This window comes from Ochotona curzoniae, unplaced genomic scaffold, assembly GCF_017591425.1.
Source record: "Ochotona curzoniae isolate NIBS_2020 unplaced genomic scaffold, NIBS_Ocur_1.0 contig_2469, whole genome shotgun sequence".
Lineage (NCBI taxonomy): Eukaryota > Metazoa > Chordata > Mammalia > Lagomorpha > Ochotonidae > Ochotona > Ochotona curzoniae.
In genome coordinates this window covers 1,713,397-1,854,824 of record NW_024465471.1, presented here as the reverse complement: position 1 = coordinate 1,854,824, position 141,428 = coordinate 1,713,397, and the positions used below count along the sequence as shown (strand labels likewise).

Below are 141,428 nucleotides of genomic sequence, written 5' to 3'. Positions count from 1 at the left end.
CCTAACCCTAACCTCCAACCCTAACCCTAACCCTAACCCTAACCCTAACACCCGAACCCTAACCCTAACCCTAACCTAACCCTAACCCTAACCCTAACCAAACCCTAACCCTAACCCTAACCCTAACCCTAACCTAACCCTAACCCTAACCATAACCCTAACCTAACCCGTACTACCCTAACCCTAACCCTTACCCTAACCCTAACCTAACCCTAACCCTAACCCTACCCTAACCCTAACCATAACCCTAACCCTAACCCTAACCCTAACCCTAACCCTAACCCTAACCTAACCCTAACCCTAACCCTACCCTAACCCTAACCCTAACCTACCCTTCCCTAACCCTAACCTAACCCTATCCCTAACCCTAACCCTAAACCTAACCTAACCTAACCCTAACCCAAACCCTAACCCTACCATAACCCTAACCCTAACCCTAAACCTAACCCTTACCCTAACCCTAACCTACCCTATACCCTAAACCCTAACCCGAACCCTACCTACCCTAACTAACCCTAACTCCTAACCATACCCTAACCCTAACCCTAACCCTAACCCTAACCCTAACCCTAACCCTAACCCTAACCCTAACCCTAACCTAACCCTAACCCTAACCCTAACCCTAACCCTAACCCTAACCCTAACCCTAACCTAACCCTAACCCTTACCACTAACCCTAACCCTACCCTAACCTTAACCTAACCCTATCCCTAACCCTAACCTACCCTAACCTAACCCTAACCCTAACCCTAACCCTAACCCCTAACCCTAACACTATACCCTAACCTAACCTACCCTAACCCTAACCCTAACCCTAACCATAACCCTAACCCTAACCCTAACCCTAACCCTAACCCTAACCCTAACCCTAAACCTATCCCTAACCCTAACCCTAACCCTAACCCTAACCCTAACCTACCCTAACCCTAACCCTACCCTAACCCTAACCCTAACCCTATCCCTAACCCTAACCCTAACCCTAACCCTAACCCTAACCCTAACCGTAACCCTAACCTAACCACTAACCCTACCCTAACCCTACCTAACCCTATACCCTAACCTAACCCTAACCCTACCCTAACCCTAACCCTAACCCTAACCCTAACCCTAACCCTATAACCCTAACCTAACCCTAACCCTAACCCTAACCTAACCCTAACCCTAACCCTAACCTAACCCTAACCTAACCCTAACCCTAACCCTAACCCTAACCCTAACCCTAACCCTAACCCTAACCCTAACCCTAACCCTAACCCTAACCCTAACCCTAACCCTAACCCTAACCCTAACCCTAACCCTACCCTAACCCTAACCCTAACCCTAACCCTAACCCTAACCTAACCCTAACCCTAACCCTAACCCTAACCCTAACCCTAACCCTAACCCTAACCCTAACCTAACCCTAACCCTAACCTAACCTACCCTAACCCTAACCCTAACCCTAACCCTAACCTAACCCTAACCCTAACCTAACCCTAACCCTAACCCTAACCTAACCCTAACCCTAACCCTAACCCTAACCCTACCCTAACCCTACCCTAACCCTAACCCTAACCCTAACCCTAACCCTAACCTAACCCTAACCCTAACCCTAACCCTAACCCTAACCCTAACCCTAACCCTAACCTAACCCTAACCCTAACCCTAACCTAACCCTAACCCTAACCCTAACCTACCCTAACCCTAACCCCTAACCCTAACCCTAACCCTAACCCTACCCCTAACCCTAACCCCTAACCTAACCCTAACCCTAACCCTAACCCTAACCCTAACCCTAACCCTAACCTAACCCTAACCTAACCCTAACCCTAACCCTAACCCTAACCTAACCCTAACCCTAACCCTAACCCTAACCCTAACCCTAACCCTAACCCTAACCCTAACCTAACCTAACCCTAACCTAACCCTAACCCTAACCTAACCCTAACCCTAACCCTAACCCTAACCCTAACCCTAACCCTAACCCTAACCCTAACCCTAACCTAACCCTAACCCTAACCCTAACCCTAACCCTAACCCTAACCCTAACCCTAACCTAACCTAACCCTACCTAACCCTAACCCTAACCCTAACCCTAACCCTAACCCTAACCCTAACCTAACCCTAACCTAACTTACCTAACCTAACCCTAACCCTAACCCTAACCCTAACCCTAACCCTAACCCTAACCCTAACCCTAACCCTAACCTAACCTAACCCTAACCCTAACCCTAACCCTAACCCTAACCCTAACCCTAACCTAACCCTAACCCTAACCCTAACCCTAACCCTAACCCTAACCCTAACCCTAACCTAACCCTAACCCTAACCTAACCCTAACCCTAACCCTAACCCTAACCTAACCCTAACCCTAACCCTAACCCTAACCCTAACCCTAACCCTAACCCTAACCCTAACCCTAACCTAACCCTAACCCTAACCCTAACCCTAACCCTAACCCTAACCCTAACCCTAACCTAACCCTAACCCCTAACCCTAACCCTAACCCTAACCCTAACCCTAACCCTAACCCTAACCCTAACCCTAACCCTAACCATAACCCTAACCCTAACCCTAACCCTAACCCTAACCCTAACCCTAACCTAACCCTAACCCTAACCCTAACCCTAACCCTAACCCTAACCCTAACCCTAACCTAACCCTAACCCTAACCCTAACCCTAACCTAACCCTAACCCTAACAACCTAACCCTAACCCTAACCCTAACCCTACCCTAACCCTAACCCTAACCCTAACCTAACCCTAACCCTAACCCTAACCCTAACCCTAACCTAACCCTAACCCTAACCCTAACCCTAACCCTAACCCTAACCCTAACCTACCCTAACCCTAACCCTAACCCTAACCCTAACCCTAACCCTAACCCTAACCCTAACCCTAACACTAACCCTAACCCTAACCCTAACCCTATACCCTAACCTAACCCTAACCTAACCCTAACCTAACCCTAACCCTAACCCTAACCCTAACCTAACCCTAACCCTAACCCTAACCCTAACCCTAACCCTAACCCTAACCCTAACCCTAACCCTAACCCTAACCCTAACCCTAACCCTAACCCTAACCCTAACCCTAACCCTAACCCTAACCCTAACCCTAACCCTAACCCTAACCCTAACCCTAACCCTAACCCTAACCCTAACCCTAACCCTAACCCTAACCCTAACCCTAACCCTAACCTAACCCTAACCCTAACCCTAACCCTAACCCTAACCCTAACCCCTAACCCTAACCCTAACCCTAACCCTAACCCTAACCCTAACCCTAACCTAACCCTAACCCTAACCCTAACCCTAACCCTAACCCTAACCCTAACCCTAACCCTAACCCTAACCCTAACCCTAACCCTAACCCTAACCCTAAACCCTAACCCTAACCCTAACCCTAACCCTAACCCTAACCCTAACCCTAACCCTAACCCTAACCCTAACCCTAACCCTAACCCTAACCCTAACCCTAACCCTAACCCTAACCCTAACCCTAACCCTAACCCTAACCCTAACCCTAACCCTAACCCTAACCCTAACCCTAACCCTAACCCTAACCCTAACCCTAACCCTAACCCTAACCCTAACCCTAACCCTAACCCTAACCCTAACCCTAACCCTAACCCTAACCCTAACCCTAACCCTAACCCTAACCCTAACCCTAACCCTAACCCTAACCCTAACCCTAACCTAACCCTAACCCTAACCCTAACCCTAACCCTAACCCTAACCCTAACCCTAACCCTAACCCTAACCCTAACCCTAACCCTAACCCTAACCCTAACCCTAACCCTAACCCTAACCCTAACCCTAACCCTAACCCTAACCCTAACCCTAACCCTAACCCTAACCCTAACCCTAACCCTAACCCTAACCTAACCCTAACCCTAACCCTAACCCTAACCTAACCCTAACCCTAACCCTAACCCTAACCCTAACCCTAACCCTAACCCTAACCTAACCCTAACCCTAACCCTAACCCTAACCCTAACCCTAACCCTAACCCTAACCCTAACCCTAACCCTAACCCTAACCCTAACCCTAACCCTAACCCTAACCCTAACCCTAACCCTAACCCTAACCCTAACCCTAACCCTAACCCTAACCCTAACCCTAACCCTAACCCTAACCCTAACCCTAACCCTAACCCTAACCCTAACCCTAACCCTAACCCTAACCCTAACCCTAACCCTAACCCTAACCTAACCCTAACCCTAACCCTAACCCTAACCCTAACCCTAACCCTAACCCTAACCCTAACCCTAACCCTAACCCTAACCTAACCCTAACCCTAACCCTAACCCTAACCCTAACCCTAACCCTAACCCTAACCCTAACCCTAACCCTAACCCTAACCCTAACCTAACCCTAACCCTAACCCTAACCCTAACCCTAACCCTAACCCTAACCCTAACCCTAACCCTAACCCTAACCCTAACCCTAACCCTAACCCTAACCCTAACCCTAACCTAACCCTAACCCTAACCCTAACCCTAACCCTAACCCTAACCCTAACCCTAACCCTAACCCTAACCCTAACCCTAACCCTAACCCTAACCCTAACCCTAACCCTAACCCTAACCCTAACCCTAACCCTAACCCTAACCCTAACCCTAACCCTAACCCTAACCCTAACCCTAACCCTAACCCTAACCCTAACCCTAACCTAACCCTAACCCTAACCCTAACCCTAACCCTAACCCTAACCCTAACCCTAACCCTAACCCTAACCCTAACCCTAACCCTAACCCTAACCCTAACCCTAACCCTAACCCTAACCCTAACCCTAACCCTAACCCTAACCCTAACCCTAACCCTAACCCTAACCCTAACCCTAACCCTAACCCTAACCCTAACCCTAACCCTAACCCTAACCCTAACCCTAACCCTAACCCTAACCCTAACCCTAACCCTAACCCTAACCCTAACCCTAACCCTAACCCTAACCCTAACCCTAACCCTAACCCTAACCCTAACCCTAACCCTAACCCTAACCCTAACCCTAACCCTAACCCTAACCCTAACCCTAACCCTAACCCTAACCCTAACCCTAACCCTAACCCTAACCCTAACCCTAACCCTAACCCTAACCCTAACCCTAACCCTAACCCTAACCCTAACCCTAACCCTAACCCTAACCCTAACCCTAACCCTAACCCTAACCCTAACCCTAACCCTAACCTAACCCTAACCCTAACCCTAACCCTAACCCTAACCCTAACCCTAACCCTAACCCTAACCCTAACCCTAACCCTAACCCTAACCCTAACCCTAACCCTAACCCTAACCCTAACCCTAACCCTAACCCTAACCCTAACCCTAACCCTAACCCTAACCCTAACCCTAACCCTAACCCTAACCCTAACCCTAACCCTAACCCTAACCCTAACCCTAACCCTAACCCTAACCCTAACCCTAACCCTAACCCTAACCCTAACCCTAACCCTAACCCTAACCCTAACCCTAACCTAACCCTAACCCTAACCTAAAACCCTAACCCTAACCCTAACCCTAACCCTAACCCTAACCCCTAACCCTAACCCTAACCCTACCCTAACCCCTAACCCCTAACCCTAACCCTACCCTAACCCTAACCCTAACCTAACCCTAACCCTAACCCTAACCCTAACCTACCCCTAACCCTCCCTAACCCCTAACCCTACCCTAACCCTAACCTAACCTAACCCTAACCCAACCCTAACCTAACCCTAACCCTAACCCTAACCCTAACCCTAACCCTAACCCCTAACCTAACCCTAACCCCTAACCCTAACCATAACCCTAACCCTACCCTAACCCTACCCTAACCTAGACCCTAACCTACGCCTAACCCTCACCTAACCCTACCCTAACCCTGACCCTAAACCTAACCCTAACCTCCTAACCCTAACCCTAAACCCTAACCCTAACCCTAACCTAAACTGGCCCTAAAGCCTCAAACTGGCTCTAAGGCTCATTCTAGCCCTAAGCCTCAAACTGCCCTCAGCCTCAAAACTGCCCTACTCTTCTGGCCCTCAGCCTCAACTGGCCCTAAGCCTCAAAACTGGCCCTCAGCCTCAAATGGCCTTAAGCCTCATAACTGGCCCTCAGCCTCAAACTGGCCTCAGCCTCAAACTGGCCCTCAGCCTCAATGGCCCTAAACCTAAACATGGCCCTCAGCCTCAAAACTGGCCTAAGCTCAAATGGCCCTAACGCTCAAACTGGCCCTAAGGCTCAATATGGCCCTCAGCCACTATTCTGGCCCTCAGCCTCATTCTGGCCCTAAGCCTCAAACTGGCCCTAAGCCGAAAACTAGCCTCAGCCTCAACTGGCCTCAAGCCTAAAACTGGCCCTTCCTAAAAGCCCTACACCTAACTGGCCCTCAGCCTCATTCTGGCCCTCAGCCTCATTCTGGCCTCAGCCTCAATCTGGCCCTCAGCCTAAAACTGGCCCTCAGCCTCAAACTGGCCCTAACCTAAAAATGGCCCTCAGACTCAAAACTGGCCCTCAGCCTCAAATGGCCCTCAGCCTCAAACTGGCCTAAGCCTCAAACTGGCCCTCAGCCTCAAACTGGCCCTAGCCTTCAAATGGCCCTCTAGCCTCAAACTGGCCCTCAGCCTCAAACTGGCCCTCAGCCTCAAACTGGCCAGCCTCAAATGGCCCTCAGCCTCAATCTGCCTCAGCCTCACTGGCCCTCAGCCTCAAACTGGCCTAACGCCTCAAAACTGGCCCTCAGCCTAAAACAAACTGGCCTAAGCTCAAATACTGGCACTCAGCCTCACCAACTGGCCCTCAGCCTCAAACTGGCCCTAAGCCTAAACTGGCCCTCAGCCTCAAACTGGCCCTAACCTAAACTGGCCTAACCTCAAACTGGCCCTCAGCCTCAAAACTGGCACTAAGCCTCATTCTGGCCCTAAGCCTCAATTCTGGCCCTCAGCTCAACTGGCCCTCAGCCTCAAACTGGCCCTCAGCCTCAAACTGGCCCTCAGCCTCATTCTGGCCCTCAAGCCTCATTCTGGCCTCAGCCTCAAACTGGCCCTCAGCCTCAAACTGGCCCTCAGCCTCAAACTGGCCCTCAGCCTCAAACTGGCCCTCAGCCTCATTCTGGCCCTCACCCTAAAAACTGGCCATCAGCCTCAAACTGGCCCTCAGCCTCAAACTGGCCCTCAGCCTCAAACTGGCCCTCAGCCTAAAAACTGGCCCTCAGCCTCATTCTGGCCCTCAGCCTCATTCTGGCCTCAGCTAAAATCTGGCCCTCAGCCTCAAACTGGCCTGAACCTAAACTGGCCCTCAGCCTCAAAACTGGCCATAGCCTCAAAATGGCCCTAGCCTCAAAACTGGCCCAGCCTCAAACTGGCCCTAACCTAATAATGGCCCTCAGACTAAAACTGGCCCTAAGCCTCAAACTGGCCCTAACCTCTAAATGGCCTCAGCCTCAAACTGGCCCTCAGCCTCATCTGGCCATCAAGCCTTCATTCTGGCCCTCAGCCATCTTGGTCCTCACCCTAGCTCAAACTGGGGCATCAGCTAAACTGGCCCAAAGCCTCAAACTGGCCCTCAGCTCAAACTGCTATCAGCCTCAACTGGCCTCAGCCTAAAAACTCGGCCTCAGCCTCATTCGGCCCTCAGCCTTCAAACTGGCCCTCAGCCTCAAATGGCCCTCAGCCTTAAACTGGCCCTCAGCCTCATTTGGCCTCAGCCTCAAACTGGCCCTCAGCTCATATGGCCCTAAGCCTCAAAGTGGCCTAGCCCTCAAACTGGCCCTCAGCCTCAAAACTGGTCCCTAAGCCTACAAACTGGCCCTAAGCCTCATTTGGCCCTCAGCCTCAAATGGCCCTAAAGCCTAAAACTGGCCCTCAGCCTCAAACTGGCCCTAGCCTAAAACTGGCCCTAAGCCTAATTCTGGCCCTCAGCCTCAATATGGCCCTCACGCTCATTCTGGCCTCTAGCCTCAAAATCGGCCTAAGCCTAAAAATGGCCCTAGGACTAAAACTGGCCCTAAACCTAAACTGGCCTTCCTTTAAGCCTCAAACTGGCCTCCATGCCTCTCATTCTGTCCTCAGCCTGAACGGGGCCCTCAGCCTCAACGTGGCCATCATGCCTTCAAACTGGCCCTAAGCTTAAAAAAGCCTAAGCCTCAATCGCCCTAAGGGACACATTCGGGCTCTAAGCGAAGAGTCAAATGGCCGCTCAGCCTGACAAACGGGCCCTCTAGCCCATTTCAACTGGCTCCTAACGCTAAAACTTGCAACCTCAGCCTACAAAACTGGCCCTAGCCCTCAAACTGGTCCTAACGCCATCAAAACTGGCCCTCAGCGCTTAAAACGGGCCCTCAGCCTCAAACAGGCCCCTAAGCCGCATTCTGGCCCTCAGGCCTCAAACTGGCCCTCAGTCTCAATACTGGACCCTCAGGCTGCAAACTGGCCCTAAGACCTCAAACTGGGCCCTCAGCCTCAAAGTGGGCCTCAGGATCATAAATGGGCTCAGCCTCAAACTGGGCCTCTAGCCTCAAACCTGGCCCTCAGCCTCAAACTGGCCCCTATTCCTAAAAAGGCCCTAAGCATTCAAACAGTCCTAAGCTCAAAACTGGCCGAAGGCCTAAAAACTTTACCTAAGCCTCTTAAGCCCTAAGCCTCAAAATGACCCTTTGCATCATTCTAGCCCTAATCCTCAACATGGCCCTAAGCCCCATACTGGCCCTCATGCCTCTTTATGGTCCTCAGCCTCAAATGGAACTCAGCTCAAATGGCCCTCAGCATCACTGGCCCTCTGCAATCAAACTGGCCCTCAACATCCAAACTGGGCCTCAGCCTCAAAATCTGGCCTATCTAACAAAGGCACTCAGCTCAATACCTGGCCATTAACCTTAAAACTGGGGCCTATACGAAAATTGGCCTTAAGCCTATTACAAACCTATACCCTTTAAACCTAACGCCTAAACCCCTATCCTAATTCCCTAACCCTCCCTAACCATAACCCCACTATACCCTAACATGACCCTGGACCCTGGACCCCATTCCATAACACCCTAAACCCTAACCGCTGATCATAACCCCTAACAACTAACCGCTAAAAGCTAACCCTTAACCCTAACCCCTAACCCTGACCCTAATCGTGACCCCAGCTAACACTGAACCCTAACCCTAACCCTGACACCTAACCATGAAACACTGACCCCGTCCCCCAACGCCGACCCCCGACACTAACAATATCCTTAAACCCCTAACCCTAACCCCTAAGTCTAAACCGAACCCATAACCCCAAATCTCTCCTCCCCCCCGCTCAACCCTAACCCTTACGCTAACCTAACCCCTAACACTAAGACCTAACCCCTAACCTAAGACCTAACCTTAACCCTAAACCCCTAAACCCTTACCCTAAGCCCTTAACCCCTAACTCTAACCTTAAACCCTAACTCTAACCCCTAACTCCTAACCCTATACCCTACCCTAAACCCGAGCCCCTACCATACCTACCAACCCTAACCCTACCCCTAATCCTTTCCTAACCCCTATCCCTCTTACCCTCTTTTCACTTACCCTCTTACCCCTAACGAACCTCTAAACACCTACCCTAGCACCGTAAGCCCTAACACCCTAACGGTAAGCACTAATCATAAGCCTCTAATTACAAATAACAAATATTTATCCAATAAAACTCACAGGTAAATCCTACCAACTTAAAGACAAATAACCACCTTCACATTCCAGATCCACTTTCCTTCTCTCCTGCTTGGATCTTCAGCCATTTGCACCACGGAGTGACAAGGTGGGGACTTCATTCCGGAGGTTCCTTGAGGCACCATGGACTTCTACTGTGTGGCTATGCCACTGGGCGTACAAGCCCAATCACACACAAAACCCGGGAAACCACTTTCACCCCTTGTGCCCACACCCAGCCTGGTGCCACCCCTTAGTACAGTGGAAAGTGGCCTACAGCAATGGCATCATTATGGGAGGGGTTTGCACAAACACCAGCCTGCCTCATATCGTTTTTGCTACTGGAATTTTCTCATGGTCTTTAAAATCAGCATCACTGAGTCAGCGCCATGAACACAGTTATCACAATCTTGCCACAGCATGGGGTCAGGAAGAGGAACTGCATGAAGGTTTTAACCATCAGACCTGAGTGACATCACAAGGACGCTTGTTAACGATACTGGAGAAATGTGGACTAAGTGGACTACTTGCGGCTATGTCAGATTTGTGCACCGCTCATGGATATCAGGACACACTGCTAGATGATAAGAAACCATACATTGAAGCATCTCCTCAGGCCACCCGAGAGCTGCTCCAATTACTAATGAATGCACCGCCTGACATATCTGGGGTGCTCTGCGAGGAAAGGGGGTGGTGGTATGGTTTCACTTATCCTATTCTGCCCATGTTCACTCGGAGTCGCTAGTGTGTAACTCCAGCGCCTGTGGGCCTGTGCAGATGCTGATGTGGAACTCCAGTTCCTTGAAGGCTTGTGGAGAACTGTGGACGTGAGAATCCAGCTACCAGAGATGCACATGGGGTCGCTGACATGGGTCTCTGCTCCTTGGGTTTTTGGTGCTTTGACTTAGTACCTTGCGCGTTATACACACACTGAAACTTGTATTACAGGGAGGTCGGGGTTGATGAAGGCCAAGTGACCTGTCCACTCCCGGGCATGATCGGTAAAGGGACCCATCGGCCTGACCCTCACTTTTTTTCAATGATTTACATGTCTGGATACACTTTCTGGATACCCCATACTGATGCTGGATTGGCTTGGGCTGAGATCTCTGCTGCTCAGAAAGCCTGAGCCCAGCAGGGGTAGTTTGGGAGCATATGTGCGGCCCTCAGTGGGACAATAGCAATCACCTGCAGGTCCGATCAGCTGGCTCTCCTGCCCAAAACAATGCCAGAAGCGCATGCCTCCATAATTTCCTCTCAAGGTCACTCTTTTGTATAGGTTGCTTAAGAGTCCCATGGTGGAAGCTCTATGCATGCCCTACGGGTATGGATTGGCTGACAAAGCAGTCTAGAGCAAGGCACAGCATACAGCAAGCTCCCTACAGGAGGCCCGGCAGCTTTCTGTCTCTTTCTTCCTACCTCCTCCCTCCTGCCTCTCTGTTTTCATCCCCCAGCGTCCATTTGCTTTGATGCACAGAGGAAAGACAGGGAGAGAAGCAAACATTCTTGCATCTGCGGCCTCACTTCCCGAATGCAACCACCAGGCTGCTGTGGTGGGCCAGGGACAAGCACGGGATCCAGCAGCTGCCTCCAGAATCTCCCACAGGGCACAAGGGCCACAGTGCACAGGGGCACAAGCGGCACAGCCCTGCACCATCCTCTGCTACTCTCCAGGTTGATCGCGCAGGGAGCTGAGACACACAGGATAATAGCCAGGATTGAAACAGCACACCATAACAGCCGTCTGGCCTGGACAGGCGGAGGCTTGACCTACTGGGTCAACACCCTGGCGCATTCCACTACACCTGAACTCAACCCGTTGCTGGTTTTCTTCAGGCAGGGGCATCCTTCACTAGGACCGGAGACAGGTTCCTGCCCTCCCTGTTTTGCCACAACATTATGCCGTTGCGTGCTGTGAGAGCGGACCCTGTTAAGAGGAGGATTCCAGGCATGTTTGCTACTCTAACTGTCCGGTGAGAAGGGTCCTCTGTGCTGAACAGACGTCAGTGTTGGGGTAGTGTCCTGTGGCAGGTGGCTCATCGCGGCGGCCGATGGTTGCCAGCACGACTTGCAGGGAGAAAGTAGTCTTGAGTCACAGGATGATCCCATGGAGGGGGTGAAGCACTCCTGGTGATACAAGAGGGCAGCCACGCATCTGGGGGAGGCTGTGGGGCCAATTTCATGCCTCAAAAGGCGACATGACAGGGATGGCCTGAGCCTCAAGTGCTGCTAGGGGTAGAATGGGCTGCTTTGCGCACCTCTCCTGTGCTGGGAGCACAGGCCCTGGAAAGCCCTCTGTTGTTGCAGGCCTTGGTGGCTCCCCAGCCAACGTCATCCATGCTGGTTCCAGACTGCTTGTTCCAGGGTGCCCACTCAGAGCAGCTAGGGCTGGGACCTTCTTATTCAGATGGCTGGTGTCCTCTGGTGCCTAATTACCCATCCAACTGCTCCTGGCTTATGAGCCCCTTGCCCAGGCACCACCCACCTATGCAAGGAAGGCCGAGTGGAGTCGCCTTATAAAACTCCACCCCACACCATTGTAAAATTAATGTAGCCCTCTCCGCTGCCCACGGGAAGCTGGCTCTGTTACGGCCGGCTGCTCCCGGAACGTGAGACCCGACAAGGGTCTGAGAGATTGAGCCACCAAGTGGAGACAGTTGATGGGGGATGTCTCTCTGAGGCCTACCTTTTTCCCTTCTCTCTTGACCTTTCAGCTGCTATTGTTTTCTCTTTACCCTACACCCTCATTAGTGGCATATTGGCTAACAGCTGAGACAGTGCTTCTTGCCCCAAGCCCACTCACTGTAGTGCTGGGATTAAGTGTGCTAGTCAACTCTTAGCCACAAACACTGCTCCACTTGCTAAAGAACGCACGGCCTGCATCTACACGGTGCCTCTGCGAGGAAGGCGTGGGGGTGGTAAGGATCTGGTTACGCCTCATCTGCCAAAGTTCAACGCTAGTCAGCTAGCTGTGTTACTCCGGCTCCCAGAGGCATGTGGGGACGCTGACGTGGGACTTATATCCCAGCAGGTCCTGTGGGACGATGGACGTGGGACCCTATCCCAGGATTCTTCGGTGGCCGTGACGTAGTACCTTGCTGTTTAAGGCACCCTGCACTTCTATCTCAGAGACCCAGGCTGTTTCAAGGGCCCAAGTGCCCTACCTCCCCTACCGGCCTTGGTACGTGGGTCGTTTGGCCTTGGGAACCCTGATTTCTACCATTCGTGTCGGAAACACTGTCTGGACACCCACCTGATGCTGGAATGCGCTTGGGCTGAGCTCTCTGCAGATCAGAAAGCCTGAAGCCCAGCAGGGGTAGAAAGGGCAGCTATGTGTCGCCTCCAGTGGACAATAGGCACTCACTGCAGGCACACTCAGCTAGGGATCTCCTGCCATAACAAGGCATAGAAGCGGCAGACACTTAAACATTCCCTCTCAGGACTCTCTTTGATAGGTGGCTTAAGAGTCCCATGGTGGAAGCTCTATTGCTCTGCCCTCGGGGGTTCTGGCTTTGGCTGACAATAGCGTCTAGAGCCAAGGGCACAGCATACAGCAAGCTCCCTACCAGGTGGGCCCGGCAGATTTCTGTCTCTTTCTTCCTACCTCCTCCCTCCTGCCTCCCTCTGTCCTATTTGCTTTGAAGCACAGCAGGAACAGACAGGGGAGACAGCAAAAATTCTTGCATCTGCTGCATCACACTTCCCCGAATGCCACCTTCCCCGTGGGGCCTGCTGTGGCTGGGCCGGACAAGCAGGGAACCAGCTGCTTCCATCCAGATCCCACACAGGGGCACAAGGCCCAGTGCCTCAGGGGCACAGCGCACCAGCCCCTGCACCATCTTGCTACTCTCCCAGGTGATCGGCAGGAGATGACCACAGGATAACCAGCCAGGATTGAATTAACAGCACCAATACAAGCCCATCTGCCTGGGCAGGCTGAGGCTTGACCCACTGGACAACACCTGCCGCCATTCAGCACCCACCTGAACTCCACCCGTTGCTGGTTTCTTCAGAGCTCCTTCACTAGGAACGGAAAAGGTTCTGCCTCCCTGGTTTGCACAAACATATGCGTTGCGTGCTGTGAGAGCGGCCCGGTACAGATGAGGAATCCAGGCATGTTGCTACTCTACCTGTCCTGGGTGAGAAGGACCTCTGTGCAGATACAGTTGTCAGCTGTTGGGTGTCCTGTGGCAAGGTGGCACATCAGCGGCGGCCGATGGTGCACAGCCGACTTGCAGGATGAAAGAGTTTGAGTCCAGGTATGATCCCTGGAGGAGTGATGGCACTCCCTGGTGTACAAGAGGGCAGCTGCAATATGGGAGGAGGCTGTGGCCAATTATTCCTGCACTCATAAGCGCATGACGGGGTGCCTGAGCCTCATGTGCTAGCTAGGGGTAGAAGGGCAGCTTTGCGCAACCCTCTCCTGTGCAGGGTGCACACAGCCCTGTAATAAGCCCTCTGTGTGCAGGCCTTGGTGGCTCCCCAGCCACCGTCATCCCTGCGGTTCCAGTTCTGCATGTTCCAGGGTGCTCTCAGAGCAGCTAGGGCCTGGGACCTCTTATCCGGTTGGCTGGTGACTCTGGTGCATACTTACCCATCCTCCTGCTCCTGGCTTATGAGCCCCCTGCCAGCACACCCACTAGGCAGAGGAAGGCCGGTGGGTCGGCTTCTTAAACTCCACCCACAACATGTAAAAATAAATGAAGACCCTCTCCGCAGCCCCACAGGGAAGCTGCTCTGTTTCGGCACGGCTGCTCCAGGGGAAACGTGAGACACGAAAAGGGTCTGAAGAGCGGGTATTGAGGCTCCAAGCGGAGTCCAGTGTGTTGGTGGAAGTCATCTCTGAGGCCTAAATTTCTTCCCTTCTCTCTGACATTGCAGCTGCTTTCGTGTTACTCTTTACACAACACCTCATTCGAGTGAAGATTGGATCAGCTGAGACCAGGGGATTCTGCCCAACCCACTCTCTGTAGTGCATGGGCCTTTAACAGATGCTAGTCAACTCTTAGCCCACATCACTGCTCCTTTGCTAATGAACGCACGGGCCTGCATATCACGGTGCTCTGCGAGGAAGGGTGGTGGTGTATTAATATGGTTTCTGGTACCCTCATCTGCCAAGTTCATTCGCTAGTCGGCTGATGTGTAACTCCCGGCTCCCCAGAGGGGCCTGGGGAAGCTGAGTGGACTCTATCTCCCAGAGGGCCTGTGGGGACGCTGACGTGGGACACTTTTCCAGGGATTTCTCGGTGCCGTGACGTAGTACCTTGCTGTTAAAGGCACCTGACACTTCCTATCACGATGACACAGGTTGTTACAAAGGGCCCAAGTGCCCTCCTCCCTACAGGGCCTTGGTATGTGGGTCGTTTGGCCTTGGACCCTGATCTTCCTACCATTCGTGTTCTGGGAACAACTGTCGGGCCCCCACTGATGCTAGGATGCCTTGAGTTGGGATGTTGCCAGCCTCATGATAGCCTGGCCCAGCAGATGTAGAAAGGGCGGCTTGTTGCACCTCCTGTGGACACCAGCACTCACTGACTGGATGCTCATCTAGGCTTCCTGCCCAAATAAGAGAATCAGGGCAGCCACACAGGCTTTCTATCACAGACACTCTTTAGATCGGTTGCACAGGTGTCCCATGGTGGAAGCTCTATGATGCCATAGGGGGTCTGCATTGGCCTGTCTAAAGCACAGCATGCAGCAAGCTCCCTACCCGAGGCCCGGCAGCTTCTCTGTCTCTTTCTTCCTACCTCCCTCCCTCTGCCTCCCTCTGTCCTATATTTGCTTGAAGCTCAGAGGAATCAGAGGAACGGAAAAGACAGCAAAATCTTTCTTGCATCTGTTGGATAACTTCCCCGAATGCCAACACAGGGGCCAGGCTGTGGATGGGCTGGACAAGCCCGCGGAACCAGCAGCTTTCCTACAGATCTCCCACAGGGCACAAGGGCCACAGTCCACAGGGCGAACAGCTGCACCAGCCCCTGAACCATCCTCTGCTACTCGCCAGGTTGATCGGCACGGGAGCTGGACCTCAGGATAAACAGCCAGGATTGAAACAGCACCCATCTAGCCCATCTGCCTGGAGGCTGAGGCTTGACCAATGGGAAAAAACCTGCTCCTTTCAATCTCACCTGACTCCACCCGTGCTGGTTTCTTCAGCAGTCCTACAATAGGACCGGAGAGGTTCCTGCCTCCTGTGTGCCATAACATATGCCGTTGAGTGCTGTGAGAGCGGCCGGTACAGATGAGGAATCCAGGCATGTTTCTACTCTACCGGTCGGGTGAGGAAGGAACCTATGTGGAGTACAGACGGTCAGAGGTTGGGGTTCCTGTGCAGTGGACTCTTCAGCGGCGGCCGATGCGTGCTCAGCTGAGCTGCAAGAGAAAGTGTCTTGAGTCCAGGATGATCCCTGGAGGAAGGGTGTTGCACTCCCTGGTGTATGAGAGGGCAGCAGCATCTGGGAGGAGGATGTGGGGCCCCAAATTCTGCTCAAAAGCGCATGCAGGGATGCCTGAGCCCTCATGTGCTTGCTAGGGGCTAGAAAGGGCTGCTTTGCGCACTCTCATGTGCAGGGAGCACAAGGCCCTGAAAGCCCTTGTTGTGCAGGCCTTGGTGGACTCCCCAGCCACGTCATCCCTGTGGTTCATGTCTGCATGTTCCAGGGTGCTCTCTGAGCAGCTAGGGCCTGCGGACCTCTTATTCCAGATGGCTGGTGACCTTGGTGCCTACTGATACCATCACATGCTCCTGGCGTTGAGCCCCATGCCCAGGCACCACCAACTAGGCAGAGGTAGGCGAGTGAGTCGCCTTCTTATACTCCACCCCACACATGTATAAAATTACTTGAAGCCCTCTCCGCAGGCCCAACCTTAGGGAAGCGGCCGCTGTTTCCCGCCGGCTGCTCCAGGAACATGGGACTCGACATGGGTCTGAGAGATTGAGGCACTACTCGGAGGCCAGTGATGGTGGAAGTCTCTCTGAGGCCTTCCTTTCTGCCCTTCTCTCTTGAATTTCAGCTGCTTCTTGTTTTCTCTTTTACCATACTCCTCTTTAGTGCAGATTTCGGCTACAGTGAGATCTGGTTGCTTTCTAGCCCTAAGCCCTCTTCAATGTAGTGCTGGGCTTAACGAGTGAATAGTCAATCCTTAGCCCACAAACACTGCTCCACTGGCCCTTAAAGAACGCACGGCTTGGCATCTCACATGCCCTCATCCCTACCGGGCCTTGGTATGTGGTCGTTTGGCCTTGCACCCTGTTCTTCCTAGGATCTTGTTTGGGAGCACAGTCGGGAACCCCACCTGACGCTGGGATGGCTAGGGGCCGGGCTGTTCCCCAGCGCTCATGAAGGCCGAAGCCCCTCAGGGATACAAAAGGGCAGCCTATTGCGCGCCTCGTCTGTGGCCAATTGCACTCACTGCAGGACGCTCTTCCTCCCCCCCCCTCCCCCCCCCCCCCTCCCCTCCCCCCCCCCCCCCCCCCCCCCCCCCCCCCCCCCCCTCCCCCCCATTCCCATGGCAGATCAAGGGAAGAGCAGACACAGCCCAGAGAGGCACATTTCTCTCAAGGACCTCTTTACAGAGGTTGCTACAGGAGTTCCATGACAGAAGCCTACACACGCCTCGGGGTTTGCATTCGCACAGAAAAAAGCAGTCTAGAGCCACAGCACAGCACAGCACACAGCACAGCACACAGCACAGCCACATAGCATGCTCCCTTCCCAGGATCCCGGCAGCTTTCTGTCTCTTCCTGCCTGCCTGCCTGCCTGCCTGCTAGCCTCCCTCTGTCCTGTTTGCTTGAAACACAGAGCAACAGAGAGGGAAAGCAAAAAGCATTCTTTCTTTGCAATCTGCTGGCTCACTTCCACCAGGACCACCACCAGAGCCAGCAGTGGCTGGGCCAGGACAAGCCTGGGAATCAGGAGCTTCTCCTCCCAGATTCTCCCACAGTAGCACAGTGGGCACAAGCCCCTGCACCCATCCTACTGCTGTTCTCCCAGGAGTACCAGCAGGGAGCTGGACCACAGGGGAAGCAGCCAGGCTTTAAAATAGCACCCATACAGACCATCCGCCTGGCAGGCTGAGGCTTGACCCACTGGGACAACACCCCACACCACCCCACAGCACCCGACTCCACCCCTTGATGGTTTCTTCAGCAGCTCCTTCAACACACTGGTGAGGGTGCCTGTCCCCTGGCTTGCACAACTTATGCCGTTGCGTGCTGTGAGAGCAGCCGGTACAAATGAGGGATCCAGGCATGTTGCTACTCTACCTGTCCTGGTCAGAAGGAACTCTGTGGAGAACACACATCAGCCGTTGGGTGTCTTGTGGCAGGTGGCACATCAGCGGTGGCCGATTGTCCACGGCTGGCCTGCAGGAGAAAGAGTCTTGAGTCCGGGGTGGCCCTGGTGGAGGGTGAAGCGTTCCCTGGTGAACGAGAGGGCAGCAGCATCTGGCTGGAGGCCGTGGGGCCAAATTCCTGCCTCAAATGCACACGACAGGGATGCCTAAGCCCTCGAGTGTTTCCTAGGAGCCCCTGACAAAGGGAAAGGGGTCCTCATGAGCCCATGCCCGGAGATGGCATGGGAGGCCACGCTGGACACCCATGCCACCGAGGTTGTGGCAAGAGGAGGCTTGTGGGCCCTCATGGACACACACACACACATATACATACACACACAGGCCCTGTAGGAGAGAAAGACAGTGGGCAGGCAGGCAGGAGGGCAGGGACAGACTCCAGCACCTGGGAAAGGGGGTCATGAGCACTGACACACGAAGAGCAAGCAAGCAAGCAGGCCATTGTGGGGAGGCCACAGCCATCCACGTGGGCTTGAGCTGTCGAGCGACCAGGTAGGAAAGTGTCTTGTGAAAAGGGATGAGGAGCCACCAGAGAGAGCGCCTGAGAAGGCCTGGAGCCTGAAGACACCCACAGGAAGGGCAGGGCTTCTGCCAAAAAGCAGGAGGATAACAGACCTGTTGCCAGAGACCAGCACTAAGCAAGTGAGCAGGAAAGCAGTGTCTATCAGGACAACTTGGATCTAGCACTGAGCGGGCAGGGGTAGGCAGGACAGCTGTGGAGGGCCTCCAGGAGGGGCTGGGGTGCACGGCCAAGGCACGGGCAAGCGGGGAAGGGGTAACGAGTGTGTGAGTGCGTGAGTAGAGGGCAGGGATACGGGGAGCACCTCCCCAAAGAGCCTCTCCAAAAGAAGGGTTCAGGGCAGAGTGCAGGAAGGGCTGCGGGGAAACAGTCCAGGGGTCCAGGCCTGTGCTGCCGGGAGCACAGGCCCTGAAAGCGCTCCCTTGTCCAGGCCCAAGTGGTTCCCCGGCCACCGTCATACCTGCTCATGACTTCTGCCACCTGCAGTACAAGTTCCCAAGTGTGCCCCAAAAGCCTGGCCATTGGGCCCGGTGCGGTGGCGCAGTGGTTAAGGTCCTCGTCTTGCACGCCCGGGATCCCATATGGGCGCCGGTACTACTCCCAGCAGCCCCGCTTCCCATCCAGCTCCCTGCCTGTGGCCCAGGAAAGCAGTCGAGGATGGTCCAAGGCTCTGGGACCCTGCACCCGCGTGGGAGACGCGGAAGAGGCTCCTGGCTTCGGATTGGCTCAGCTCCAGCCGTGGCGGCCGCCTGGGGAGTGAATCATCGGACAGAAGATCTTCCTCTCTGTCTCTCCTCCTCTCTGTATATCCGCCTTTCCAATAAAAATAAAGCCTGACCATCTCCTTGCACTGCAACACGAACACAGCACTGCATGCCTGCTCGGTTGAGCTCGGCTGGGCTCAGCTGTGCTCGATTGTGCTCGGCGGAGGGGGGTGGAGGGGGAAAGGTGCTGGGAATATAGACGCCTCAGAATGCACCTCGAGAGACAAGGGGATGGTGTCTATTGTCCCAGAGCACCCGTTCGAAGGCTACCTAGTGGAACATCTTTTCTCAAAATGCCTCATCACTCCAGCGGCAAGAGTATTTAAGTGGCATGACGTGGGACTACAACTTCCAGAGAGCCTATGGGCACGCAGACTGACGTGGGACTCGAACTCCCACAGTGCCCTGAGCGTGCTGACGTAGGACCCCAGCTCCCACAATGCCCTGAGCATGCTGACGTGGGACTGCAACTCCCAGAGGGCCCATGGGCACGCAGACTGACGTGGGACTGCAACTCCCAGAGGGCCCATGGGCACGCAGACTGACGTGGGACTGCAACTCCCAGAGTTCTTTGGGTGTCCTGACGGAGTATCTTGCTGGTGAAGGCACCCTGACACTTTTACCACAGAGGCCCGGGCTCATGCTAGGCACCAAGCGTCCTACACCCCCTCCTGGGCCTTGATATGTGGGCCGTTCGGCCTTGGACCCTGGTCTTTTAACGACACGTGTCCGGGAGCACTGTCCGGGACCCCCACCTGACGCTGGGGCAGCTCAGGGCTGGGCTGTCTAGCACTCAGAAGGCCAGAGTCCACCCAGGATACAAAGGGCAGCTTTGCGCGCCCTCTCGTGGCCAATAGCACTCACTGCAGGACGCTCCTCCAGGCCTCTCCTGCCAGATCAAGGGAAGCCGACCCAGCCCAGAGAGGCATTCTCTCTCAAGACCCTCTTTTCAGAGGTTGCACAGGAGTTCCATGACAGAGGCCTTACGCACGCCCTCGGGGTCTGCATTTGCATGGAAAAAAGCAGTCTAGAGCCACAGCACAGCACAGCACAGCAAAGCACAGCACAGCAAAGCACAGGACACAGCACACTCCCTCCCAGGAGCCCAGCAGCTGTCTGTCTCTTCCTGCCTGCCTACTTGCCAGCCTCCCTCTGTCCTATTTGCTTTGAAGCACAGAGCAACAAGACAGGGAGAGGCAGCAATCTTTCTTTTTTTGACTATCTTTGCATAGTTAGTTTGGGTAAATAGGGTCAAGGGTTACAGGAAAGTGGGTAAGACTATTATTTCCATATTGTTTCCTTCATGTATCTGAGGTAAAGGGGAATATTGAGGGAGAACCATCCTCTGCTACTCTCCCAGGTTGATCGGCAGGGAGCTGGACCGCAAGGGAAGCAGCCAGGATTTGAAACAGCACCCATACAGCCCATCTGCCTGGCAGGCTGAGGCTTGACCCACTGGGACAACACCCTGCGCCACTCACACCACCCGACTCTAGCCCCTGCAGGTTTCTTCAGCAGCTCCTTCACCAAGACCGGAGAAGGTTCCTGCCTCCCTGGTTTGCACAACTTATGCCGTTGCGTGCTGTGAGAGCGGCCGTTACAATGAGGGATCCAGGCATGTTGCTACTCTACCTGTCCTGGTGAGAAGGACCTCTGTGGATAACAGGCGTCAGTTGTTGGGGTGTCTTGTGGCAGGTGGCACATCAGCGGCGGCCCATGGTGCTCAGCCGACTTGCAGGAGAAAGAGTCTTGAGTCCAGGATGATCCCTGGAGGAGGGTGAAGCACTCCCTGGTGAATGAGAGGGCAACAGCATCTGGCTGGAAGCTGTGGGGCCAAATCCTGCCTCAAAAGCACATGACAGGGATGCCTGAGCCCTCAAGTGCTAGCTAGGGGTAGAAAGGGCAGCTTTGCGCACCCTCTCCTGTGCAGGGAGCACAGGCCATTAAAGCCCTCTGTTGTGCAGGCCTTGGTGGCTCCCCAGCCACCGTCATACCTGCTGGGCAGCAGGACTGCATGTTCCAGGGTGCTCTCAGAGCAGCTAGGGCCTGGGACCTCCTATTCCAGATGGCTGGTGACCTCTGGTGCCTACTTACCCATCCACCTGCTCCTGGCTTATGAGCCCCATGCCCAGACACCACCCACCTAGGGAGAGGAGGGCCGAGTGGAGTCGGCCTTCTTAAACTCCACCCCACACATGTAAAAATGCATGAAGCCCTCTCTGCAGCCCACCGGGAAGCTGCTCTGTTACGGCCGGCTGCTCCAGGAACATGGGACACGACAAGGGTCTGAGAGATTGAGGCACCAACTGGAGACCAGTGATGGTGGAAGTCTCTCTGAGGCCTCCCTTTCTTGCCTTCTCTCTTGACCTTTCAGCTGCTTCTTGTTTACTCTTTACCCTACACCCTCATTAGCGCAGATTGGCTACAGCTGAGACCAGGTGCTTCTAGCCCCAAGCCCACTCACTGTAGTGCTGGGATTAACAAGTGCTAGTCAACTCCTTAGCCCACAACACTGCTCTACTTGCTAAAGAACGCACGGGCCTGCATCTCACGGCGCCCTCATCCCCTACCTGGCCTTGGTATGTGGGTCGTTTGTTCTTGGACCCCTGATCTTCCTAGGATTCTTGTCCGGGAGCACTGCCCGGGAACCCCACCTGACGCTGGGATGGCTAGGGGCCGGGCTGTCTAGCGCTCAGAAGGCCTAAGCCCATCCGGGATACAAAGGGCAGCTTTGCCCCCCCTTTAGTGGCCAATAGCACTCACTCCAGGACGCTCCTACTGCCAGATCAAGGGAAGCAGACCCAGCCCAGAGAGGCACTTTCTCTCAAGACTCTCTTTACAAAGGTTGCACAGGAGTTCCATGACAGAAGCCCTACACATGCCCTCGGGGTTTGCATTCGCATGGAAAAAAGCAGTCTAGAGCCACAGCACAGCACAGCAAAGCACAGCACATAGCATGCTCCCTCCCAGGATCCCGGCAGCTTCTTGTCTCTTCCTGCCTGCCTGCCTGCCTAATCTCCCTCTGTCCTGTTTGCTTTGAAACACAGAGGAACAGAGAGGGAGAGGCAGCAATCTTTCTTGCATCTGCTGGCTCACTTCCCCAGGGACCACCACCAGAGCCAGCAGTGGCTGGGCCAGGACAAGCCTGGGAATCAGGAGCTTCCTCCAGATCTCCCACAGGAACACAGGGCCACAGGGCACGAGGGCACAAACCCCTGCACCATCCTCTGCTGCTCTCCCAGGAGTACCGGCAGGGAGCTGGACTGCAGCGGAAGCAGCCATGACCTGAAGCTTCAGCCATATAGGGCAATCACTTTGCAGGCCACCGCTTGACACACTAAACACTAACCCTAACCCAAAGTCTCCCACTCACATTTTTCAGATGTTCCCATCATAGTCTCCATCTTTGCATAAGGCTCCAGAGACCAACTAACAGTTTACTGTGGTTGCGATTTTTCAGGAATTTTTGTTCCTTGACCTTGGTAGCTTTAGCAGTTCTTAATTTTGTTGCTACCTCAAAGAGCAGTGCATAAATTAAAGCACAAATACCACCAGTGACCACTTAATAGTAGATCGGCATCAGGCTGCTGCTTATTATATGGGCTCTTCTGGCTGTGGGCCCGCTGTCCAACTCCTGCCAGCACTTCCCAGCCTCACTGCTTACAGGTGTGACGGGGCCTGGAGGCTGCATGTGGGGCAACTGGCCAGATGGAGGTGATGGCACAAGAAAGGAATAATGACCTCTTCTATTGTCCTTGTTCCACATGCCAGCAGAGCCAGGCACACCAATGACTCAACACAGGCCTCATGGCAGCTGGGTCTCCTGAGGAGTCACAGGCCCATTCACACAGCTCCAGCCCTGGCCATGACCTTGTGGAAAGCCTGGTCCCTTCCACAGAATTCCCAAGAGACTGAGTCCCAGCTGCCCCACTCTGTGCCACATTACAAGAGCAAGCCTGACTGTCCCATCTCTTCTCCATCCCTCAGAGAGCAGGAGGCCTCTGTTCTGGTCACCAGCCCTGACCATGGCTATGACCTTTATGCTCCTCAAGGAGTTAGGCCCTCCATGTGATGTGGTTGGGATGCCTGCCTCCCACGAAAGGAGGCCAATCCCACTACTGCTTCCAATCCTGCAGCCTGGGTGGGGACAGGGAGGAATCAGACTGGAGTCACAGTGGCAAAGCTAGAACTATCTAGTTCTAGGTCCATTTAGAATCACAATGCCCACCATCTACTCACACAGGTTGCCTCCCCTTGCTGCCCCAGTGAAGAGAAAATTTGGTCCCTCAGCTGCTGAATTGTACCCCTGTCCCTCAGGCCTCAGGAGACTCTTCCCATATGGCTTCTGTCCCCTTCCTGCTCAACTTACACCCTCCTGCTTTTTCCTTGCAAGTCACTGCCTTCCTGTCCCGCCTTCCCTGAGTCCCCTCAATCCTTGCATGGTCCCAATCCCCTGCCACCAATAGGAGTAAGGATCTAAAAGCAAACAGATGCCAAGGCTGGCCTAGCTGAGGAAGCAGGGGACCCGGTGGAAAGACAGGAATTCGATGGTAGCAGTAACCCAAACATGTGGGTATCTGCTTCATGGCTGCTCCCAGTGGCCCTGGAGGGGTGTAGTACTGCATATCCCATTTTTCAGATCAACACAACAAGGCACCCAGGTGAGATATAACCTGCTCCAGATCACACAGTTCCTAAGTGGCTGAGCCAGGACTCCAGCCCAGGTCCTTCCCAGTGCCTCTCTTTGGAGGGAGCATGGTATCTGTGAGATAGGAGAGATATAAGGCAGCACCTCCTTTGCACTGGCTATTCCCTGTTCTAAAAGGTTCCTTCTTCCATCCCTCTTTCACCACCACCAAGTCCCACTTAAGCTTCAGGATGAGGATAAATCACGTTCTGCACCCAATGACTGTGCTCAGTGGTCCCCATGCTTGCTGCTTTGTCTGTGTGCCCTTGAGCTTGGCCATGGCTTCTTGTGATTTTTTACAACTCTTCTGTATTTAGATTGTATCTGAAAGGCAGAGGCACACAGACTGTGCAAGACAGAATGGGATCTTTCACCTGTTGGTTCACTCCTTGAATGCCTGCAACAGCTGGGCTCAGCCAGGCTGAAGCCAAGAGCCAGATCTCTCGCCTGGCTGGCAGGAACCCAAGGACTTGAGCCCTCAATGCTGCCTCCAGGGTCTGCAGATCCAAGCCCAGGCCCCTCTGATACGGGATGCAAGTGTGCTATGCCAGAACCTGGACCCTGGGACACAATTCCACTGGTCCTGGGTTCTTAAATGCATCACACAAGCATGGACTATTCCAGATAAACTGAGAAAAACTTGATGCTTCCAGGGATGCTACCGAGTGGACAGATAATCCACAGGGAAAACATCTGCAAATCACGGCACACAAAGGCCACCCCATAGAAACAACACTTACAAATCAACAACAAAAGGCTCTGTGACAAAAAAGGCAGAGGATTGGGGTAGGTCTTTCTCCAGCACAAATGACCAATCAGCTCATAGAGATCCTGGACATCCTGGGAATGGGATCTGTTTACCCCCTAGTCTCAGGTAAAATCAGGATTGGGGACTTGAATTCCTGCTGGTCTGGTCTTATCTGTCATGGGGCTGGGTTGGGTTTTGGGTCTGTGAGGCTCAACACCCTTTTGTGAAGGGAAGCAACATATGCTTGACTGGGATCAAGGGCTCAGTGGGAACATAGGCATGGGTGGGCACCAGAAGTGGTTCCCTTCCTCTTTCCTCCTTCCTACACTAAGAGGGAGAAGCAGACACAAGAACCAATCCTCCTCCCCAGTGAAATAGGAGCAAGCCCCAGAGCAAAGACAGACACAAAAGGAGACTCCTACAGCAGGGCTGGTGTGGTCTCAGCTGCTTGTAACCAGCTCCCCACAGGCACTCCACCACCACCATTTACCTGCCCTGCTTATGGCAGGAAAGCCCCAGCTGGGGCCACAGAGCCACCCCCAACTTCCCCCATATACCTGTACCACTCCAAAGCATACCAGTTCCTATGGCTGTTGAGGGGTCCAGCCTTGTGGGAAATGTGGTGGGCAGGGGCATGGGGGGGGGACTGGTGCACTTGCAACAGGGAAACGAACACATCATGCCAGCTTGGGGACCTGGGGCTGTGCCAACATCCTCCTCCTGCAGACCTGGGAACAGCCAGGTCATGCAGGGTCCCATGGAATTGTGATGGCTTCTGGGAGGGGCACCCCTAGGCTCCTGCTGTTCCATCCCTTGCCCTGGGCCCGGATGACCTTCTCCAACGTCAGGAAAGCTTCTCCAACTTCCTGACCCTCGGCCCTTGGTCTCTCAGCTGTGACTCCTCATTCCCACAGCCATGTGCCCACAACTGCCTGCACCTTCCTCACAAGCCAGCTTGGAAGCTTCTGAGTCAGGCGAGGCTCTGAATCCCAGCCTGATCCACACACAGCTCCCCTCAAAGACGGGCACATGTGCATGTGAGCCCAGGGCTAGCTGATACACATTCCCAAGGTCCACAGTCCACACCGCAGGCTTCAGGAAGGAACCCTCGGCCAACAACCACAAAAGGAGCAACGGGCAGAGGAAGAGATGCCCGCCCTAGTGCTGCTCATCAAAGAGATGCTGGAAACAACCCCAACATCCATCAGCCGACTGAGACACCAGTCAGCACACCACCGCCAAACGCTGGCCAAGGACAAACAAGGCAGCTGTAAATCTGCACCTCAGCACACGTATCAGGACATAGAGTTTCAGTAAACAACACAGGGAGTTCAAAACAAACTTTAATATGGTTGAACACAATAGTTGTTAAGCAAACAATGAATTACAATCTGAAAACACACCCCATTCAACCTTGCAGAAAACCCCAGTACTCAGAAAAGTCTCCACAACCACAAGGCAGTCAGCATGATCACCCGCCAGGCCTTCCTCACAAAGCTACCTGACATGAGGGCACCTGGCCTGAAGCAGGAAAGGCGAGAGCAGCTGCAGTGGACTGTCCTTCTTTGCAGAAACCCAGGGAGCTCCAGTCCAGCCTATCCATGCCTCAGTGGACAGATCCACCTCCAGCTGCTGAGCCGCCAACTTTTCCCAGATGCATTCCCCAACACAAGGAGCTGCTGACCAAACTGTTCACACATGGCTGCAAGCTAAGCAGCTCTTGGCATCCAACAGGACCCTCTGCATTCTATCCAGAATACTGCAACTGGTTGTGTTGGACACATGTCATTGTCCTAGGGACTGGCCTGGCTCCAGAGGGACAGTTCAGCTGAGACTGCCCCCTGAGAACTCCAGGAGCATCTTGGCTCCCCAGAAACCATCTCACCAAGCTTGGCCACTAAAGCACTGCACCTGCGGGGGGAAACAAAACATGGACTTACACACAGAAGCTGCCTTCCCATCTGGAAAACTGGCACCTATAGACCCACACATGAACTCAGGAGGGAATGCTGCCCCACAGCATGCCACATCCCAGCTCCTAGCCCACCAACAGCCTGTTCCTCTCTGCCCACTTTAAATCCCCAAAAACAGCACTGGCTGAGTGCGTGTGACCTGGGGATCACATATCCCAAAGCTTGTAGGAAGGCCTCACCTGGCTGGGGGGCAGGTGCTGGCTAAGCTCCACAGCAGACCCAGAGTCAAGGAAGGTGGGTGAGGCTGGCAGCAGATCTGGAGGGCTAGAAGAGGGGGTGTGAGGCAAGGCCCTGTTTTGAAGCAACAGGTGGGGAAAGGCCCTATCAGGAGCCACTCTAAGGGCTTGACATACATCACACATGATGCTCTTTCCAGGACCCTCATGGCTGTACAGCTAACAGAACAGGACACATCCAGCAAAGTCACTCACTAGTCACAGAGGGTACCTGTGAGGGGTCAGAACAGGCTCCAGCAGAAGCTGGGAGCAAAGAGTTGGGGGACAGCAGTGCCTGGGGTGTGTGAAGGAGATGGGAGGAACAATAGGGAATTCACAGGCAGTCATTTGGGACGAGGGCCACACAACATGTGCTTGCAGTGGAATCTGAGCAGGCAACCGGCAGTCACTCAGCACAACAGTGACATCCCAGCACTTCAGCTGACCAGGAAATGAACTGGCACTCCTAAACATGTGCACCACAAGTCCACCATGGGATCCACCACCACACTCCCTGAGAAACCACAGCAAACACACAGATGGCACAGCACAGGCCTGTTCACAGTAGCCTGTGACTGCCCCAAACCAGGATGTAGCTCTCAGCACAGCTGTGGCTTCCTGGTGGACAGAGGTAACCCAGGGAAGCCACAGACATCAGTGTGACACACACCAATCACAGCTCAGCAAGGGACTCGCAATCCTCTATACAGGAAGAAGTAAGGAGTCAGAGGAACGAAGAAGTGTCACAACGGCCATGTGGACAGACTGCTGGTGGCAGCCTCTGCCACATCTCTGCTCCCATCCACCTCTGAGGTACGGATTTTCTCACAACCTGAGTGCTGTAGTGAGTACAGCCACATACACACTCGGGGCTCCTGTAATTCTGCTCTCACTGGTCAGATTACAATACTTGTACTCTGAAGACATGGTCCTGGAGCTGCCATTCTGTGGCACCACAGGCAGTGCTGCTCCCTCCTCCACTGGAGGACTGCACACCCAGTCACAAGCCTGCTGACCCTGGCAGCCTTGTTCTCCATTTCCACCTGTCCACAGCACTGATGCCACCAGCAAAGTCTCACAGGGTACTTAAGAGACTCCCCGAAGTCCCTGTAGAACTCATTCAGAGACCCAGTGTGATAGCTAGTGGCTAAATCCTTGCATTGCATGCCTGGGATTCCATATGGGTGCTTGTTCATGTCCCAGCTGCCCCACTTCCTTTCCAGCTCCTTGCTGTGTCCTGGGAAAGCAGTAAAGGATGGCCCAAAGCCTTGGGACCCTGCACCCACACGGGAGACTCAGAAGAAGCTCCTGACTCTTGATCAGCTCAGCTCTGGCCACTGTGGCCACTTGAGGAGTGAACCAGTGGACAGAGATGTTTCTGTCTCTCCTTTTCTCTGTGAACCAGTGGACAGAAATATTTCTGTCTCTCCTTTTCTCTGTATGTCTGCCATTCCAATAAATTTAAAAAAAAAATTTTTTAAATAAACCTACGACTGGGAGAATAAAATCAGATCTTGATCCTACTTAGAAACTGACAGCCTTTGCTTGGGAAAAAACGACAGCAAAGGTTTCTGCGGCACACAGAAGTCTCAGTAGAAGAATTTCCGAAGTCCCCAGCTGCTGATGCCCATCGACACGCCAGGCATCAACTCAGCCTGTGACTGGGGCACTTACCTATGGGGGAGAAAGAAGTCAGGAGCTGGCATGAGGGGCTGCGTCACCAGGAAACCACCGACCTGGACTGCCCCTCCACTGCCTGAGCCAGGGCCCTGCTCCAGGTACACACTCGGCAGACTGCCACTGGATGGGTCAGTAAATCCTGCAGAGAAACCAAGTTCAGCCCACAGAGGACACAAAGACAGCTGAGTGGAGAAAGTGACACAGTCCAGCACAGCTAGCTGGGGTGGCAACATAAAAACTCAGGAAAAAAACATTGCAACCACAACTGGTAATTGCCTTATTAGTCCTTAGGAGACAAACACAAAGGTTTGTTTGTCATGTAAGATCTTACACCACCCTCCCCAGTACTGCTCAGCCACTTGTCCCTCCATATAAGCATCAGTTAGCATCCCTGCTGCTCCACTTCTGATCCAGCATCCTGAACATGCAACTGAAAAAGCTGCAGATGATGGCCCAAATCTTGGACCCCTGCACCCACGTGAGAGTCCTGGGTGAAGCTCCAGGCTCCTGGCTTTGGCTCCACTGCAGTCACTGGTGAGTGAGCCCGCTAAAGGAAGATCCACCTCTCTCCCAGCCCCTCTTTGGAACTCAGACATTCAAATAAATAAGACTATATAAAACAAACAAAAAAAATAGTTATGATGGATTGGTCAGTTCTGGGTGATCCTTTCTGACCCGGGTCTAGCAGCATGCGAACAGCCCTCATCTCAGAACCTGCAGGGAGGCTCATTTGCCCTCCTTCCTGTCTACCTGGTAGCTACCTGCCCAGACCAAGGAGGCCTTCCAGACCAGCTGGGGAAAGTCTGGATATCAGGGCTCAGACATAGTGGAAACATGGGTTCCATCTTCTTCAAGACAAAAGTGGAAAGTCTTGGCACATTGGCCAGGACTGGTGTGTCACATGGCAACTGGTGTCTGAGAGAGAGCTGGGACATAGAGCAGAGCAGACTGTTACTGAAAAGGCCCAGGTCTGCAGATACCATTCTTATTAAATTAAAAAAAAAAAATCTTGAAAAGAACTAAACCTGCAACTGGAGGGTGGGAGCAGGCATGTTGGAGTAGCAATAAAGTTAAGTCCAATCCAACTGCCTGTAAAGGCCTGCAGAAAGCAGAGCATGGTGTGAGTGGCTGGAACACTGTAGCCATGTGGGAGACCCAGATGAAGCTCCTGCTTTTGGCCTGTCCCAGCCTTGGCCATTTTAGTCACTTGGGGAGTGAGCCAGTGAACGGAAAACCTCCCTCTGCCTCTCCCTATCTCTCTGTAACTCTCACTTTAAAACAAATAAATGAGCCAGTTTATATCATAGTGGGTAAAGCCTCTGCCTGTGATGCCAGCAACCCATATGGGCACCAGTTCAAGTCCCAGCTACTCCAGTTCTGATTCAGCTCCTCATAAAGTCCCTGGGAAAACAGGAGAGGATGGTCCACAAGCTTGGGTCCCTGTAGCCCCAAAGGAGACCTGAAAGAAGCCCCTGGCTCCTGGTTCCTGTTGCAGACATTTGGACAGTGAACCAGCAGTCCTGGAGCTGCTCAGAGCTCTGGGAACCATGGTTCCAACCAGGCCTGCAGACACTTCACCTAAAAATGACAGGGCAAAAGGAGGCTCCCAGCAACGAGTTTCCAAACAGAAGGTATGAAACACAGTATCCCTGTTACAAAGGGAGACAATTTTTTTAAAAAATATTTATTTATTTATTGGAAAGTCAGATATACAGAGAGGAGGAGATACAGAGAGGAAAATCTTCCATCTGATGATTCACTCCCCAAATGAGCGCAACGGCCTATGCTATGCCAATCTGAAGCCAGGATTCAGGAACTTCTTCCAGGTATCCCACACGGGTGCAGGGTCCCAAGGCTTTGGGCCGTCCTCGACTGCTTTCCCAGGCCACAAGCAGGAAGCTGGATGGGAAGTGGAGCAGCCGGGATTAGAACCGGTGCCCATATGGGATCCTGGTGCGTTCAAGGCAAGGACTTTAGCCACTAGGCCACGCTGCCAGGTCCGACAATGTTTTTTTAAAATAAAGCACAACTGTAAGAAACAAAAGCAAGTCTGGTGCTGCAGCACAGTAGCTCAGAAGGCAGCCTGTAGCACCTGCTGGTGTCCCACACTGGAACGCCAGCTTCCATTCTGGCTGCTTCTCATTCAGCTTCCTGCTAATGTGCCTGGAAGGTAGGGAACATGGCCCAAGCCAGGCTGCCTGCCACTCCTGTGGGAGGCCAGGATGGAATTGCCAGCCCCTGGCCGTGGTGTGGCCCAGAGCTCGTGTTGTGACCATTTGGGAATGAACTGACAAGTGGAAGCCATCTTTCTGTTTCTCTCACTCTGCCAATCTACCTTCCCAACAAATAGACACTGCAGAGAGGTACCCATGCATTGAGCAGTAAGAAAGGGGGGTGAATGCACTGTGATTCACAAGGTAGGGACTCCAACTCCATTACATTTGATGAGTACAAACCATGTCTAAATATTCTTAAATGTCACTGACAGCTAAGTGGTAGTAAGAGACACTAGTACGCTAACAGAGGGGTCTATGCAGCTCAGGCCTCCTCCAGCAGTCGGTGCCCCAGCTGAGTCAAGCACCACAGAGGGGAATGAAGGGTGGAAACTCTCCTGCTTCTCAGGCTTGGGCACACATTCTTTACAAGAGAGGATGAGTGATCCAGGATGCCTGTGGGGCAGTCTCTGCTATGGTGGCACTGAGTCTGGGTCTAATTAAAGACCAGGAGTCCCAGCAGAAGAGCCTGGCTCTCCCCACCAACAAACAGGATCTAAGTAGGTCAGTACCGGGTGCAGACACGGTCTGCTCCAAGTAGACTCACCTGTAAGGTTAGGATCGCTGAGGGCAGCAACAGACACAGCCAGAGCATCATCTAAAGGGTGCATCACAAAGTCCTGCCTGTGACTGGGGACCAGTGCAGGAAATATCCTTGGAGGATGCTAGCGCAAGGGACATCAACCATGATTCAGAGGCCACCAGAGAGGGCTCCACAACACTACTGTTGGCAGGCAGAGTGCAGAGACCAGAGCCAGGGCAGATGGTGAGGACGGAGGCGGGATCATGGCCATGCTCTTCCTGGTGCATCTCACCACCCTGCAGGAACCTGGAAAACATAGCAAAGACTGTCCCTCAGTCGACAGTGGGGGCTACACAATGTAGGCTCGTCTAGGTTCAACCACAAAGGCTGCAGGGCCCAGCACAGCACTAACACACTGCTCCTATTCTTTTTTTTTTTTTTTAAGAAGAAGGGTTTTCTTTATTTTTATTATTTTTTTTATTGGAAAGGCAGATATACAGAGAGGAGAGACAGAGAGGAAGATCTTCCGTCCAATGATTCACTCCCCAAGTGAGCGCAACGGCCGATACTATGCCGATCCGAAGCCAGGAGCCTCTTCTGGGTCTCCCACGCGGGTGCAGGGTCCCAAAGCTTTGGGCCGTCCTCGACTGCTTTCCCGGGCCACAGGCAGGGAGCTGGAAGGGAAGCGAGGCTGCCGGGATAGAACCGGCGCCCATATGGGATCCGGGCGTGCAAGGCGAGGACCCTAACCACTGCACCACCGCGCCAGGCCCCTATTCTAAACCTATGACTGCCACTACAAGGACTGTATTCCTAAGAAAAAAATCTAGAAATACAAAAGATGTTTATGTAAAAGATTTATTAATTTGAAAGGCAGAGTTATAGAAAGAGAAAGAAGACACATAGAGACAAATCTTCCATCCACTGGTTTATTTCCCAAATGGCTCGGCTGAGCTGGTCTGAAGCCAGGAATTCCATCTGGGTCTCCCACATGGGTGCAAAGACCCAGGGAGTTGGTCCATCCTCTGCTGCTTTCCCAGGCTATCAGCAGGAAGCAACTAAAATTTAAACCAGCAACCACACAGAATGGCGGCACTGCAGGGGCAGCTTTACGCACCACACTGCAACGCCAGACCCAGGGCTAGACTACACCAGACCTGGCTTCCAGAGATACTTCATGAAGACCAACCACAAAAGCATTCATAGTTTATTTACAATGAGCTTCAATGCAGTGTTGGCAACTTAACATGATTAGCAAAAGCCCAATAGTCCAGAAAATAAATGCCAGTTGATTTTAAAGGCATACAAGGCAGAAGTTGGTAACGAAGCATTGCATTTCAAGGAACGCTCACTGCATCCCCTCCCTTGACTTCAGTAACACACCATTTTACAGCTGGAATCGAGGTCATACGAACCTACCAGAGGCCCAGGTACAAATGTCCTCAGGAGGGACCACATGCAACACAAGCGTGTGACCTAACGATCAGACCTGACATGAACCTCAGGCCCACAGCTGACAAACACTGAGCTCTCTGTACTTTCCTCATCTTTATGAGGCAGCAAATATGGGCTGGTTGGAAAAGCAGCAAAAATCAAATTCTAAAACTCTTTCATGACCTGTTCCTCCTTTTCTCTATCTGCCTACTGTGAGAAGGACTAACTAAACAAGCCAAGAAAAAACACTACACGCTTAAAAATCCTTCACTTAGCAGCAGCATGGCCTCCCCCTAGGTGACTTCTGGACACCTCACCACTAGGAAACCACACCCCCAGCTGCCCTCAGGACTCAGCCTCAGCCTTGGTCTGAGCTTGGATTCTTGGTTCACTTACACTCTTTCGAAGCTGGTGTTGAAGTGTGTTGGGTTAAGCTGTGGCCTGCAACTCTGACATCCCATACTGGACCCAGCAGTCTCAGCTGCTCCACTTCCAAGTTACCTCCCCAGCAATATACCGGGGAAGCAGTGAAAGATGCCCTGGGTGCCTGGACCCCTGCCACCCAAGTGCAAGACCCGGAAAGAGCTGGTTCCTGGCTTTGGCCTCGCCTGGCTCCAACTGTTGAAGCCATTTGGGAAATGAACCATAAAATAGAAAAAAAAATCTCTTGTTCTCCTTTCAAATATATTGTTTTAAAAAGTGCACTTGGTTTTCCTGTAATAAAGCCATATACTTCTTCTCCAAAGTTCAAAAATGCCTGCTACAGGTGCTCAGCTTCTTCCTTCCCACATTACTTCTGCGAGGTCTTCCTGGCAGTACACAAAGCAGAGTGCTCAGACAGCATTCTGCAAAGGAGAAAGGTGCTGACTGCACGGAATGCACAACAGACAGACTACAGCAGACTCACAAACCACAAAAGCTGGGGTCGTCTGCAGGCGAAGTCAATCTCCCCCCTTTTCCCAAACACACATGAAGGTGGGCCTCACTCCATGTCAGGTTCCAGAGTCACAGCTGCTCTGTCTCTGACGTGGCTTCCCCTTCCTCCAATCAATCAGCAGTCACTGACCTGGTACCTGTGCGGTGGCCCCAGCACACTCATGCCCACTCCCCATCCTCACCTTCAGCTGAGAAGGCGAACGAACAGGTGAGATGGCCCCATAGCACGTGAGGACAACAGTACCTGGGAGCCAGGGGCCTTGAGATCGTCTCAGCTCCAGGAAGGTCTGTGACCAGGGCCAGGGCCTCCCAAGGTCTTTGGAGGGCGTCTGGAGACTGCGGAGGTACGCCGTCCCTGGGCCAGGCTGGAAAAAACAGAGGGAAGGAGAGGCTTCGTGACTCTATCTCGGCCTCCCTTCCAGCAAGTAGAGCAGGGTGTGGCCACTGGGTCATCAATCTTTGCTGTGAGCTATCCCAGACCCACATCTACTCCCTGATCCCCACACCGATGCCCATCTATCTCCACATGGCAATCTGGGCACACGGGTGGGGGCCGGGCACCTACAACCTCACCTACACCATTCCTCGGCACAGTCTGACTCTCTCTACCTTCAGGATTAGCTGGCCACCAGGTGAGGTCTTGACTGTGCTGAACATTGGTGAGGTCTGCACCTATAGCCACAGTGCCCCTGTTCCAGTGTCCCGTAACAGTTAATGCAACGAGGGGGCTTGTCAGAAAGCAAACCTCCAGATACCATGATGCTAGGGCCTTGGAGACACCCACCGGACCAATGACACCAGCGGTCCAGACGTCTCTCCTTTGTACTGGGGTCTTCGGCCACCACCCGCTGGGCTGGCTGCACATGCTGGAGCAGGGACCGCTGGCACCGCCGGTAATTAGCAAACCAGTTGTAGACCTGCTCTGCAGTCAAGCTTGTCTCCAAAGCCAAACTCTCCTGTCCGAAAACAGCACAATTAGCTTTGTTAACTCCTGGTCCGTGCCCACACTTCCACAGAAACCAAGCTGACCTCTCCAAAGGCAGCAGAATCGGCACCAGCTGCACTGGTGGCTGACCAGGGCCTCTCCTAGCCACCTGCTTGGAGAAGACACAACACCTCCCAGGCCCAGGCTCAGTTCGGGAGTCAGGCCAGGCCAAGCGTCGTAGGGAGCCGAGCCTCAGCAGGCCTTGTAGAGCAGGCCCGCAGTGTCCTGAACCTTGCAGAGCAGGCCCACAGTGTCCTGAACCTCGGGAGGGGCCCGCTGTGTGCAGTCACCGCCCCCAGCACCATGCACCCCACACATGGGGCGACCCTGAGCAAAAGCCCCAGCAGAGAGGGGGGACCCAGCCCAGTAAGCAGCAGACAGGAGAGGCCACCAGGAGGAGCCATGCGACCGCGGGACGGATGTGCTGAGGGAGCAGGAACCAGGCACTGTGGGCCAATGCCCCTACCCTCAACCCACACCCAGTACCAGCCATCTCAGCCTCCATGCCTACAGCCACACTGAGAACCTAAGAAGGCGACTGGGACTGCCCTCTGTAGACTAGGCACAGGGCACGCCCTCCCAAAAGAGGATAAAGAACAGGCGTGGGGGCAAAGGCCCAGGGACGGGCAGCTGAGGCAGAGGTAAGGCTTCCACCTGTTCTTACCCGCTGAGCCTTGCTGGGGTTAATGCTCACGGCCAAGGCAAAGTCTTGAAGCCTCCTGCGGACCTCTCTGGGGAAGTTCCGACTCTTGAGGCCATCCGGGCAGAGGCCTGCGGGTGGGGGATTCCTGGAGGAGATGAGAACAGCACAGTGAGGGGGCCCAGCGGTCCCCTGCCCTGTGACAGCAACATTTCTGAGGCAAGGCTGTCCCACAAGTGAAAATCAGCGTCTAACCCACACACCTGCAGGCCATGGCGGGGAGCTCAGCCCCAAGACCCCCAAAGAGGGCTCCAGGATCTGGGTTCCCACCCCTATGTTTTCACATTTCCATGTGGCTTTTCCCTGTCCTCCCTGTCTGCCCATGGGACTTATGAGGCAAAGTCCTTGGCCTTCCCACCCATCTCTCAGTGCAGCCCCACCCCCATACCCTTGCGCCCTTCTCTGCCCAGCACTTCCTCCCTAGATTTCACTGAGTTATCATCACTGACTTGCCACCATGGCGCCTGCCAGCCCACTGCACCCCTCAAACACATGGGGACCCCGGCAATGAGGCTGCAGCTGATGTTCTGTGTATTGGCTCCACTTCCCTGCCTCCCTAAGGACTTTCCAGATTCCATTCCAATTCAAGTGTTTCTTGCACCAGAGGCATCGGGGCTGGTAAACATTCTAGCGGCTCTCACCTCCCCCAGCCCTCCGGCTGCTGCCTCAGTCAGGGCTCTCCCAGTAAAACTTCTCTAGCTTCACCCAGGGTCACTGAGCCAGCTCCTCCCCTCACCACGGGCAGCAGAGGGTCACTGCTGTTCTCCTTTATCACCCTGGACTTCCCTCTCTGCATGCCACACCCCGCACTTCCCCTCACCCCCTGGCCACTCCTCAGCTGACCACTGCAGGGGGTATGAGGAGCAGCTAGGCTGCTCAGGCCACTGGACAACATCCCCAGCACTACTCCTGAGATTGAAGCCTCCTGGAGCTAGGCAGGGGACATGTCCAAGTTGGTCACAGTTTTTCGCCACCACTGAATATATCTTCATTTCTACTGAGGACAAATATCACTTCAGTTGAAGATTTCAGCTGCAAAGCCTATGTGGACGTACATAATGCAGTGGGCACCTTACACATCCCAAATGCAGCTCATCTCCCTGGAACCACTCACCCCACCCCTGCCTGTGTGCCTTAACAAGAACCACCACACTCCTGGTTCCAACCCAGGGCCAAAAGCCCTGGAATCTCTTCCCTTTTCACTGCATACAACTGTTCTTGGGCCATGATTTGGGTCCTGGACAATGCCTGAGCCGCAAAGAGACACCACCCTTCCTGACAGCCCTCAGGGTCAGCCAGCACCATCAGAATACAGCCCTGGGCTCTCCTTGTGGTTCATCAGTCACTCTCCCCGCAGGTGAAAATTCAGCCACCACCTGTCCCTATGGTTACAGGCGAAGGTCACTGCTGCATTTTCCAAAGGCTGTGAACACCCCTTCAGCCAGCGGACATCCCCTAAACCAGAGGTCTTAAGCCAGACCTCTGAGGTTGCCACTCCCTCTGCCTTAAACACTGGTGCTCACAAGACCACCACCATCCCTCAGGTAGGGTCTCCTTCCAAGGCTGGGACAGACCTGCACTACCAACACTGAAGAAGCCCCTCCCCACAGCCCAGCCCCCTCAGACCACGGTCTCTGCAGAGACCTGCCTGCTAGCGATGATCGATCCGCTAGCACTTCGTGGTCTCATGTCAGTGCCACCTGCAGGAAAGCAAAGCCTAGGGTGCCCCAGCATCCAGACCCAGGGAGTGCTCCCCAAACAGCTTGAGTGACAGGATGCCACCCCTACACTGGTCACCAAGTGGCTGCCTCTGCTGGGCTTCCACTGGCAGGCTGTCAGCCTCTGTGTGGTGGGTCACACAGCCCTAGCGGTCCCAGGCTCACTGACTGCTGGACTCTGAAGGACTTGCCTCACATTGGCCTCCCTGCAAGCAAGCCTCTGTAGTACAATCCATCTCTTCTTCCAGGAGCCACAGGGAGGGGTGGGGTAGCACTCAGAACAAGACCTGTGAGCCTTGCTTGGCAACAGAAAATAACGTAAGGGCATGGCCAACCCCTCAGGAGCCCCTGACACACAGAGCTAAAGCCCAGCAGTACCTCTTCCTGCAGCGGAACTTCTGCACCGGGGTCAGCGCAGCCACACCCAGCTTCCTCCTGGCCAGGTCGTAGTGAATGTCGTTCCAGAGCTGCACCAGCTCACGGCTGCCTCCTGGCACCCGACAACCCTGTCAAGGAGAGTCCACTAAAGCCACATGTTGGTAGGAAGAACCAGGTGTGGATGGACCCACGGTTAGCAGTGCTGAGGGCTACAGTGGGAAAGGAATAAACAGGCACAAGCTAGAAGCTGGAACAAGTGACATCAAGCGGCCAGGGAGGCATCAACTGCACAGAGCAAGGTCTTGGCCTCCTGCAGAGGGAATGACATACTGAGAGGGATTCCAGGTGCCACCAGACTGGGGACCAGGGTGATGACGGGTGTACCTGGCCATCTGATCACTGTCAGCGCTTCAAAGCCAGAAAGAAATCAGGTTTCACTCCACCTGCTGTGTTTATGAGCTGGCACCACTTGATGCACATCCAGTACTCAGATCCCCAAGCTGCTTGTAACTCACTCAAGTGAGAATTACCGGAACTAATCTTTGTATAAAACACCTCTCCCAGGCAGCCCTAAGGGGTTGGTCTGTGAGATGTGGGCCAGCAACTCATTGCTAGCTCCCGGCATATGGATAATGCTTGAATGGTGCACCCTGCCCCTCCTTCCAATGGCCACTGAGCCCACATGTACCTCCAGAAGCCGGCAGGCCGCCTGTTGCTGCTCCTGCTGGGCCAGGACACGGGCACACACCAGGGCCACATCTGCATTGTCCAGGAGGTGCGGGCACAGCTGGCTGTCCAGAATGGCAGAAACCAAAGGCTGCATCTGAGTGAGGTCATCTTGGATGTCATGGCATAGGCTGCCCGCGAGGGGCACCAGCTCCGCCGGGGGTGGGTGGGTGTTCCCGTGCTCCCTCAGCAACATCAAGAAGCTCTGCATCATGCCACTCTGCCAACAAAGACCAAGATCAGACCATGTGCACACAGCAGGCCACACTGCAACCTCCATGCCAGATCAGCTGTGGTGCCCAACTGGGAATGGCCAAGGACCACACGCCTGCAAAATTTCCTTCTACCCTCCACCAGAAAAAGTCTGAATCCTGAGAGGGTGACCCCACGGGAGAGTGGCCAGCACTAGTCCACCTCTTTGTCAACACTATTACTGATGTCATTGGAATGAGGTGGGGAGAGAACTCCTGCTAGTCTACTCCCCAAATATCCACAAGAGGCTATGCAAAGCCAGGTGAAAATTAGTATGGACCTCCCACGTGGACAACACAAACCGACCACCTGCACCTGAGCTATCACCCGCTGCTTCCCTGCCTCCCAGGGTGCAGTTGGGGGCCAGGCTTGAACCCAGATACCTCACAACGATAGGTGGGATCCCCAGCAGACTTAACTGTTACTCCAGAGCCTGCCCCCAGTCACCTGACTTCCCTGAGCCTCCCTTTTCCGCACGAGATAAACTTGATTCTGTTTCCTCGGGGAGGCCCCCAAGGCGTTCCGGGGCACTTGCCCACTGCCGCTGCTGCTCACGGAAAACGCTCAGCTTCCACAGGTTCAGCCCGGAAAGGGCGGCCATGAGCAACGGGGTCTGTACCCAGAGCCTACCAAAAACACTCCCGGGCTAAAGCCTAGGCCTCCACTTCGCCTGGTGCCCTGTGCCACCGCCAGGTCTCACTACAGTGCCAGCTCTCTCCTCACGGGGTCCTGACCCCTCACCGCCTCCTCACTGGGTCCCGACCCCGAGTCCCAGCAGCTCCTCACATATCCTCAACCCGTGTCCCAGCACCTCCTCACCCGGTCAGCCCCCACAGGGTCCCGACGCCCCCTCACCCGGTCACAACCCCGGTCCCGACGCCCCCTCACCTGGTCCGAGCCCCCACAGGGTCCCGACGCCCCCTCACCCGGTCCAACCCGGTCCCGACGCCCCCTCAGGGTCCCGACGCCCCCTCACCCGGTCCGACGCCCCTCAGGTCCCGACGCCCCCACAGGGTCCCGACGCCCCCTCACCCGGTCAGCCCCCTCAGGGTCCCGACGCCCCCTCACCCGGTCAGCCCCCTCAGGGTCCCGACGCCCCCTCACCCGGTCAGCCCCCTCAGGGTCCCGATGCCCCTCAGTCCCGACGCCCCCTCAGGGTCCCGACGCCCCCTCAGGGTCCCGACGCCCCCTCAGGTTCCCGACGCCCCCTCACTCGGTCAGCCTCCTCAGGGTCCCGACGCCCCCTCAGGGTCCCGACGCCCCCTCAGGTTCCCGACGCCCCCTCACCGGTCAGCCTCCTCAGGGTCCCGACGCCCCTCAGGGTCCCGACGCCCCCTCACGGGGTCACCTTCTCACAGGTCTTCACTCCTGGCGCCAGCGTCCCAAGCCCTGGACCCGCGTCCTCCGAGAAACCGGGGCTCCGGGAGACCAGGGCGGTGGAGGTGGGGGAGCTCCGGAAGACAGACGGCAAGGAAGGACGCGCGCACCGGGCGGGGCCTCCACCGGGCTCACCGACCTGCCCTACCGCGCCCGCTGCTCTCCTGCTCTCGCTGCTCTCGGCCGGGTGCAGCCCCGGGTGGAGGCCCAGGCTCACACCCCGTGCTGGGCGTCCAGGGCTCCCGCCCGCCACGCCGACTCACCTGCAATACCGTCCACTTCCCGCTTCCGCTGCGCGGACGTGCCGCACGAGCTCCTCACTCCCGCGGGACCGGAGGCACGGTCGCCCGCTGGCCCAGGACTGGAGTGGTCGCTACCATGTATCCACCCGCGGCCAATCACGAGGGGGAGACTGGCGGGGCGGGGGCGCTCAGGGGCAGCCGGAAGGAGTGGAGCTGCCTGGGGTGGGAGCCCTCTGCCCGGGGCGGGCGGGAAGAGGCGCGCTCGCCCCACGCGCTCGCCCCACGCGCTCGCCCCTCTCCCGGTTTCCCGGCGCTGGGCGCTGCTCCCCGAGACCCGCTCCCCGTCCCCAGCCTCCCCGGAGAAGGCGCTATTGGAATCCACACGCGCACGGTTCTGAATGCCCCAAAAAGGGCTCTGCTTGTGGGCAGGGAGGGGTTCCGACCCTAGGGCCTGAGCCCTAGTGACCACCGCACCGAGGAAGACATTAGGCACCTGTCGTCAACACCGGCCCCCACGATCTGGCCTCGCCCCTGCGTGCGGGGACACATGACTCTTGTGCTGCAGACCGACCACGTAGGTTTCCAAGGTGGGCCAGGTCAGACTTGAATACAATTTTATTTTATTTTTATTGGAAAGGCAGATATACAGAGAAGAGGAGAGACAGAGATGAAGATCTTCCGTCCAATGATTCACTCCCCAAGCGGCCGCAATGGCTGGAGCTGAGCCAATCCAAAGCCAGGAGCCAGGAGCTTTTTCCGGGTATCCCATGTGGGTGCAGGGTCCCAAAGATTTAGGGTGTCCTCGATTGCTTTCCCAGGCCACAAGCGGGGAGGTGGATGAGAAGCGGGACTGCCAGGATTAGAACCAGCACCCATATAGGATCCTGGCATGTTCAAGGTGAGGACTTTGGCCCCTAGGCCATCGTGCCGGGCCCTATGTGTATAAACTTTTAAAACATATGACTTATTTATGGAAATTTTTATAGGGTGGCTGAATTCAGAGTTCTGTATTTTCTGCTTTGTGTGTGTGAAACAGCTGCCTGTATGTGCCCTTGCATATGCCACACCTCTGAGCTTTCTGTTCAATGTACATTTCCTGATACGCATAGAGTGACTCCCACTAGTTTCTCTCCCAAATTTCTTTTTAAAGATTTATTTATTTTTATTGCAAAATCAAATACACAGGAAGAAAGACAGGAAGATTCCCCCATCCAATGATTCACTCCCCAAGTGACTGCAATGGTCGAAGCTGAGCTGATCTGAAGCCAGGAGCCAGGAGCCTCTCTGAGGTCTCCCACATGGGTGCAGGATACGATCTCAAGGGCTTGGGCCGTCCTCAACTGCTTTCACAGGCCATAAGCAGGGAGCTGGATGGGAAGTGTGAGTTGTGGGGATACGAACCAGTGCCCATATGGGAATTCCAGGCATGCAAGGCAAGGACTTCAGCCACTAGGCTACCGTGCTGGGCCCCCTCTCCCATATTGTTTTGTGGGCATCTCTTCTCCTGTGACTTCAGGGATTTTTAAGATTTGTTTTTATTGGGAAGACAGATATACAGAAATAAGGAGATACAGAAAGAAAGATCTTCTGTCCTCTGGTTCACTCCCCTGGCGGCCACAACTGCCAGAGCTGAGCCGATCTGAAGCCAGGATCCAGGAGCTTCTTCCAGGTCTACTACATGGGCGCAAGGTCCCAAGGCTTTGGACCGTCCTCTACTGCTTTCCCAGGCCACAAGCAGGGAGCTGTATGGGAAATGGAGCCTATATGGGATTCTGATGCCTGCAAGCCGAAGACGTTAGCCACTAGGCTATTGAGCCCCCCATGCATTCTTTGTTGTACAGTAAGGTTTGACTTTGCATTAAAAGTCAGACACTGGTCATACCCAAATGGTTTTTTCCTGTATGAGTTTTCTGTACAGCAAGCTATAATTTCAAACAAAAAACTTTCCCACAATCTCTACATTCATAAGGCTTTCTCACTGAATGAGTTACCCGGTGTTATTTCCAACCAAAAGGTCTCCCACACTCACTGTACTCACACGTACAATGAGCTGTGAATTGAAGCTGAAGACTTTTCCATCACTGCATTTGTGGAGTCCTCATATCTGTAACAAGAAAGACCTGTTCTTGAAGGTTTTGTGCCACATGACACACACACACATAAGGTTTGTCCCTGACTTTTGTGATGGACAGTAGGCTGTGACTTCATCTGAAGGCTCTTTCATGCTGACTGCATCTGTAGGGTTTTTTTTCAGGGTACTCTTCATAAACTACAATGAGCTGTTACCTGAACATGACGGCACATTCACCACAGTCACAGGGTTTCTCTCCTGTATGGATTCTTTGATGGACCAGAGGTTTGACCTTGTATTAGGGCCAACACTCGGTGCACTCACATGCTTTCTCTCCTGTAGTTCTTTGATGTGTGATAAGCTGTGATTTTAAACCAAAGTTTCTACACATTGATTACACTCAAAGTCTTTAGCCCAGATGAGTTCTCTGATGTGAAATAAGCTGGTCATGACTACTGAGAACTTTCCCACATTCACAGAGATTCTCTTGTGTGTGAGTTCGCTGATGTACCAGCAAGTTCACTTGCTGCTGAAGGCTTTTTTGCAGTAACTGCATGCAAAGGGTTTTTCTTTGCTTTATGCTTGTGGGATACAAGTTTTGAGTTCTTCCTGACAATAAGAAAATGGACCCTCCAGCTGGCACATCCACCCATGAAGGAACCCCTTCACTCCCACAGCCACAGCCACAGGGCTGCTCTGTTCCACTCACCCCTCACTGCAATTGTCAGGCAGCTCTTCCTGCGGCAGAGCAGGATCAGTCCCATGCACTCCTGTCACTTGGGGAATGGCTTGTGTCAGCTCCTCCACCGATCCATGGAGATGCCACTTGTGCGTCACAGATCTGCAGCCTGGAGGCTCCAACCTCATGACTGATTCTGTGGCCCCATGCAGACCTGGGTGAGCAGTAGATGGTCCTGCACAACCTGCCCATCCCTGCTAAACTGTGGCAGCCATGATGGATACACAGAAAATGCGTCAGCATGAGCCAAGGGCAAGGGAATTGCCATCAGAGAGGACTCACCTTCACTGGACTCGGTGCTGAGAGGCCTGGGGTAGCAGGGATCCATCTGCTTCTTCCTTGTATTCCCTCATCCCTAAATCCTAAATTCAGTGTCATGTCCATGATTTTCTTAGTACACGGGTTACCCAGTGTGGTGGAAGGCAGCTACAGCAGATGGCTGAAGTTCCTGAATTCTTGCACTCACATGGGAGACATACAGGAAACTCCTGGCTTGGGACTGCCCTATCTCCAATCATTGTGGTTGTTTTGGGAGGGAACCCTCTGCTTCTGCCTTTCAAGTAAAAATATTTAAGAAAAAGATTCATGGGCCCAATGTGATAGCCTAGTGGCTGAAGTCCTTCCCTTATGTACGATGGGATCCCATATCAGTGCTGGTTCATTTCACAGCTGCTCCACTTCCCATCTGGCTCCCTGCTTGTGGCCTGGGAAAGCAGTTGAGGACAACCCAAAGCCTTGGGACCCTGCACCTGTGTGGAAGACCCAGAAGAAACTCCTGGCTCTTGGCTTCAGACGAATTTTGGCTGTGATGGCCACTTGGGGAGTGAACCAGTGGATGGAAGATCTGTCTCTCATTCTCTGTAAATATGACTTTCCAAGAAAAATAAGCAAATCTTAAAAAAAAAATTGCAGTTCCCTCCTGATGCTGACCACTTCTCCTTTTATTTAATGATCAGGCAAAGGTATTTCTTGCATGTGAACCATTTTTGAAAATCTTCTGCACTTTGAAAAAATGGTTTTCTTCATAAAGATTCTTACATTTTGGATACAAGCCCTTGTTAGATATTTAAATTGTCACTATATACTTGAACAATTCTGAGCAACAATCTTCTTCCCACAAGGCATTTTTATTGACACTTACCATACTTTCTTTGTGACACCAAACACCATCCTTTTTACTATGTGCTCAAACTTATGCTATCAAATGTACTTTCAATGTCTGCACAATATTGTTACATGGATGTGCCATCGACTGCTACATTTTGGGGGACTCTTACATGCAGTGGTTCTGTAATAATTTACATCTATCTCTGTTCACATTACAGGCTAGGTAGTTAGGGTTTCAACAACATTAATAGCTCATATACATATAGCACCTTCCCTGTACCAGGCACTTTCCAAATGCTTCATACAAATTATTTCACTTAATCCACACAATAACCCTCTGAGGTAGATACTGGATATCTTCTTGTTACACAGGCCTTGAAAATGAGCCACAAGTTAAAAATCCGAGATACCATGTCAAGAGGATACTCTTACAACAAGTTACTGCTTACAATGAAAATTGTATGTGAGTGGGTGTGTAAGCACAGAGATGGAGGAGGAATTGTAGCTCCTAGTGACTGCGTACTAGCAATGCCTTACTAAATGGCAACTTATTATAAAGCTGTCATTCTGTGCATCAGGTGCTAATCTAAGCTCTTGTCATTCAGTGCCACCACAGCACAGGAAGTAAGTACATCATTGTTTCTACTTCATGGAAAGTTTTGGCTAAGTACAAATCAAGCAGCATGCCCAAGATCACTCTGCTACATGGTGCAGAGGCAGGATTTAACCCTGAGAAGTGTAGCTCAGGTCTCTACTCTCAGCCCAGTATTTCCTCTATAGACAGCCTTGAGAAAAAGGATGCCTTTGGACAGAGCTGCTACCTCCTGAGCACCATAGTTCAACATTTCCAGGCACCAAATTCCACTCAAGTTGAGCCTTGATCTATCCACATGCCCAATACTCCTCTAGGTGTCAAGAATCAATTACTGTTAAATTCCTAGAGCCTTGGGTGCCAGGTCTCAAAAGACTAATTCTGTGGCCCAAGTTTGCCAGCAGGTGGTTCTCGAGATTCCTTAATAGTATAGACAATATCAGATCACCTTCTGAGTATTTGAAAACATCTTAAAATAATTACTACAGCAGCACTAGAATGTAAAACTCATAATTCCTCTAACAACTCTCAATTCATTTTTTTATACTTTCAATCTTTGCTCCCATGCAAACATATCTGAAAGCTGGGAAGAGATACATTCCACATATTGGTGCAATCCCTAAATGCCCCTAAAAGCCAGGCACTTACCTAGGTCTCCCATGTGAGTGGCAGGTACCCAGCTAAGAGAGCCATCACCCCTCACTGCTCAGACTATGTACCAATAGGAAGCTGGAATTAGTAGAAGAGCCAGGATTCAAACCCAGATCCTCTGATATGGGACATAGCAGTCCAACAAGTGTAAAATGTTATGCCAAATGTCCATACACAAATGTTTAAACATGGAATTTTTAACAAGTGTAAATGTAAATGTTTTTATATTATAGGCATTTCCAGTGCTTCTCATCAAGATGTGGTTGATACAAGACACGTAAACCAAGCACCAAGTGCCCCAGAAGAAAGGCACAATGCCATAATAATTCACTGGACGGCTACTTCTCTCGATGCAGTAATGGCTACCAATTTATTAATTCTCAGCAAAGTGTTCCCTTCAGTGACACATTTACTCATTGTATTGAAGCTGGGTTACATTTGTTCAACATCCACTTTATGATTCCTTCTCAGGTTTAGCACTTAAAAGTTTAGTTAAGAACATTCCCATCCCAATTACTTTAGCAGATATTCATGAAAATAGAAAATCTGAAGTGTTTCTGAAATGTTTGTGCAGCTCCCCACCCCAAGACAAATTCTCCAATGTGCACTACAGTAATAACAAGCATTTCCACACACATCGTGTTTCTACAGCTTCTCTCCAGAACATCTGTAACACAAAAACATCATTCCTCGGGAGTTTTCTTTATTTGTGGTATTAAGGTCTTCATTAGTGGTTTGTCTGATGTTTAGTAAGGTGAGGGCTCTTAACGAGCACTGCCCCACACTGATTGCACTTTAAGAACTGCTCTCCAGTATGAGATATTTCATGTACTATAAATGGAGAATTCTCGCTGAAGATAATGCCACACTGACTACATTTATAGGTCTCTTCTCCAACATGAATTCTCTGATGCTTAATGAGGTCATTCTTCCGGATGAAGGCTTTCCTACACTGATGACATTCATACGGTTTTTCTCCAGTATGAATTCTCTGATGCACAATAAGGGCAGAACTCTGGCTGAAGGATTTCCCACAATCATGACATTCATAAGGTTTCTCTCCAGTGTGGGTTCTCTGATGTGAGAAAAGGTGAGAGCTTCGACTAAAACATTTCCCACAGTCTTTACACTCAAAAGGTTTTAGTCCAGTGTGAATTCTATTATGCACAACAAGGTGAGACCTCTGGCTGTAAGACTTTCCACATTCATTACACTCATAGGGCCTCACTCTCACATGAATTCTCTGGTGAAGAATGAGATGTGTGCTCTGTCTGAAAGATTTCCCACATTCTTTACATTCATAGGGTTTCTGTCCAGTATGAATGAGCTGGTGCCTGGTCAGATTAGAGCGCCAGCTGAAGAACTTTCCACATTCTTTACATTCATATGGTTTTTCTCTGTGTATGACCTTTGATATCACAAGAGATGAATCATGACTAAGAGAATTATCCTGATCAAGACACTTGCAGGCATTGTCTTCTGTGTATTGGATAAGGTGAAAGTTTTGACTGAAGTTTTGATCACATTTATTACTGTTACCTGCACAGCTTTCCTGATAACCATTACAAAGTAAATCATGGTGTAAACTTTTAGGATGTGAATCATGTCTATGGAAATATTCCCTCAGTACGAGCTGAGCAGGAAGGAGACAGTTTCCTCCATATTCACCACTTCCAGAGACTCTCTCCTGAGTAAGTAATTTCTTCTGGGTGAATACCACCTGCCTCAAAGGTCTCTCTTGGTTTTGCTGATACCTGTCCACTTGGTCTTCAGTTGTGCAGACCTCTTCTAATGACAAATACCACAGATCATTCCTTGCTGTTTCTTTCATTTTCATTCCTTTCTGTTCATCTTTAGAAATGCTCTTACTGGAAACTAATTTCTACTCCAGTAGCACAATCTAAAAACAAAAGATAAACTTTATATAAGTAAATATTAAAGTGAAAATGGAAAAATGGAGACTAAGACACACATAGGCTTATTTTCAAATACGGCTTTATAACCTCAAAAGTGAAGGACAAAAGGAAAGACAGATGCGGAAACACAAATGCAGCGAGTTGGGAAGCACACAAAGGAACAAAAGTTCAGAGAAGCCACAGGACTGAGTGTGACAGATGGGATGATGAAGATGGTGGGGGCACCAGTAAGGAGAGTTCCAAAGAAAGGATGGCATTCTCACCTTCTCACCCAAACATTAAGACACAACATCAAAAATTTCTGGATTCAGCAGGATTTCAGATTTTTGATTAGGAATGCCTGACAAGCATTTTGTTATAGTAGTCCTATGAAACTACTGACTTGTTAAATAGGTCCTGTGATTTCTTCATATAATCCCACCTTAGTCCTAATTTTTTTTTTTCAAAAGACACCTTTAGTCAGTGCCATGATAACATTATTACATTTAACCATCAATAGCATGATACAGAAAACATAAAACTACATTAAAGGTTTTGTTGACATGCTTTCACCAAAATAGAAACTAAAATAAGTTGTTATATATTAATCACAAATTCAGAACTTAAGATTTCTTTGCTATACATATGAGTATTATACCACCACTGGATTTAACTGAGTTCATAAATCTGTTACAACCTGTATCTTCCCTGCCACTTCTATTATTTTCTGGCAGCCATTAAAAACTGCGACTGACACAGCTACTGCTTGAACTACCATAACCATCTTGATTTCATGGTTTGGCAAAATACTGGTTGCTATTTTCAAAGTGTCAGGATTTCTGCTTCCAAAGCTTCCTCCTTTTATGGATACAAAATCTGATGTCCGCCTGTTCTAATGGCCAGATTTACTGTAACTTTCACCATCATGGTGACTGTCTCTACTTTCACCACATCCATTACTCCCATGGCTACTGCCAAAGCCACAAGCACAGAGGCTCCTTCTACATCAGTTATCATTGTCACCAAGCTCACTTCCAGAATCACTTCAACCTTCAACCTGCACCATCCTCTGCTACTCTCCCAGGTTGATCGGCAGGGAGCTGGACCGCAGGGGAAGCAGCCAGGATTTGAAACAGCACCCATACAGCCCATCTGCCTGGCAGGCTGAGGCTTGACCCACTGGGACAACACCCTGCGCCACTACGCACCACCCGACTCTAGCCCCTGACGGTTCCTTCAGCAGCTCCTTCACTAAGACCAGAGAAGGTTCCTGCCTGCCTGCCTGGTTTGCACAACATATGCCATTGCGTGCTGTGAGAGCGGCCGGTACAGATGAGGAATCCAGGCATGTTGCTACTCTACCTGTCCTGGTGAGAAGGACCTCTGTGCAGAACAGACGTCAGCTGTTGGGGTGTCCTGTGGCAGGTGGCACATCAGTGGCGGCCGATGGTGCACAGCTGACCTGCAGGAGAAAGAGTCTTGAGTCCAGGATGATCCCTGGAGGAGGGTGAAGCACTCCCTGGTGAACGAGAGGGCAGCAGCATCTGGCTGGAGGCTGTGGGGCCAAATTCCTGCCTCAAAAGCACATGACAGGGATGCCTGAGCCCTCAAATGCTAGCTAGGGGTAGAAAGGGCAGCTTTGCGCACCCTCTCCTGTGCAGGGAGCACAGGCCCTGAAAGCCCTCTGTTGTGCAGGCCTTGGTGGCTCCCCAGCCACCGTCATACCTGCTGGGCAGCAGGACTGCATGTTCCAGGGTGCTCTCAGAGCAGCTAGGACCTGGGACCTCCTATTCCAGATGGCTGGTGACCTCTGGTGCCTACTTACCCATCCACCTGCTCCTGGCTTATGAGCCCCATGCCCAGGCACCACCCACCTAGGCAGAGGAAGGCCGAGTGGAGTCGGCCTTCTGAAACTCCACCCCACATGTAAAAATACATGAAGCCCTCTCTGCAGCCCATCCACCGGGAAGCTGCTCTGTTATGGCCGGCTGCTCCAGGAACATGGGACACAACAAGGGTCTGAGATTGAGGCACCAACTGGAGACCAGTGATGGTGGAAGTCTCTCTGAGGCCTCCCTTTCTCCCCTAACCCTACCCCTACCCCTAACCCTAACCCCTAACCCTAATCCCTAACCCTACCCCTAACCCTAACTGTAACCTTAACCCCAACCCCAACCCCTAACCCTAACCCCTATCCCTAACCCCAACCCTAACCACGAACCCCTAACCGTAACCCCAACCCCGAACCCCTAACCCTAACCCCAATCCCTGAACCCCAAACCCTAACCCGTACCTCTAACCCGAACCCGAACCTGAACCCGAACCTGAACCCCAACCTCAGTCTATGTTATAAATCTTTACTGAAAGGATCCAGACAACATTTCTTAATATGTTTCCAACATAAACAAAATGTTTTTGTTGTATATACTGTGGTAAAAATGTCAAAAGAATTTGTAGAACAAGAAACTCACTGTATTACTCTTAAGTTTTATTAATGTTTTTGTGCATAATTTACAATAAGACATGTGCTTTAAAAAGCATTATTATACATAAATAAACCAAGGAACAGTTAAGTAGCTGACCCTTAAAACATGCACATCAACATCAAATTTGTTCAGGTGTGTATAAGAAAGGGAAACAAACTGTTTTTCCTTTGATTAGACAAATTTGGAAATTATTACTTAGGAATGCCAAATGTTTTTCTTGACAAATATACTTTACAAAAGGAAAATGCTGATAAAGAGTTACAAGGCATTAGTGTTGATAAAGATGGGACACAATATTTGCAGTATGTAAGATCCAGAAGAAAAGTAGTTTGTAGTGGATGTAAAGCAATATATGAAATAAATGATTAAGAAAGCATGAATTTAAAGGTCAAAAGAACAGGAACCACAAGCAAGATTATGGGACACATTCAAAGTACATGACTAGGCTAAACAGGCGACTAAGTTACATACATTTACTGGTTCTTTCATTGGGAAGAGTAACTTGTAATGTAACTTCCACTTAATGGCACTTATTGATAAAATATGTTTTCCTTTCAGTTACACACCAAATACCAGGTAACAGATGCTAGAGAAGCTAAACAGCATGATCAAGGTCAAATTTTCTCACAATGCAGAATGGATATTAAACTGTCTATTGTTTATATACATCATACTGTTTCTTTCAGATTTCCCAAAATAACTCCAAAAGTTAGGCAGATTAAAAACAATATTAAGCAATGAAGGATGCTCAAACTATGCAACAGGAATCAAACACTAACTCTGGAGCTGATTGCTGACTATATTTAGTTAGGGCTTTTTCAGAATGAACAAATTTTTCCACACTATCCCTCTTTTACTGCTCAAATGCTAGCATATCAACTGTGGTTCCTTTCTTTTTCTTTGGTGAATCAGAGAAATTTTCTTCTGCACTCTAACATCCCTTTAATTAACATTACAGTTACCCTAAATATCAGCAGTTTATACACACACACACATATGTATGTTTATATATGTACACACATAGCACAACTGTCAACAATGCTTAAACAATAATTCTCTCACATCAATTGCAATAGAGAAGTAGAGAATATCAAGCTATCTACTGTATTGTGAGTGATCAGCACACTGAACTTTATTCCTGAAAGTGAATACAGAATCTAGAAGGACAAGGAGAATTCTCTGTGCCTCTAAAGGGCTAATAAAATAGTACTTATCTGACCGAAATAAAAATATGTAATTTTATCTGTCTGGGCTCCTAGAAATAAGCAGCACCAATAATTTGATTATGAATTCTCAAATAACATCTATTCCCCATTTATATTGTTTTGAAGCACCTAAAATTCTCCAACATCACAATACAGCTATTAGCAATACTATCTGTGTCTTAACTGTTTCTGAGTACACATATGATGTTCCTCCACAACTCTATTAGCTCTAAGACTGGTGGTTTCCGTCTTGGTGACAGTTTTGTGCGATTACAAACAGAAATGTTTCTTTAAGTAGATGGCACTAGTTCACAAAAGCAATGCACAAAAAAGCCCTTTTTAAGGCTACTGCTGCAATGAATGATTTAATCTGAAGTTCACTGGAATAAATCAGCTGTTAGAACAAATACAGATCTGGAGGCATTGAACAAGATTTTTTTTAAGTGAAAAGAGTGAAGAGACTGGCAGACACCATCTGTCAGCAGTGAAAGGTTTGAGTCACATGGATTGCTTTTAACTTCTTGTCCTCACACATCCTTGGTTGGTGGTAACTTATTCTTTCTTATTTCTTCCCACAGTGTGGCCATGTAAATCCACCACAGATCATTGACACAATGATGTAGATGAACACCTGGTAGAGGAAAAAGGTAAGTTTATTTTCTTTTATGTATCACCTACTGCTAAATTTTATATATATATATTTACATATATACATATGATTACATATATATGCTTACATATAAATATATGCTGTATTAAGAAGCATTGCTGATTCCACTAGAGTAGCACTTTTTTTTTAAAGATTTATTTTTATTGCAAAGTCAGATATACAGAGAGAAGGAGAGACAGAGAAGATCTTCCATCCATTGATTCACTCCCAATGTGAGCACAATGGCCGGGGCTGCACGGATCTGAAGCCAGGAGCTCTTCTGGATCTCCCACATGGGTGCAAGATCCCAAGGCTTTGGGCCGTCCTCCACTGCTTTTCCAGGTCACAAGCAGGGAGCTGGATGGGAAGTGGAGCTTCCGGGATTAGAACCGGCATCCAAATGGGATCCTGGCATGCTCAAGGCAAGGACTTTAGCCACTAGGCCACCACACTGAGCCCTAGAGTAGCATTTTAAAAAAAGATTTATTATTATTTGAAAGGCAGATTTGCAGAGAGAAGGAGAGACAAAGAGTTCCATCTGTTGGTACACTCCCCAAGTGGCTGCAATGGCCGGAGCTGAGCTGATCTTAAGCCAGGAACTTCTTCAAGGTCTCTCACACATGTGCAGGGTCCCAAGGCTTTGGGTCATCCTTTTTGGGACTGCTTTCCCAGGCTAAAACCAGGAAGCTGGATGGGAAGTGGAACAGTGCCCTTATGGGATTCTGGTGCTTGGAAGGGGAGGATTAAGCAGATGAGCCATTGCACCAGGTCCTAGATTAGTACTTCTGTACTAACTCATCACACTATTGTTTTCAAAGGAATAAATAAAATCAAAAATTTCCTTTCTGATATAACTTGTGCCTACTTCAATTCCACCATGGGACAAAAAGCAGTGGAGTTCTCAATTCTCACCACTAGCTAGGTAGATTCAGGGCTAAAAGCAGCTCTTACTAATGCATTGGTAACCATCATAATTTTTGAAACCTGATTCCATAGTTAACTATATTTTTGGATTTTAAAAATATATTTTGGTTTTCACTAGGATGAGAATACACAAAAATTATATAAACTATGAGCAACAATGTTGTTACAAACTTAAGATGGCATAAAAATTATGATTATCAAATCAAGATGATGTCAAGTTGAAAAATGCTTCTATTACAGATGTGTTATATTTTTAATTCTAGTATTACAATTTAATTTTTTCTTTTAAAGATATTATTTATTTGAAAGGCAAAAATACAGAAAGAGGGAGAGACAAAGAGCTCTTTGATTTGCTCGTTTACTCCCCAAAGAGCCAAACTGGTCAGGGCTGAGGCAGGCCAAAATAAGCAACTTCACCCTAAGCACTTGGGCCATCTTCTGCTTTTCCAGGTGGATTAACAGGAAGCAGGATCATAAATGAAGCAGCCTGGACTTGAGTTGGAACCCTATGAGATGCCAACATTGCAGGTAGCAACTTAACCCATTATGCCATAAGGCCAATCCTATGGGGCATAGTAAGAATTTTAAGACATTTTTAAAAAAAATTTAAGACATTTTTAAAAAACACTAGGCAGTTGCTCATGATGTTGAAATTATATTTAAACATTAAGTTTACTACATTAAATTAGTCTTTTATTTTGCTTTAAATAACAACTTTGAGATATCAAAGTGATCTATTTACTTATTCATATGCTTGGAAAATGCATTCATGAGTTACATGTCCCCAACCCTCCTAAATTAGGAAGTATTTTGTCTTCCTCATAAATATTGCAGGGGAATGGGTAGGGTGTTACAGAAAATCCTGATTGTTGATAAATAGGCTAAAGCACTCATGTCATATCACACAGAGACACTCACACATACCTATATTCTCCAAACGAAAGTTTGCCAATGATAGAAAGCTGACTTTGTTATAGCCTTAAAACGGGATACTTGCTAAGCGTAAGTATCACATGTTTGATGACAACAACTTTTTATGAAGGTCAATACCACATTTAGAGCAGTACTCTGCATGTGATAGGTAATCTGTACATATATTTCAAGTTTAACTACAGTTCAGCTGTTAATCTAAATTCCCAAACCAAAGAATAAGAAGTTAGACTAAGCAGTCTAGACTTTGTCACCTGATGATCCTGAGCAAGAAAGCACTCACATTCATGGCAGCTATTTTCATTACAAAATTTATGCAGCTATGATTGCTTGTTTTTTGTTAGATAGGTTCAGCTGTTGAAAGTGGGCAAGCCTCACCCAGAGGTTGCAGAGAAGTGGTTCAGACCTTGAAGGTAATTTTGGGCTTCTGCAAGTGACTGGTGAACAGAGAGAGAAGCAGCTTTACCTAGCCATGAACTACACCAGGATAAAGCACTCCACCACTTTTAGCAATAGTTCTAAGACTTTCAGTTTACAACCTCATTATACTCTTTAAAATTAATGAGGTCTCCAAAGAACTCTTGCCTAGGTGAATGATAAACATCAGTATTTGCCATTTTTGAAATTAAAACTTGGGGCTAGCATTGTGGCAGAGCAGGTAAAGTCGTGGCCTGTAATCCCAGCATCCTATATATGTGCTTGTTTGAGTCCTGGTTGCTCCACTTTCAATTAACTCCCTGTTAATGGTCTGGAAAAAGCAATGGAAGATGACCCAAATGTTTGGGCCCATGCCACACACTTCAGAGACCTGCTGCTTGTTTCAGCTTGGCCCACTGCAAGCCATTGTGGCCATTCAATGGAAGATCTATTTGTCTCTCTCTTTCTCTGAAAATCTTTCACATTAACAAATAAAAATAATTAAGACGCGATGGTGTGGCCTAGTGGCTAAAGTCCTCACCTTGAACGCGCAGGGATCCCATGTGGGTACCGGTTCTAATCCCGGCAGCTCCACTTCCCATTCAGCTCCCTGCCTGTGGCCTGGAAAAGCAGTGGAGGATGGCCCAATGCTTTGGGATCCTGCAGCTGTTGCACCCACTTGGGGAGTGAATCATCGGATGGAAGATCTTCCTCTCTATCTCTCCTCCTCTCTGTATATCTGATTTTGTAATAAAAATAAGTAAATCTTTAAAAACCAAATGAATAAATAAAAATAATTAAAACTTAGACATAGATGTAGTAGATATTTTGAACAGTGGTTAAGTTAGCCCTGCATCTGAGTCTCAGTTCTGCTTCTGACTCAGTTCCCCACTAATGGGTACTCCGTGGGGGGGGGCAGCAGCTAATGGAAGAATAATTGGGTCCCTGACACCAACACAGCAGATATGGAATGAATTCCAGGATCTTGGCTTTGGCCTCGTTCAGCTTTGGCTCCTATAGGTTCTGGAGAGTGAACCAGAGGATGAAAGGTCTCTCCCTCCCCATCTATGTGTGAATGCACCTTTTCAAAACAGAGAAAACACATTTAATTAAAACGTTTTACAAATTAAATGGATTTTATTAAAAATATCTTTCTATGAGGTGACGTTTGTATATTTTATTATATATAAAAATTCTCAGCAGAAGAAAGGTTTAAGTGGACATAATATATACAAATATTTTAATTATTGCACTTACTGCTTCAAAATACATAAAGACAAGGAAGGTGGGAGGGAGGGAGAGAGAAAGAGATTTTCAGTTGGTTAGTTCACTCCCCAAATGGCTGCAACAGGAAGGGCTGGCTAGGCCAAAGCCAGGAGCCAGGAGCCAAGAATTCTATCTGGTGGAATTCACATGGGTGGCAGAAACCCAAGCACCTGAGCCAGCATCTGCTGCCTCCCAGTATGCAGATTAGCTGGCAGCTGGATGAGAACTGGACTGGCTGGGATGTGATCCAGTGCCCATAAGGGATTCTGGCATTGTAGGTGATGACTCAACATTCTATAGTACACGCTGACCATGAGATAATAGTTCATGGTAACTTCAAGTGGAAGTGCTTGGTCACAGGTTTCACCAGCAAGATATACATAGCTCATTTAAGACTCTTAATTACTGAGAAAGAATCTAAGTCTGTAACTTCTTAGAAACGAAAAACAGAAGCACACACTAGAACACAAAAACTTACAATTGATACAACAATGATGATGACAGTAAGCTTGAGATTCTTCATACACATGGCTCGAGCAAGGTTTCTGCTGGTAGTTTTGAAGGTGACAGACTGGAAAAAAGTATGAGTTATTTAATCTCTGACAGTGATTGCATGAATAATTTATAGTAACACCTTGAAAATAAACTCTGCTTAAGTAGCAATACTTCTTACTCCTTTCCCTCATCTTTATAAGTAGAAACTAGCCATTCATAATCATTAGCTCATCAAAACAGAGTCCTACCCAAAGGAAACACTTTCCTTTTTGTTTTGTTTTGTTTTCTCCACTATAGCAAAGTGCATGATATTGAGCACTTAAGGTGGTACTTTTCATTAGCGGAAAACATTTTCCTCTTTACAGTTCCATTAAGAAAGGCTCCTTTTACACCAGTTGGCTGCAAGCACATTCACCTGTTTTTCTCATTATAATACTATGATTTTGAGACATAAAAATCTATTTTTTTTCTGCAGGAAGATAACATTTACTTGTGTGACTGCCCAAACTTAAAACTGCATTCCTCAGTCTGGAAACTGCTCAAAGACCTATCAACAAATAGATTATGTGAGAGTAACATGATAAAATGCAATGTACCAATGACAATAATCTAAATGAGATCAATCCCACAGACACAATTTTGAGTAAAAGACCTTTGACATAAAAGAAATGCCACATTTATCTATGCAGGGGATTTGGGACTGTGCTCACCTGCAGAGGGTTATAGTAAATAGAAAAGGGCAGAAAAGGATTTCTGGGATGTTAGTTGTGCTCTAGTCCTTAACATAGGCGTTGGTTCCACAGCTATGTTCACTTTGTGAAAATACAAGCCATACTCTTAATGGTCAACAGAATTTTCTCCATATACGTTACATACATTTCTCTATATAACATATATATATATGCATGTGTGTGTGTGTGTATCCTTTAATGCTACATTCAACTCCACCCATCTTTTCCACACCAACCCTTGGATTTCACTTTAGTACATAAGATATTCAACGCAGGCAGGAACCCAACGTCCAAGTGCCTAGACTCTAAATAACAAAATTAATTACATCTAGCCCTAAACGCATGCACTGAATAAAACATGTATATTAACTAGGACATATGACAAACAGGAGCTAAATGAGAATAGAAAGCTAAGAAATAGAAGTAAACAGCCCTTAATGGAGAGAATAGTAATAACATTTCTAACAAGCACCTTCAGACACAAGACATCATGGCACTGAGTTAAAGTCACAGGTGATGGCACATGAAAAAAAGCTAAATTTAGATAATGAGACAATATGTTAATAAAATGAGGCCTAATTAAAAATTATAGAATGCAGTACATAAATTACTAGACAGTTGTGAGAATAAAAATTTTCCTCAGAATACGTAACAAAATATGGTTAAGATGTGAATTAATGTAAGTGTAAATGTAAAATAAATGTATGATGTAAAATGTAAGATAAATGGAAAAACTATCAGGCAAATCTGAGACACACTTATATAATCAATGATACTTAAATATGTGCTTGATATTGATTTAAGCAGCTATTAACAGTTACAGAGGGAGTGAATATAGCAAAAACAGAAGAAGCAATAACCAAGGGACCAAAAGGAGAACACATCCCAAAACAAAAAATGACTTGAATATTTACATTGATCCATCCCATACATGGCAATCATAACAAAAAATGGCACATATTTCTCATCTCTCAGTAACATTCCAAAATTTCAAATTTTTATTTGTTCCTGTTATACTTAATTTTCTTTCTACTTCGAGGTATAACTGAAAATGAAAACTATACACTCAAGGTATACAAAGTGATGTTTTGATATATGTATACATTGTGAAATGATTATCATTAAATAACATATCCATCACCACACAGTTACTTTTCATTTGTGTGGTGAATTCTCAGAACATATTTTAATTACTGAATAATTATTATTAACTACAGTCATTGTGCTATATGCTATACATTAGGTCTGCAGAACTTTAAGTGTAAGTGTGTATACTTTGATCAATATCGCTTCTTTACCCAAATTTCCTGACCCTTGGCAACAACTTATTTTTTTTTACTTTTTGCTTCTATACTTGCACATTTACATTTTAAAAAAAGATTTATTTACTTTTATTGCAAAGTCAGATATATAGAGAGGAAGAGAGGCAAAGAGGAAGATCTGTTTGATGATTCATTCCCCAAGTGACCGCAACGGCAGGAGCTGAGCAGATCCGAACTCAGGAGCCAGGAACCTCCTCCAGGTCTCCCACATGGGTGCAGGGTCCCAAGGCTTTGGGCAATCTTCCACTGCTTTCCCAGGCCACAAGCAGGGAGCTGGATGGGAAGTGAAACAGCTGGGACACAAAATAGTGGCCAAATGGGATCCTGGCGTGTTCAAGGCGAGAACTTTAGCCACTAAGCCACCGTGCCAGGCCCTACATTTACATTTTAAGCTTCCATATATAAAGGAGTTACTGTAGTATTTGTCTGTGTCTGGCATTTTCCACTATTTCTACATACTCACTAGCACTTATTATCTTTTGTCTTTTGAAAATATCCATCCTAACATGTAAGAGGTAATAAATACCCCATTGTAAGAGAAGCTGAGTTTGCAAATGTATTTAATGAAATAATCAAGGAAAATTTCCCTAATATGGAGAAAGAATTGGGAAACAAGATCCAGGAGGGACACAGAACTCCCAACAGGCTTGATCAAAAGTGATCTTCACCACCACACATGATCATCAAGCTCTCTTCAATTGAACTGAAGGAAAAGATCCTTAAATATGCATGTTAAAAAAGAATCAATTAGCATATAAAGGAATACCAATTAAACTCACAGGAGACCTCTCACAGGAAACTACAGGCAAGAAGAGAATGGAGTGACATATTCCAGATTCTAAAAGAAAAAAATTGTCGGCCTAAGATAACATATCCAACAAAGCTTTCTTTTGTCTTTGAAAATGAAATAAAATTCTTCCACAGTAAAGAAAAGTTAAAATATACCTCTTTCAAACCTGCCCTACAAACGATACTTCAAGATGTTCTCTTGACAGAGAAGAGGAATAGCACCCCCAAACCAAAGGCAAATGGGAAGAACATCCCAGTAAAATGACAACAAAAGACTAAACCAATGAACAACCCATTCCTAAAATGACAGGACCAAATTACCATCCACACATATTAACCCTGACTGTAAATGACTTAAGCTCATCAATCAAATGGCATAGATTGGTAGATTGGATTAAAAACAAAACTCATCTATTTGTTGCTTACAGGAGACATATCTTACTAATAAAGATCAGTGGAAATTACATCCCATGAATTCTGATTGATTTTTTTGTTAGTTTCATCTCTTCAAATCTTTCTTCTGATTAAATTATTCATTGATTCATAGATCACACAGTAGCATCATTTTCTTCAATAAGGTTCTTGATTTTCTTCTTCATTTCTTCAGCGACACATTGGTTATTAAGTTGCATGTTATTTAACTTCATAGCGTTGTTAGTTTCTTTTTTTTTTCTTCTTATTGATTTTGTTTTGTGGCTTTTTATATGGGGGGACGTGTGGTGACTGTGTAGCAGATTATCATGTCTAGCAGCATGTTGTTTTTCTTCATGGCATTGTGGATTTCTATTTTTCTTCCTGTTATTGATGTTGTATTGTGGCTTTTTGTTTAAGGGGACGTATAGCAGCTGTGTAATGGAGACTATCATATCCAGATGTGAGGATACAATACAGTGTGCATCTCTGCTTCTGGACAAAGATGGACTCCCAATGAAACTGTTTACTATAACTTGACAACAGAATGCTGGACTTTGTCCATTGTCCATGCCCGCAATGATGGACATATGACTGTGTATGAAGATCTGTGCTATAGTAATGATATGGGGGAACTCAGTGAGGGACGAGGGAATTGGGGAGGGGATAGGGGAAATCCCAGGGCCAATGGGACTGGATCATAAAATGATAATAATAAAAAAAAAGTAAAAATTTAAAAAAAGAATTCTATGAAATCACAGTAATCAACAGAGTGGTATTAGTATAAAGGTGGACAAATAAATGGAATACAACACAAAATCCAGAAATGAAGTTCCACAGCAGAGAATGTATAAATAAACTGTAATAAGTAGATTCATACAGGGAAACAATAGAAAGCAATAAAAAATAAATTATTTCAATAATCAATGAAATGGGTAAAGCTTATAGACACACAACAGTAAGTGAAAGAGGACAGACACAAAGAAGTACATATGAATCTGTTTCTAGAAAAATTAATAGGGAAACTATTACCTATGGTGATAAAAGTTAGAAACATGATTACATCTATAAACTCAAGGTGCCATGTCTTCTGGAACGTAGGAGATATTTTGTGTTTTGATCTGGGTGGTGACTATATGGGTATTCATTATATCAATAATAACAGCTGTAGATCTAAAAGTAGTATATTTGAAACATCCTACTGTATGCATGTTATTCTGCCATTAAGTATCATTAGTACGTTTTGTACTTTTGTTATCACAGGGCATACAGTCACACAATTAAGATTTTATTTTGAAAAGTACAGACTAGTATAAATGGGATAATCTTCAGGAATACTTACAGACTGGCAGTATCAAAGAAACTGATCTGCAGATCTAAGATCGGATACTTCTTTGTCCTGTTCTCTCTAGTAAAGAATGCATCACAAAGTGAGATCTAAACTCAGGTGTTTTGACTTCCTGTATGATACCACCCTTCTTCCAATTATCCTATGCTTTGATGAAAAAATTATTTACAAACTGATATAAAATTCAACAGTAGTCTGTAGTCTTTTTAACACCTGCTGTTGAAGGCCGCTGTTCCTGCCAGTACAAGAGGTGGACTAAGTCAGCCTTGGCCAAGGACTTACCAATGTGCATGAGATCTGCCACTGCAAGTAGACCCAACAGAAGAGCTTGGGGAAATCCTTCGTCAGGATGCAGTTCGTGCCGGTTAGCGCAAGAACCAAGGCAAGGAGCAGCCCAGGCCAGGACAGGTTACAATACCCGCTGTCATGTGCGTGGGTCGTGCCTGGGGGCAGGCCAAGCTGGGCTAGTTCCAAAGCACCCACTGGCATATGTGAGAACCAAGATGTGGTACAGAGAGGCCAGATCAGTCGCAGCACCAGCCAGTTCACATTAAGGCTGGAAATGGGGGCAGGCTGGGCTGGTTTGGGCAGCAGCACCCACAAACACAAGCTGGAACAGGGGCCAACTAGGCTGGGTCAGGATATAGCACCTGCCGGAAAATGCTGAGGTGAGACAAGCCAAGTGAGACTAGGCCGCAGCACCCACCAGCACATGCAAGCCTGGGAGGGGAGCAGTGGGAATTCCCCTATTGGTCCACTGCTCCTGTTGGTGAACATGAAAGCTGAAACCAGGCCGGGCAGGGTTACAGAACCTGTTGGTTTGCATGTGAACTTGGTTAGGGGGTGAGCCAGGTTGGACTAACTGATTGTATTTACTGGTGTAGGTATGAGCCAGTGTAAGGGCAGGTGGGTGTGGGCTTTGCATCAGCAACAGCTGCCAAGTGCTGGAACTGGGGACAAGTCCTATGTAGCTAGACTGCAGAACCACCCAGAGAGTGCAAGATCTGGAGCAGGGAGTGGGTTCAGAAAGGAAACAGTGGGCACTCTCTGATGGGCTGCAACTCCCCAATGGTGAGCATGAGAACCAGGGCTGGGGGTGGGCATGGCTAGATAGGTGCTGGCACCCACTGGCATGAGTGTGGGCTGGAGGATGAAACTGGTTGGGTTGAGTTAGGCTTCAATGCCCAGGGATGTTTATGAGATCTCAATGGGATGCAAGACAGACTGGACCAGTCCACTGCACATGCTGGCAGGCACAGGAACCAGAGCTGGGGGCTGGTACACTGAGGGTTATTGGTGGTTGTTCTGACTGGGCTGCAGCTCCCCAGGCTGTATGTGAAGGCTGAGTGTGTGGTGAGCAGGGTTGGGCTAGGCTGCAGCACCCACTGGTTTGCATAGCGGAAGCAGAGGAAGGAGGGCAGAACATACTGGTCAACTATCCCAGCGAAGCTGGACAGCAAATTTCTGGGTGAATGGAGACTCTGAGGTAGACTACTTCAGCCAACGAACTTTGGAAGCATTTCCTCATGCTTGGATCTGCGAGAATAATAGCATTTTAGAACTATCAAAATCACTTGAGCAGAACCCTCAGAACACGCTTCGTATCAGGGACCACAGGATGACATCTGGTGGCTGTTCCCCACCCCTGGGTATTGAGGCGGTTAGGCTGCTGGGTGAGGCTTCTCCCCTTCTCTCCCCACTCCCCCAGATACAGGAAGAGAAAATGTGTAAACAATAGTCTCACCCACTCTCCCATAATCCTCGACCCTTCCCACCACCCTAATCCTCAACCCTTCCCACTCTAATCAACTATGTAAACATCATCAAAAATACAATTAAAAAAAGAAAGTGAACTTATAGATATCTCTATTTCTCTCCCAAACCCTCCCACCCCTTGCTCCTGCCTTTCAGATAAATGAAATAAGTTTTGGGAAAAAAACCCTGCTGTTAATAAATGCACCTATAAAACTAAAACTAACAATAGATACTTAAATACTTCTTAGTAGATGCCAGATTCTGTGTTAGGTACTCTGTATGCATTATCTTACTTAATTCTTAAAATGCTATGAAGTAAGTACATCTCCATTTTGATGATGAAAACTGAAGCACAGAGAGATCAGTTTAATAAGCAACTTGTTTAAGGTCCCAGAACTAATAAATGGTAGCAGTGAGGTTCAAATCTAGGTAACATGGTTTTATTTTTTTTTATATTTATTTTTTTTTTAAAGATTTATTTTTATTATTTTGTTATTGGAAAGGCGGATATACAGAGAGGAGAGACAGAGAGGAAGATCTTCCATCCGATGATTCACTCCCCAAGTGAGCGCAACGGGTCGATACTATGCCGATCCGAAGCCAGGAGCCTCTTCCGGGTCTCCCACGCGGGTGCAGGTTCCCAAAGCTTTGGGCTGTCCTCAACTGCTTTCCCAGGCCACAGGCAGGGAGCTGGAAGGGAAGCGGGGCTGCCGGGATTAGAACCGGCGCCCATATGGGATCCTGGGCGTGCAAGGCGAGGACCTTTAACCACTTGCGCCACCGCGCCGGGCCCGGTAACATGGTTTTAGAGGTCACAACTTAGCCATTATAATTTTGCTGCATCTGTGAACATGATTGATAACTGAACTATTTCAAGGTGTAAATTTCTACTCTATATTTTTCGGTTTTATTTATTTATTTTTTACTTTATTATTATTATTATTATCATTTTATGATACAGTTCCATAGGCCCTGGGATTTTCCTTCTCCACTCCCCAAGTCCTCACTGCCACCCCCTGAGTTCCCCTGTATTATTACTAGTATAGTTGTTCATAAATAGTCATATGTCCATCATTGCGGGCATGGACAATGGCAGAGTCCAGCATCCTATTGTCAAGTTATAGTAAGCAGTTTCATTGGGAGTTCATCTTTGTCTGGAAGTAGAGATGCATACTGCATTGTATCCTCACATCTGGATATAATAGTCTCCATCACACAGTTACTATACATCCCCTTAAATGAAAAACCACAAAACAAAATCAACAACAGGAAGCAAAAAAAAAAAAGAAGAAATTAAATGAATGACTTATGTTTCACTGAAGAAATGAAAAAGAAAAGCAAGAATTTTATTCAAGAAAATGATGCTGCTACATGATCTATGGGTCAGTGAAGAGTTCAGTGAGAATGAGTTTTGAGATATAGTTTCCATTGATTTTGGGATATTTATTTTACCGGAATGTTCTTCAAATATCTTCCAATATTCTTCCAAATATCTTCCAAGTCTGAGATTCTTTCTTCTGCCTCCTTCATTCTATTTTGGAGACTCTCCGCTGTACTTTGTTTGCTCCACTATATTCTTCATTTCTGATAGATCAGCTTTCATTTGATTCATTTCCTGTGTGACATATTCCTTAAATTCCTTGAACCCCTGTAGTACGTGCTTCTCGTTGTTGATAAGAAGCTTTACAACAGGTGTTTTGAATTCTGTGTCCCCCATTTTCTTGATGTCTTCCTCAGTGAACTCTGAGGTTGGCAAAGGCTTTTGCTCCTTTGCAGAAGAATCTTCAGTAATATCCATTGTGCCTTTGTCTCTTCTTTTGCTCTTGGTCATTGTACTTCTGGTTAGCAGTCTTTTCCTTTGGTCTGGTTTCCAAGCTCTGTCACCCACAGGTCTACACTTTGATTTTACTTATTGCAGTTGGTACATGGCTCTTTGCTTGCAGTCACTTGTGCCACTTCCTTCAGCAAGTTCCAGGTCTGGGTTCTTATGTTAGATTTCCACCATGGTCTCCATAGGCCCAGCTCCTGACTCACCACTCTCCACCTCCTGTAATCCCATGCTGAGGCTGCACTGTTGTCTGTGCAACCTTTCTCCCACTTCTGGTTTGAGCAGGTCCTAGGATTAGAGAGACACCAGGTGTCCTATATAGCTAGGTTGTTGGTGTTGCTGATCTTGCAGCAACCTGTTGGCCGTTAGGTCTGAGGGCCTAATGGATGTATTTTGGCTCGTGCAATGCCAAAGTTGGTACTATTTTCCTGTGGGACCAGTGCAATGCCCTGAGCTCAGTGAGTTCTAGCCGAGCTCAGTGCATGTGCAGCTCACTGTTGTCCCTGCAGTCTTAAAGCCTTTGCTGCACTGTACAAAATGGTGCCTGATATGCCACTTGTGCAGTTTTGGATCTGCTGGCCGTCAGGTCTGAGTGCTACCTATACCTGTCTTGGGTGCAACCTGTAGGATGCCACGTTGTTGCAGTTCATTGAGCCAGAAATGAGTTCACTCCCAGCTCAGTGCATGCTCAGTCCTGTACCATAACCTTTTCCTCTCTACATAAAATGGCACCCAATTCAGCTTTAGGGGACAGACTGGGTTGTGAAATTCACCCTGTTCTTGCACTGCCCATCTGGGACCTGCCTCTAAGCCCCTGCTCCTGGTCAAATCTAACAGACCAGCAGGACAAGCAGTTCTTTGTCTGGGTTCACCTCCTGAGCTCCCGGTGAACATCCCTTCCCACCTTGTTGCTGGTGGAGTTCAGGTTGCTAGTGTAGTTTAGATCACCACTTGCTGAATGCTGCTTGGGTATCAGTCACTGCAACACCACACTGCTTTCCTGTGTCTGTCAGTCTCCAGGTACCTCTCTACCATTGTTCTGTCCTCTCCTATTTCCTGGAATGTGCCCTCTCTTGCTTCACACTGGGTAATGTTTCTTCATTTATTTTAACGTGTCCTTACCCTATTCTGCCATCTTGATTCTCTCCTATTCTACATTTAAGTTTGGAATTATAATCATCCAAATTGTAGTTGATCTCTTCCTTTCTTTCGTCCATCTTTCCTTCTTCAAAACCTTCCTATATATATCACATGGGAAAATGTAGATATATGTAACTACCATAATTGGCTCACAAAGTTACAACGTCTCCTTGAAAGCTTATGGGTCTTTACAATCCCTGTCTCCTGTGTGATGCAAGGAAATTTCAAGCTACTACTGTAAATTAAATTAATTGTTCAGTTTCCAAGGCTCACCCTGAGTCCAAACTGGTTTGTACATTCGCTTCATGCATTATAATTTTTTACAGGTAAGACTGGTATATTCAGCTGAGATAATAAATTATGTAGGAATCAGTAAAAGCTTTAGAAAATTATCCCTGTATAGTATGTTTTTCAAGCCAAAGCCTCGTTAATGTTTTCTTCCCTGTTGCCCTAATTATCACAATGTAACATAATCACAAACTGGTGACAAGAAAGGAAAAAAAGAAAACCTCACAGTTGTGAATTTCACTATTATGTCAATCATCATTTTTAGTTTCTTTGCTTCATATTCTGAACAAAAAAAGATCACATTCCATACTTACTGAGTCCACAAGATTTTCTGTTTTGTCTATTAATAATTCCAATCTTTCTCCTCGTTGAGCTACCAGATCTATGTTGGAAAAACAGAAAAGATAATGTTTTATATTACAAACTTGCTTGCTTTTATCTTTGTGTTAATTAAAATCTTAAAAAAATTTTTCATATTTATTTGCGGGAAGTCATGTTGTTGGGCCAGATGGCATGGGTGTGTGATGAGCACTATTCCTCAGTTAGCTAGGCTACGAGGAGTTTCTGGCTGCATGGCAAGGTCTGGCAGAATGTCTCTGGTCACCTCATTGCTGCCTCACCCCATTGTATCGACACTTGATCACCTATCTGATGTTTCACAGAATTCTCCTGAGGGTGGTGGTGTTGTTTTTCTGCAAATGTGAAATAATTCCTGTAACTGGTATTAACACCTCAAACTGATCAATCATGTTATGATGAAAACATATTTAGGGGTGTAAGGCAATGACACACAGCTAAAATCATACAATAGTACAATTGAGCCCACAATGTCTCCAAACATCCTGTTATGTGCCCACCTTTGTCCTGAAGCTTGTGTTAATACAAGTAAAGTTTTCCTTAAGAAATGGCTTGATAATATCTTGGAACAGATGGCAATCATGGAGGTACAAAGAGTTTGTTTACCATGCACCTTGAACTGTTACAACACATGACATGATGCATTTTGGTTTCTCACCATGGAAAGCAGAAAGTATATGGGGCATCTTCTAAGGGAACCAAAATATTGTGAACTCTCCCCAAAAATGGCTTAAAACTTCTACCTTATATTGGCACTTATATTTAGGGAAACAAAATAGTTTATAAAGATAAAAAGAAGTTTCTTGTAAAGGCCCTCTGTTTGTAGAATGGCTGAGTTGCCCTGATCCCTTTCACTGCCCTTTAACAAAAGATCAAAAAACAATTGAATCAACACTAGGTGAAGGTGGCGGTAATTAATGCATGATTGATTATAAGATTTACTAAAGAATCTATGATATATACTTTTATAAATTCCTTTCATTTATGAGCTTCTCTTTTAATTCTGCACTCTTGATATTTTAAATAATAGTAGTTAGCTTATGTTTTAGTGAAAAGTGATTTTGGATGTAAGTAAACCACTTGTCACTACGTAACTGCATGTGCTACAAACCGTGGAGTTCCTGGCTTCAGCTAGGTCACAGCAGGTTTGAATGAGTAATAGCTTGCTGAAAATACTTTCTCTGAAGTAAAATAACAATAATGTTTTTTAGGATTGATTTTGTAATCATTCTTTTATAATGAAGTAAAAATGAAACAATTGGATGTTGTGCAAAAGCTTGTGATGATTTGTGTCTAAATAAAGAAGGCAACTTTTCTGAGTTGTCCATTATGAGCATCATGCTGTAATGGTCCACGTCCCATCTCTCCCCTTCTTATCTTCTCACTGATCCACGCATCCTTTGCAAGCTCTCGAGTCAGCCAGAATGGGTCTCTGGCAGTTACTACTCCTGGCAATTCATATTTATGACAGAAAAACTTACACTTGTAAAAATAAAAGGTTCTGCATTTAGCCTTATTAACTGAAGTAGACAGTAGCATTCTTCATGTAAAGAGACAGACACTAAATTTAGTTTTTGCAAATTACACAGTCTGCATTGCAAGTACTTAATTCTATCAGAGTGAATGTTTGAATGTATGGGCAATGATTACATTCCAAGAAATCTTTATGTAGAAAAACAGGCAGCAAAAATGTTAGAATAACCAAAATAATCCAAGTAGTGGGTCCAATGTGGTAGCCTAGTGGCTAAAGTCCTTGCCTTGCATGTGCCAAGATCCCATATGGGTACTGGTTCATATCCCGGCAGCTCCACTTCCCATCCAGCTCCCTGCTTGTGGAGTGGGAAAGCAGTGGAGAACGGCTCAAAACCTTGGGACACTGCACCCATGTGGGAGATATGAGGAAGCTCCTGGCTCCTGGCTTTGGACTGGCTCAGCTCTAGCTATTGTAGCCACTTGGGAGTGAATCATCAGATGGAAGATCATCCTCTCTGTCTCTCCTCCTCTCTATATATTTGACTTTACAATAAAAATTAATAAATGTTAAAAAAAAATTCAAAGTGGCAGGATACAAAGTCAATGTACAAAATCAGTTGTTATTATATATTGGTAGTGAATTGTTTGAAAGATCTGGAAAGCAACCTCACTTTCCATAGCTACAAAAGGAATGTAACAATAAATTAAGTGAGGTGGAAGATCTCTGTAATGAAAACTGCAAAAGCTTTCTTAAAAGAAACTGAAGGGACAAAAGGAAAGACACTTCATGTTCATGGAACATATGAAGACATAGGGAGTGGATGTCATCTACAAACCATAATGACTTGACTATGCTGGTGCCCTGCGGAAAAAAATAAACTTTGTTGCTCAAACAACCCAGTCAATGACATTTTGTCATGGCTACCTAAGACAAATTATTTTACATTAATAGTCTAACTTCTGATCTCATGAAATAGGAAAAAAGAGGAAACTAAATCCAAAGCTGGATTAATGTGGAAAAATTAGAGGACAGAAAAAAAAAACAGGAAAAAAAATCAAAGAAAGCAGGAGTTAGCTATTTGAAAAATAACAAAATTAACAAATCTTTTTGCAGAGTAATAAAAAAAATGAGAAGACTCAAATGACTAAAATCAGAAATAAAAGAAGGGTCATCACTACCCACTTCACAGAAATCAAAAGGATCCTTAGGGAATACTAAGAACAAGAGTGTGTCAACATCTTATATAACTTACATGAAACAGACAAATTCCTAGAAAGATAACAAACTACCAGAACAAATTCTAGGAAAAAAATAAACATATAATAAATAAATAAACTGAATTGATAATTTAAAAATTTTGCACCAAGAAAAGTCCAGGCATAGTTGGTGAATTATAGCAAATATTTCAAGAAAATTTAACCAATTTTCACAAACTCTTCGATAAATCAGAGATGGAAATAAGTTTCAACTCATTTTCTGAGGCTGGTACTGCCACAGTATCAAAATAAAAGGCATATAATGCAAGAAAATATAGATTATCATCTCTTTTGAACAGATATTAATGAAGTCTCAGTAAAATACTATTAGCATGTATCTGGCAAGATACAGAAACGATTCTATAAAATAGAGTGAGGACAGGTTTAAACATAGAAGGATTAGCTGAGGTAAAGCAGATAGGGCACAATCCCAAGAAATAGGAGAGTACATGCTGGTGGCAGAGGGACACCTGGACACCTGTGGATGTGGGGAAGCAGCAGAGACAGCAGAGCAGTGCTGCAGTGAACAGATACTCCAGTGGTGATTGGTGACAGGAGCTCCACTGGTGGCCAGGTGGGAAGTGGAGTTCACTAACTCAGGAGGTGAACTAAGCCATAGAATCACGAGTCCCGCTGACTTGTTCAATTCTAACATGGGCAGAAACAGAGTGACAGAGCCCATGCGATTGGGTGTATGAATATAGTGAATTTCATGTTCCAGACCCCACCAGTGCAGCATTGGGCACCAATCTGTAAAGTAGAACAGAGGCTCTGGAGGAGGGACAACAGTGAGCTGCTTGTGCACTAAGCCAGGAGAGAGCTGACATCTGGCTCAATGCATTGCAGTGGTCCTATCAGGAAAACCATACTGACAACATTATATAAACCAACAAATCTGAAGACTCAGAAGAAATGGATAGATTTTTGGACACATACAATCTACCAAAACTGAATCACGATTGAATAATGTAAATGGGCCTATAACTGAACCTGAAATTGAATCAGTAATTAAATCACTCCCAACCAAGAAAAGCCCTGGACTGGATGGCTTCACTGCTGAATTCAACAAAATGTTTCACTAAGAATTTGCCTCAATCCACCACAAGCTATTAAAAAAATAGAAAGCAAGGCAATCCCTCCAAACTCTTTGTACAAAGCGAACATTACCTTAATACCAAAGCCAGAGACACAACAGAAAAAGAGAACTGTAGACTGATATCCCTGATGAACATAGAAGCAAAAATCTTTAATAAAATATTATACAACAGAAACCAACAATATATTAGACAGATCGTTCCCCCAGACCAGGTGTGATTTGTTGCTGGCATGCAGGATGGCTTCTCATACGCAAATCCATAAATGTGATATACCACATCAACAAAGTGAAAAATAAAAATCGGGCCTGGCACGATAACCTAGTGGCTAAAGTCCTCGCTTTGCATGCCCGGGATCCCATATGGGCACCAGTTCTAATCCCGGTGGCCCTGCTTCTCATCCAGCTCCCTGCTTGTGGCCTGGGAAAGCAGTGGAGGACGGCCCAAGGCCTTAGGACACTGCACCCACGTGGGAGACCTGGAAGAGGCCCCTGGCTCCTGGCTTCAAATTGGCTCAGTTTCAGCCACTGTGGCCACTTGGGGAGTGAATCATTAGAAGGAACATCTTCCCCTCTGTCTCTCCTCCTCTCTGTATATCTGCCTTTCCAATAAAAATAACTAAATCTTTAAATAAACCACATGATCATCTGATTAAGTGCACAGGAGGCATTTGATAAAATCCAACTCCATTTAAGCAAGATAAGCGTAAAAAGAGCAACCTGCAACACAATCAAAGCAATATACAAAAAAAAAAACAAAACAAAACAAAACAAAAAAAAAAAAACAACCCTCAATGCAAACATCACACTAAATAGGGAAAGACTGGAAGCTTTTCATGGTGAGCCGTGTCCAGGCCTGCTGGGTTCCAGAGGCTGCTTCCTTTGGGGTGAGTAGACCGAGGGGGGGAGGCCTCTGGGACTGGGCAGGTCCGGCACCCACCCGCCACCCTCATTGGGCGGTGAAGGGGATTTGGGAGGGGCGCAACCTTGGGCCTGGGAATTTAAACCTCCAGCAGCCTCCCAGCAGCTGGTGGGTCTCAGGACAGGGCGTCTCATGCCTGGATCCCAGACGGCCGCCATGGGCACATGGTGAGCCGTTCCCGGGCGGCCAGTGCGCCATTGGTGCCAGGCTCCGCCTGCTGGCCGCCTGGCTGGGGAGCTCTGGGTATTTGGTTCTTTGAGTCGCTGCTTAATTAGCTCCAGGTTGAACCCATTGTGATTCTCGGACCTGAAACAGGCAGTAACTCTTCCTTTGTAAAACTTGTAATCACTAATAATGCTGGGCACCAAATACCAGTCCATGCAGAAGCCTGGGCTTGGGGCTTGTCCTGCAAAAGTAGCTCCAACGGCTGGCTAATGTGTCAACTGGTAATGGAACAGAGTAGATCTGGTACGAATGAGCAAACCTTAGCCCACAAGTAAAACTAGAAACCAGTAGGGAGCAAAGGTCATTCCAAGCTAGGCTCTTGTACCTACTGGTCTGCGGGAGCCAGGGACACTAAGCCACAGTGTCTAAGGCAGAGGTCGGGACAGGTGAGGAGCTGTGCCAAGCTGAATCAGAGCAACCACTGGCATGCGAGTGATCTATGGCTGGGAACAGACCCGGTTGGGGTGCAAAGGGGACAACCCTAGCTGGGCTGATGTTCCCACAAAGAGGCGCGTGGCCTGGAAGAGGGGCTGCGTTCTGATCTGGAAACAGTTGTAGTCTCCCTTGGCACAAGTGTGGACTGGGATTGGATGCACCAAACCGGGCCGGACCCCGACTCCCCCTGGTGTTCTGGAGGACCAGGACAGATGTGTGATAGACTAGGCAAGGTCTCAAACCCCTACTGAGCCATGTGTGAGCCATACGTAGGTATGGACAAACCATGGCTGGGCTGGAACATCCAACAGCAAGAACCAGATTGGGTGGAAGGCCAGTCAGGAAAAGCCACAGTTCCTGCTATGACAGGAGGTGGACTGAGTAGGGTTGGCTCATGGACCCACTGGTAAGCGTGTAACCTGGCATTGGGAGAGGTTCTGATGGAGGAGCCTGGGCAACTCCTCTGGCAGGACACAGACCAGGCAGGTAAGCGCAAGAAACATGATAGGAAACAGCCCAGAAAAGGCCATGGAAAGCTACACACTGGCATACACTTGGCAGACGTGGGGGCAAGACCAGGCTGAATCTGTCCACGTCATCCACTGGCAAATCCAGGCACCAGTGTGGGTCGACCCAGGGTCAGTCGCAACAAAGACTAGTGCACAATATGGAATGCCGAGGTGAGGTTGCCTGTACTGGAAGGGACCGCAGCACCCAACCAGCCTGAGAACAAGAAAGGAAGTGGGCAGAGCCAGCAGGGGAATAAGGGAGGGTTCCTTTGCAGGATAGCTACTTCCGCAGGAGAGCATGGGCTGGGATGGGGGCAGACCAGACTAGGCAGAGCTACCACACCTGTGCACCTCATGTGGACTAGATCAGGGAAAAGCCGGGCTGGGCTGATTATTCCTACTGGTGCAAACAAAATTAAAGTGGGCGAGGGTTGTTTGGGCAGCATCAACTGGAATCTGGGAGTGGGAGAGGCCTGGGAGGGTAATAGTGGGCTCATCCCTCTTGGGTTACCACTTCCACGGGAGGACATAAAACTAAACAGCGGCTGGGGTGGAATGGGGTGTGGGACAGACCGGATTACTGCTACACTTACTGGCAAACCAGGGTAGGGGCGGTCCTGGTGGGGGTTATTGTGGGTCACTCCAACTAGGCTGCAGCTCCCACTGGTTTAGGTGAGGGCCAAGTATGTGCGGGGCAGAACCAGGCTGGACTGCAGCACCCATTGGTTCCAGTGGAAGTCGGGAGTGAAAACAGAACCAACCCAGCAATTACAACCACCAGCTGATTGGGGCGATGGACGGTGCCAGGCCCTGTACTTGTTAGCACATACAAGAAGTTTCTTTGGAGATCTTCCTAATCTAAATGCTGGACTCAGAACCCTAACGAAGAAAAGAGAGAAGACAGAATGAGTCAACCAACCATCTCAGCTATGATGGACTATGTCAATCAGGGGATTTTTCAAAGACCTCATAGTGCTTGGAGTGGCAAGATTGACAGTAATTCATAACTGTTGCAATATCAAAACGACTTGAGCAAGAACCTCAGAGCATGCCCTACACCCGGGACTTGGGGAGGGTGGGAAATTGGGTGGGCCTTCTCCCTTAATACCCGCCTTTTAAACATGAAGGTAACAATATGGAAAACATACTAGTATTATCCACTTTCCTGTAGCCCTTGAACCTTCTTACTCTAACTAAGTATGTAAAGAATGTCAAAATAAATTTTATTAATAAAAAAAAGAAAAAAAAAGAAATACCATTTTAAATGGTCTCAGCAAAAGCAGTTGGTTCTATAACATGTTGAAATATTGTAGTTCTGTTTTTTTGAAGCACTCAAATATGAATAAACTTACTATGGGCTTAAAAAAAAAACAAAAAACCCTCAATGCAAACATCACACTAAATAGGGAAAGACTGGAAGCTTTTCCACTGATCTGGAACTAGACAAGGATGCCCACTTTCATCACTGCTATTTGATACAGTATTGGAAGTCCCAGATAGAACTATTAGTAAAAAAAAAAAAAAAAGAAAGAAAAAGAAATTAAAGGAATTCAATTCAGAAATGAGCAAATAAAATTATCCCTACATGCAGACTATATACTATATGTGAAGAACCAAGAGACTCGATCAGGGGCTATTGGAACTCATAAAGGAGTTTGGTAGGGTAGCAAATACAAAATTAATGAACATAAATAGATGGCCCTAGTATTCACAAATAACTCCATATCTGTGAAAGAACTCATAAATAGCCTTTAAAATAGCAGAGACAAATCTTAAATACCTTGCAATTAACCTAATCAAAGATGTGGAAGACCTCTATGATGAAAATTACAAACCATTAAAAATTAGAATAATACATTTAAACAGAGCACTTACCATATTCCTGGATCAGCAGGATCAAAATCATCAAAATACTTATATTACCGAAGTAATATACAGATTCGAATATAATCCCAATGAAAATCTCAACAACATTCTTCTTAGAAATAGAAAAGATGATAGGAAAATTCTTCTAGAAACACAAGAGATCACGGACAGCCAAAGCTATCCTGAAGAATAAAAAAGAAGCTACAGGAATCACATTTCCAGACCTCAACATACACTAGGCATTGGTTGTCAAAACAGTCTAGTACCAATACAAAAACAGAAGATCAGTGGAACAGAACAGAAACCCCAGAAAGGAGACCACACATGTATAGCCAACTAATCTTTGACAAGAAAACTGACAACAATCCAGGGGAAAAGCCTGGTCTCTTCAGCAAGTACCATTGGCACAACTGGATAGCAGCCTGAAGAGATAAGAATCAAAACTCTCTCCTCTCATCTTATATAAAAATCAACTCTAAATGGATCCAAGGACCTAAATCTATACCCAGAAACCATCAAACCATTAGAGGAAGACAGAGTAAGCACTCTAAAAGATTTAGGCATTGGTAAAAACTTCTTAGAAAAGTCACGAAAAGCACAAGCAGCCAAAGCCAAAATAAACAAATGGCATAGAATCAAGATGGTAGCATAGGGTGCAGATAGTTCAGGAAGATGGAGAATCACTAGACAGGGTACAGCACAGGGAGCAGATTATAGGAAAAGATAGAGGGTCAGGCAGTCAACGGAGGGCAGTGAGTGGGGAACATGGAGACCCCCTGAACACAGGGAAGAGGTGGCAACAGCAGAGTGGTTTACAGGAAACAGAAAACCCACCAGCCACGGGTGAACAGCAACCCAGACTCCATCAACAACCAGGGATCTAGCGGTGGCCACAAATTGGCAATTGCAGCAGCCAGGTGGGAGTATGGGTTCGCATGGGGAGCTCAGAAGACGAAGGTAGACTAGGACCAGTCAATCTTGCCAAATACTTCGGCCCAGCAACAAACGGAAATGGAGCAGCAGACTCCGCCAGGCAGACTATTAAGGGTTGGAGCTCATGGCACAGGGATAGAAGGCTAGAGTGGGCGTATTTCCGGCTAGTCATGCTGGGCTGATCCCACGGGGAAGACAGCGCCAGCTTTGTGTCCTGCAGGATCTGTGTGGTCCCCAGGTCCAAAGGCCAACAGCCCTGGCTCTCCGGCAGTGCCTCTCTAGGTGCCATCTTGTGTGTCTAGACAAGATCAGTGCCACCAACAAACCAGTTATCTGGGACAGTTGGCATTTTCCTAATCCAGGACATTGAATTAACGTAAAAATTGGCTTGTAGACCTATAACTAATATATCTTAGAAATCTGAACTAAGGAGAAGAATCTGCCAGACAGGATTGCAACGTAAAAAGTTAAAAGCAGAGACAGAGGCACAATGGTAAAGACTCCCTGGTAAAGGAGCAAAAGCCTCTACCACCCTCAGAGTTAACTGAGATCTGAGGTCATTGAGAAAATGGGGGATGCAGAATTCAGAAAACTCATTCTAAAGCTTCTGACCAACAATAACATAATACAGGAGTTCAAAGAATTTAAGGAATATGTCACACAGGAAATGAATCAAATGAAAGCTGACATTTCAGAAGTTAAGAATACAGTGAAGCAAGTTAAAAGTATAGTGGACAGTCTCAAAAATAGAATGAAGGAAGCAGAAGAAAGAATCTCAGAATTGGAAGATATTTCCTGTCACCAGGGGTAAACAAACAAAAAGCTGGAAGCAGAGCTAGGCCAAGCTAAAAATTTGTATCCAATAATTAAAAGATACGATTAAAAGACCCAACATAAGAATTATGGGAGTTCTAGAAGGTGCAGAAAAGAAACTGGAATTAAAGGTTTATTCAATGAAATAATAAATGAGGGCATGGTGTGGTGGCCTAGTGGCTAAAGGCCTCATCTTAAACATGCCAGGATCCCATATGGGCGCCGGTTCTAATCCCGGCAACCCCACTACCCAGCCAGCTCCCTGCTTATGGCCTGGGAAAGCAGTCAAGGATAGCCTCAGTCTTTGGGACCCTGCACCCACGTGGAAGACCTGGAAGAAGTTCCTGACTTCTGATTGGGTCAGCTCTGGCCATTGCAGTCACTTGGGGAATGAATCATCAGATGGAAGATCTTCCTCTATCTCTCCTCCTCTCTGTATATATGATTTTGCAATAAAAATAAATAAATCTAAAAAAAAAAAAGAAAAAGAAAAAATGAGCGAAAACTGTCCTAACCCGGAGAAAGAACTGGAAAACAATATATAGAAGGGTCACAGAACTCCCAACAGAGTTAATCAAAAGCGAACTTCACCACGACACATGATAATCAAACTCTTTTTAGTTAAACATAAGGAAAAAAAAATCTTTAAATGAGCACGTGAGAAAAATACAAATGACCTATAGAGGAATCCCAATCAAATTCATGCCTGACCTCTCAGAGGAAACACTACAGGCCAGGAGAGACTGGAGTGACATATTCCAGACTCTAAAAGGGAAAATTTCTCAGCCTAGAATAACGAATCCTGCAAAGCTCTCTTTTGCCTTTGAAAATGAAATAAAATTCTTCCACAATAAAGAAAAACTCCAGGAATTCACCTCCTCTAAATCTGCCCTACAAATAATACTAAAAAATGTTCTCATGAAATAGAAAAGGAATACCAACTATCAAAACCAAAGGCAAATGTGGAGAACATCCCATTAAAAGGCTAACAGAAGACTCAATCAAAGAATAATCCCATTGCTAAAATGACAGGACCAAACTACCACCTATCCACATTAACATTGAATGGAAATGGCTTAAACTCATCAGTCAAATGCCATAGATTAGAGGACTGGATCAAAAAACAAAACCCATTTATCTGCTGCTTATGGGAGAGATATTTCACAAAGATCAGACAAAACTGCAACTAGAGACCATTATGATCAGTGAAATAAGCCAATTCCAAAAAGACAAATATCATATATTCTCTCTGACCTAAGCCAACCTTCATGCAAAATACAAGATCAATAGATACATACGCAAACATGTATATACATATATTTATCTAGAGGAACTGTATAATGTAGGCAAGTACACTATGAAGATACAATGTAATATGCATCTCTACTGAAAAGAAGATGGACTCCCAATGAAACTGTTAAATACATCTTGACAATAGGATGCTGGACATTCTACCACCGTGTATACCTACAATGACATGACACACTTAAATACAAGAATGACGGACTTTTGACTAGTGTTGAAGGGAAATACTATTGTAATAATACAGGAGAAAATAGTATGGGGGGAGGCAGAATGGGGTGTGTGGAAGGAGAAATCTCTGGGGCATAAGAAATCATATTATGAAAAATAAAAACTAAATGAAAAACAAAAAGGATTACACACCATGATGTGATGGGATTTATTTCAAAACCAAGAATGGTTTACTTTCCAAAAATTACTTCACATTAATAAAGAACAAAAATCAGATGATCATTTCAAAACATAGCAAAATCAAGTATCTTTTAATGGTAAATATATTCAGTAATCAGAAAATACAAGGGGATTTTCTCAGCCTGATATAGAACATCTAAGAAAAATCCATACCTGCTCTTTCATTTTATTTTATTGTGAAAGAATCCTCAAGATCTTTCTGAGAGTCTCTCATTCAAAAACCAGACATTCTAAAGAGGCCAGTTATATTTTAATAATCTACAGAAACATTAGCTGTCTGGGTATTTCTCGTGAAATCTGAACAAATTACCCTAAATTGCCAAACTATCCTAAGGTCCTAGAACATTGTCTTGTTAAAGGTAAACAAATTCAGAGTGAAGAACAATCACCAATATTAAGAAACCATTCATATGGAATTAGGTAGGTAATCACATCTCTCATAATAATTAACTTCCAATACTAAGTAAGTGTTGTTTCAGACTACTCTATTCTCTAGTATAATTTGAACCCAAGAGAGTAGTCTTTTGCCATTTTTTGCCCACATGTTTGAAACTATGCCACTGAAACTTACCTATGTTTCTGACCATGATTCCTTTCAGTTCATCCACTTGGGCTTGAGTCTCCATCACTTTGTCTAGACCCTTATTTTCAGAGTGGTGCTTCTATAAGAAAATAAATTTAAACTTATAGCACCTAGATATTATTTATAATATGAAAATAAGAACAAGAGGAATGAAAATTTACTCTGAAAACTCTACAAAATTTTATCTCTACTGATAAAATACAATGCCGCAGGAGCTGGAATTCTAGTATGGTGGGTTAAGTCATTGTCTGTGATGCTAGCACTCCATGTGGGTGCTAGTTCATGTTCCAACCTCTCCATTTCCAAACCAGCTCTCTGTTAACGTACCTGGAAAAGCAGTGGAAGATGGCCCAGGTCTTTGGGTCCTTGTACCTATGTGAGGAACCCGGATGGCTCTTGGCTCCTGTCTTTGGCCTGGTCCAGTCCTAGCTATTGTGACCATTTGGGAATCTAACCAGCAGATGAGATATTCTCTCTCTCCCTCTCCTTCCCCTCACCCCCCACCTTTTTTTTTTCCTTTTTGAAACTTTTTCAAATAAATAAATAAATCTTGTGCGGTAGCCTAGTGGTTAAAGTCCTCGCTTTGCATGTGCCAGGATCCTATATGGGCACCAGTTCTAATCCTTGAGGCCCTACTTTCCATCCAGCTCCCTGCCTGGGGTCCAGGAAAGCAGTCAAGGATTGCTCAGGCCCTTGGTAACCTGTACTCATACGGGAGACCTGGAAGAGGCTCCTGGCTCCTGGCTTCAGACTGACATAACTCTGGCTGTTGTGGCCACTTGAGGAGTGAACCAATGGATGGAAGATCTTCCTCTCTGTCTTTCCTCCTCTCTGTATATCTGACTTTCCAATAAAAATAAATGAATTTTTAAAAACATAGTCACTTCACTGGAAAAATTGATTACACATAAGGGAGAATATGGACAGCTATTTTCATGGATTTCTTACAGAACCTAGGACCCTAATACCTATTTTGAAATTATTATATATAGCTAACAACTATGGAGTCATACTATTCCAGCTGCTTAATACACAATATTCCAGTCACTTCAGTGTGCTACATGTTTCAAATAGCTGATATTATTTAATCTACTTGAAAGTTTTGTGATAAAAATGCTATTACTATTTCTATTTGCAGATGAAATTTGTCCAGAGTCACACACAGTTCTGGAACTAACAATAAATAAAATTGAATATTTTGCTGCCAAGTAACTGTGAATACTTTTAATTATATATTGGTATCCTTTTTCATTGGTGAAATTTTGTACATTTTCACATTACATGACATTTTCTAGTAAGGATTATGAAGTGAAATATTTGCATAAAGTTTAAACGGAACTAATTTGAAGGAACTTCATCTCAGACAAATGCATACACACATATATACACGTATATTTAGAAGTATAATACTCAGAAAAATGCTAGATTCCCTAGAAAGGCTAAAATTAAAAAAAAAAAACAAACAGTGGTGCTAAGACCATAAAATGATAAATCACTTTGGAAAAAGTGATTTTTAAAAAATTACATATCATGTACCATATGACTCAGCAAATCCACTCCCAAGTATTTACCAAAGAGAAATAAAAACACATCCACACAGACTTGTATGTGGATGTTCATAGCAGCTTTACGCATGATTTTTGAATGCTGGAAGTAACCTACATATCTAGCAACAGGGAAATGGATAAACAAATCGTGGTACAGAAATGCAGTATTACTAAGCAAAGAGGGAAGCAAGATTATTGATTTATACAGCACAGATGAGTTTCAAAAGCTTTACACTGAGAAAAGCAAGACACAGCAAAGTGTATACCATATGATTTCATTTGCAGGCAATTTTAGAAAAGACAAATTAATTGATAGTGACAGAAAATAAGAGCACTGGTATCCTGGGGCAGAGTATTGGAGAGAAAACTGGGAAAGAAGGTGAGAAAAATTTTAGAGTAATGAAAATGATTTTGGTCTTCACTAAACTGTTACTTTAAAGAGATATAGAAGACTTCTAAAAGTTAGTGGAACACAGAATTTAAAGCTGCCTATATTGGTACCCCCAACTTTTTAAAATCTACACTCCCTTTCTGTTAACTTTTTTTTTGAGTACTAGATTGATTATATTTATTTGTTTTTTTACATATATTTTTTATTACATTTCATTTTATAACAACGTTTCATAGGTGCTGATGTTCCCCCTTCCCCTCCTCTTGCCCTCCCCCCATGGTGGATTGCTCCACCTTATTGCAGTATTACAGTTCAAATCTAGTCTTGTTTCTTTCAATGCAAGCATGTGCCTTGCATAGTGTCCAGTATTTTGTTTCCCAGCTGAATTCAACAGTTTCTTAAGGAGACTAACTCTGGTCTGGAGACATAGCTGGCAGATTATCGTTCCGACCAATTAAATGCCATAACACAACATCAACAACCATTTCCAACATTATGGGATTAATTAACAATGTAATACTACATTTCACAGGTACCCTTTTACAAACTGACAGCATTCCAACTTAAATTAAGGCAAACGTGGTATCTGACCTTTTGGGAACCGAAACCCTAACCCTAACTTGGAAGCAACTGAAATGCCCATCAACAGAAGACTGGATAAAAAAGCTATGGTTTATTTACTCCATGGAATACTACTCAGCTATTAAAAAAAACGAAATGCAGTTCTTTGTAGCCAAATGGGCCCAACTGGAAACCATCATGCGAAGGGAAATGAGTCAATCCCTTTCTGTTAACTTTTTGAAGATTTTTAGTATTTAGGTGAAATTTCATTAGGTTAACAATTTGAGAGTCACACAGATGAACAGACTTTCAAATGATTTCGTCTCAGTTGTTCAAAAATGGAATTTGCCTCACAGAAAGGTAGAGTTAGGTTAAAATGTCATTTGAAATGTGGAGTGGACTTAATCCTTAGAAGAGTAGTTTAATTAGATGACCTCCAATATTGTTCCCTGTCCTGAGACACTTTGGCCACTATTAAAATACTGATTATTAGTTATCCACTCTAAAATACCCAAATACCCAAATACCCCATCCTTTTTTATCAGGGCAGTTTTGTCATGTTGGCTTATAGTAAAACAAGCCAAAAAGCATATTGTAGGCCAGGGCTTTCTATATGTGTGGTGATCTAAGGCAATAGAGAAGAAGGTATGATTCACAACACTTCATCCCAAGAAAAATCTTACCAGTTGTGCAGCCAAGACACTTGAGAACTCGCTATTCATGGCATATGGAAGGGCTGTCTGGGCTCTTGAACCATAAGTGGTTTGAAATCTTTTCTTTACCTCATTCAGAAAATTAAAGGCTCTGGAACGTTCAAAATCCTAGAAAGAGATCAAGGTTGAGCTCACATTTAAAAAATATGATATGGGTGGCTAACAATAATAATAAAAACTGCTAATGTTTACCGAGCACTGACTTTATCAGGAAGAACCAGCATTGTTTCCATTTTACAGAGAAAGAAATAAAGATCCTGAAAAGGTAAATAACTTATCAAAGATCAAGCAAGTAGCAAATTAAAGAGATGACTGTTAAATCCAGATATGTCTGGCTACTGCCAAAGAATAGTGTGTTATCAGCTTCCTGAGATCAAGAATTGGGTCTTACTTCTTCCACATTTTTTCATAGATCTATGAAAAGTTTCAGACACAAAAATGACCAATAAATAATAGTCTTTCACACAAAAATAATATTGGCTTAAACTTTGATAGTTTGATAACATCAATCACAAAGGCACATTTGAAAAGATCAAGTGATATATTCTTGTCTAGTCCTAGACAGTCAAAAACTATGTATGTATGTTTATGTGTGTAAGTGCCTGTGTTTCAAATTACAGCTCAAGAAACATGAGGTTCAATTCTCCATCTCAGGCTTCACAACCTTCATCTAATCCAAGTTCTTTCATATCAGTCACTTTGTAACCTAGTTGGATCTCCTTTTCTAATTTTATAAAGTATTCTGAAATCAAAGATAAAAATCATTGTGATGATCAATATAAGTGACCATCATTTCTGTCTACATTCAGGATGCTTGGTCTAATGCAAAAGTTCTTAAATGGGATCAATGGTAGAAAGTCAAGAGGTACTCAAATAGAAAATAAATTACATTGCTTTTTACCAATCTTTACTTTAAATCTCAACTGCAAATACAGGTAACCAGAGTAGTATTAAACAATATCTGTAATGCTATAACTAATATATTTTTTCTATGCTATCAGTTATATATACCTTGAAATATAATTTATGCTCAGAATTATTAGTAACTAGATCCATGACTAGATATTGCTAATTCAAAAGGAAGCATCAATTAAAATTTTTAAATATTATGCATATATTTTAATGTTACTGCTTATGCTCAGAATCATGTGCATTTTATTTTATACTTTATTTTATTTTCTTTCAGACACACACAGGTTTATTAGACAGCCTAATACAGGCGCTGAGGCTTGCCCATGGTGCTCTTTAAGTACAAGGCCTGCACATTCTGCCAGTTCTTCTTGAGCAATGACACCAGGAAGTTGACAGCTAGGTGGATGTTGCACACAAGCTCATCGTCGGTCATCTTCACATGGCCAACAGCCACAGCCAGACACAGTACCTTCTTCATCTGGAACTTGATGGTGGACTTGACCTCGTTGGCTTTGGCCACCATGTTCTCATTGTGTGTCAGCAAGGAGGGGAACTTGCCTGCCTTGTTGAGGCCCGGGCCCAGGATCCAAGGGATCTGTTTGATCAGGGACTCCTAGGCCAGGAAGGCGTCGTACTTCTTGGCTAGCTTCTTGACGAGTTTATTGTTTTTGTTGAGTTTCTTGAGCGCTTCGATGTCCATGTGGGGGATGTCCACAGCCTTGGGCTCATCGCAGTGCTGCTGGTCGCCCAGGACGCACACCGAGAACTTGGGGCGAGGGGTGGACCTGAGCCTGACGGTGCCCGAGAAACGCTTGTCCTTCTGGGGATTGTAGTTCCTGAGGCTGATCTGCAGCTCCACCGTTTCCAGGAACTTGCGGCGCTCGTGCTGGTTCTCGTGCAGGACCTCCCGCACCACCTTATACAGGGTGTCTCGAGAAACTTTGCTGCTCATGGCTGCTCGCGCTGCTGCAACCAGAAGAGCTACTTTATACTTTATTTTAAATATACTGAATTCATGGGTGACAAAGAGGTTTATGACACAATGAACTAAAAACCTTCATCTATGACCTCAAGCAATTCCATGCCTCTTGTCAGGGAGCAATTTATAAAAAACAGAGTAGGAGTTGGGAATCTTTTTTCTGTCAACGGCCATTTGGATATTTATAACATTATTTATGGGCCATTAGCCTGTTAAAGTTCACTTTGAAAACGAGGGGGCAGAAGATATGTTCTGGTAAAGTTTATTCATTCATACAATAAGAGACTCAAAAAGGCAGCTACTCTTCTTTGTGCATGAATAAACAGGCATGAAGCTTCATGCAATCAAGTAAGAGAAGCCTGTCCAGATGAAACCAACACTGAGTACAGCAGAGGAAAGGATCTTGATAACGTCATTAGGTTAACATTTGGGTCCACAGCCTACAAACATTAAGAAAATAAACAAAACCTACTTACCTGATATAAAGTATAGGTTTACATAATTGATTATAAGGTACTATGATTTTGTCTATCCAAAGCTTATATACATCTAAGATTCATAATGTATTTCTTGGAGGAATGAAGTCATCTATTAGTTCAAGTTAAATGAGTTTTGGGAGGCTGCGACACCAAACAATCATAATTATGAACATCAGTTCTCACTATACAAGGATAAATACAGAAATGGCTACAAGTTACTATTCTACCAAAACCAATCAGGTGTCATGTTTTCCTGTCATGTGTTAAACTATATGACAAATGCAAAAAACTGCTAAAAGAAAGTTTCCATTATCCTTACTTACCATAGGCACAGATGATTAAAAACTGTATTACCAGTGTACATAAAAAGCAATGTCTCCAAGTTACTTACATCATCAGTGATACAAAGATACACAATCCTGTCTTGGCAGATATAATGAAACAAGTAACTGCAGAATAAAAGATATAAGGCTTATTGTAGTTATAAACAGCATCTATTTCATCTCTACCTTCTATCTGTTATATAAGTTTAGTATTGTCAATGTCACCAACTTATTTAGAAGTAAGCCTATTCTTCCTTTCCTCATCCCCTCCCTCCACACATGTTTCCCTCAAGTCAAACTAAGAGGAGTAAATAAGAAATTCAAAGAAAATTTCTACTCTGGCTACACAGTACAATGGTATGTACATGATATTATAATGATAACTATTATAATGATAGCTACAAAAGCATTAACTGGGCTCTTAAGGCCTGAATAAAAGATGACATCTTAGGAACAATACATATCTAAGATTAACTCCCAATGGGTGCATGTAGTCTTCCTTGCTTTTTCATAAAATCTCAAAGCAAATACATTTTCTACCAAAATCTCAACATTAACATTTGTTTCTACATCTACACTGAGCCAGTTATTGTGTTGGATGCTGAGAATATTTGAAATTAAAAACTATCAAGTCCCTGCCTCCATGGAGATTATAGTGGAGGGAATTATATTGCAGCCTGGCAAACAGGATGATGAGGAAATTAAAAGGAGTACATGGTACTCTGGGGACAAAGAGGAAGACATAACAGAGACATGGCAAAGGGTAAAAGGAAAGACTTCCTGAAATAAGTGATGTATTGTCTTGATTTCAGACCTGAAGAATATGAAGAGATGAAAATTCAAAGTTAGCACAGTATTTTACAGTATGAAGCAGCAAGTGTAAGAAAAAAGGCAACATATTAAATATAGAAAAGTACAACTGGATAGAATGTAAGGGGGAAAAAACCAAATTGCCTGAGCAGATGAGGCTGGACAAGTAACAAAAACCAGGTCTATGCACAAGATGTAAGAACAATAAACAAGCATTAAACAGTTTTAACCTGGAAAGAAAGTGATTAAATTTGCACTTTTTTAAAAAAAAGATGCTTTGGGCCCGGTGCGATGGCGCAGTGGTTGAGGTCCTCGCCTTGCACGCCCAGGATCCCATGTGGGCGCTGGTTCTAATCCCAGCAGCCCTGCTTCCCATCCAGCTCCCTGCTTGTGGCCCTGGAAAGCAGTGGAGGACTGCCCAAAGCCTTGGGACCCTGAACCCGTGTGGGAGACCCGGAAGAGGCTCCTGGCTTTGAATTGGCACAGCATCGGCCATTGCGCTCACTTGGGGAGTGAATCATCGGACGGAAGGTCTTCCTCTCTGTCTCTCCTCCTCTCTGTATATCCGCCTTTCCAATGAAAATAAAATAAATCTTAAAAAAAAAAGATGCTTTGCTAGAATGTAAAGAAGCAACTCAAAGGAGGACCTAACAGGAGACTACAGATAAGAAATGAGGAGGAATATGAAAGTAGTATGGGCAATGAATAAAAATGCACAGTGAAGTGGGATAGGAGGAAACATTTACAGAACTTGGTGACTGGCTACATGGGACAAGACAGAAGGATAACCAAATTTTGCCTCCCAGATTTCAACCTTGGGCAAGAAGGCAGACATGAATATATACTGAATGGTATTATTAATGCTCATAAAACAGCCTTATAAGAACTATAAAGAAGTATAGAAACTCAGGCAAAATGCTTTTCTCCACTAATCTGAAAATGTCCACACCAATCACATCTATGACAATATATACTGGCATATACAGTGGTCCTCAGTGAAGTTCACTTCCTTATTCTAGAAAATACTTTCTTGGGGCTGGTGCTGTGGCTCAACAGACTAATTCTCCACCTTAAAGTGCTGACATCCCATATGGGCACTGGATTGTGTCTCAGCTGCTTCACTGCCAATCCAGCTCTCCAAGTATGGCCTGGGAAAGCAGCAGATAATGACTCAGGTCCTTTGACCCCTGCACCCACTTGGGAGATCCAGAAGAAGCCTCTGGCTTTGAATTGGCTAAGTTCCAGCTGTTGTGACAATTTGGGAAGTGGACCAGCAGAAGGAAGATCCTTGTCTTTCTGTCTCTCCTTCTCTCTGTAAATCTGCCTTTCTAATAAAAGTAAGCAAATCTTAAGAAAAAGAAAAATGCATTCTCTACGTACCAGAATTCTTGATATCAGGTTTGCCTGGTACACTGAACAGAACTGTGCCCTTCTAAAACTCCCTATGTTGAAGTCCTTACCTTCAGGATGACAATATTCAAACACAGGGCTTCTATAAGGTAAATTAGAGTTGGCTGACTAGGATACAGACCTCATGATCAAAACAAAGATCATTCTTTCACCACTATGTGAGTCCACATCAAGAAAGTGGCCAACAGAAAGTCAGGAAAAGGGGCTTCTCTAGGAGATAAATTGGCACCTTGCCCACTTTCCAGAACTGTGAGACATATCGTATATGCTGTTTAATCTACTCAGTTTATGGTATTATTATAGTAGTTCAACCAGATTAATACATCTACTTTGGACTGTAGTTGTGTTCCCTCTATGCCTTCTAGCATCTTCACCTTCCCTGCTTTGCTCATGCTCTCCCTAGAGGGTAGCATGCACACTCACATTTTGTTTTTGATGTCTGTTTCAGTCATCACAATATGCTGATGATTTCCAAATTTAGTATCTCCTGAGTTCCAAACCTAAATATGGTACTGTTTACTCTATACATCCAACTAGACACACCACAGCCAACTTAAGCATAATATCCAAAATGGAAATAATCATTCTCTTTATAAAATTGTTCATCTTTAAGCAGACTTAGGATTCATTTGATGTATGCAGGCCACAAAAAGACAAAACAGTATGATCCCTTGTTGTCACATGGTCTATGGCCAGAGCACAAAGAATCAGGATTGCAGTTATAACACAGTGTGGTAAGTGCCATAATATGAATTTCTATGTAGCTTTAGATGCTACATAGAAATACAAAAAGGAAGTACTGGACCTGTCTTGGAGTTCAGAGTTTTCATAAGGGGAAACATTAAATTCAAGAAGACAGAATTGGATTTTTTTTAAAAAATATGATAAATATATTCCATTAAAAGGCCACAGCTATTGCAAAGGTTAGGAAGAAAGAATCCAGCATTTAAGTCTAAATAACTAAGTATAGCTAGAGAACAAAACTGCAGGCTAAAGTCCTGACAGATGGGGTCATGAGCTGATCTTGAAGAATCTTCTAAAGCACATTAAAAATAAAAATGAATAGGGCCCAACACTATAGTGTAGCGGCTAGAGTTCTCACCTTGAACGCACCAGGATCCCCTATGTGCTCAGCTCTAGCCATTGTGGCCGCTGGGGGAGTGAACCATTGGACGGAAGATCTTCCTCTCTGTTTCTCCTCCTCTGTATATCTGACTTTGCAATAAAAACAAAAATTGGGAACATGTACCCACATACCCACATGGGAGATCCATAAGAGGCTCCTGGCTCCATATTGTCTCAGCTCTGACCATCACGCCATTAGGGAATGAACCAGTGGATGGAAGACCTTTCTATAATATTGCCTTTCCAATAAAAATAAATAAATTTTTAAAAGATTTATTTTATTATTTTTATTGGAAAGGCAGATATACAGAGAGGAGAGACAGAGAGGAAGATCTTCCGTCCGATGATTCACTCCCCAAGTGAGGGCAACGGCCGATGCTATGCCAGTCCAAAGCCAGGATCCAGGAACTTCTTCCGGGTATCCCACACGGGTGCAGGGTCCCAAAGCTTTGGGCTGTCCTCCACTGCTTTCCCAGGCCACAAGCAGGGAGCTGGATGGGAAATGGAGCTGCTGGGATTAGAACCGGTGCCCATATGGGATCCCGGGCGTGCAAGGTGAGGACCTTAACCACTGCGCCACCACGCCAGGCCCAAAAATAAATAAATCTTAAGAAAAATCTCAGTAATGTAATATCACCCCAGAAGACATAGAAGATTGCATCAGAACACAGGTGGAAAGATACAGCAAGCAGACATCTCCACCTATGACCACATTTCAATTAGATTACATATTCTAACACCCCTTGTAGCTAGATGTGGCTATGCTATTAAGTTCTGGCTCATAAAATGTGAGTAGAAGACATACATCCCATTTCTGTATCATGCTCTAAACAGATCGTATATACCTTCCCTGGACATTAAAGCTTAATAAATTTTTGCAGAAACTTCAAAGTCATACTCCTATGAGGCAGAGCTTATTAAACCCTAAAGCAATCTCTGGGCTCTCAAACATACAATGGCAAGAAATAGACTACAGAATCTTCACAGTTCCAAAATGACACACTCCTTAATATCCATCTTGGATGTGGTCAGAATATATAATGGATCAGGAAGGAAAGCGTAGTCATGAATCATGGCGAAAAGATGAGGTAGTTTCTCCAAAAGCAGATCCCTAATCATTTCCTAACCAGACCAGGGAATTTCTGAAATTGTTCTTGAGTAGTTACTGGATCGTTGCTAGGAAGCAACAGCCTCTATGCATTTCTACTTTTTCCTTTTCAATACAGGAGTTTTCAACTCTCCTTTTAGTGATTCTATTCTTATTCCTCCAATGCCTACTGAATTGAGTTAGGGAAGCATATAAAACATCTAATTTTTTAGTTGAGGATTTGTGAGCCATGAGAGCCATTTCTGGATCCCAGATACTATGGACTTAGACCTAGACACAGTGACCAAATAAGTCTTTGGAACTACTTCCCTCAGAGAAGAATCATGTTCTTTGTTCGGGAAGAAGAGTTCATATATTTGGGTGGCTAGAAAGCAGAATGGAATACTGCAAATCATCTTCTAATAACCTTTAACTTTTTCTGTAGCAACTTATTCTATTTTCTGGAAATACTGAGCAAGAATTCAGAGATGAGCTTGGCAAGAGGTAAAAAGTACTTAGCCAAATTACCTCAGCCCAAAACTGCTCATTTTTGCACTATCTCCTTTAAAAAAAAAGATTTATTGATTTTTATTGCAAAGTCAGATACACAGAGAGGAGGAGAGACAGAGGGGAAGACGTTCCTTCTAATGATTCACTCCACAATCGACTGCAACAGTCGGAGCTGAGCTGATCTGAAGCCAGGAGCCAGGAGCCAGGAGCTCTTCCAGGTCTCCCATGCAGGGTCCCAAGGCTTTGGGCCATCCTCCACTGCTTCCCCAGGCCACAGGCAGGGAGCTGGATGGGAAGTGGAGCTGCTGGGATTAGAACCGGCGCCCATATGGGATGATGGCATGTTCAAGGCGAAGAATTTAGCCGCTAGGCCACCGCACTGGGCTCACTATCTCCTTTTAATTAACATTATATCTTGGGGTCTCTCTCTCTCTCCCAGTGGTTTAGACTAGATCCTAAACTGTATATGGCATACATTCTGGAAAGTACTTCTTTTAAGGACTTTCTTTTGAGATAAAAAAATAATGCAATTAAAGATGGGTTAAGTGACAAAAATATATATGAGGAAGATTGAGTTACCTTTTACCTGAGTTCTTAAATTTACCATCTATGTTGTCTCCCTTAAGTCACCACAGCGATCCTTCTAAAGCAAAACCTAATCATGTCAAACTCTTGCTGAAAAATTTCATAGTCTCCCTACTGTTCTCAGGGTAACATTCAACCTTTTAGGAACCTACAGTTCTCTATAAGCCCTGGGGTTTTGTGCTCTAATACTTCTTTATCTCCTGTTTGTTCGACCTGGAATGTCATCCCCTTACCTATTGTCTTCCTTCCCCTACTATAATTATGTAAGAATTTGGTAGTATCCTTCATTAAGCTATAACCTCTATGAAGACAAATATCATGTTTCTTCTTATATCACTAGTAGCAAACAAAACAATTGGCAATAGTTAAGCACTCAGTAAATATTTACTGAAAAAATGCACAAAGGAATATTATGTATCTAATTGTTATCATTCTACAGAACCTGTAACAGTCATGTTTACATCTAACATGTCCATATATTTAAAATAAGATCATTTCAACAGAATAAGATAATTTAAAATAAGTTACAGAATAATAATTTTTAAGTAATAAAACAGATAATTTTCTAAGCTGGTAAAGGTTAGGGTTATGTCATCATATTGAAAGTATCCACTTAGAACCTTATTTTCTAGTTTCCCACACTTCTAATTACAATAAGAGAATCCCCTTCTTTCACCCTCTACTACAGGTGAAGTGGAACTCACTTGCCGTGTGAGTAAGTTAGTTTATTATTTTCAGAAGGTATCTTGGCCAGAATCTGCTCTGTAACCTCCAGGAAGTTTCCTCCACACCAAGCATGTTTGGCAAGGATAGTGGTTCCCCTGGCAACAACAGCAAAAAGAATGGCCATGGCTTCAATCTATCAAAAGAAAAAAAAGATACAGATTTAGAGTATTTCCTTGACATGACCTTTCAAAAGAAAATTACTACCACTTACCAACATCTACTGGGAGATAGTAAACTTAACAAGGTCGTTGTTTTCTATATGCTTACATATAAAGAAAACCACAAAACACACACATACATACATAATTGGTAAATTAAATTTAAAAATTTTTCATCAAAAATGATTAAAAAGCAATGACAAAGATGGAAAAGGAACATAAAGATGGTTTTCATCCTTAAAGTAATGATCCCATTCTGAAAAGTTATGCTATAGAAACAGTTCAAAAGAAATTAGATTATACATACACAAGATGGTTATTAACAATAATAGCCCATATGAAGTGTTTACTCTGTGTCAGGTACCATTTTAAGTACTTGCAATCATTAGTTCATTTAATCCTCACAACTCAATGAGATTATACAGTATTTTGATATTTCTATTATAAATGTGGAAACTGAGAGATAACTTAAGCTATTTAAAACTACAGAACTAGCAAGTGATAGAGCCGCGATTTAAACCAAGAAAATTCTCAAAACAATCTTTTCTCTACACAGTACAGTGTTTGTAGTATGAAGGTCTATTATAAAAAGAAAGTGAAAATAATCTAAACTTTTCACAAGAAGCATGGTTATACAAATTAATAGTAAGATTCTTTCTTAAAAATATGAGTATGTCCTATTTTTTTCACACAGTTTCTCTTATTTGAGGGCATAAATACAAAAGAGAGAGAGAGAGAGAGAGAGAGAGAATGAATAACTGCCTTACCAGTCTTCAATTAATTCTTCAATTTAATGCTACACTTTTACTTTCACTCAGTAGATCAATGGTTCTCAAATTATACTAAGAACATAAATCTTAAGTGGAAGAGTGAGAGTCACCTGTTAACTTCAAATTCTTGGTATCATCCTCTAAAATTGATTCCAAAGGCTTGAGGTGATGCTCTGGAATGTATTTAAAACAAACCTTTTAGGGTGCTATTGATTGACACAACTATATTTTGTGTGACACACAGTAGTAGGCTATACAGTGCTCAAAGTCCAAGAACCTGCTAAGTCCTAGTTGGAATCATAGCACATAGACCTAGAAATGAGGTGCTCCCCAGAATGATTTCCTTAGTCACCCTCTTTTCAGGATTCTCCTTACACGCATGGAGGCAAGTTGCCTCATACTTTAGCTGCCTTGGTAATACAATGCTTAAAAAATATTTTATTTCCCTAAAATAATTGTCAACACATTACGGCTGCTTTTTTTTCCCTCTCTTTGTTCAACTTACTATAATTTGGCGTTTGCCCTCAACCCTCCAAAAAGGCATAATTTGTGAGATCACCAACAGCCTATGTTGCAAAATACACAGATCACTTCTCTAGGGGCCAGTATTGTGGCACAGAAAGTTAAGCCACAGCTTGTGATACCAACATGCCCTGTAAATACTACTTTGAGTCCCAGCTGCTTCTGATCCAACTACTTGCCGATGTGCTTGGGAAGGCAGCAGAACTACCTGCGTCCCTGCCAGCTGCGTGGGATACTTGGATGAAGTTTCTAGCTCTTACTTTTGGCTTGGCCAAGAACTGACTACTGTGGCCATTTAGTGAGTGAACCAGTGAATGAGAGATTGCTTTCTCTCTCTACCCTGTCAAATAAATCTATCATACAGAACATTTTTATTTGAAAGGAAGAGCTGCAAACACAGAGGGAAAGATACAGAGGTCTTTCAACTGCCTATTCACTTCCCAAATGGCCCCAAAAGCAAGGGCCGGACCGGGCTGAAACCAGGAGCTAGGAGCTTCATCAGGTACTCACACATTGGTGCAGGGGCTCAAGCACATCCAGGTGCATCAGCAGGAAGCTGTGTCTGAAGTGGAGCAGCCAAGTCTCAAACTAGCAACTATATAATAGGCTGGAGCCACATGCAGTGACTGAATCCACTACACAAAAATGCCAGTCAAATAAAAAAATACTTTTAAAAAGTCACAATTTATTTAAGTACTACTGCCATTACATTCTATGCAGGTAGGAACACATCTAGAATAATGAATTCAAGAATCAAGACAGCAGAATAGGGTAAGGAGACTTTTAAATGGAAGGAGAAACATTACCCAGTGTGAAGCAAGAGAGGGCACATTCCAGGAAATAGGAGAGGACAGAACAATGGTAGAGAGGTACCTGGAGACTGACAGACACAGGAAAGCAGTGTGGTGTTGCAGTGACTGATACCCAAGCAGCATTCAGCAAGTGGTGATCTAAACTACACTAGCAACCTGAACTCCACCAGCAACAAGGTGGGAAGGGATGTTCACCGGGAGCTCAGGAGGTGAACCCAGACAAAGAACTGCTTGTCCTGCTGGTCTGTTAGATTTGACCAGGAGCAGGGGCTTAGAGGCAGGTCCCAGATGGGCAGTGCAAGAACAGGGTGAATTTCACAACCCAGTCTGTCCCCTAAAGCTGAATTGGGTGCCATTTTATGTAGAGAGGAAAAGGTTATGGTACAGGACTGAGCATGCACTGAGCTGGGAGTGAACTCATTTCTGGCTCAATGAACTGCAACAACGTGGCATCCTACAGGTTGCACCCAAGACAGGTATAGGTAGCACTCAGACCTGACGGCCAGCAGATCCAAAACTGCACAAGTGGCATATCAGGCACCATTTTGTACAGTGCAGCAAAGGCTTTAAGACTGCAGGGACAACAGTGAGCTGCACATGCACTGAGCTCGGCTAGAACTCACTGAGCTCAGGGCATTGCACTGGTCCCACAGGAAAATAGTACCAACTTTGGCATTGCACGAGCCAAAATACATCCATTAGGCCCTCAGACCTAACGGCCAACAGGTTGCTGCAAGATCAGCAACACCAACAACCTAGCTATATAGGACACCTGGTGTCTCTCTAATCCTAGGACCTGCTCAAACCAGAAGTGGGAGAAAGGTTGCACAGACAACAGTGCAGCCTCAGCATGGGATTACAGGAGGTGGAGAGTGGTGAGTCAGGAGCTGGGCCTATGGAGACCATGGTGGAAATCTAACATAAGAACCCAGACCTGGAACTTGCTGAAGGAAGTGGCACAAGTGACTGCAAGCAAAGAGCCATGTACCAACTGCAATAAGTAAAATCAAAGTGTAGACCTGTGGGTGACAGAGCTTGGAAACCAGACCAAAGGAAAAGACTGCTAACCAGAAGTACAATGACCAAGAGCAAAAGAAGAGACAAAGGCACAATGGATATTACTAAAGATTCCTCTGCAAAGGAGCAAAAGCCTTTGCCAACCTCAGAGTTCACTGAGGAAGACATCAAGAAAATGGGGGATACAGAATTCAAAACACCTGTTGTAAAGCTTCTTATCAACAACGAGAAGCACGTACTACAGGGGTTCAAGGTATTTAAGGAATATGTCACACAGGAAATGAATCAAATGAAAGCTGATCTATCAGAAATGAAGAATATAGTGGAGCAAACAAAGTACAGCGGAGAGTCTCCAAAATAGAATGAAGGAGGCAGAAGAAAGAATCTCAGACTTGGAAGATATTTGGAAGAATATTGGAAGATATTTGAAGAACATTCCGGTAAAATAAATATCCCAAAATCAATGGAAACTATATCTCATGGGTGTTTTTTTTTTTTGGTTTATTGTCTCAAAACTCATTCTCACTGAACTCTTCACTGACCCATAGATCATGTAGCAGCATCATTTTCTTGAATAAAATTCTTGCTTTTCTTTTTCATTTCTTCAGTGAAACATAAGTCATTCATTTAATTTCTTCTTTTTTTTTTTTGCTTCCTGTTGTTGATTTTGTTTTGTGGTTTTTCATTTAAGGGGATGTATAGTAACTGTGTGATGGAGACTATCATATCCAGATGTGAGGATACAATGCAGTATGCATCTCTACTTCCAGACAAAGATGAACTCCCAATGAAACTGCTTACTATAACTTGACAATAGGATGCTGGACTCTGCCATTGTCCATGCCCGCAATGATGGACATATGACTATTTATGAACAACTATACTAGTAATAATATAGGGGAACTCAGGGGGTGGCAGTGAGGAAAGTGAGGCAGAAGAAAGAATCTCAAAAATTGGGAGATATTTCTTGTCTCCAGGGGAAACAAATAAAAAGGTGGAAGCAGAGGTGGATCAGTCAAGTTACAATAAGTATTTAAGAATTGAAACACACTATTAAAAGGCCAAATATAAGAGTTATGGGAGTCCCAGAAGGTGCAGAAAGAGAAGCTGGATTTAAAGCTGTATTCAATGAAATAATAAGGGAAAATTTCCCTACTCTAGAAAAAGAATTGGGAAATCACATTCAGGAGGGGCACAGTACTCCCAAGAGGCTTCAACAAAAGCAATCTTCACCATGACATATGAAAATCAAGCTCTCTTCAATCAAACATAAAGAAAACATTCTTAAATGTGCATGTAAAAAAAATCAATTGACATACAAAGGAGTGCCAAATTAATCCACAGGAAACCTCTCCCTGGGAATTCTATAAGTCAGAAGAGAATGGAGCAACATATTCCAGATTCTAAAGGAAAAAAATTGTCAGTGCAGGATAACATAGCCAGCAGAGCTTTCTTTGTCTTTGAAAATGAAATAAAACTCTTCCACAGTAAAGAAAAGTTAAAAGAACACGCTTCTTCCAAACCTGCCCTACAAAGTATATTTAAAGATGTTCGCTTGACAGAGAAGAGGAATAGCACAACTCATTGCTAAATGACAGGACCAAATCACCACCTATTCAAACGAACCCTGAACGTGAAAGGCTTAAATTCATCAATCAAACATCAGATTTTAGTAGCCTGGACTTAAACGTGCCCGGTGCGGTGACCTAGTGGTAAAGTCCTCACCTTATTAAAAAAAAAAAAAAAAAAATACTCAAAAATGGGCCCGGCGCAAGTGGTTAAAGGTCCTCGCCTTGCACGCCCGGGATCCCATATGGGCGCCGGTTCTAATCCCGGCAGCCCCGCTTCCCTTCCAGCTCCCTGCCTGTGGCCTGGGAAAGCAGTCGAGGACGGCCCAACGCTTTGGGAACCTGCACCTGTGTGGGAGACCCGGAAGAGGCTCCTGGCTTCGGATCGGCATAGTATCGGCCCGTTGCGCTCACTTGGGGAGTGAATCATCGGACGGAAGATCTTCCTCTCTGTCTCTCCTCTCTGTATATCTGCCTTTCCAATGAAAAAATAATAATAAAAATAAATCTTAAAAAAAAAAAAAGAAAAAAAAAAAGTCCTCACCTTATATACACTGGGATTCCATATGGGCACAGGTTCTAATACCAGCAGCCCTGTTTCCCATCCAGCACCCTGCGTGTTGCCTGTGAACACAGTCGAGGACAGCCCAAAGCCTTGCTATCCAGCACCAACGTGGGAGACCCAGAAGAGTTTTTGGCCTTGCATGGCCCAGCATCAGCTGTGGCGGTCATTTGGGGACTGTATCCTCAGACAGAAGATCTTCCTCTCTGTGTCTCCTCTTCTCTATATATCTGACTTAGCAATAAAAATAAATAAATCTTGGGCCAGGCGCGATAGCATAGCAGCTAAAGTCCTGACCTTGAAAGTGCCAGCACCCCATATGGGCATCAGTTCTAATCCAAGAGGCCTTGTTTCCCATCCAGCTCCCTGCCTGGGGTCTGGGAAAGCAGTCGAGGATGGCTCAAAACTTTGGGACCCTGAATCCTCATGGGAGATTCGGAAGATGCTCCTGGCTCCTGGCTTTGTATTGGTTCAGCTCCAACTGCTGCGGCCACAAGGGGAGTTAACTATTGTAAGGAAGATCTTCCTCTCTGTCTCTCCTCCTCTCTGTATATCTGACTTTCCAATTAAAATAAATAAATCTTTTTTAAAAAATAAATAAATCTTAAAACCAAATATCTGTTTGTTGCCTACAGGAGACATCTCACCAATAAAGATCAGTGGAAACTATATCTCATGGATTTTGATTTTTTTTTTGTTAGTTTCATCTCTCTAAAACACTTTCTTTCCTATTAAATTCTTCAGTGACTCACAGATCATACAATAGCAACATTTTCTTCAAGAAAGTTGATTTTCTTTTACATTTCTTCAGTGACACATTAGTGATTCAGAGGCATGTTATTTAACTTCATGGTGTTGTTAATTCCTTTTTTCTTCTTGTTGTTGGTTTTGTTTTGTGGCTTTTCATTGAAGGGGATGTATAGCAACTGTGCAATGGAGATTATCATATCTAGTAGCATGTTCTTCAACTTCATAGCATTGTAAATTTCTATTTTTCTTCCTGTTGTTGATTTTGTATTGTGGCTTTTCATTTATGGGAACATATAGCAGTAACTGTGTAATGCAGACTGTCATATCCAGATGTGAGGATGCAGTGTGGTATGCATCTCTACTTCCAGATAAAAAATGGACTCCCAATGAAACTGTTAACTATATCTTGACAATAGGATGTTGAACACTCTGCAATTGTCCATGCCTGCAATGATGGACATATGACTGTTTATGAACTATACTATAGTAATAATATAGGGGAATCCAGTGAAGGGGGAGGGAATTGGGGAGGGAATAAGGGAAATCCTGGGACCTATGGAATTGTTTCATAAAATGATAATAAGTAAAATTTAAAAGAAATTTTTAAAAGATTCATCTAAAAAAAAACAATAATGAATTCAGCTGTAACTATAACATTTCAAGACTGGTCAGCCAAGAAACAATATGGGTAAAACCAAGAGACGATGTCATCTGAAGAATGGATAGAGCAACTAGAAATTTTTTAACATAAAAAAGACAGAGAATGTCTTTCTCTTTGCCTCTTCTTCTCTCTGTAAAATCTGCCTTTCCAATGAAAATAAAATAAATCTTTAAAAAAATTTAAAAGGAGGGCCCGGCAGCATGGCCTAGCAGCTAAAGTCCTTGCCTTGAATGCACTGGGATCCTATATGGGTGCCAGTTCTAATCCCAGCAGCTCCACTTCCCATCCAGCTCCCTGCTTGTGGCCTGGGAAAACAGTGGAGGATGGCCCAAAGCCTTGAGACCCTGTACCCGCGTGTGGGATACCCGGAAGAGGTTCCTGGATCCTGGCTTCGGATCGGCAAAGCATCAGCCATGCGCTCACTTGGGGAGTGAATCATCGGACGGAAGATCTTCCTCTCTGTCTCTTCTCCTCTCCATATATCTGACTTTCCAATAAAAATAAATAAATCATTTAAAAAAATTTAAAAGGAATACAAGAACAATTTTCCAGTTTATACAAGGTATACTTACCTGCATCAATCAAAATATAATTACGATCATTGGCTATGTTATAGGGAAGCACACTATTACATTAGGTATATAGCAACAGAACCTTTACTTCCCTTTTAGATATCACTAACAGAAATTCTTCTCTTCTGTCAAATATCCCACCTACAACAGAGTCTCACTTGTCCTCACCATAACTTTGTTGCCAAAAACAAAAAACAAAAATAAACAAAAAAAACAAAACCCTGTAACATTTTAATGGCCATCAGGTTAGCAGACACAACTGTGGCAGAAAAAAACCTAGATCTGCTAATTATTAGCAATATGTAGATCCCATAATGTTAAATATACTATTCAAGAAATATAATGCAGGTGGGTGTCATGGGGCAGTGGGTTAAAACATCACTTGTGACCCTGCATTTCACATTGAAGTACCTGGAGTTTTGTCTCTACTTCTGACTCAGCTTCCAGCTAATAGGCGATCTGGGAGGCAGCTGGTGATATCTCAAGTACTTGGATCCTTGTCACTCCCATGGGTGACCTGGATGGTATGTTCATGGTTCCTGGCTTCAGCTTAGCCCACCTCTGACTACTGTGAAGTGAACTAGTAGATATAAGATTAGTATCCTTTCTGTCATTCTACCTATCAAATGAATAAAAAAAGATAAATTTTTAACAATGTGGTTTCAGTTTTCTCGGCTGTTATAACCAAGTACTAAAAACTGATGTCTTGAAACAATAGAAATTTATCATCTTATTGTTCTGAAGGCCAAAAGTCCAAAACTAAGGTGTTGGTAGGGTCACACTCCCTCTGAAATCTGTAAAGGAACATCCCTTTTTTCTTCTTTCTAGTTTCTGAAAGTTTGCTGGCAACACTTAGTGTACTTTGGCTTGCAGCTGCAGCACTTTAGATTTTGCTTATGGCATCCCATTGCATTCTCTGTATTTGTGTCTTCACATAGTATCCTCTCTATTCTCTCTCTCTCTCTCTCTAAAGATTTATTTGTATATTATTTTATTGGAAAGGAAGATCAGATTAATAGAGAGAAGGAGAGACACAGATCTTCCATCTACTAGTTCACTCCTCAAATGGCCCCAAAGGCTGGACATGAGCAGATCCAAAGCCAGGAGCCAGGAGCTTCCCCAAGGTATCGTATGCAGGCAGAGTCCCAAGGTTTTGGGTGATCCTCCACTACTTTTTCAAGCCACAAGCAGGGAGCTAGTCATAAGTGGAGCAGCTAAGATATCAACCAGCACTCATAATGGGATCCTAATAATTGCAGGGGAGAATTTTAGCCATTGTGCCAGGACTGTCTTTTCTCTTTTTATAAGGACAATAGTCATAAGTGAATCAAGTGCACACTCTAGTATGACCTCATTTCAGCTTACATTTTAATTACATCTGCCAAGAAAATCCCATCTTCACGAACTAGGAGGCTTGACTTCAATAAGTTGTTTGGAGGGCACAATCTAAAAATACATAGCAAACTCCCATTTTAGAAACTTAGTATTTTTCCCAAATCCTATAACAGTCTGGAATTAGAAAGGCCTGCTCCCACAGTGTTAAGATTCCAAGAAAAGGGCATTTTGTTGCAGCCATTAGGGTTAAAAAAGAAGGCTACTGGAGGAATACAAAAAAGAATTCTAGATGTAGTTTTAAGACAATAGACTATGAAAAATTTGTGGAAAGGGCTTTGAAGTCCATCAGATTAAAAGATTATTTAAGATGCTACTGGTTGATATCATGGGCAGCTTTATTGATAGAGGAAAATGCATACAGAGTTACAAACAATAAGCTTACAAAGGAACTTTGAGAATATATCCATTTGAAAGTGTATCAGTCTATTTCTCATTACTATAGCGAAATATAAAAGGCAGGCTATTTTATACAGAAAAAGGTTTATTTTGGATCATGGTTCTGAAGGTATAAGGTATATGGGCCTCATCTGGCATTCCCAAGGTGGTAGAGTGCACCTTTATGTAGGAAGAGACAAAGAGTGTACATGCCTACATGTCTCTCCTTCTGTTTATAAGGCCACTAATAACAATTCAATCCTGTGAGTTCTACTCTCTTAATATCTCACAATGGAGATTGGATTTCCATACACGAAGTCTTGGAAGACAGTTAAAATGTATTTCAACTGGGCCCAGCAGCGTGGCCTAGTGGCTAAAGTCCTCACCTTGAACGCACCGGGATCCCATATGGGCGCCGGTTCTAATCCTGGCAGCCCCACTTCCCATCCAGCTCCCTGCTTGTGCCCTGAGAAAGCAGTGGAGGACTGCCCAAAGCCTTGAGACCCTGTATCCATGTGGGAGACCTGGAAGAGCTCCTAGCTTTGGATCGGCGCAGTACCGGCCGTTGCAGTCACTTGGGGAGTGAATCATTGGGCGGAAGATCTTCCTCTCTGTCTCTCCTCCTCTCTATATATCTGACTTTCCAATAAAAATAAATAAATCTTTAAAAAAAATGTATTTCAACCACAGTAGTAAAAACAGTTTAGTATCAAAATAACAGATACAAATGTTTCTTCTCAGTGGAACACCCTTCAAGTATGGAGGAAGGCAGTGTAATGGAAAGATTAAGTCAACGTTTCTCATACTGAAATCCATGTATTCTAACAAATTTTTTAATTCTGCATTTTTATTTTCACAACATTAAAGTATGTAAAGAATATTCTGGATCACCTGCATGAAATAAATGAGTACAAGTATACAAGTCAGCGCTGTATTTATATTCAGGTTTAGGAAGGCATAAGTGCTAAGAAACTCCCTAAAGCAATAGTGCTTAATTTTTTCTGTTTTGAAAGCATACCTGGCCAATCTTAAGTTGGAAATTCTAAATCACACAAGCAATCATAACTCAAGCATTCTTGTATTCCCACTGTGTATTCATGCATTATAAAGACCAAACGTCTCTAAGAGTTGTCAACTTATAACTAAAAAATACCTACCTTGAATAAGACCTTAATTTTAAGAATCAAGACTTTGTCATTCTGAAAATGACTGTGGCAGAATAACACTAACAATCAAAGTATCTCAGGGTAAGAAGAAAATAATACTCATAGACCTATTTGTACCAAGTGGGAGCCAAATGATTTTATAACAGCTGTATGAACAAAGGGTCTACAACTGTTCAAAAGGAGTGGGAGAAGTGAAGAATTATCTTATAGTACACAGTTACAGTTAACACAAAATTAAAGATTCTGTATCATTATTCGTTTATTGAAAGGAATTATGTTAATTATTGCAACAGTTCATGGGAAAATAGAAAATACACAATGGAAGAATTTTCCATTCTTGTATCATAAGCATATTCTGTCCCATCAAATTAATGGAAAAGGTTATACAAGCTGAACATGAGAGATGGGAATTCATTGTAGGAGGGAGATGTGGAACAAGAGAAGGCATGGGGGTGAGAACAAAGTAAAGGTAAATAAACTCGCCTGATGCAATGGAATGTTCTACAACCTGTCAATGTAAAAGCTTAATGGGTAAAACAGGGGGAAGACAGACATAAACATACACATATACAGGCAATGGAGTTAGAGTGAATGATCTAACAATGTTTCAAATTGTTCAGATTTCTGAAAGAATTCCTATGTGTTAGGAATTTCCTTAGTATAGTGTTAAGATAATTTATCCTTAGAAGAGAGGCCAAAGTGTCTATTTTACCCTATTTTCCTACTGCCTCAAATGTTTTCTAAATAAATGAGTATATTTTTGTTTTAAATACAGTATAGATGACACAGCTTAATATTAATAATGAGGATTGGAAGGCAGAATATTTTCAATACCAAACTATCTCCTTAAGTCAGATAAGCAGTTGACTGACAGTAATACAATCCTCAACTCTTCTTTTGAATTTTCAGGAGGAAATAAGTCAATGATCAATGAACCACAAATTCTAATTCTGTTTTCCGAGGGAATAACAACAAAAAAAGAGCAAACATGGCTAAAACCGGCAATGTAAAGGTGTTTACAAAAGTTAGATCAGGATTGCTTCTGTTGGTACTACACATATTGTTTTTGAGAATTCTGAGACTCAATCCAATCCCTTTAACTTTATTAGGTTAAAAATCCTATCCTGTCAAGTCAATTGCTTGTTTTACTTTGCATTTGCCAACATACAACATCATCTTAATTATTCCTGATTTATCCCTATCCTCAAAACAGATTAAGTTTTCCAGAGTGGTGATGCATGTCTTCTGGGCAGCTATAATCCCTACATTTAGAAGTGTCTAGCACATAGCAGCTTTTCAATAAATATTTGTTAAACACTCATATAGCAATAGATTTGTTCTCAGCTACAGTTATTCAAATGAAAAGACTGTCCTAAATCTGATCACATTCTGTAGGACCAAATGTGAGAGAATGGAGGCACAGGTGGTTGAGAACAATTAATAAGAAAATTAATTGGAAAACGATTGTAGGAATGATGGGGGAGGGAACAGTATAGTGTATGATAAATATTAGCCATTAATAAAAATAACAGTAATCTGCAGATTTGATACTGAGGCAAGAGCTCTGGGCAGATAAATAATTTCTAGCCAGCTGAGAAAGAACAGAAGGTCAATACTTGGTGGTGAAAGAAAGATGCACAGGGGCCTAGGAACCCACAAAGGAGCCTGAACAGCCAGAAGCAAAAAGTGAAGCCGAACATGACGTCACCGGGCAAGGGAGTCAAGTCTCGGGCGATCTCAGGGAATTAAAAAGCTACAGAAAGGTCTTGCAGAATGAGTACTGAGAAAAAGTTCGCATTTTCTTATACTCGAACGACAACTTAAGTAACGTACTGTGATGCTCCATAACTCGAGGTCTTTTGAGAGGTCTACAAAGCATTCCTGCAAAAACAGGACCTGCCCAACAATCGAACAGTCGACATCAGAGAAACCCGTCACCCTTGCACTGCCTCCTCACTCCCCCACTACCTTTTCGTCGATACCTCTGCCTTCTCTCGTTATTTCTCCGCCTCCAGCAAAGCGAGCCCTGCTCGACTTACCTGTTTAGGCACCCCTTCAGGGAGTTCAGTCTCAGGACTAAGAGGTGCAGATCTGCTTTGGGTCGCCGCCTGCCCGTTCCCAGAGAAGGCTGGGCAGACGCAGTTTACTTCCGCGTAAAGCGCTCCGCCTAGCGTGGCCTCCTGGGAATGTGAGTCTTCCTCCAATGAGAGCAGGGGTGGAGGCGGGGTCTGTTGCGTTCCTAACCACTCGTATTTCCCAGGAGCCATACTGCATTTCGGGAATCGTAGTTCCAACTGGAGTAGTCCCGAGTCTGACACGTTTACTGAACAACTCCTGCTGCAAATAATGTTAAATGCAGCACAAGGATACCGGAGGGCTAGAGAATATAGGACTGCAAAAAGAATCTGTCAGCGTTGAGTGGGCAGGATAAATGAATTGACCAGCTTGTCTTGCCATCTGCCACCTTGGTTTTCAGCGGTTAGTCTCCTGCTACTTTAGAGAAAACAGAATTCATCTAACGTACTCTCTACTTTTCGACGTGAAATTTTCTCACTTCCTCAGACCCTCACAAATCCTGTTTTTCCTTCATTCAATAGTAACAATAATAAACTACTTTCATTCAATCTGACACCTCACTCTTACATCCCTATTCCTTTTTGCCAGTTCGGAGTCTGTCTTCTCAATGGTGAATCCTTTCCGCGACTCAATGGCTCTCGGCTTATTCATATTTAAAGACTGTCATATGTTCTCTTCTGAAACAATCCAGTCACCACTCTCCATTCCATATCCCCTGCCTCTTCACACACAGACTTAACCCAGTGGTCTTTTTCCCATTGCTCCATTCTCACCAAATTTCTCAGCAGTAATGCTATGATAGATATTTTATAATAACTACTATACTTCAACTCTATGGCATTTAAAATAATTTCCTCAATTTTGAAGACCATTATTCTCTTAGCTCTTTTCCAGACATTACTCTGTCCATATCGCCTCACCTCTGTGCCAGCTCTTCATTTTTCTTTATAAATGTTCCTATTTCCATAGGGCTGTGCCCTATACTCTCACTCTTCACACTCTTCTTGCTAGAATTAACCAGTCCAATAGCTTTGATTGCAATCTGTATGTTAATGATTTGCATGCATAGGAAGCCCAGATAAAACTGTAATCCTACCAATTATTCATTGACAACTGGTAATTTCTTTGATGCACCTCAAACTTAATATAATCCTCAATTAATCTAATACATTCCTGCTTTCTTCTCTTCCCTATCCTGCATCTATTCAATGCAGAAAGCTGGGAATTATTTTCAATGCTATTATTTCCTTAACACTCACATTGAAACAATGAGTAAGCCATATTAATCGTCTTAAATATGTTATCTCACTTGTCAGCTTCAGTTTCCTCATTTTAAAATGACAACCATAGTAGTATCAAGAAATGTCACAATGTTAATGATCAATATTGCAAGGCAGAGAATAAGCAGTTGGGACAGTAACTATTTATTGAGCATTTTTTTGAACAAACATTTTTTGTCATTAGTTAATCCTTCATTGTGACTTCATCGGGTCATAATGACAGCTAGCATTTACTTTTTATTTATGTTTACTTTATGTATACTTTAGCATTTATGTTTATATGGAAAGAAAAAGAAACATGGGAAATTGTAAAATATTTTGTGCAAGTTACCTCACTTGATTCCAAGAATTTAGTACTGGTCACAAGGCACTGATGCATTATTATATTCTAATATGTGCAGTATATACCATATTTTGGTTGTTGAGTTCAGCTTTGGGGAAACTATGGACAAATTCAAGTATATTCATAAAATGGAACTAAAATAAATTGGGTACTTGTGTTATGGTCTTAGGCAGCTAGTACAGGGTTACAAACTTGGAAGTCATGCCTCCCCCACCTTTGTGATCCTTTCTGTCCATCTGTGAATCAAATGACACTATCATCACCTGGAACCAGAAAGGGCTGTTATTTTGTTGTTGCATAGCCACTCCCCTCCCCTCTCATGCCCTGATAAAGACCAATGATAGGGAGGGACTCTATCTCCTAGTCCTTACTTCTGTGGTTTCTGTCATTTGCAAGCTCTGACTCTTGCCCTCCCCACTCCCCAGTACCTGCTTGCTCTCCTTCTTCCCATGGACAGACTCTGAGGACAGGTAGCCCCTGAACATGGTTCACATATGTCTGTATTCCTCACCCTGTGTTCACTGCTTGGGCGAGTCAGCAAAGATGAAAATGCTAGGATGTTTTTTATTTCTACTTTTGTATTTTCAAGAGTTCCAGGAGCGATGAGGCCTAGCAGTAATGGAATGTGGATAGAGAAGCCAGGAAAAGGTGAATGTTTGCAGCTTTGTAAGTGTGTCCAGGATGTTCATTGCATGTCTCTTAGGATAATTTATATTGCTGGGGAAGCTGGAACATAGGTCCATGTTCAGTTTAATGAACTGATTTCATGGTAATGACCATTTGTTCCTCTCAAGGTTTCGATTCAGACTGAATTATCTTGATGACTTTTCATTTACTAATTTCTAGTGGGCCCTGTTATCACCAAGCTTGGTTAATAAAGGCTTCTTAGTACACTCTAGACTTGTCTGGCGTGATCTCTCCACTGGCCACTTCAAAATTCCACATAAAATCTTTATAAGTTTCCCATTATAAAGAAGATAAAGTCTAAGGTACTCAAAAATATGTACTCAACTTGATGATCTGGTCTTTCTCTGCCTCCCCTTCTTCATATTCTGGTTCTTCCACTCATACTCTGTGTTCAAGCCTATTATATATGGTGGCTATGATTTTATGTGTTTGTGAGAATATTTCTGAATGAAATTAGTGTTTTAATTGGTGGACTTAGTAAAGTAGGTTGCCCTCTCCAGAGTGCGTATCATTCAGAACAGTGAGGGAGTGCCCGAAATACACTTTATCTCAGCCGAAACGCTGAGAACAGAGAGAAATTTCACCCACTGTTTTCTATGTCACTCCTGGAGTTGGGATATCTTATCTCAACTTCTGCAGTTGGACTGGGAATTACATATATGGCTCAATGGCGTGATGTACATTTTTGAAGAAGCACCTTATCAGGTTGAGGAATTTACTTTTTTCCAGTTATATTTATCTTCATTATTTCCAAATACTTCCTTTCCTTAGCTATTAAAATATTCTTTTTCTTTTTTGTAGAATTCCTAATATCCAGATATCAGTACAATTTTAAAAGGCAAAAAAGAGGAACACACATACATGGAGATTTTCCATTCACTGGTTCACTCTCCAAATAGATACAAGAGTCTCAGGCAGCACACATTTGTAAGATAATTGACCAAATTTGCCAGGTGCTGACCTTCCTCCCCTTGCTCATATCCTTGCATAGAATGATTCACCTGAGGACCTCCAGTAAAGAAAAGATCCACAAATGAATCAAATCAACATGAAGTGTGATTCCTGAATGAATAAAACCTGCTGGGAGAGGCATTGGGAGGGAGGATTCCCTGCTTTCAAAATCTTATCTTTACTCATTTTGCATAGCTCCCTTTTCAATCCCTAATTTATGCTAGTCATCGGTAATTTGAAGCTTTGAATCTCATAGACATTTTAATACTTCTTACCACCCATGAAGAGTGAATCTTTTGATTTTGGTGAGTCCTATATGATTTCTTTCATTGTTATTTTATGATTTTCATTACATAAATCTTACTTTGATTAAGATTTTAAAAAATATTTTTATAGCTCTTATAAATGATATTGATTTATTTACTTCCTTTTCAGCAAGATTGTTATTGGAATGTAAAAATGTTACCTTTTTTGTATTTTGACTTATATTCTGCAACTTTATTGAACTGATCAGTTTTAACGACTTTTTGGCGGAATGTTCAGATTTTTCCAAGCACAAAATCATGCAATGTATGAACACAGATATTTTTATCTCATTTTTTCTAATGTGAATGCTCTTTATTTCTTCCTTTTGCCTAATTGTTCTTGCTAGGACTTCCAAAACAAATTGATTAAGAGTGGTGAAAATAGCATTCTTTTTTTTTTTTTTTTAAAAAAAAGATTTATTTATTTTTATTGCTAAGTCAGATATACAGAGAGGAGAGACAGGAAGATCTTCCATCCAGTGATTCACTCCCCAAGCAATGACCAGAGCTGCGCCAATCTGAAGCCAGGAACCAGGAGCTCTTCCAGGTTTCTCACACGGTTGCAGGGTCCCAAGGCTTTGGGCCGACCTCCACTGCTTTCCCAGGCCACAAGCAGGGAGTTGGATGGGAAGTGGGGCTGCTGGGATTAGAACCGGTGCCCATATGGGATGCTGGCACATTCAAGGTGAGGGCTTTAGCCACTAGGCCACGCCGCCGGGCCCAAATGAGCATTCTTGACTTGAATCGAAGGGGAATCAAAGGGAAAATATTTTCAGCTTGTCCCCCTATTCAGTATGGTATTGACTTGTGGATTGGCATAAATATGAGGAGTGACTTGAACATCGAACATCTGCCCTGAAGGCCTTAGCCATATTTGGACTTTGTACTATTTTAGATATCTACTTCTCGTATCCTTACCTCGCAAAATTCGTGCCATTCTGGTTCTCCACCAATGAGATGTGACCTCATGGAGTCTTAGCTGAGAACCCCACCCCCAATCACTTATGGCCCCTCCCCTAATCCCCACTCACTTCCCAAACTTCCGTGGCTCCAATAATTTCAGTCACCAATCCCTTGGTGTCTACCCACAACCCGTCCCAATCAATTCCCCACACCCAACACACTTTCAGGGCTCACCTGGCTCTCCCCCTGTCCTCCTCCATCTTGCCTCCTTCCCCTGCCCTGGCAGTCCCCCAACCTGCCACCATGGCAGGAGACATTTCCTTTCTTGTTCTCTCCTCCTCCACCCCGACTCCTGTTCCTACCCAAAGAACCTCCTAGATACCTCCTCATGTCTGGTATTTTTGCTCTGCAGTAAAAGAAGACTTTGCTGCAGGAAATTAGCTGCATGTAAGGATTTATTACAGCTAAAAACTAACAATATATAACTTACTATTTTGAGGTATGTTCCTTCTATATCCTTTTTTGTTGAAAGTCTTGTAAAAAGCCATCCGTTTACCTTTTAATATGAAATGACTTATGGAAACACAGGAAAAATGTTAAATGCATGTATTACTGAATTAAAGCAAACTATATCCAATTGGCAAATTTCAGTGACATACTTTACTTTTGGCCTGAATTAGAAAACAGGAAACTACAAATCAACTGGTATTTGTCCCTTTGAATAAACCTTTATTTTAAAAAGAGTGAAAAAGATCAGCCCCTAAAACCCGACATGTGGTTTTAGAAGCCACTAGCAGCTTTCTCTATTTTTTTTAAAGATTTATTTTTATTATTTTTTCATTGGAAAGGCGGATATACAGAGAGGAGAGACAGAGAGGAAGATCTTCCGTCCGATGATTCACTCCCCAAGTGAGCACAACGGGCCGATACTATGCCGATCCAAAGCCAGGAGCCTCTTCCGGGTCTCCCACGCGGGTGCAGGGTCCCAAAGCTTTGGGCTGTCCTCGACTGCCTTCCCAGGCCACAGGCAGGGAGCTGGAAGGGAAGCGGGGCTGCCAGGATTAGAACCGGCGCCCATATGGGATCCCGGGCGTGCAAGGCGAGGACCTTTAACCACTTGCGCCACCGCGCCGGGCCCAACTAGCAGCTTTCTCAACCATCCTGGTGATGTGGGATACTGTAGTAGTTAGGATATGGTCAGCCTTTTAACGCTCTAGCCTATTTCTCTATCCCCCACTGTCAATTTTATCTGTGGAGGCTGAGGAGAGTATATTGCTGTCTGTTATAAGGAAGCTTCACCACTATTTTTTTTTTTTTTTTGGTCTATAGACATTCCACAGTATCAGTTGGCCAAATCCTATAGATGCTATGGTGTATTCATGGGTTAAAATTTGCGGCAGTAATGCCTCTTTTTTACATCCTGAGCACAGCATGATTGAGGCTTTAAGGAAGGAACACCTTAGATCCCCCACTTGCAGCAAAACTCTTGAAAGCACTTGCTGCTGCTCTGTGCTGAAGCCCAATCCTGCTGCCCCCAAAGCAAGTTATGATGTTACTGCTTTATTGGGGCCAGCCTGGTTGGGGTGCTAAGGGGATGACCTGGCTGGTTGTGATTCCTACTGGTGAGTGTGAGAGCTGGAATGGGGGTGGCACACTAGGCTGAACATGACTGCAGTATACCTTGGCATGGGTGTGGATTGGGTCTGGGGTGTGCAAGACTGGGTTAGATTCTAGCACCTGCTGGTGGTCATGAAAGCTAGGGTGGGTATAGGACAGGCTGGGCTAGGTCTCAACCCTAATCCTAACCCTAATCTGCTGAAATGTGTGAGAGCTGGGTCTGGGGGTAGAGCAGGCTTGGTTGGGCTGTAACACCCAGAATTAAAAGCCAGAATGGATGTGGGCCAGTTGGGTAAGACTGCTGTTCCTGCCAGGACAGGAGGTAGGCCAAGTCAGGATGGACCAAGGACCCACCAATGTCTGTGAGATCTGCCAGTGGGAGGTGACCTGATAGAGGAGCTTGGGGAGCTCCTGTCAGGATGCAGTCCCTGAAGATGAGTGCAAGAACCAAGCCAAGGACCAGCCCAGACCAGGCCAGGTTACAGTGCCCACCAGCATATGTGTGGGTAAGGTCTGGGGGAGGGCCAGGCTGGGCCAGTTCATTACACCCATAGGCAGATCTTAGAACCAGGACAGGATGCAGAATAGGCTGGGTTTTGCCACAATACCAGTCAGTTCACATTAGTGCCAAGATTGGGGGCAGTCCAGGCTGTTCTGGGTTCAGCTGGACTAGGCTGTAGCACCCATTAGCATGAGCTGAAACTGGGGCAGGTCAGGATGAGGCAGGCTATAGCACCTGTTGGTAAATGCTGAGGTGAGCTGGGCCATGCCAGACTGGGTCACAGCACCTACCAGCACATCTAAGACCTGTGAAAGGAGATCAGTAGAGGACAGCAATGACTCCCCTGATGGGCCACTGCTCCCACTGGTGAGCATGAGAACTGGGACCAGGGACAGACCAGGCTAGGCAGTGGTACAATACCCATTGGCCTACATGTGAGCTGGTTTGGGCGGGGCAGGGGGTCAGCCTGGGCTAACTGATTGTACCCACTGGTGTATGTATGAGCCAGAGTAAATGTAGGCTGGTTGGGCTTTGCCGCAGCACCAGCTTGCAAGTGCTAGGAATGGGGGCAAGTTCTGTCAAGATAGACTACAGAACCAGCTCGGAAACTGCAAGATCTGGGGCTGAGTGTGAGCCTAGTGGGGAAAATGTGGGCATCCTTTTGATGGGCTGCAACTCTCATCAGGGAGCATGAGAACCAGGACTGTGAGTGGACCTGACTGGGCAAATAATAGTACCCACCAGCATAAGTGTGGGCTGGATAGTGGGGTCAGTTGGACTGAGCTAGCCTGCAACATCCATTGGTGTGTACAAAAGCAGAATGGGATGCAGGACAAACAGGACCAGTCTGCTACACATACCGGCATGCAGGAACAAGGGCTGGGGGTGGGGTGGGCTTGGTGGTAGTTACTGGGGGTCGTTCCAACTGGACTGTAGTTCCCACTCATGTACATGAGGGCTGAATGTGTGGTGGGCAGGACTGGGCTGGGTGCAGTATCCATTGATTTTTGTAAGAGAAGGGGCTGGAGATGGAACTGATCCAGCAACTGCAACCACCAATGTGTATGTAGGTTGATGTGGGTGACAGACTGAGCTGGACCCTATACTGGCTAGCACACACAGAAGTCAGATTTGGGGTCACTTTGGGGATTTCTTTGGGGATGAGGTTTCTTTGGAGATCTCCCAACTGAACTGCTGGACTCAGAACTCCAACCATGGGGACAATCATAGGATCTGTGGTCTGACCATGGAGTACATGTGTCAGAACTGGGCCTCCTCAGTTGCTGAAAATCATGCAGTGGATGGCATGCCCATATTTACATGGGAGATATGGCAGTCAGTTGGGGCTTGCATCCATCTAGGACCATAGCAGAGGATGGAGGTCAGAACAAATTGGACATCTCTTCCAGCCAAGCGTTGACAGCAAGTATCTGGGCAATGGAGACTCTAAGATGGACTATGTCAGCCAATAGACCTTGGAAGGATTTCTTCATCCTTGGAGTAATGAAATCACAGCATCACAGAACTATCAAAACTATTTGAGCAGTACCCTCGGAGCATGCTCTAAATCTGGGACCCTGGGATGACAGCAGGTAATTATGTGTACCCTTATGGGCACTTATGACAGCAGGGTACCCATCCCTTGGTACTTATGTGGTTAGAATGCTGGCTGCAGCTTCTCCCCTCTCTTTCCCATTACCCCAGGTACAGGAAGAATTGAAAGAAAATTGGAAACAATTGACCCTTCCTACTCTACTTAGTGGTCCATATGGATGTGCATCCTTCTCAACTATGTTGACATCACCAAAAATAAAATAAAGAGTTACATACTTTCTAGATACAGTTGTGGGAAGTGTATAGGATAAATATACCTATTGTCAAGGGAAGACATAAACAGAAATAAGGAATCAGCCAAAGTAAGACCAAAACCCAACATGGAAAACATTAAATGTTAGAACTCTAAATTTGGTATTTTCGGCATCCCGCAGTGGGGGATGTGCTCCCAAGGGCTTGGGTAGCCCTGCCCCTGTATTTTGCTGGTTACATCCCATATGATAGCTGATGTGTTGCTACCTCTATCCTCCTGTGTCCTCCATTTTGGAGCAGCTTGCACAATTCCACTTTTTCTCTGTCTGGGCAAAGATTGTCTGTGGGGCTTCCAAACCTACATAATGCTTTCTGGGCCTTACTTTGAAATTTTCTTGGACACCATCATGATCCCATAACTCTTGCATTCTGTACACTTGCAAAACCAGTATTTTTTAAAAAAAATTTATTTATTTTTATTGCAAAGTCAGATATAGAGGAGGAGAGACAGAGAGGAAGATCTTCCATCTATTGATTCACTCCCCAAGCAGCCTCAATGGCCAGAGCTGTGCCAATCGGAAACCAGGAGCCCAGTGCCTCTTCTGGGTCTCCTATGCGGGTGCAGGGTCCCAAGGCTTTGGGCCATCCTCGACTGCTTTCCCAGGTCACAAGCAAGGAGCTGGATGGGAAGTGGAGCTGCCGGAATTAGAACTGGTGCCCATATGGGATCCTGGCACGTGCAAGGCAAGGACATTAGCTGCTAAGTTATTGCACTGGGCCCACAAACCCAGTATTTTACAAAGACAATTCAGGTCTGCTACTTGTATAAATTGTGCCATAAATTAAGGTCACTGGAATTCACAGCTTCAGTGATTTTGGAGCACTTTGACAAAATCTTGTGCCAACCCTGAGTATGCAGGGCAATCCAGGCTCTCTCCTTAAACAAATTTACATTTCGAAACCTCTGGTCTTACAATAGATATAACCTTTAAGATTTAATTTTTTTCACTTACATTTAATTTTCAATAAATTTAGGGGAGAGGTGAAGGAAAGATAAATTTAATCTGTTAACAGATGGAGGCATAGCTGACTTCTCTGTGGATGAGAGTGTTGAGGGCATTTAAAGTTGTATAAAAGGATTACAAAAAAAGCACTATTGTCTTGGTGAAGTCACGAAATAGCTGCAGATTTCTGGTTGCTAGATCGATGATAATGCATTCCTCCCCTGGTGTTCCTTGAAGTCCACAGGTGTTGAGATGAAATCTAGTCTATGTTCCCCTGCTATGGAAAATAAATTTGAGATAAGGGATAAGGAAATACATCCCATAAAATCTGGGAAAGTGGGAAGTCAACAGTCTAGTCCTGAAGCATCAGCTTTCTGGCTTTACATTTAAGTGGCAAATCTTGTTTGCTTGTGTTTATACTGGTTACATATTACCCACTGTCAATAGTTACATTCCATTTCTTTATGGGAGACAGGGTGATGACTCATCTGACTGCTCCATGCTGCTAAGAGATAAAGTTTAGTGTTTTGATGATTGGAGAAGAGGAAATTGTCAAGAAATTTCCTAGTCCCAGGCTCAGCTACAGAGATTCTTTACATCACGACAGTATTTGGCCTTGCCAGTCTCTGCATGGCTGTATCTTGTGTATCCATCACCATTTTATAGCAGCAACAAAAGCAATAACATTCTAACATTTTTATATTCAGTCTTCAGCCTGTTGACTCTTCTGCAAATACTGTATCCTTGTACCAACAAGTGTTCACAAGGAGTTGATGTCAAGGCAGGGAGAGAATGGATAATCCTCAAGAAGAACCCTTAGTAGCTTCTGGGCTGTCTCTAAAATCTCTGCTCTAGGGTCAACTTACCTCAAGCAGTCTGTACACATGGGAGATGAGAATCGATGCAGGGTGACAGTATATTAGAGTGGGCACCTGGAGGAAGCAGTTTCTGTGGTACCAAATGTGTTCATCCAGTAAATTTTAGAATAGTCATAGATCATTAAAGTTATAGTACTATATAATCATTTTTTAAAAATAATTTATTTGCAACACATATACACACACACATGCATACTCCTACCACTTATGAAAGAGAAAGAGAAAGAGAAAGAGAAAGAGAGAGAGAGAGAGAGAGAGAGAGAGAGAGAGAGAGAATCTTCCATCCACTGATTGCCTCCCAAAATAGCTTTGACAGCTGAGGATGGGCCAGTCTGAAGTCAGGAACCAGGAACTCCATCTGGATGCCCCATGTGAGTGACAAGGGCCTAAGCACTTGGGACATCACTGCTACCTCCCAATGTGTATAGGTCAGCAGAAGCTGGATTAGAAGTGGAGCATCCATGACTCAAACATGTACCCATAGGAAATGCCAGCATTGAAGGCCATGGATTAATCTGCTGTATCATAATGTCAGCTCCTATTCTTTACAATTTGTTTGGCATATATTTAAAACAAGATTTATCAACACAGTGTGTTTGCTGCAAAACTGACACACAAGGATTTCTTGCTTGCTATAGGAAAGCCCATAATATAATATGGAATGGATTTTTGTCTGCATCTTAACATTTTGGTTAAGCCATCAAAGCTAAAAAGAGTGAATGAAATATACCTACCAATTCTGAAAAAGAGTGTTAGGACATTCATAAAAGAAATCTAAACTGGTCCAGCAGGCATTTGCCATATAGACAACATAAGAGATAGTCATTTATTGAGAATTCGTCATCTGAAATGAAAGCATAATGCAAGAAAGGATTTTTTTTCATTGGGATTGGGATTGGGGAGGGAAGCGGCACCTTCTTTCACAAACTAACTTTCTGAAAGATATTGAAGAAGGAAAATATGACATCTTTCTAGATGCTTATTGAGCTTCAGAACTACAGGTAGTGGTGTTGTCTGGAATTCAATATGGGGTAAAGGAGAGAGAGAGGGAGAATCATTCTTACGATAAACTAACTTATGTCTTCAAGATATTTGAGGTAAAATTAAGCATGGAGACTATTTTCTTCTGCTTATTCTCTAGAGGATTCTTTTAGTGTAAAAATGATTATGGCCTCTGTGACAGGAAGATCAAGCAGAACAAGCCAAAACTTGATTGAACTGCATTGCTATCATTTGACAGAGCAACATTTTTTTTCCCCTCAGGTTAAATAGATGGAACAGTGAAAACATCTAGATTTCAGTCACCTTCAAAATACAATACTGAAAGTGTTTAAGGGTTGAAGTATTAGCTCTTTCATATTAATGGAATGCCAATACATAGCTTGAGAAAAGTCTTTTGACTCCAAAAAATTCTCTGAGGTAAAAAAAAGAGGAAACACATCATAATGCCAATGAAATCACAGGTAGGATGAGGGGCACATGTGCACTACATAATTCCACACAGCATATTTGAAAACAGGCAAAAAATGAATATTTCTTGATTTTTAAATTCTGAATTCCGATGATTAAGAAAATTAGTCACATCACTCATGTGCTGATTGTTCCCTTTAGGAAACAGAATATTATATTTGTCCAGAGTCTAGCACAATGTCTACCTCATAATAAACAATACATGTCTGTTGAAATAATGAATGAATCATTCTGGGATCGTAGTTATAATAGTTACAAGTTTTCTTTTCAGTTTCTCCCATTGCCTTTCCATATTACCTGGTATCACTTTTCTGTCTTTAAAATTTTTTTAATTTTTGATACTTTTTACGTATTTGATTAGGGTATAAAGGGTCAAGGGCTTTAGGAAAGTGGGTGAGACCATTGTTTTGACATTATTTTCCTTCCTGTATCTAGGGGAATGGGAGAGAGAAGCGGAGAAGCCACATCCAGCCTCCTAACCATCCTAGGATCCCTGATGTGGGGCATGCTCTGAGGAACCTGCTCAAGTGGTTTTAATAGTTCAACAGGTCTGAATTGCTGCCAATTTTGCCACTTTAATCACGATGAAATCTCTCCAGACTCCATTGGATGATATAGTCCACCTTGGTCTCTGTTTGCCTAGATATTCAGTGCCAACACATAGCTGGGGTAGATGACCGATTTTTTCTGTCCTCCGTCCTCTGTTGTGATACCAGGTGCCCTCTGCAGGCTCCAATGTGCTGCCATATCCTCCATGCACACCTGGGTATGTTGTCATTGCTCTGTCTAAGCCTCTGAGGATGCTCAGCTCTGATACATGCATACCACGATCAGACCATGGAACCTGCAATTTACTACATGGTTGGAGTTCTGAGTCCAGCGGTTCAGTTGGGATTCCCAAAGAAACTTCATCTGAGATGATCCCAGACCTGATTGTTGTGTGTGCATGCCAATAAAGGGTCCAGCACAGTCTGTCGCTCCAATCAGCTTATGCGTATGCTGGTGGCTGCAGTTGCTGAGTCAGTTCTGTTTCCAGCCCTGTCTTCTACATGAACCAATGGGTGTTGCAGTCGTGCCTAATTCTGCCATCACACACTCGGCCCCCATGCAAATCTGTGGGAGTTGTAGCCTAGTTGGAGAGACTTGCAATAAGCCCTAACAGGCCCACCTCCTTCCCTGGTTCCCGTCTTGCCAGTATGTGCAGCAGACTGGTCCAGTCTGTGCCACACCCCATTCAGCTCTTGTACATGTCAATGGGCGTTGAAGCCTAGTTCAACCCAATCAACCCCACTATCCAGCCCACACATGTGCTGGTGGATGCCACTTTCTAACTAGCCATGCCTGTCCCAGTCCTGGTTCTTATTCTCACCAGTGGAAGTGGTAACCCAAGAAGGAGGTGCCCACTGTTTCCCTAATGGGTCCACTTCCACTCCAGATCATGCACTCTCCAGATGGTTCTGCAGTTTAACTTGACAGAATTAGCTCCCAGTGCCAATATCTGCTAGCTGATGTGGCAAAGTCCAAACAACCCTTACCCCCTCTGGCATAAGCATGTAAGTAGGTACAGTACACCAGCCTGGCTTTTCCCCAATCTAGCTTACATGAAGGCCAACAAGTATTGTGGCCCTGCCTGGACTTTGCCCCCAATTCCAGCTCTCCCGCTCACTAGTAGGAATAGTGAACCAGCAAGGGATCACCCTGCAGCCCCCAACTGGGTTCACCCACTCTCGTCTGGGACTCACATGTGCTGGTTGGGTGCTGTGGCCCAGTCTGGTATGGCCCACCTCATCTTTTTTTTTTTAAGATTTTATTATTTTTATTGAAAAGCGGATATACAGAGAGGAGAGACAGAGAAGAAGATCTTCCGTCTGATGATTCACTCCCCAAGTGAGCGCAATGGCCGATGCTATGCCGATCCAAAGCCAGGAGCCTCCTCCGGGTCTCCCATGCAGGTGCAGGGTGCCCAAAGCTTTGGGCAGTCCTCGACTGCTTTCCCGGGCCACAGGCAGGGAGCTGGATGGGAAGTGGGGCTGCCAGGATCAGAACCGGTGCCCATATGGGATCCTGGGCATGCAATGCGAGGACCTTAACCACTGCGCCATCGCACCGGGCCTGGCCCACCTCATCTTGACATTTGCCACTGGGTCGGCTCCCAGTTCCAGCTCACACTGATAAGAACTACAGCTTAGCCAGCCCAGCCAGCTCCCAGTCCCAGCCCTAGTGAGAACTGGCTGGTATTGTGGCCTGACCGGGAATGAACCACCCACCATTCTGGCTCTTGAATTTGTTAGCAGGTGATATGAACTGGCCCAACCTGGTTTGTCCCAAATGTGAGCCAAAGGCAAGCCCATGGGTACTGTTCCTTGACCTGGTCTGGGATGTTCCCTTTCTTGATTCTTGCACTCACCTGCAAGGACTGTGTCCCAACAGAGGAGTTGCCAAGCTCCTCTCCCAGGAGTCAGAACCTCTCCCAGTGTCAGATCTTGCATACACTGGTGGGTCAATGGGCCAGCCCAACTCAGTCTACCTCCTGTCCTAGACAGAGCAGTGGCCTTTCCTGACTGGCCCTCACCCATTCTGGTTTTTATTGTTAGATGCTACAGCTCAGCCAAGCCTGGTCCATACCAAGACACAGCTCACACATGGCTCAACAGGGACAGAGACTTAGCCCAGCCCATCTTACACTCATCCTGGTTCTCATGAGCTCCAATGGGTGCTGGAGTCTAGCCCAGTCTTGCATGCCCCAGACCCAGTCCACACTTGTGTCAAGAGAGACTGCATCCATGTCCAGACCAGACTGCATCCCCCACCTTGGCCCCCACACTCACCAATGGGACCCACAACCAAGCCAGGCTGTCCACTTAGCTCCCCAACCAGGCCTAATCCCAGACACAGATCTTGTGTGTGCCAGTGACTGCTCTGACCCAGCTTGGCATAGCCCTTCCCCTGTATTGGCCTTTGCCTTCAGATGCTGCAGCTTGGCCTGGTCTAGCTGGCTCCCAGTCCCAACTCTCACTGATGGGTGCTGCAACCTGGCCCTGCTGTCTACTCTCATCCCTGCCTCATACAAACCAGTAGGTATGGCAGCCTAGCCTGGCATGACCTGCACTCCATCACGGTTTCTGCACTTGCCAGTCCACCCCTTTTGAAAACTAACATATACTTGCAGATAGTTGGAGCTACTCTACCTACGCTGTGCAACACCTAGGCCTGAACCATGTGCTCATCAGCAGGAAATATGATCCACTGGGGGAGTTACCCAGATTGCCCCATTCGGGCCACTCCCAGACCCAGATCTCACGCATGTCAGCAGGTGTTAGGCCCTTACCCAACATGACCTGCCCCATCCATCCCAGCCTTTGTATTTGCTGGTGAACGTTGTGGCCTGGCCCACCCCACACACTGTTTTAGGGTGCATATGCGGGTGCTGCAACCTGGACTTGTCCAGACTGTTATTGGTCCCTGTACCCGTGAGTGATGGCAGGTTCTGTGTCACACCTAGCTTAGTCCATCACCACCCCAACTCTTGAGTTAAACAGTGGGACTTGTAGTTTCATAGGGTTGGGTCCACTAGTAACCCACAGAATCCACCCCCAGACCTATTTCTCTTGCATACTAATTGGTGTCACGGCCCAGTCTAATGTGACCCATCCCCTGATCCGACACTCACTTTCAGGTACTAGGATCTAGCCCTGCTAGAGAGGCCCCCAGCCATAGTTTGCATGTGTGCTGGCATGTGGTGATAAGCCATGTTCCATGCTAACAAGCCCAACCCAAGACTTCTATGTGGACTGGTGCATCAGTTTGACCCCAAAATATCTTCGGGTCTCTCCACTCCATACCACCAGATCTCAGTTCCCTCACTTACCTGCAAGTACAGTGGCCCTGTCATTGGGTGTCCCTTCAGGATTGATTCTTCACTTGGACTCTGCCCACCAACATTACCTGGTATCACTTTTAAGTTCCAGTGCTAAATAGTGCTTGTAAGAACTCAAGTCCATCAAAAGAGACTCCACAAGATGATAGAAAGAGGGTTTTATATAAGCCTATCTTATCTTGTATAAAATTTTGGCCACACCAGGAATGGATAGTATAGAATGGCAATTAAACTACATTGAGAAACTTTAAAAAAATTTTTTATTTTAGTTGATGTTTACATAGTCAATTAGGATGGGGAGGATCTAAGGTTAGGGAGAAGTGGGTATGATCATTATTTTTAAGCTTTCTATTTCTTCCCATTTCTAGGGGGAGAGGGGCGATAGGGAAATAGGCCATATCCAGCCTCCCAACCATCCCTGTACCAGAGGATGGAGAAGGGCCACCTGATATCAACCCAGAGTCACAATGGCACATATTCTGAAGGCTCTGCCCAGATAGATGTGGTAGTTTTTGAAATGGTGTCAATCTCACCAATCTTTGGATGAGAAATCCCTTCCAATGTTCATTGGCTGACACCATTGACCTTATAGTCTCCAATTGCCCAGATATTGGTTTTCATCATTTGGCTGGGGTGGTTGTTCATATATTCTGTTCTCCATTCTCTGCTACAGTACCGGATGTCCTCTGCAGGCCCCAATGAGCTACCATGTCCTTCATGTGCCCCATGGTCTGCTGTCTAGCACTCCACCTTCTACAATGAGGAGAACCCAGTCCCAACCACTCAGGTGTGTTTGGTGACCTGAACCAGGAGATCCAGGCCCCTCTGGGCCCCCCACCCTTGGGGCTCATGGATCAGCACCCACCACACAGGCAGGCCCAAGGACCTGGGCCAGGAGACCCAGGCCCCACTGGACTCCCCACTCCTGGAACTCATGGACAAGACACCCACCACATAGGTGGACTCTAGCGCCTGGGCCAGGAGACTCATGGTCTCCTGCTGAACCCCCCACCCCTGAGGCTCACAAGTTCAACACCCACATGTAGGTAGGCCCAAGGCTCAAAGCCTTGCAGCCCAGGACCCACCAGACCCCCCACCCCTGGTTTCATGTACCAAGCATCCACCACTCAGGTGGGCTTGGTAACCTGGACCAGGAGACCTAGGCCCCTCTGGGCATCCCACCCCTGGGGCTTATGGATCCAGAACCCACTGCACAGGTAGGTACAAGGACCTGGGCCAGGAAACCCAGGCCCTGCTGGACCCCCTACCCCTGGGGCTCACAGACTTGACACCCACTACCTAGGTGTGCCCTAGGACCTGGGCCAAACCAGACCTACTGCCTCTGAGGCTCATGGATCCAACACCCACTGCACAGGTGGGCCCAAGGCCCTGGGCTATGCAACCTGGGACCCACTGGACCTCCTACCCCCAGGGCTCATGGACACAACATCTACTACATAGGTGGACTCAGTGGCCTGGGACAGGAGACCCAATCTCTGCTAAACCCCACATCCCTGGGACTCATGGACCTGAAATCCATTATATAGGTGGGCCCTGGAGACTTGGGCCAAGGGGACCTAAGGCCAAGCCAGACCCCCTCACTCCCAGGGCTCATGGACCTGACATCTACCATGTAGGTGGGCTCTAGAACTTGGCCAGGAGACCCATGGTCTCTGGGCTCCCCACCCCTGGGCCTCGTAGGCCTGGCACCCACCACCTCCAAACTGACATGGCTCATGGTTTCTCAGCATCCAGCAGTAGGTACTTCAGCTGCAGTGTCAGCTCCCCATCCTGGCTTGAATGTGAACTGGCTGGTGATGCAGCCTGACTCATCCCCTCCCGCATCCCATCCTGGTTCTCAGATCTGTCAGTGGATAGTATGAACTGGCCTGGCCTGGCCTACCCCCTGACCTGACCCACATGAATGCTGGCAGGTACTGTAACCTTGTTTGGGTTGGGCTGCTCTTTGCCTTGGTTTTTGCACTTACCTGCAGGGACTGCAATCTGACAAAGGACTTCACCAAACTCCTCTATCTGGTCTCCTCCCAGTGGCAGATCTTGCGCATATTGGTGGGTCCCTGGTCCAGGTTGACTTTGTCCACCTTTTCTCCTGGCAGGAATGGTGTCCTTATCCAATTGGCCCATATCCTTTCTTATTGTTGAGTGTTGTAGCCCATCCACGCCTGGCCCGTGGCCAGTCACAGGTCTCACATGGTTCAACAGGAGACGAGACCTAGCCCAGCCCGTTCTACACCCACCCTGACTCTCAAGACTACCAATGGGTGCTGGAGTCTAGCCCAGCCCAGCCTTCCCCAGACCCAGGCCACACTCATGCTGAAGGAGATTGAAGCCATGTTCAGTTCAGAACAATGCACTGATTCTGGCAATGCACCAAGGGGAATTCCAGCCCAGCTGGGACATCCCCTTAGCTCCCCAGCCAGGCCTATTCTCAGCCATAGTACTTGAGCATGCCAATGGATAGTGCTGTTCCACATGACTGAGCCCACATATTTCCCTGCAGATTCTACCCCCAGACCTGATTCACTCACGTATTTGTCAACTTCATGGCCCAACCCCACAGTACCAGTTCCCTTTCCTGACACTTTCTGGTGGGTTCGTGTTGTAGCCCTTCAAGTAGAGTGGTCTTGTCCATGGAAGTTCCAGAGAAGTCATTCCTCACCTGAACCTGAACCCTAAGGTCCTTGCTGATCTACACCTGTGCCATCTCTCACTCCCTGTAAGCTTCACATCCCCAAGATCCCAGAACATATTGTTGGGCAGCCCGCGGACTTCATCCAGGCACTATGGGTGCATGGGCTACCCAGTCTGGGTCCTCCCAGCAGCCCCACATGGCTGGGAGAGTTGAGCACCTGGACCTTCAGTTTCAGACTCACCTAGTGGCCCCCACCAAAATGGCCTAAGTTGAGAAACTTATATGAAAATCTTGCATGAAACTTACACAAAATGATCCATAGGGAAATTCCAAACTTATATTGCATTACTTATTACAATATAATTGCCTACAACTCATTGAAATTGTGATTTCCTTGAGGGCAAGGACTATTTGTGTCTTACTCATCAATGTATGCCAAGGACTTAGCACAGTGAATGGCACATAAATGAACTGACTTATGAAGCTAATCAAAAGATATGATCTTTGTATAATTTTTTTGGCAAATGTATTTATTTTGATATATGGTTCTATTTTGAGCCACTTGCTAGATACTGAATAAATGCTTGAGGGCCTATGAGGGCAGGTCAGTGCTGATCCCTATTTTTTAGACAATTCTTTAGGCCCCATGCTATCCCAACTCTTTTGCTTTTAAACTTATCATTAATACTCTTTGTTTAAGTCTACTGTGCTGAACTAAGTTATCATATTTCATACAAAGATTTCTCAGTTCAGACAGAAAATGTACACTCTAACCCTTTAAAACACTATAAGGCTTTAAATTTCAAGCTTCAATAAGAGGTGCCTTTCTTAAGTGACAAATCATTGAAGTGATTTTCTATGAAAAACCAGTATTATTTTGACTTCTGAATGATAATATCATTTTTCCTAATGTATTTTTGTATTGTTCAATATCCCTTTTTAAAAGGTTTCTTAAAATATAGTTACAGATTTACAGTAATTGGAAAAAGTATTTTAGCAAATGTTTAGATGTATTTGATTGCCACCACAATCAAGATATGGATTATTCTGTCATCTTAAAGCTCTCTTATACTACTCTTACTTCCATTTGTTTTTGCAATGGGCAGGTATTCATGCATTTCTTATATGATTAAAATTGGTAATAAAATGTGTAAACTAAAAAATATATTTAAAATATATCTTAAAATAAATCACTACTCAACAAGGAAAAAATAAAATATTTGAAACAGAAAAGAAGGACTATTGCATTTTGTGTTAGTTTGGGAAGGGAAGAGAGTAAAGAAAGAGTGAGGAAGGAATGCTTGGACAAATAACTGTAATAAATACAGAAAATATTTCTGGTAGCTTTGTTTTTAATATTAAGGGGAAACAATGGATTTATTGAACCACAAGAGGGAGGTCTTGTATTATACATGTGTATTTCCTGCATTCATTTGCTATGTGCTTTTTTATTCTCTCCCCTAATAAAATTAATGTTGAAAGGGCTGAAATAAACTTTCATAGTCCTGCATGTAACATTCTCTCCTTCAGTATTATAATAATATTGGTTTAAGGATAAATAATAGGTGAATTAAAATTTTCCTGAAAACTTGTAATATTGTGAAAATGAAAATAAAATGAACATTTTGAGTTCCCACATGCATATGGATTTAATTTAAAAAGCAGCAAGTCAGTTTTAAAGTTACACTGTGAGACACAGTTCAGTAAATGTTTGCTTTAAAAAATATTTTAGTTACCATTGCTCTTCAATGAATGTTTCAGTTACCATCAACTTTGAATGAAGTTACTCATCTCTGAAAACTTTGGTAAGTTGAGTGCCCTAAGGAAAAAAGCTTCACCAATAGAATGTTTTATGTCAGAACTAGTTTCTGTTGTTTGATTTGAAAAATTATACTGATAGGAAATAGACTTTCATCTACTAGGCTTTTCAAATGATCAATCATATTTTGAAGATTTATATATGACTTATCCAGAAGCAAAGTATTTATTAAAATTTTTAGTGCAATAGAGATACTAGAAGTTAATCCATATATCTACAGCTACTGGTCTTTGATAAAGGTACCAAAAACATATATTGGAAAAAGAACAGCTTTCAATAGATGGTACTGGAAAAACTGGACATTCATACACAGAAGATTGAATCTTAATTCCTAACTCTCATCCTATAAAAAAATAACTAAAAATGGATGAAGTGCGATAGCTTAGTGGCGAAAGTCCTTGCCTTGTGCCACTGTGCATGTTGGTGAGGAATCAATCCTGAGGGACTCCCAACAACAGGGTCACTTTACTTGAAGGTAAGCGAGGGGACTGAGATCTGGTGGTTTGGAGGGGAGAGGCTGGACGAACTGTATGGGTCAGATTGATACAGCAACCTACATGTGTAGGACTTGTTATCACCAAACAATGCTGACTACCACACATCAGTCCATGCAAAAGCTAGGGCTGGGTGCCTGTCTAACAGGGCTAGATCCTAGTACCTGACAGAATGTTGGAACAGGGGATGGGTCACGTTGGGCAGAGCCATGACACCAACCAGCACATGAGAGAACCAGGTCCAGGGATAGATTCTTTGGGGGATGTGTGGGCCCAACCCTGTGGAAATACAAGCCTACTGTTTAGGTCAAAAGTTGGGGTGGTGATGGACTAAGCTAGGTGTGACCATGGAACCTGCTGTTACTCACGGGTACAGTGGCCAATAACAGTCTGGGCAGGTCCAGGCTGCAGTACCCACATGTGCACCCTAAAACAGGGTGTGGGGTGGGCCGAGCCCAATGTTCACCAGCTCATACAAGGCAAGATGGAAGGGTAGACTATGCCAGGCAAAGGCCTAACACCTGCTGACATGTATAAGATCTGGGTCTGGGAGTGGCCCAAGTGGGGAAACTTGGGAAACTCCCCTAGTGGGTCATAACTATAGCTGATGATCGCATGGTCCAGGCCTGGGTGTTGGGCAAGCTGGGCAAAGTAGCTCCAACTGTTGGCTAATGTGTAGGTTGGTTATGGAAGGGGCGGACCAGGCAGGGCTGAGCAAACCTTAGCTCACCAGGAAGAACAGAAATTAGGCTGGAGCACAGGTCATGAGAGCTAGGCACTGACACCTGCTGGTTTGCATGAGGCAGAGATGGAAGTAGATTGAGGAGGGCCAGGTTCCATCACCCGCCAGCGAGAATCAGGATGGGGGACAGGCTGGGTCAGGCCAAGCTAGAGCATCTAAGGCAAAGGCCAAGATAAGGAAGAGGCTATGCCAAGCTGGGTCAGATCTGGCATGTGCATGATCTATGGCTGGGAACAGACCTGGTTGGGGAACTAAAGGGACAGCCTGGCTGGGCTGGGGTTCCCACTGGTGAGTGCAGAGGCCAAGGTGGGAGCTACGTTCTAGTCTGGACATGGATGCAGGCTCCCATGACACAAGTGTGGACTGGGGCTGAGTGCACCAAATTGGGCTAGACTCCAGCACCAACTGGTGCTCTGGAGATTGAGGGTAGGTGTAGGACAAGTTAGGTTAGGTCTCTGCCCCTAATGAGCCATGTGTGAGCTGTGTCTGACTGGGCTGAAACATCCAACAGTAAGAACTAAAATGGGTTGAAGGCCAGTCAGAAAAGGCCACTGTTCCAGGACAGGAAGTGGACTAAGTAGGGCTCATGGACCTACCAGTGTGTGCAAGATCTGGCAGTGGGAGAGGTTCTGATGGAGGAGCTTGGGAAACACCTCTGTTGGGATACAGTCCTTGCAGGTGAGTGCAAGAACCAAGAAAGGGAACATCCCAGACCAGGTCAAGGAACAGTACCCATGGGCTTACCTTTGGCATAAATCTGGCATAGGTGGGGGCGGAGCAGGCTGAACCAGTTCACATCATCCGCTGGAGAATCTGAGCACCAAAACAGAGTGGGTCAGGTTGGGTTTGGTGAAATAGATACGCTGATAGATATATTGATAGATAGATGTAGACATAAACATAGATAGATATACTGATCCATAGAAATAAAGAAATTCTTTGAGCCAGGACTGTGGTGTAGTGTGTTAAGCATGCAGTGCCAACAGGCCATATAGGTGCCAGTTCCTGTCCCAGCTGCTGCATTTCCTATCCAGCTCCCTGTTTATGGTCTGGGAAAGCAGCAGAGGATGGCCCAAAGCCTTGGGACCCTCCACCTATGTGGGATTCCAGGAAGAATCTCCTGGCTCCTGGTTCCAGATTTGCTCAGCTATAGCCATTGTGGCCATGGGGGAATGAACCAGCAGATGGAAGATCTCTCTCTATCTATTCCTTTCTCTGTGACTCAGTTTTTAAAGTAAAAATGAGATAAATCCTAAAAAAAAAAAAAAAACCAAACCATAATCAGATGTAACAAGTTGTAGTGTCCCATAGCAGAGTATGATGGTTATTAGCTTACAATAATGTATTATGTGTTTTATTAAGAGCTGGAATAGAGGAGATAGTAGGCTCCAAATACAAAGAAAAGACAATGAAATAGAAACCTAGTTGTGCAGTTTGACTGATTTACATTTTATGTATGCATTGAAGTGTTGCATGATATTCCATAAAAATGAAGAAATATACAATAATTTTTAAATTAAATAAAATGATAAAAATACATCCAAGAAGTTTCACTATGGTGAGCAGAGAGATAGTACAGGTTGATGTGAAAATTAAAAGAAAATGTTTGTGACATGAGAAAGGAAATAATGCTCTGGAATTTTCATTTCCCTGGGCTAAATTTGATCACAATCAAGAAAAGATTCGAAGAATTGAGGACTCACTCTGTGCTGATTCCAATCAATGTCGTATAACATTTATCACTACCTTATGATGTCCAGATTGTATTTCTTTCTATCGAATTCTTATCATGTGCTTTCATTATTAAGATGAATGTAATTACTTCCTATAACAGTGTTTGTCCCATAGTTGTCACTCAATAAATAATTGTTAAATAAATGAATCTGTATAGTTAACAGCAGTCATATTCCTGCTCTTTCCCAGTTTCCACTCTTATCAAGTGCGTTGTCAAGTAGGGGAAGAACAGTATAAAGAAAACAGAATGGTCTTTGGGAACTAAAATTAATTTTTACTGATATAATTTGTGATGACTAGATCCTTCCTCTCTCTGTAAATCAGTCCAGAGACAAGTATTGGGCACTTGGAGGTTCTGATTGTGGTTTGGGATGGACCAGAACATCTCTGTTGTAAAAATATGTGATTTACACACACAGTAAAACCTTCTCCTCATGTTCAATTCTAATCTTAGGCAGGAATGATTTAAGAAACCCTAAATAGAGTTTAACTGAAATTGTTGTGAAAACTTGAATGTTAAAAAAGCAAATGACACAGTGAGACTCTAGGCTCCAGTACTGATCTTACAGTTATCTCTCTGTACCTATGCAGGTAGTGCAGTGTAAAACTGTTTTCAGATATTATAGTTTCTCATTTTATTTCTTTAGTTAGTATGAATATACTTTAATATGTGAATTATTGTTTAAACTGATGTTTCCATCAGATAAAACTATCTTTTCTCATATATTATACAATAATTTTTTTATCTATTTTTATTTTCTGAGCCACTCATTTCTGAGTCATTCAAGAGTAAGATACAGAAATGTACCTAATTATTTTAATACTCTCTAAAACAAGGGCATTTTCTTACATATTCATGATAAGTTAAAATAGCCAGAAAATTAACATTGATAAAAAGTTATTATCAATCTACAATCTTCAGATTTTTCCAATTGATTCAATAATGTATTTTACAACTAAATAAAGCCTAGATGATACACTATGTTTAGCCTTCATGTCATTCTGAACTTTACTAATGGACAGTTCCTCAGTTCATTTTTGTCTTTCATGAAATGAATATTTTTGAAAGTCCACAGACAAACTGGTGTACAGAATGTTCCTGAATTTGCAATTTCCTATTGTTTCCTTATATTTAGATTCAGTTTGTGTATTTTTAGAAGGAACACCACAGGATATACACATTTTACATCAAAAGGTCATTGAGTATATCAGTATTTTTAGCTCCTTTTGTTTTTTAACAAGAAAGTGTAAGCCCAATTGCTGTATAAAAATTATGTAAAATGTAAGAGTGATGTCAGCAAGATGGTTAACTAGCAGCCCCCAGTTCCTATCTCTACACAGATATATCAAAAAGTAAGCACATAAGAATGTTGCTTTGTATCAAAGAGAACCTATGATATTTGTCCTTTTGGTATTGGCTTATTTCACTGAACATATATGCGTATTCTACATTTTCCTCAGCTATGTAACTTTTCTTTCACATTAAACAGAAGTTTTAAAAACTCAGGAACAGTGATCTTTCATTGTACATATACATTGTGAAGTGATTACTACAATAAACATTCATAATCCCACATAGTTACTATTATTTTTGCATATAGGAAGAACATGTACAATCTACACTCATAAATTTTAACTATATAATACATAATTATCAATGATGTTTACTGTGTTGTGCATTAATCCTCAGAATGTACCAATAACTAAAGATTTGTACCCTTTGAAAAATTCTCTTTTCTCATACTCCAACTCCTGGCAACTACCTTTCTATTGCCTGTTTCTTTAAGTAAAATCTCTTTGGATTCCACGTGAAAGTAAGATCACACAGTATTTGCTTTTTTGAATCATTGATATAAAGGCTATTTAACTTAGTATAACGTCCTCTAGTACCATTCATCTTGTCACAAATGCCAGGATTTCCTTTTTTAAAAAGATTAAATAACATTGCATTCTACACAGACACCATATTTTTAAATGCATACTGCAGTGAAAATGACAGTGCAGATATCTCTTCAACATAACTTCAATTCCCTTGATACACCCCTAGAATTGAGATTACTGAGTTAATAATGACTTTAAAAATATTCTTGAGGAATATTTATATTATTTTCCATACTGCCTGCAACATTTTACATTTTTAAAAGATTTATTTATCTTATTGGAAAGTCAGATATACATAGAGGAGGAGAGGAAGATCTTCCATCTGCTGATTTACTCCCCCAAGTGGCTGCAATGGCCGGAACTGTGCCAATCCAAAGCTAGGAGCCAGGAACTTCTCCCCGGTCTCCCACGTGGGTGCAGGGTCCCAAAGCTTTAGGCCATCTTTGACTGCTTTCCAAGGCCACAAGCAGGGAGCTGGATGGGAAGCAGGGCTGTCGGGATTAGAACTGGCAACCATATGAGATCCTAGTGCATGCAAGGTGAGGACTTTAGCTGCTAGGCTATTGCTCTGAGCTAAGAGTTTACATACTTACCAAAATGTAATATGGTTTCCTTTTCTCCATCTCCTCACCAATGTTTGTTATCCCTATTTTAATTATCTTAACAGGTATAAAGTAATATATCATTCTCTTTTTAATTTTCTTTTCTTGATTTAATGATGTTTAGTCTTTTTCATATACATGTCAACAGTGTTTATGTCTTTGGTAAAATTTCTAGTCAACTACTTTACCCATGTTAGTATTTGTTATTTTTCTATTGAATTGTAGTCATTCATCACTTTGGATATTAACTGCTTATAAGATATGCGGTATGCATATATTTTTGCACCATTCCATAGGTTACTTTTTCATTTTGCTGGGTTTTTTTTGCTCTGATAAGCTTTTTAGAATCATTTGATACCACTTGTACATTCTGCTTTTATTGAATTTTTGATGTCATATTCAATAATTATGAAGTTCAATGTCCAGAAAGTTTTCTCCTCTGCTTTCTCCCAGGAACTTCGTAAAATTTTAAAACTCATTTTTGAGTTTTTAATCATTTTCTGTTGATTTTTGTGTAATGGTAAAAATACCAGCTTCATACCATTGCATGTGAATCTCCAGCTTTCCCAACAACATTTATTGAAGTGGTTATCCAACACTTCTTATGTATTCTTGTGAACGATCAGTTATCATATATGTATTGGTTTATTTATGTTCTCTTATCTTTTCCATTAGCCTATACATTTGTCTTTATATCAGATCTTATTATTTTGATTACAGCAACTTACTAATATATGATGAAATCAGTGATTGTGACACTTCCAATTACATTCATGTTTTTGTTGTTATTATTTAGAGTGTTTCAGGGTCCCTATGATTTTTAAAATAATTTTTCTCTTTTTAAAAACATTTATTTTTATTGCAAAGGCAGTTATACAGAGAAAGAAAGATTTTCAGTGCATTAATTCACTCCGCAAGTGGCAAAAATGACCAGAGCTGAGTTGATCTGAAGCCAGGAGTTTCTTACAGTTCTCCCACACAGGTGCGGGGTCCCAAGGCCTTGGGATGCCCTTGACTGCTTTCTAGGTCACAACAGAGAATTGGAAGAGAAGTGGAGCAGCCGGTACATAAACCAGAGCCTACATGGTATAGTCAATGCATGCAAAGTGAGGATATTGTAATAGGCCCTATATCTTTTCTTCTAAAGGTGAGTTTAAGGTATTTACATTCAGGGTTAATATGAACTGGTGATAATTTGGTACTGTCAATTTAGCAATGGGCTGTTCATTGATTTAGTCTTCTGTTGTTATTTTACTGAGATGTTCTTCACATTCACCTTTGGTTTTGGTGGGCGCTATTCCTCTTCCCTGTCAAGAGAACATCTTTAAGTATAATTTATAGAGCAGGTTTGGAAGAAACATATTCGTTTAGCTTTCCATACTGTGGAACAGTTTTATTTCATTTTCAAAGACAAAGGAAAGTTTTGCTGGGTATGTTATCCTGGACTGACAATTTTTTTCTTTTAGAATCTGGACTATGCCAATTCATGCCATTCTGGCCAGTGGAGATTCCTGTGAGAGGTTTCCTGTGAATTTACTTGGCATTCCTTTGTATGTCAATTGGTTTTTTTTTTATATGCACATTTAAGAATGTTTTCTTTATGTTTGATTGAAGAGAACTCTCATGGTGAAGATTGCTTTTGTTGAAGCCTCTTGGGAGTTCTGTGTCCCTCCTGGATGTTGTTTCCCAATTCTTTCTCTAGATTAGGGAAAATTTCCCTTATTATTTCATTGAATACAACTTTAAATCCAGCTTCTCTTTCTGCACCTTCTGGGACTCCCATAACTCTTATATTTGGCCTTTTAATAGTGTGTTTCAATTCTTAAATACTTATTGTAACTTGACTGATCCACCTCTGCTTCCACCTTTTTGTTTGTTTCCCCTGGAGACAAGAAATATCTCCCAATTTTTGAGATTCTTTCTTCTGCCTCCTTCATTCTACTTTGGAGACTCTCCACTGTACTTTTAATTTGCTCCACTATATTCTTCATTTCTAATATATCAGCTTTCATTTGATTCATTTCCTGTGTGACATATTCCTTAAATACCTTGAACTCCTGTTGTATGTACTTCTCATTGTTGATAAGAAGCTTTATAATAGGTGTTTTGAATTCTGTATCCCCTATTTTCTTGATGTCTTCCTCAGTGAACTCTGAGGTTGGCAAAGGCTTTTGCTCCTTTGCAGAGGAATCTTCAGTAATATCCATTGTGCCTTTGTCTCTTCTTTTGCTCTTGGTCATTGTACTTCTGGTTAGCAGTCTTTTCCTTTGGTCTGGTTTCCAAGCTCTGTCACCCACAGGTCTACACTTTGATTTTACTTATTGCAGTTGGTACATGGCTCTTTGCTTGCAGTCACTTGTGCCACTTCCTTCAGCAAGTTCCAGGTCTGGGTTCTTATGTTAGATTTCCACCATGATCTCCATAGGCCCAGCTCCTGACTCACCACTCTCCACCTCCTGTAATCCCATGCTGAGGCTGCACTGTTGTCTGTGCAACCTTTCTCCCACTTCTGGTTTGAGCAGGTCCTAGGATTAGAGAGACACCAGATGTCCTATATAGCTAGGTTGTTGATGTTGCTGATCTTGCAGCAACCTATTGGCCGTTAGGTCTGAGGGCCTAATGGATGTATTTTGGCCCGTGCAATGCCAAAGTTGGTACTATTTTCCCTATGGGACCAGTGTAATGCCCTGAACTCAGTGAGTTCTAGCCGAGCTCAGTGCATGTGCAGCTCACTGTTGTCCCTGCAGTCTTAAAGCCTTTGCTGCACTGTACAAAATGGTGCCTGATATGCCACGTTGTGCAGTTTTGGATCTGCTGGCCGTCAGGTCTGAGTGCTACCTGTACCTGTCTTGGGTGCAACCTGTAGGATGCCACGTTGTTGCAGTTCATTGAGCCAGAAATGAGTTCACTTCCAGCTCAGTGCATGCTCAGTTCTTTCCCTAACCTTTGTTTCCTTGAACAACATGGTTCTTGATTAGGCTCTCAGGGTTGGATCTGGCTGTGAAATCCATCCTGTTTCCATATTGCCCATCTGGGACCTGGTACTCTGTCTCTGTTGCTGGTCAAATCAAACAACCATTGAATTCTGGTTATGTGCATGAGTTTGACTGGAGCCTGGTTTATCTGTGTATTTCAAGATGAAAGTTTGCAAATATTAGATCAAACAAGATCTGTGAAATTTGATTACTGTTAATGTGTGATGCAATATATGTTCTAAAGTTGCATGATTAATTATCTATCTGAGTCCTTGTGGAATTAACCAAGACTTAATGAGGGGAAATACTCTGAAGATCTATTAATTGAATTTTTTTGTTTCTTCGAAAGATTTATGAAAAATAAATTTATAAACTTAAACAAAACCCAGACCAGCAAATGAGCAATTCTTCATCTGGTTTTACCTGCTGAGCTCCCGGTGAACAAACCTTCCCACCTGTTTGATATTGGAGTTCCATCTGCTGCTGCAATTCAGGTCATGGCTTACTGATATCTACTGGGTTATCAGTCACTGCAGCACCGTTGTGTCTGTGGCTTTCTTTGTTGTGTCCATCAGTCTCCAGGTAGCTCTCTGCTGTCCTTCTGTCCTCTCCTATTTCCTGGCATGTGCTCTCTCTGCTTTAAACTGGGTAATATTTCTCTGTTTAAAAATTTCCTTACCCTATTCTGCCATCTTGACTCTTGTTTGAAATGGCTTTGAAAACAGATCATTTGACCGGGTGATGGACTGTGCTGGGCCCTGTGCTTGCTGGTGCATACAAGTATCTGGCCTGGGAACACCTCAGATGAAGTTTCTTTGGTGATCTCCCCAATTGAAATGCCAGACTCAGAACCCAAACCATGAAGGGACAGAAGATAGAACAAGTTAATCAACCACCTCAGCTATAGGTTGGCAACAAAATACCGGGCAAATATAGACGATATGATGGACAATGTCAATTAATGCATATTTCAACAATCTCATTGTGTTTGGAGAGGCAAGATTGGCAGCAGTTTCAAAACTGGTGACCTATTGAAACCACTTCAATGAGTATCTCGGAGCATGCACCACATGCGGGACTTGGGGTGGGTGGGAAACCGGGTGGGGCTTCTCCCTCAATATCCCCCTCTACCTCAGATATATGAAGGAAACAATATGGAAATAATAGTCTTACCCACTTTCCTGTAGCCCTTGACCCTTTTCCCCCAATTTAACTATGTAAAGATTGTCAAAATAAAAAAAATTATAAATAAAGAAAAAAAAAGAAAACAGATCATTTGAATAGTATAGACCTCTTTTATAAATGTTTATTATATAAATCCAAGAACATGGGATGTCTTTCCATTTATTTCTGCCATCTTTAATTTCTTTCATCAGTATTTTATATTTTTTGTTATGTAATTCTTCCTGTAGTTTTAGTTTATTTTGTTGTTTTTAGCTTTGGCATCAGTTTACCATTTGTCTCATGGAACACATTGGTCAGTGCTTTCTCTTTTCATATTTTTTGGGAATCATTTAAAAGTTATTGCTATTGATTATTTCTTACATATTTGATAGAATTCACCAGTGAAAACATTAGTCCTAAATTTTTTGTTTGTTTGTTTGTTTGTTTTGACTTTTCAAATTGCTACTTGATTGGGCAATTCAAGTTTTCAATTTCTCATTTTTTAAAGATTTATTTTATTTTATTGGAAAGATACAGTGACACAGAGAGATATATATCTTCCATCTACTGGTTCACTCCCCAAAAGGCTGCAATAGCCGTAGCTGAGCTGATTCAAATCCAGGAGGCAGGAGCTTCTTCCAGATCTCCCACATGGGTGCAAGGGCAGAGTTTGGGTGGGCCATCCTCCCCTGCCTCCTCCGGTACATTAACAGGGAGTTTGATCAGAAGTGTGACAGCCAGGTATTTAACTAGTATTCACATAGGATGCTGGTGCTGCAGGTGGAGGCTTAGGCTACTACCTCACAGCAATGGCCCCCAATTTCTTTTTTATTTCATCTTGGTAGTTTGCATAATTCTAAGAATTAATCTGTTTGTCTCAGTGTCCAATTTTTGTCATGTATTTGTTTACGATTATTGCTTATAAGTCTTTTTTCCTGCAATATCTAATTTGCCACATCTCTTTCATTTCTGATTTTAGTTGAGTTTTTCTTGGTTTAGTTGTAGATTTAGTAATTTTAACTTTTCAGAAAACTGATTTTTTTCTTATTTTCTATTCCTTTTTTGTTTTAGCCTTTCTATTAATTTTGGTTTAATTATTTTTCTAGTTTTTTTAAAGGCATAAAATGAATCTTCTCAGTTGTGATCACACTTCTTTTTTAATGTAGTCATTTATCACTATAAAATTCCCTGTTTATGTTACTTTTGCTGCCTCTCATGTGCTTTGGTATGTTTTATTTCCATTTTTGCTTGTGTTAAGACAGTGTAAGGCCTGACACAATGGCTTAACTGGTTAATCCCCAACTTGTGATGCCAGCATCGCACATGGTCATTTCTTCATGTCCCGGCTGCTCCACTCCCAGCTCCCTGCTTGTGGTCTGGGAAAGTAGTAGAGGATGGACCAAAGCTTTAGGATCCTGCACCCATTTGGAAGACCTGGAGGATGTTCCTGGCTACTTGCTTTGGATGGGCTTGGCTCTAGCCGTTGTAACCTTGTGGAGAGTGAGCCAGCAGATGGAAGATCTTTGTCTCTTTTTCTTTGTAAAATCTGCCTTTTCAATTAAAAAAAATTAACAAATCCTTAAAATAAGAATAGGTATATAAAGTGAAGGCTTTTTTTTTTAAAGAAAAACTTTGCTTAGTGTGTGTTTTCTATTTCTATTCTCCACTCAGACACTTCAACCTTTTGCTTAGTTTCTGTGTTTTTGTGGAGTCTAAAGAATGGAGCTTCCTATTATGCTATCTTTTACAATTTAATCTTTTTAGAAGGCAAATTGTGGTATCTCAGGTTGCTTTCAATTTTCATTTCTCTAGAGAATATTGGGTTCTATAATTTTTTAAAACAGAGCAATACTATGTTTCCCCCCTATGGAGAAAGTGTAATGACTACAATTAACTTTAAGTCCTTTATTCCTATGGTTCTCAAAACTGGCACTTATCACAATCATTTATATAATTTTTCCTAAGTTCCACTTTAAAGTGAGTAAATGAGAATGTTCACAGGTTAATTTCAGATATCTGTATCTAACAATCTACTTAAACACATGGCTTGTTTTGGAAGCCAGCACTATCTCTTTCTCTATCAGCCCATTTTTAACAAGTTTTGTCAAGTGTTTTTTAAACATACTGCAATTTGAGCATGACTAACATTTATGATTATTGCCTAGTCCAGTATTACTTTATATTTGATTCCCTTTCTGTTTTTCTCTATCATGTACCATTAATGTATTTGAGAAAACTGGTTTCTCAATATTTAAAAACATTGCATTTTTACTTTTCTGCTGATGTTACCATTTGCAGAGCCATATGATTAGTTGATATGGACTCAAAGAAGGAAAATTATCATTCTGTTTGGCTTTGAGTAATATTAATGATATTTAGTGCTTCCCCAAACTCACAACCTGGAGCTTAATGCCAGAGATTTTTTTTTGTTTGGTTAAACCACTGTTTGTAATTTAATGTCTATAAGGATCACTATGATCTGATATTGCACCCATGAGAGGTGAGTAAAAACAGTGAGAAAAATGATTAATTTTATTGTAGGAGCAGTAATACATGGCTTTAAAATTGGACCTTCACAATTATTTCCCAGGTTCTATACCAAGATGAGAGAATAAAATAACAACAACAAAAGTAGGCCAGTAGTTTTTTCAGGTGCACAGATTTTGTTTGATACTATCACACTCGCCTTCAAATATTTTCTGGAGAATTAAAACTGGGGTATGTAGTGATGCAAGGTAATTTTCTTCAATAAAATACATTTTGGTAAAGTGGGATATTTATATATTAAAGTCATGAGACCTAATTCTAATTTTGCTATTAGGTTAGTGTCTGTCTTTCTCCATTTTACTAGGAGAACAGATTCAATAGTTTGTTGGAGCCTTTCAATTTTTGAAATTCTGTGGAACTGTATTTCTTACCATCTTATTTCTTCAAAACTATGTGGAGAAGGCAAAGAAATGTTGGATTGTCTTTGTTCCTTTAACAATTAGCTTGTGAATTGATTAATGCTCTGCTGGCAACTATTGTATTTTAGTGTAGATGATTTAGTCTTTCAGCAATTGTTGAATTCTTATAAGTATGCCAGATTGGAATATTGAAATTAATAAGATTTCTAAAGGTATTTCAAATGAGTCTTAATTAATTAAATGCTTGATAGATGCAGTCCAAGGTTAACCACTTAATAAATTGGCAACCAAATAAAAAAATGGAATCTTAACGCTTTGAGCAGCTTACTGGAAGGGATCTGGGCTCTTCACCAAGAGATTCAGTAGCAATACTGGCAACAGGGTGGGTCATTTTTAAGCTCCTGACTCATCGTCACCTAAGACTTTCACCTAAGACTGAACCCTTCTAAGTACTGTATTATCTGTGACAACTATGATTATATCAGTGTACACAGATTAAAGGAAAGATCCCACCAATAACATCAATAGCTGAGATAGGAACCATTTTTAAAGATTTGAACGAAAGAATATTACAAGGGGAGATAATGGTGATAGGTCTTTGTTATTTCTATGAATTGGTATTTAAATTCAAAATTATATTAAAGATAAAAGGATGTTGCTTAGAAAAAAGAATTATAAAGTAAGATGTTTGGATCCTGTTTAGAAGATTGTAGAGTGCTAATTTATTAAATATTTGAAAGCAAGAAGTAATTAAGGATTGTCCATGTGCCAAGTGAGTAGATTAATTCAGGAAAATTTTTGTTTTCTGAGAAATTAAGGAATAGATATTATCAGGATGTCAGGAACTGTATTTGTGAAAAATCCAGGCATTCTATTAAATAAGGCCATCAAATCAAGACATAATGGTGGACATTTGACCTAATGGTTAAACATATCTGTTAGGATGCCTGCATTCCATGTCAGAGTACTTGAATTCAGCATAAAGCTTCACATCTAATTCAAACTCCCTATTAGTGCAGATTCAGGGAGGTATGCTATAAGCTATAAAGTAATGGAAATTTTAAAAAATCATCTCCAAATATGCTGGGAATAAATTTCCACCATAATGCAAGATAACCAAGGTATTGTTTTTCAAGAATTTGATACAGGCCTTTAAAAGAAAAGATGTGAGATTAAAATAGCAGCACTGGAGATAAACATGAGAATTGATGAGAAGGTAACATCGATAAGAACTGATGACTCAATTGGAAGTGGAAATATGACAAGTGAGAAGGGAAAATGCCCACGTTTTATACTAAGTAATTAGATAGAACATGGTGTCATGTAGTTAGTCAACAAAAATTTATTGAGTTTCTACTCTGTACTAGATATTGGAAATAGAATAATTCACTAAGCAGACATACTTCTTGTCCACATGTATAATACAATATTGTGAGGGGGGCAGAAACAGGATATAACCAAAATAAATAAGTGTAGTTCCCAACTCTGACAAGTATGAATAAAGATAGTACAGTGTGCTGTGCCAAACTATGCCAGGGAGACAAAATAGTGAATACAAGAGAATGACATTGTTTTGAGCAAAAAACAAGGTGATGACTTAATTTTTTTTATCATGTTCAGTTTTGAAGCATTAGGAGGAACATAGATGCAGATACATACAAGGCATGTGAAAATACAAATTGGAATTCATCTGAGTAGCCGACATTGTTGCTGTCTCTTATAAGAAAGCAGAGCTTTGATTGTTCTAATCTTGTCTGTTTATTTTTTGTTTCTAAAAAGATTTATTCATTTATTATTATTATTATCATTTTATGATACAGTTCCATAGGCCCTGAATTTTCATTACCCACTCCCAACCCCAACCCCATCACTGAGTTCCCCTATATTATTACTAGAGAATAATTCTTCATAAACAGTCATATATCCATCATTGCAGGTATGGACAATGGCAGAGAGTCCAGCTTCCTATTATCAAGATAAAATAAACAGTTTCATTGGGAGTCCATATTTGGTCTGGATATAGAGATGCATACTGCATTGTATTCTCATACCTGGATATGATAGTCCCCATTGCACAGTTAATATATAACCCTTAAATGAAAAGCCACAATACAAAATCAGCAACAGGAAGAAATATAGAAATTTACAATGCCATGAAGTTAAATAACATGCTACTAGATATGATAGTCTCCATTACACAGTTACAATACATCGCCTTAAAAAGTCACAAAACTGGGCCTGGTGTGGTAGCCTAATGGTTAAAGTCTTCGCCTTGAACATGCCAGGATCCTATATGGGCACCTGTTCTAACCCCCAGCAGCCCTGCTTCCAAACCAGCTCCTTGCTTGTGGCCTGGGAAAGCAGATGAGGATGGCCCTTGGAACTTGCACCCATGTGGGAGACCCAGAGGAGGTTACTGGCTTTGAATCAGCTCAGCTCCAGCCATTGCAGTCACTTGGGGAATGAATCATCAGACAGAGGATCTTCTGCTTGTCTCTCCTCCTCTCTGTATATCTGACTTAGCAATAAAAATAAATAAATCTTTTTAAAAAGCTACAAAACAAAATCACCAACAGAAAGAAAAAAGAAGTTAACACCTTGAAATTAAATGACATACTACTGAATGACTAATGTGTCGCTGAAGAAATGAAAAAGAAATCAAGAACCTCCTTGAAGAAAATCATGCTACTGTATGATCTATAGAGGCTCATTGAAGAATTTAATGAGAAAGTGTTTTAAAGAGATGAAACTAAAAAAAAAATTAAAGTCCATGAGATATAGATTCTGCTGATCTTAGTTGGTGATATATGTCTGCTGTAGACAACAAATAGATGGCTTTTATTATTTTATTCCAGTCAACCAATTTATGATGTTTGATGAGTTTAAGCTATTTACATTGAGTGTTATTATGAATGGGTGGTAATTTGGTACTGTCAATTTAGCAATGGGCTGTTCATTGATTTAGTCTTCTGTTGTTATTTTACTGAGATGTTCTTCACATTCACCTTTGGTTTTGGTGGGCGCTATTCCTCTTCCCTGTCAAGAGAACATCTTTAAGTATAATTTATAGAGCAGGTTTGGAAGAAACATATTCGTTTAGCTTTCCATACTGTGGAACAGTTTTATTTCATTTTCAAAGACAAAGGAAAGTTTTGCTGGGTATGTTATCCTGGACTGACAATTTTTTTCTTTTAGAATCTGGACTATGCCAATTCATGCCATTCTGGCCAGTGGAGATTCCTGTGAGAGGTTTCCTGTGAATTTACTTGGCATTCCTTTGTATGTCAATTGGTTTTTTTTTTATATGCACATTTAAGAATGTTTTCTTTATGTTTGATTGAAGAGAACTCTCATGGTGAAGATTGCTTTTGTTGAAGCCTCTTGGGAGTTCTGTGTCCCTCCTGGATGTTGTTTCCCAATTCTTTCTCTAGATTAGGAAAAATTTCCCTTATTATTTCATTGAATACAACTTTAAATCCAGCTTCTCTTTCTGCACCTTCTGGGACTCCCATAACTCTTATATTTGGCCTTTTAATAGTGTGTTTCAATTCTTAAATACTTATTGTAACTTGACTGATCCACCTCTGCTTCCACCTTTTTGTTTGTTTCCCCTGGAGACAAGAAATATCTCCCAATTTTTGAGATTCTTTCTTCTGCCTCCTTCATTCTACTTTGGAGACTCTCCACTGTACTTTTAATTTGCTCCACTATATTCTTCATTTCTAATATATCAGCTTTCATTTGATTCATTTCCTGTGTGACATATTCCTTAAATACCTTGAACTCCTGTTGTATGTACTTCTCATTGTTGATAAGAAGCTTTATAATAGGTGTTTTGAATTCTGTATCCCCTATTTTCTTGATGTCTTCCTCAGTGAACTCTGAGGTTGGCAAAGGCTTTTGCTCCTTTGCAGAGGAATCTTCAGTAATATCCATTGTGCCTTTGTCTCTTCTTTTGCTCTTGGTCATTGTACTTCTGGTTAGCAGTCTTTTCCTTTGGTCTGGTTTCCAAGCTCTGTCACCCACAGGTCTACACTTTGATTTTACTTACTGTGGTTGGTCAGGGCTCTTTGTTTGTAGCCACTTGTGCCACTCCCTCCATTGAGTTCCAGGTCTGGGCTGTTATGTTAGATTTCCACCATGATCTCCATAGGCCCAGCTCCTGACTCACCACTCTCCTCCTCCTGTAATCCCATGCTGAGGCTGCACTGTTGTCTGTGCAACCTTTCTCCCACTTCTGGTTTGAGCAGGTCCTAGGATTAGAGAGACACCAGGTGTCCTATATAGCTAGGTTGTTGGTGTTGCTGATCTTGCAGCAACCTATTGGCCATTAGGTCTGAGGGCCTAATGGATGTATTTTGGCCCGTGCAATGCCAAAGTTGGTACTATTTTCCCTATGGGACCAGTGTAATGCCCTGAACTCAGTGAGTTCTAGCCGAGCTCAGTGCATGTGCAGCTCACTGTTGTCCCTGCAGTCCTAAAGGCTTTGCCACGCTATACAAAATGGTGCCTGATGTACCAGTACTAGGGTTCTTGATCTGCTGGCCGTCAGGTCTGAGTGCTACCTGTACCTGTCTTGGGTGCAACCTGTAGGATGCCACGTTGTTGCAGTTCATTGAGCCAGAAATGAGTTCACTTCCAGCTCAGTGCATGCTCAGTTCTTTCCCTAACCTTTGTTTCCTTGAACAAAATGGTGCTTGATTAGGCTCTATGAGAAGACTTGGCTGTGGAATCCACCATATTCATTCCAGCACTGCCCATCTGGGAGTTGGCACTCTGTCTCTGTTGCTGGTCAAATCAAACAGAACAGCAAGAAGAGCAGTTCTTGGTGTGGATTCACTGCCTTATCTCCTGGTATACATTCCTTCCTGCTTTGTTGCTAGTGAAGTTCTGGTTCCCAGTGTAGTTTAGATTGCTACTTGCTGAGTGCTGTTGAAGTGTTAGTAACTGCAGCACCACACCATTATTTCCACTGTTTTCCTGTGTCTGTCAGTCTCCAGGTACTTCTGTGCTATTGTTCTGTCTTCTCATATTTCCCCGGGATGTGCCCTTTCTGCTTCACACTGGATAATGTTTCTACATCTGTTAAACCTGTCCTTATTTTATTCTGCCATTTTGACTCCAGGACACATTTAAAAAGATCAAGAATCATTATCCAGGATGAAGCAGAAAGGACACATTCCAAAAAATATGAAAGGACAGACTCATGGTAGAGGTGCACCAAGAGACATATGCTCATTTGTAAGCAGCAGAGACAATGGTGTGGTGTTACAGTGACCAGATACCCCAGAAGCATTCAATGAGTTGTGATCTGAGCTCCATTAGTGGAGAGAACTCCACCAGAAGCCAGGTGGTTATGGCAGTTCACTGGGAGCACAGGAGGTGGACTCAAAAAAGTTCCTGTTCTGCTGATTTGTTTGATTTGACTATTAGCAGCAACAGAGTAGTAGATTCCAAGCAGGCAGTGTAGGAATAGCTTGGATCTCAGCCAAGACCCTCACCAGAGCCACATCAGGTACCATTTTCCGTAGGTAGGAAAAAGATGTGGGACAGGACTGTGCACACACTAGGTTGGCAGGAACTCACTTCTGGCTCAGTGCATTGCACCGATTTGGCAAACTACAGGTTTCACCCAAAATAGGTCTGGGAAGACCCCAGACCTAATAGCTAGCAGATCAAGAATTCCATCAGTGGCATGATAGGCTTCATTTTGTATAGTTTGGCAAAGCCTGTGCATATGTGCAGAGTTACGAACAAAGTCACTTCCAGTCCAGTGCATTACACTGGCCACATAGGGAAAATAATACTGACTTTGACACCCTGCAAGTCAAACTAGGTCTGAGTGGGCCTCAGAGCTAATGGTCAATAAGTTCCAGGAAGATCAGCAGCACCAACAACCCAGTTCTTTAAGACACCTGGTGTCTCGCTATTTGACAGTACCTGGTGTCTCAAACTGGAAGTTGGAGAAAGGCTGTACAGAAAACATTGCAACTGCAGCATGGGATCACAAAAGGCAAAGTGGTGAGGCAGAGTGGTGAGCCAGGAGCTGGGGCTATAAAGCATGGTGGAAGGCTATCACAAGAGCCCAGACCTGAATTTCACTGGGGATAGTGGGACAAGTGACTCCAAACAAAGAACCGTGTACCAACTGCAATAAGTAAAATCGAAGTGTAGACCTGAGGGTGACAGAACTTAGAAACCTGCTCCAAGGCAAAGAATCTGCTAACCAGAAGTACAATGACCAAGAGCAAAAGAAGAGACAGAAGCACAATGGATATTACTGAAGACTCCCTTCAAAGGAGCAAAAGCCTTTGCCACCATTAGATTTACTGAGGAATACATCAAGGAAATATGGGATACAGAATTCAGAAAACTCATTATAATGCTTCTTGCCAACGACGAGAAGTACATACTACAAGAGTTCAAGGAATTTAAGGAATATGTCAATCTCCAGAATATACAAAGATCTCCAGAACAACCAAAACACCAAAACAAACAAACAAACTACTTAAGAAATGGGCACAGGAAATGGGCAGACATTTCATAAAGGGACAAACCCCAGTGGCAAACAAACATATGAAAAAATGTTCAAGTTACTGGCAATAAAGGAAATCCAAATGAAGACAACAGTGAGGTACCACCTAACGCCAGCAAGGATGGCACACATACAAAAAACCACCAAAAGTACTTGCTGGCAAGGATATGGGGAAAATGGAACCCTACTCCACTGCTGGTGGGACTGCAAATTTGTACAGCCTCTATGGAAATCAGTATGGACAACACTCAGCACTGAAAATCAGCATACCATATAACCCAGCAATAGCACTCCTAGGAATATAACCGAAACACCTGTTACACGAGAAACCAACATGCACCCCTATGTTCATAGCAGCACAATCAATAACTGCAAAAACATGGAAGCAACTGAAATGCCCATCAACAGAAGA

At 44.7% G+C, this 141,428-nt stretch overlaps 2 protein-coding genes and 1 pseudogene across 3 annotated transcripts; all 3 read right to left on the bottom strand.

Moving 5' to 3' along the window:
* Window positions 1-33,790: 33,790 nt before the first annotated feature.
* Window positions 33,791-40,175, bottom strand: LOC121152580 (anomalous homeobox protein-like). Its single transcript, XM_040974713.1, has 6 exons — window positions 40,130-40,175; window positions 38,200-38,457; window positions 37,512-37,639; window positions 35,380-35,503; window positions 34,515-34,686; window positions 33,791-34,095 (listed from the first exon to the last, which is right to left on the bottom strand). Exons 2-6 carry the CDS (start codon window positions 38,449-38,451, stop codon window positions 33,890-33,892), a joined length of 882 nt encoding a protein of 293 aa, XP_040830647.1. The 5' UTR covers window positions 38,452-38,457; window positions 40,130-40,175; the 3' UTR covers window positions 33,791-33,889.
* Window positions 40,176-49,634: 9,459 nt separating this feature from the next.
* VAMP7 (vesicle associated membrane protein 7) lies at window positions 49,635-101,943 on the bottom strand. The gene is made up of 9 exons (XM_040974676.1): window positions 101,852-101,943; window positions 90,523-90,585; window positions 89,463-89,617; window positions 83,300-83,357; window positions 80,509-80,646; window positions 77,315-77,405; window positions 65,462-65,529; window positions 55,519-55,611; window positions 49,635-51,485 (listed from the first exon to the last, which is right to left on the bottom strand). Exons 3-9 carry the CDS (start codon window positions 89,606-89,608, stop codon window positions 51,417-51,419), a joined length of 663 nt encoding a protein of 220 aa, XP_040830610.1. The 5' UTR covers window positions 89,609-89,617; window positions 90,523-90,585; window positions 101,852-101,943; the 3' UTR covers window positions 49,635-51,416.
* On the bottom strand, window positions 81,719-83,252 carry LOC121152544 (annotated as a pseudogene). Its single transcript, XR_005883276.1, has one exon. The product of XR_005883276.1 is annotated as a 60S ribosomal protein L10a-like (transcript).
* Window positions 101,944-141,428: the final 39,485 nt, after the last annotated feature.

Coding starts and splice junctions, on each gene's coding strand:
- LOC121152580 (XM_040974713.1), bottom strand. CDS start 38,451: ATGATGCAGAGCTTCTTGATGTTGCTGAGGGAGCACGGGAACACCCAC. Junction 34,687..35,379: donor ACCCCAGCAAGGCTCAGCGG/GTAAGAACAGGT, acceptor GTTTTCGGACAG/GAGAGTTTGGCTTTGGAGAC. Junction 34,096..34,514: donor CCGCTGGTGTCATTGGTCCG/GTGGGTGTCTCC, acceptor TGTTTTTTCCAG/CCTGGCCCAGGGACGGCGTA.
- VAMP7 (XM_040974676.1), bottom strand. CDS start 89,608: ATGGCCATTCTTTTTGCTGTTGTTGCCAGGGGAACCACTATCCTTGCC. Junction 83,358..89,462: donor CTAACTTACTCACACGGCAA/GTGAGTTCCACT, acceptor TTTATTCTGCAG/TTACTTGTTTCATTATATCT. Junction 65,530..77,314: donor AATCATGGTCAGAAACATAG/GTAAGTTTCAGT, acceptor TTTCCAACATAG/ATCTGGTAGCTCAACGAGGA.